Genomic DNA, 144,179 nt, shown 5'->3' on the forward strand with positions numbered 1-144,179 from the left:
AGATAATAGAGAGATAGATAACAGAGAGATAGACAGATCATAGATTCAGACCAATAGATAGGTAGATAAAGATAGATATGAATAAATAGATAGATAAAAAAAGGAAATTCTACGGCACTTCCCAAAAATAGATACAGTTGCAAGAAAATTTGTCTTACCGTGGACTGATGAACAGCAAGGCTTTTGGAGATACTTTTATAACCCTTTCCAGCTTTATGCAAGTCAACAATTCTTAATCGTAGGTCTTCTGAGAGCTCTTTTGTGCGAGGCATCATTCACATCAGGCAATGCTTCTTGTGAAAAGTAAACCCAGAACTAGTGTGTGTTTTTAGGGCAGGGCAGCTGTAACCAACACCTCCAATCTCATCTCATTGATTGGACTCCAGTTGGCTGACACCTCACTCCAATTAGCTCTTGGAGATGTAATTAGTCTAGGGGTTCACATACTTTTTCCACCTGCACTGTGAATGCTTACATGGTGCGTTCAATAAAAACATGGTAACATTGAATTCTTTGTGTGTTATTAGTTTAAAGGGGTTCTGCAGTTTGTTTTAACTGATGATCTATCCTTTGGATAGATCATCAGCATCTGATCGGCGGGGGTCCTACACCCGGGACCCCTGCCGATCAGCTGTTTGAGAAGGCAGTGGCGCTCCAGCAGCGCCGCAACCTTCTCACTGTTTACCGCAAGCCCAGTGACGTCACGACTAGTATCAACTGGCCTGGGCGGGGCTAAGCTCCATTCAAGTGAACAGGGCTTAGCCCCATCCAGGCCAATTGATACCTAGTTGTGACGTCACTGGGCCAACGGTAAACAGTGAGAAGGCCGCGGCACTGCTGGAGCGCCACTACCTTCTCAAACAGCTGATCAGCAGGGGTCCCGGGTATAGGACCCCCGCCGATCAGATGCTGATGATGTATCCAGAGGATAGATCATCGGTTTAAACAAACTGCAGAACCCCTTTAAGCAGACTGTGATTGTCTACTGTTGTGACTTAGATGAAGATCAGATCACATTTTATGACCAATTTGTGCAGAAATCCATATCATTCCAAAGGGTTCACATACTTTTTCTTGCAACTGTACGTGTTTATTTCACCAGATGCAACGTTTGAGAAAGGTTCCAGAGGGAGAACCGAAACGTTGCATCTTATGAAATAATCACGGATCTATTTCTGGGAAGTGCCGTGGAATTTCCGAGAGGATCACCGCCGCTGGTACCTTTTTCTACTATTTGCAGTACTGCGCAGCCGCTTTGAATTAGATAATAGATAGATAGATGGAGATAGATAAACAGATAGTAGGTGAGTGGATAGATAGATAAACAGATAGTAGGTGAGTGGATAGATAGATAGATAAACAGATAGTAGGTGAGTGGATAGATAGATAGATAGATAGATAGCAGGTGAGTGGATAGATAGATAGATAGATAGATAGATAGCAGGTGAGTGGATAGATAGATAGATAGATAGATAGATAGATAGATAGATAGATAGATAGATAGATAGATAGATAGCAGGTGAGTGGATAGATAGATAAACAGATAGTAGGTGAGTGGATAGATAGATAGATAGATAGATAGATAGATAGATAGCAGGTGAGTGGATAGATAGATAGATAGTAGGTGAGTGGATAGATAGATAGATAGATAGATAGCAGGTGAGTGGATAGATAGATAGATAGATAGATAGCAGGTGAGTGGATAGATAGATAGATAGATAGATAGATAGATAGTAGGTGAGTGGATAGATAGATAGATAGATAGATAGATAGCAGGTGAGTGGATAGATAGATAGATAGATAGATAGATAGATAGATAGATAGATAGATAGATAGATAGCAGGTGAGTGGATATATAGATAGTTGGAGTCTCCTCCATGATGAAACACAGGCTCCAGGTAAGTGGAGTTACCCGCAGCAGCTGATGTTGGCACGGACGGCGTCCCCTGTGGTAGTACCTGGGGTTTCCCTCTTGTTATTCAGTGTGCGCTGCAGTCCCACAAGGTAATCGTCCTTATTTCTGGAGTGCCCAGGAGACTGCTGGCATCAACAAGTGCCGGTGTGGCACCTTGTAATGTGTTGTGCGTAATATCACCATGGTGTCTGTACTGGGAAGATCCCCGGCCAGACTGTAACATTGAGCGGTTCATACACAATTAACCCTTTCTACCGCAGGACATCGCTTTACGTGCAGCACTTCCTTCAGCTATAAATGTACAGGAGGTTCCCCATACTTCCATATAGGAGACATGAGTATGACATGCCATAAGGGTATGTTCACACAGCGGATTGTCCACACCTGCTGTTTCTCAGTGGGAATCTATGCCGCAGTTCATATGCTGCAGATTTCATAACCATTTCACAGATTTCATTAAAAATGGCGTGGCATAGGCTACGGCGGAGTGTGGCTTGTAAGTGGCTGCCACGGGACATATACATATTAGTGTACATTCACACAGGACGTGTGCTGTAGAGAAATCCTCGTCCTTATCACATCTAGCTAGCGCGCTATGACTGTTAGCTCTGCTACATCTGTACCTTGCGGATCTCCTTATCACATCTAGCTAGCGAGCTATGACTGTTAGCTCTGCTACATCTGTACCTTGCGGATCTCCTTATCACATCTAGCTAGCGCGCTATGACTGTTAGCTCTGCTACATCTGTACCTTGCGGATCTCCTTATCACATCTAGCTAGAGCGCTATGACTGTGACTGTTATCTCTGCTACATCTGTACCTTGCAGATCTCCTTATCACATCTATCTAGCGCGCTATGACTGTTAGCTCTGCTACATCTGTACCTTGCAGATCTCCTTATCACATCTAGCTAGCGCGCTATGACTTTGACTGTTAGCTCTGCTACATCTGTACCTTGCGGATCTCCTTATCACATCTAGCTAGCGCGCTATGACTATGACTGTTAGCTCTGCTACATCTGTACCTTGCGGACCTTCCCCGCCGACTATTTCGCCTTATGGCAAAAAGCACAAACAATTTCCCGCGTGCCCGCGCTTCCATCCGTGTGGTTTGCGTAAGCGCAGCACATGGGCCTGCGCCTATTTTCTGATGTTAGGACAGACATTTATTTGGTGGTTTTTCCATCGTGCCGCCAATTCGTTAATAAATGTGCTGCACGGCGTACACGTCGGAAGCGCCTTCTTCGTGAAAGGGCGACGCGTTATTTGGTGGCACGTGTACACATAGCTCTGCCATGTTTTGAGGCGGAAAGGGGCCACCTCACGGACGAGGGGCATTTTGTTGGTGGGCGCTTCATTCTATCCTTTATCACACAGTCCGAGGAAGGCGGCGACTTCTACCCGCAGGCTACAGAAGTGTTCATTACCAGGCTGCTGAGTGCCAGCTCTGCCCATCTCCTCACCCAGACAGGGAGGACACTGACCAGCGGCTCCATCTCCTCACGAAGCTCTGAGGTCACAGAAACCTGCCTGCCGAGCCCCCTCCTCCCCCTCACCTTCACTTCACATAATAAACAGAGGGCGCCCGTCCTAACAAATGAGAGCACACTGAATCTATATATACAGTATGCGCAGATATATACATAGCAGCCCTGAAGGCTCAGCCAAGGCTGTGAGGAGACGACGGAGAAGCGCGCAGCCCCTGCTCCCCTCACACACTCCCGCCTCCACATGACGCCCCTGTGCTAATAGATTGACGTCCCTGTCAGGCCCCGCCCCTCCCTGCCTTTCCTGGGCTCCTATTGGTTGGCAGGAGGAGGGCGCTGCGCAAAAACACCTAGGCTGGGAGCCGGGAGCTCAGACAGTGGCAGCAGAGCAGCCCGGGAAGTCCCAGCACTGTGGAGCATCACTATGGGATGTGTACAGGAGATGAAGTGACAGTGCTGTGTGCAGTCCTGATGGGTGTAGCAGCTGGGAATGACTAGCCTCCATCCCTGACCTGGGACTGCTTGGGATTTATCCACAGAGGAGTAGAGGGGATTATTGGACTGATGAGGGGATCGCCTGGGTGCAAGGAATAACACAAGTGCACTTTTCTCCTCTTTTTCTTTTCTATTTTTGTACCTTTGCTCTCTTCTTGTCTTGTTGGAGATGATTGTTTTATTTCTACTGGCGTGCGTGGTGGATGGTGTGCTTTCCCAGCTAGCCTACAAGGTGCAGGAGGAGAGGGACCATGGTACTTTCGTGGGGAATATCGCTGAGGATTTGGGCTTGGACATTACAAAACTCTCCAGTCGCAGGTTTCAGTCGGCCCCCAACTCCAGGAGCCCTTACCTGGAGCTGAACCTGGAGAATGGAATCCTGTATGTCAAGGAGAAGATCGACAGGGAGCTGATCTGCAAGCAGAACCCCTCCTGCCTGCTCCACCTGGAGGTCTTCTTGGAGAACCCCTTAGAATTCTTCCGGGTGGAGATTGAGGTGCTGGACATCAATGACAACCCCCCGACCTTCCCGGAGTCTGACATCCAGGTGGAGATCTCGGAGAGCGCCACCCTGGGCACCCGCTTCCCGCTGGAGAGCGCCTACGACCCAGACGTGGGCAACAACTCCCTCCGCACCTACGAGATGACCACCAACAGCTTCTTCACCCTGGACGTGCAAACCCAGGGAGATGGCAACAAGTTTGCCGAGCTGGTGCTGAAGAAGCAGCTGGATCGAGAGCAACAAGCCCTGCACAGGTACGTGCTAACTGCCATGGACGGGGGCATCCCCCAGAGGACGGGCACTGCCCTCCTCACCATCAAAGTGCTGGACTCCAACGACAACGTGCCTGTCTTCGATCAGCCGGTGTACACCGTGTCCATGCCCGAGAACTCGCCCCCTGGCACCCTGGTCCTACAGCTCAATGCCACCGACCAGGATGAAGGTCAAAACGGGGAGGTGGTGTACTCCTTCAGCAGCCACAACTCGCCCCGGGTCCGAGAGGTCTTCAGCGTGGACTCCAGGACTGGTCGCATGGAGATCGCCGGGGAGCTGGACTATGAGGACAGCAACATGTACCAGGTCTACGTCCAAGCCAAGGACCTGGGGCCGAACGCGGTGCCGGCCCATTGCAAGGTGATGGTCAAGGTGCTGGACCTCAACGACAACGCGCCAGAGATCAGCTTCAGCACCGTCAAGGAGTCGGTGAGCGAGGGCGCCCCCCCGGGCACGGTGGTGGCACTCTTCAGCGTCACCGACAAGGACTCGGAGGAGAACGGGCAGATCCACTGCGAGATCCTTGGGGAAGTGCCCTTCAGGCTCAAGTTGTCCTACAAGAACTACTACACCATCGTGACCGACGGCACCCTGGACCGGGAGCTTGTGCCTTCCTACACGGTGACGGTGCTGGCCAGGGACCGGGGCAGCCCTCCCCTCAGCTCCACCAGGTCCATCCAGGTGCAGGTGGCCGATGTCAACGACAACGCGCCCAGGTTCTCCCAGGCGGTGTACAACGTGTATGTGACGGAGAACAACGTGCCGGGGGCGTACATCTCCGCCGTGAGTGCCACCGACAGAGACGACGAGGAGAACGCTCAGGTGTCCTACAACATCCTGGAGTGTGACATCCAGGGCATGTCCGTCTTCACCTACGTGTCCATCAACTCCGAGAACGGCTACCTCTACGCCCTGCGCACCTTTGACTACGAGCAGCTCAAGGACTTCAGCTTCATGGTGGAGGCTCGAGATGGTGGCAGCCCACCTCTGACCAGCAACGCCACGGTCAACATCGTGATCGTGGACCAGAACGACAACGCGCCTTCCATCATCTCCCCCCACGGCAGGAACGGGACGGCCAAGGAGCTGCTGCCCAGGACTGCAGAGCCGGGCTACCTGTTCACCCGGGTGGTGGCTGTGGACCTGGATGAAGGCGAGAACGCCCGCCTGACCTACAGCATTCTCAGAGGCAACGACATGAGTTTGTTCCGCATGGACTGGAGGACAGGAGAGCTAAGGACAGCAAGGAAAATCACGAGTAAGAGAGACCCCCACAGACCATTCGAGTTAGTGGTGGAGGTTCGGGACCATGGACAGCCACCCCTGTCTTCTACTGCACTCATTCAGGTGGAGATTGTGGACAGCACTGTAGAGAAACTGAATGAGAACCACCGCTCCAGTAGATCCAATGACACAGCCTTAGACCTCACCCTCATCCTCATCATTGCCCTGGGCTCTGTCTCCTTCATCTTCCTGCTAGCTATGATAGTGCTAGCCATCAGGTGCCAGAAGGAGAAGAAACTCAACATCTACAGCTGCCTGGCCAGTGACTGCTGTGTGTGCTGCTGCTCTTGTTGTAGCAGACAAGCCAGAGCTCGCAAGAAAAAGCTCAGCAAGTCAGACATCATGTTGGTACAAAGCTCTAATGTGCCCACTGCTACCCAGGTGCCAGTGGAGGAGTCTGGTAGCTTTGGGTCTCACCATCATAACCAGAATTACTGCTATCAGGTCTGCCTGACCCCGGAGTCTGCTAAAACGGACCTAATGTTCCTCAAGCCTTGCAGCCCTTCCAGGAGCACAGATGCAGAGCACAACCCTTGTGGGGCTATAGTGACAGGCTATGCTGACCAGCAGCCTGATATCATCTCCAATGGCAGCATCTTGTCCAGTGAGGTAAGGCACCCACTTGTCTATTGATGTCACGTCCAGTTCTGCTGCACTCATTCCTTTCCAGCTAAATAGGCTAACATCATGAAGAACTTTTCCCTTGTAACCAGATGTTGCTGATCCCTTGTTATCTGCAAATCCCCTTCCACGCACATTTAGCCACATGAAATCTTCTCTATCTCCATGTCCTTCTGCATCATCTGCTTTCCGCCTATTTCTAAAGAACCCAGTTGTTCCATCCCCTGCCCATCATGTACTTTCCTGTATTGATTTATGCTAGAAATCCCGCAGTGCCAATCCATAGTAATGGATTTTAATTTCCAATATTATCTTCCTCATTTTTATAATACACTTGGTAACCATATATGGAACATTGGAGGTGGCAGGCTGAATCCCATTCTTCCATTTAGGTATTAGAATTCCCTTAGAAAACTGTTGCAGCCTGTAGCCCACACTGCCTGAATGTGAATGAGGCCAGACTGGAGAGATTCTCCTGCATAGAGCGCTTTTCGCCAAATAAAATGTCGGCCTGTTTAGCTGGTATGAGCTCCACTTGTTTGAGATGACCCTGATGAAATCCCAGTGAGATGTCCTACATTAGTAGATCACGGAAAATGAGCGTGCCCAATGAAATGCTCCATACATAAGCTCTATCACTTTAATGCATGTGTTAAATCGGGGGGGCTGCCTGGATACAATGAGCAAAGAACACATCCATTTAGCATTTGGCAACCCTTCATGCATAACAAACATGTGGATCCTTGTACAGAATGTCCTCCAAGAAAGGCTGTCACGTCTTGTGGTAGAGAGGGTGCCCTTTTATGTCAGGATATGTTCTCATGTACTCTCAATATTTGATGTGTTCCCGGGCAGCTCTGCATGCACATTTCATCTATCAGCCTGGTAGCTCTCCGCTCTTTCATGTTCCTTGCAGTGACATTTAGAGTCCAATTGTCTTTCATTTCTTTTTTAGAATAAACACCAACGCACTGAACTCAGTTATCTAGTTGACAGACCACGACGGGTAAACAGGTATGATCTGCGCTTGGACATCTCCTTTATTTCTTCCTCTTTAACTTCAGTCCTAGAAAGGAAACTTTTATTGTAGAAGGGCTGGTTCATGGAGATATGTGTCTTCTATGTTCTTGTAGAAGGGCTGGTTCATGGAGATATGTGTCTTCTATGTTCTAGAAGGGCTGGTTCATGGAGATATGTTTTCTTCTATGTTCTTGTAGAAGGGCTGGTTCATGGAGATATGTGTCTTCTATGTTCTTGTAGAAGGGCTGGTACATGGAGATATGTGTCTTCTATGTTCTAGAAGGGCTGGTTCATGGAGATATGTGTCTTCTATGTTCTAGAAGGGCTGGTTCATGGAGATATGTGTCTTCTATGTTCTAGAAGGGCTGGTTCATGGACATATGTGTCTTCTATGTTCTTGTAGAAGGGCTGGTTCATGGAGATATGTGTCTTCTATGTTCTAGAAGGGCTGGTTCATGGACATATGTGTCTTCTATGTTCTAGTAGAAGGGCTGGTTCGTGGAGATATGTGTCTTCTATGTTCTAGAAGGGCTGGTTAATGGAGATATGTGTCTTCTATGTTCTAGAAGGGCTGGTTCATGGAGATATGTGTCTTCTGTGTTCTAGAAGGGCTGGTTAATGGAGATATATGTGTCTTCTATGTTCTAGAAGGGCTGGTTCATGGACATATGTGTCTTCTATGTTCTTGTAGAAGGGCTGGTTCATGGAGATATGTGTCTTCTATGTTCTAGAAGGGCTGGTTCATGGAGATATGTGTCTTCTATGTTCTAGAAGGGCTGGTTCATGGAGATTTGTGTCTTTTATGTTCTAGAAGGTAGTTCCTATGTATCACAGGAAGGATGCCATGTGAAATGTATTATTCTTGGCATTACTGTGCCAACACCTGCCCTTCTGTGTGTAATACTGCTGAGGGGAGCACATACTGGAGTTATACAGCTATGTATTGCAGCTCCCACTGTGTCCATAGGATGGCAGAAGAATATTTGATTTTCTATTTCTCCTCAATACTGTGCTGTTTGTATTTGCAGCTCTGCCTTCCAGGAAGCAGACATAGTAAGCTCTAAGGATAGTGGGCATGGAGACAGTGAGCAAGGAGACAGTGATCATGACGCCACTAATCGAGGTCAATCCTCTGGTAAGTCTGATGAGAGCAGGAATCCAAATTGCTTCTTTATCCCCTTAGTGACAAGGGCTGCAATCCCAAAATACCTTATATCATATGCCAATCCAAATGTGACAAGTAAGTGGAGAACCCTGTCATTCATGCATGTGACGCCTAATGGGAATACCAAGTATGATCAATGTGACTTTTCTGATAGCAAAGAGTAACGGATTCCAGAGAGGACTCCACGTTGTTTAACACCTCAGGATCTAATGGTTTGAAATTGCAGGAAAATGTGACTTGTGATGATGACAGATAATGAACATATGGGACTGGTATTAGAGAGAGAGAGCTGCAAGGCGTACAGTGCCCGGAATATTCCCGTAGTTCTCCCTTTTAGGTTCCCTAAAGCTCTGTCCTCTCCACAAAACACAAAATGGTACAGAGGTCAACACCGACAGGAACACACAGCTGCATCTTAGGTGAGGAGATGAGAAAGACATTGGTGAAAGAGATCTCAATACATTTTAGGAAAGAAAGAAAAAGAAGAATGAAAGAGAAAAAAAAAGAAAGAAAGAATACAGATGGACAATATGTAGGTAGATAAATAGATAATAGATAGATGTAAATTGCTAGATATATAATAGATAGATGTAAATTGATAGATATATAATAGATAGATACAGACAGACAGGTAGATAGATGGTAGATGGATAGACAGATAAAGAGAGGCAGAAAGTCAGAGATAGATAATGATTGACAGATAGATAATAAAAAGTAGATAGAAAGAAAGAAAAATAGATAAAGTCAGGCAGAAATACAGACATAGATAGATAGATAGAGCTGGGAAGTGCTGTGGAATTTTTTCTTTTATATTATTTGGAGGTTGAATCGCTTCCATAACCACTGGCACCCGCTACAATACTATATGCTGTGCTGCTCACGTTTCTTCATTTGAGATAGATAATAGATAGATAATAGATAGATAGATAGATAGATAATAGATAGATAGATAGATAGATAGATAATTGATAGATATATAGATAATAAGAGATAGATAATAAATAGTTGATAGATAGATGATTGATAGATAGTAGATAGATAAATAGATAGATAACAGATAGATAATAGATAGATAGATAGATAGATAGATAGATATTGGATAGATAGATAGATAATAGATACATAATTAGATAGATAGATAGATATATAGATAATAGATAAATAATTAGATAGATAGATAGATAGATAGATATATACGGTAGATAATAGATAAATAATTAGATAGATAGATACAGAGATAGATATATAGATAATAGATAAATAATTAGATAGAGAGATAGATATATAGATAATAGATAAATAATTAGATAGATAGATAGATAGATAGATAATAGATAAATAATTAGATAGATAGATACAGAGATAGATATATAGATAATAGATAAATAATTAGATAGAGAGATAGATATATAGATAATAGATAAATAATTAGATAGATAGATAGATATATAGATAATAGATAAATAATTAGATAGATAGATAGATAGATGGATAGATAGATAATAGATAGATGGATAACGGATAGATAGATAATAGATAGATGGATAACGGATAGATAGATAGATAGATAGATAGATACAGAGATAGATATATAGATAATAGATAAATAATTAGATAGATAGATAGATGGATAGATAGATAATAGATAGATATATGGATAGATAGATAATAGATAGATGGATAACGGATAGATAGATAGATAGATAGATAGATAGATAGATATAGATCGAGGAGTTGCCAGGTTGGCAGCACAGCAACATATCATTTTGGGGTCATGTAGAAGACAATGGCCGCCCCCTTTGTCCGCCCGCTGTGCAGCATTACTGTGGAAGCCCCACTCCCATGATTGTGAATAGATGCCATAATTGAGGGCACCGTCTATAGAAATGCCCTCCCAGCTGTCTGCGTGCTCGGAGTGCAGTGATATCCACACCATTGCTGGTGAGCAGACACCAGGCAGACGTTGCTGGAGATATCGGAGCCCCTGCCTTGGCCTTTGCTGCATTGTATGGGAAACCCTTTCAATCCTCCCGTCATTAATATGCAGGCCTAATGAGAGTTCAGGAGAGCCAAGAATCCCTGGAGGTCGCGGCTCCTTGTGGGACTTCATGCTAAGTGAACAGAGCGTCTATTTAATGTCTGGGAACCCGCACACTGAGGGAGGCTTGCCAGAAGTTTACATTCAGCACAAGGAGCCCTTTCTTCCCCTATATGTGGGGCTGGGATTTATTGTTGTCCTGACTTAAAGAGATCTGTCCCGACCTACTTTATTATAAAGCGGACATTAATGTCAGCGTGTGAATGGCGGGCACAGACAGGGCTCCCACTTTGTTGGTTTTTTTTCTCAGGTTTTCAAAGCTGCTAACCCAGTGAAGATTACCGGCATAATGGCTTGTAATGAGGCAGCGCCGAATATTTCATTGGCATCTGTTATGCAAATCGCCAATACTCAGACAATATATGCGTTTGACTAATTAAAATAAAAAATGTAATTAGACTTATACAAGTCTGGCCCCCAGATGCCACAATAGGCAACAAGTCATTGTACAGGTAGTGCCTAGGAATACCGGCCCCCTGTACACAGAACACGGAGACAGTCCGCTCTCTAATAATAGGAATACCGGCCTCCTGTACACAGAACACGGAGACAGTCCGCTCTCTAATAATAGGAATACCGGCCTCCTGTACACAGAACACGGAGACAGTCCGCTCTCTAATAATAGGAATACCGGCCTCCTGTACACAGAACACGGAGACAGTCAGTAGATAGTGTCCGCTCTCTAATAATAGGAATACCGGCCCCCTGTACACAGAACACGGAGACAGTCAGTAGATAGTGTCCGCTCTCTAATAATAGGAATACCGGCCTCCTGTACACAGAACACGGAGACAGTCCGCTCTCTAATAATAGGAATACCGGCCCCCTGTACACAGAACACGGAGACAGTCAGTAGATAGTGTCCGCTCTCTAATAATAGGAATACCGGCCCCCTGTACACAGAACACGGAGACAGTCAGTAGATAGTGTCCGCTCTCTAATAATAGGAATACCGGCCCCCTGTACACAGAACACGGAGACAGTCAGTAGATAGTGTCCGCTCTCTAATAATAGGAATACCGGCCCCCTGTACACAGAACACGGAGACAGTCAGTAGATAGTGTCCGCTCTCTAATATTAGGAATACCGGCCTCCTGTACACAGAACACGGAGACAGTCAGTAGATAGTGTCCGCTCTCTAATAATAGGAATACCGGCCTCCTGTACACAGAACACGGAGACAGTCAGTAGATAGTGTCCGCTCTCTAATAATAGGAATACCGGCCCCTGTACACAGAACACGGAGACAGTCAGTAGATAGTGTCCGCTCTCTAATATTAGGAATACCGGCCCCCTGTACACAGAACACGGAGACAGTCAGTAGATAGTGTCCGCTCTCTAATAATAGGAATACCGGCCCCTGTACACAGAACACGGAGACAGTCAGTAGATAGTGTCCACTCTCTAATAATAGGAATACCGGCCCCCTGTACACAGAACACGGAGACAGTCAGTAGATAGTGTCCGCTCTCTAATAATAGGAATACCGGCCCCCTGTACACAGAACACGGAGACAGTCAGTAGATAGTGTCCGCTCTCTAATAATAGGAATACCGGCCCCTGTACACAGAACACGGAGACAGTCAGTAGATAGTGTCCACTCTCTAATAATAGGAATACCGGCCCCCTGTACACAGAACACGGAGACAGTCAGTAGATAGTGTCCGCTCTCTAATAATAGGAATACCGGCCCCCTGTACACAGAACACGGAGACAGTCAGTAGATAGTGTCCGCTCTCTAATAATAGGAATACCGGCCTCCTGTACACAGAACACGGAGACAGTCAGTAGATAGTGTCCGCTCTCTAATAATAGGAATACCGGCCACCTGTACACAGAACACGGAGACAGTCAGTAGATAGTGTCCGCTCTCTAATATTAGGAATACCGGCCTCCTGTACACAGAACACGGAGACAGTCAGTAGATAGTGTCCGCTCTCTAATAATAGGAATACCGGCCCCCTGTACACAGAACACGGAGACAGTCAGTAGATAGTGTCCGCTCTCTAATAATAGGAATACCGGCCCCCTGTACACAGAACACGGAGACAGTCAGTAGATAGTGTCCACTCTCTAATAATAGGAATACCGGCCTCCTGTACACAGAACACGGAGACAGTCAGTAGATAGTGTCCGCTCTCTAATAATAGGAATACCGGCCTCCTGTACACAGAACACGGAGACAGTCAGTAGATAGTGTCCGCTCTCTAATATTAGGAATACCGGCCTCCTGTACACAGAACAAGGAGACAGTCAGTAGATAGTGTCCGCTCTCTAATAATAGGAATACCGGCCCCCTGTACACAGAACACGGAGACAGTCAGTAGATAGTGTCCGCTCTCTAATAATAGGAATACCGGCCCCCTGTACACAGAACACGGAGACAGTCAGTAGATAGTGTCCGCTCTCTAATAATAGGAATACCGGCCTCCTGTACACAGAACACGGAGACAGTCAGTAGATAGTGTCCGCTCTCTAATAATAGGAATACCGGCCTCCTGTACACAGAACACGGAGACAGTCCGCTCTCTAATAATAGGAATACCGGCCTCCTGTACACAGAACACGGAGACAGTCAGTAGATAGTGTCCGCTCTCTAATAATAGGAATACCGGCCTCCTGTACACAGAACACGGAGACAGTCAGTAGATAGTGTCCGCTCTCTAATAATAGGAATACCGGCCTCCTGTACACAGAACACGGAGACAGTCCGCTCTCTAATAATAGGAATACCGGCCTCCTGTACACAGAACACGGAGACAGTCAGTAGATAGTGTCCGCTCTCTAATAATAGGAATACCGGCCTCCTGTACACAGAACACGGAGACAGTCAGTAGATAGTGTCCACTCTCTAATAATAGGAATACCGGCCCCCTGTACACAGAACACGGAGACAGTCAGTAGATAGTGTCCGCTCTCTAATATTAGGAATACCGGCCTCCTGTACACAGAACACGGAGACAGTCAGTAGATAGTGTCCGCTCTCTAATATTAGGAATACCGGCCTCCTGTACACAGAACAAGGAGACAGTCAGTAGATAGTGTCCGCTCTCTAATAATAGGAATACCGGCCCCCTGTACACAGAACACGGAGACAGTCAGTAGATAGTGTCCGCTCTCTAATAATAGGAATACCGGCCCCCTGTACACAGAACACGGAGACAGTCAGTAGATAGTGTCCGCTCTCTAATAATAGGAATACCGGCCTCCTGTACACAGAACACGGAGACAGTCAGTAGATAGTGTCCGCTCTCTAATAATAGGAATACCGGCCTCCTGTACACAGAACACGGAGACAGTCCGCTCTCTAATAATAGGAATACCGGCCTCCTGTACACAGAACACGGAGACAGTCAGTAGATAGTGTCCGCTCTCTAATATTAGGAATACCGGCCTCCTGTACACAGAACAAGGAGACAGTCAGTAGATAGTGTCCGCTCTCTAATAATAGGAATACCGGCCCCCTGTACACAGAACACGGAGACAGTCAGTAGATAGTGTCCGCTCTCTAATAATAGGAATACCGGCCCCCTGTACACAGAACACGGAGACAGTCAGTAGATAGTGTCCGCTCTCTAATAATAGGAATACCGGCCTCCTGTACACAGAACACGGAGACAGTCAGTAGATAGTGTCCGCTCTCTAATAATAGGAATACCGGCCTCCTGTACACAGAACACGGAGACAGTCCGCTCTCTAATAATAGGAATACCGGCCTCCTGTACACAGAACACGGAGACAGTCAGTAGATAGTGTCCGCTCTCTAATAATAGGAATACCGGCCTCCTGTACACAGAACACGGAGACAGTCAGTAGATAGTGTCCGCTCTCTAATAATAGGAATACCGGCCTCCTGTACACAGAACACGGAGACAGTCCGCTCTCTAATAATAGGAATACCGGCCTCCTGTACACAGAACACGGAGACAGTCAGTAGATAGTGTCCGCTCTCTAATAATAGGAATACCGGCCTCCTGTACACAGAACACGGAGACAGTCAGTAGATAGTGTCCACTCTCTAATAATAGGAATACCGGCCCCCTGTACACAGAACACGGAGACAGTCAGTAGATAGTGTCCGCTCTCTAATATTAGGAATACCGGCCTCCTGTACCCAGAACACGGAGACAGTCAGTAGATAGTGTCCGCTCTCTAATAATAGGAATACCGGCCCCCTGTACACAGAACACGGAGACAGTCAGTAGATAGTGTCCGCTCTCTAATAATAGGAATACCGGCCCCCTGTACACAGAACACGGAGACAGTCAGTAGATAGTGTCCGCTCTCTAATAATAGGAATACCGGCCTCCTGTACACAGAACACGGAGACAGTCCGCTCTCTAATAATAGGAATACCGGCCTCCTGTACACAGAACACGGAGACAGTCAGTAGATAGTGTCCGCTCTCTAATATTAGGAATACCGGCCTCCTGTACACAGAACAAGGAGACAGTCAGTAGATAGTGTCCGCTCTCTAATAATAGGAATACCGGCCCCCTGTACACAGAACACGGAGACAGTCAGTAGATAGTGTCCGCTCTCTAATAATAGGAATACCGGCCCCCTGTACACAGAACACGGAGACAGTCAGTAGATAGTGTCCGCTCTCTAATAATAGGAATACTGGCCTCCTGTACACAGAACACGGAGACAGTCAGTAGATAGTGTCCGCTCTCTAATAATAGGAATACCGGCCTCCTGTACACAGAACACGGAGACAGTCCGCTCTCTAATAATAGGAATACCGGCCTCCTGTACACAGAACACGGAGACAGTCAGTAGATAGTGTCCGCTCTCTAATAATAGGAATACCGGCCTCCTGTACACAGAACACGGAGACAGTCAGTAGATAGTGTCCGCTCTCTAATAATAGGAATACCGGCCTCCTGTACACAGAACACGGAGACAGTCCGCTCTCTAATAATAGGAATACCGGCCTCCTGTACACAGAACACGGAGACAGTCAGTAGATAGTGTCCGCTCTCTAATAATAGGAATACCGGCCTCCTGTACACAGAACACGGAGACAGTCAGTAGATAGTGTCCACTCTCTAATAATAGGAATACCGGCCCCCTGTACACAGAACACGGAGACAGTCAGTAGATAGTGTCCGCTCTCTAATATTAGGAATACCGGCCTCCTGTACACAGAACACGGAGACAGTCAGTAGATAGTGTCCGCTCTCTAATATTAGGAATACCGGCCTCCTGTACACAGAACAAGGAGACAGTCAGTAGATAGTGTCCGCTCTCTAATAATAGGAATACCGGCCCCCTTTACACAGAACACGGAGACAGTCAGTAGATAGTGTCCGCTCTCTAATAATAGGAATACCGGCCCCCTGTACACAGAACACGGAGACAGTCAGTAGATAGTGTCCGCTCTCTAATAATAGGAATACCGGCCTCCTGTACACAGAACACGGAGACAGTCAGTAGATAGTGTCCGCTCTCTAATAATAGGAATACCGGCCTCCTGTACACAGAACACGGAGACAGTCCGCTCTCTAATAATAGGAATACCGGCCTCCTGTACACAGAACACGGAGACAGTCAGTAGATAGTGTCCGCTCTCTAATAATAGGAATACCGGCCCCCTGTACACAGAACACGGAGACAGTCAGTAGATAGTGTCTGCTCTCTAATATTAGGAATACCGGCCTCCTGTACACAGAACACGGAGACAGTCAGTAGATAGTGTCCGCTCTCTAATAATAGGAATACCGGCCCCCTGTACACAGAACACGGAGACAGTCAGTAGATAGTGTCCGCTCTCTAATAATAGGAATACCGGCATCCTGCACACAGAACACGGAGACAGTCCGCTCTCTAATAATAGGAATACCGGCCCCCTGTACACAGAACACGGAGACAGTCAGTAGATAGTGTCCGCTCTCTAATAATACGAATACCGGCCCCCTGTACACAGAACACGGAGACAGTCAGTAGATAGTGTCCGCTCTCTAATAATAGGAATACCGGCCCCCTGTACACAGAACACAGAGACAGTCAGTAGATAGTGTCCGCTCTCTAATAATAGGAATACCGGCCCCCTGTACACAGAACACGGAGACAGTCAGTAGATAGTGTCCGCTCTCTAATAATAGGAATACCGGCCCCCTGTACACAGAACACGGAGACAGTCAGTAGATAGTGTCCGCTCTCTAATAATAGAAATTCCGGCCCCCTGTAAACAGAACACGGAGACAGTCAGTAGATAGTGTCCGCTCTCTAATAATAGGAATACCGGCCCCCTGTACACAGAACACGGAGACAGTCAGTATATAGTGTCCGCTCTCTAATAATAGGAATACCGGCCCCCTGTACACAGAACACGGAGACAGTCAGTAGATAGTGTCCGCTCTCTAATAATAGGAATACCGGCCCCCTGTACACAGAACACGGAGATAGTCAGTAGATAGTGTCCGCTCTCTAATAATAGGAATACCGGCCCCCTGTACACAGAACACGGAGACAGTCAGTAGATAGTGTCCGCTCTCTAATAATAGGAATACCGGCCCCCTGTACACATAACACGGAGACAGTCAGTAGATAGTGTCCGCTCTCTAATAATAGGAATACCGGCCCCCTGTACACAGAACAGGGAGACAGTCAGTAGATAGTGTCCGCTCTCTAATAATAGGAATACCGGCCCCCTGTACACAGAACACAGAGACAGTCAGTAGATAGTGTCCGCTCTCTAATAATAGGAATACCGGCCCCCTGTACACAGAACAGGGAGACAGTCAGTAGATAGTGTCCGCTCTCTAATAATAGGAATACCGGCCCCCTGTACACAGAACACGGAGACAGTCAGTAGATAGTGTCCGCTCTCTAATAATAGGAATACCGGCCCCCTGTACACAGAACACGGAGACAGTCAGTAGATAGTGTCCGCTCTCTAATAATAGGAATACCGGCCCCCTGTACACAGAACACGGAGACAGTCAGTAGATAGTGTCCGCTCTCTAATAATAGGAATACCGGCCCCCTGTACTCAGAACACGGAGACAGTCAGTAGATAGTGTCCGCTCTCTAGTAATAGGAATACCGGCCCCCTGTACACAGAACACGGAGACAGTCAGTAGATAGTGTCCGCTCTATAATAATAGGAATACCGACCCCCTGTACACAGAACACAGAGACAGTCAGTAGATAGTGTCCGCTCTCTAATAATAGGAATACCGGCCCCCTGTACACAGAACACGGAGACAGTCAGTAGATAGTGTCCGCTCTCTAATAATAGGAATACCGGCCTCCTGTACACAGAACACGGAGACAGTCAGTAGATAGTGTCCGCTCTCTAATAATAGGAATACCGGCCTCCTGTACACAGAACACGGAGACAGTCAGTAGATAGTGTCCGCTCTCTAATAATAGGAATACCGGCCCCCTGTACACAGAACACGGAGACAGTCAGTAGATAGTGTCCGCTCTCTAATAATAGGAATACCGGCATCCTGTACACAGAACACGGAGACAGTCAGTAGATAGTGTCTGCTCTCTATAATAGGAATACCGGCCTCCTGTACACAGAACACGGAGACAGTCAGTAGATAGTGTCCGCTCTCTAATATTAGGAATACCGGCCCCCTGTACACAGAACACGGAGACAGTCAGTAGATAGTGTCCGCTCTCTAATAATAGGAATACCGGCCTCCTGTACACAGAACACGGAGACAGTCAGTAGATAGTGTCCGCTCTCTAATAATAGGAATACCGGCCCCCTGTACACAGAACACGGAGACAGTCAGTAGATAGTGTCTACTCTCTAATATTAGGAATACCGGCCTCCTGTACACAGAACACGGAGACAGTCAGTAGATAGGGTCCGCTCTCTAATAATAGGAATACCGGCCCCCTGTACACAGAACACGGAGACAGTCAGTAGATAGTGTCCGCTCTCTAATATTAGGAATACCGGCCTCCTGTACACAGAACACGGAGACAGTCAGTAGATAGTGTCCGCTCTCTAATAATAGGAATACCGGCCCCCTGTACACAGAACACGGAGACAGTCAGTAGATAGTGTCCGCTCTCTAATATTAGGAATACCGGCCTCCTGTACACAGAACACGGAGACAGTCAGTAGATAGGGTCCGCTCTCTAATAATAGGAATACCGGCCCCCTGTACACAGAACACGGAGACAGTCAGTAGATAGTGTCCGCTCTCTAATATTAGGAATACCGGCCTCCTGTACACAGAACACGGAGACAGTCAGTAGATAGTGTCTGCTCTCTAATAATAGGAATACCGGCCCCCTGTACACAGAACACGTAGACAGTCAGTAGATAGTGTCCGCTCTCTAATAATAGGAATACCGGCCCCCTGTACACAGAACACGGAGACAGTCAGTAGATAGTGTCCGCTCTCTAATATTAGGAATACCGGCCTCCTGTACACAGAACACGGAGACAGTCAGTAGATAGTGTCCGCTCTCTAATAATAGGAATACCGGCCCCCTGTACACAGAACACGGAGACAGTCAGTAGATAGTGTCCGCTCTCTAATAATAAGAATACCGGCCCCCTGTACACAGAACACGGAGACAGTCAGTAGATAGTGTCCGCTCTCTAATAATAGGAATACCGGCCTCCTGTACACAGAACACGGAGACAGTCAGTAGATAGTGTCCGCTCTCTAATAATAGGAATACCGGCCCCCTGTACACAGAACACGGAGACAGTCAGTAGATAGTGTCCGCTCTCTAATAATAGGAATACCGGCCTCCTGTACACAGAACACGGAGACAGTCAGTAGATAGTGTCTGCTCTCTAATATTAGGAATACCGGCCTCCTGTACACAGAACACGGAGACAGTCAGTAGATAGTGTCCGCTCTCTAATAATAGGAATACCGGCCTCCTGTACACAGAACACGGAGACAGTCAGTAGATAGTGTCCGCTCTCTAATAATAGGAATACCGGCCTCCTGTACACAGAACACGGAGACAGTCAGTAGATAGTGTCCGCTCTCTAATAATAGGAATACCGGCCTCCTGTACAAAGAACATGGAGACAGTCAGTAGATAGTGTCCGCTCTCTAATAATAGGAATACCGGCCTCCTGTACACAGAACACGGAGACAGTCAGTAGATAGTGTCCGCTCTCTAATAATAGGAATACCGGCCCCTGTACACAGAACACGGAGACAGTCAGTAGATAGTGTCCGCTCTCTAATAATAGGAATACCGGCCCCCTGTACACAGAACACGGAGACAGTCAGTAGATAGTGTCCGCTCTCTAATAATAGGAATACCGGCCTCCTGTACACAGAACACGGAGACAGTCAGTAGATAGTGTCCGCTCTCTAATAATAGGAATACCGGCCCCCTGTACACAGAACACGGAGACAGTCAGTAGATAGTGTCCGCTCTCTAATAATAGGAATACCGGCCTCCTGTACACAGAACACGGAGACAGTCAGTAGATAGTGTCTGCTCTCTAATAATAGGAATACCGGCCCCATGTACACAGAACACGGAGACAGTCAGTAGATAGTGTCCGCTCTCTAATAATAGGAATACCGGCCTCCTGTACACAGAACACGGAGACAGTCAGTAGATAGTGTCCACTCTCTAATAATAGGAATACCGGCCCCCTGTACACAGAACACGGAGACAGTCAGTAGATAGTGTCCGCTCTCTAATAATAGGAATACCGGCCTCCTGTACACAGAACACGGAGACAGTCAGTAGATAGTGTCCGCTCTCTAATAATAGGAATACCGGCCTCCTGTACACAGAACACGGAGACAGTCAGTAGATAGTGTCCGCTCTCTAATAATAGGAATACCGGCCTCCTGTACACAGAACACGGAGACAGTCAGTAGATAGTGTCCGCTCTCTAATAATAGGAATACCGGCCCCCTGTACACAGAACACGGAGACAGTCAGTAGATAGTGTCCGCTCTCTAATAATAGGAATACCGGCCCCCTGTACACAGAACACGGAGACAGTCAGTAGATAGTGTCCGCTCTCTAATAATAGGAATACCGGCCCCCTGTACACAGAACACGGAGACAGTCAGTAGATAGTGTCCGCTCTCTAATAATAGGAATACCGGCCCCCTGTACACAGAACACGGAGACAGTCAGTAGATAGTGTCCGCTCTCTAATATTAGGAATACCGGCCCCCTGTACATAGAACACGGAGACAGTCAGTAGATAGTGTCCGCTCTCTAATAATAGGAATACCGGCCTCCTGTACACAGAACACGGAGACAGTCAGTAGATAGTGTCCGCTCTCTAATATTAGGAATACCGGCCCCCTGTACATAGAACACGGAGACAGTCAGTAGATAGTGTCCGCTCTCTAATAATAGGAAATAAGACGTAAAGAGAAAAGAACAATTCTCATTAGTCTTTTATACATATATTTACAATACCTTTGTTTCTACATTGTTACAATTCTGAATGCTAATTTCTATCTATCTATTGCTCTTTATCTATCTCCTATTATCTCTCTTTATCTATTATCTATCTATTATATCTATTATCTATCTATCTATTCTATCTATCTAATATCTATCTATCTCCTATTATCTATTTATCCATCAATTATATATCTCTTTATCTATTATATATCTATCTATCTATCTATTATATCTATTATCCATCTAACTATTATCTATCTATCTATCTATCTCTCTATTATCTATCTATCTATCTATTATCTATCTATCTATTATCTATCTATCTATCTGGTCCTATATATGCAATTGTTCTCTGGCCTTCTTGTTTTCGCTTAGAAGAATCCCTTCGGGCCCCTTTTGCGTTATCTCATACTACACGCTGTGTTCTTGGTGTTTTTTTCTGGACAACTGTTTGAACAATTTTCTCTGGCAGTTGTTCTGTATACAGAAGGAGATGTCAAAACGCCACAAAAAGTGCCAAGTGCGTCATCATGCCTCAGAGCTTCATTATGTCACCAGCATTTGTGTCCAGTGTTTCATGTTTCAGATAGATATTGGTTTGTCTGTCTGTATCTATCTATCTATTATCTATCCTTCTATTATCTATCTCTCTATTATCTATCTATCTATCTCTCTATTATCTATCTATCTATCTATTATCTATCCTTCTATTATCTATCTATCTATCTATCTATCTATCTATCTATCTATCTATTATCTATCCTTCTATTATCTATCTATCTATCTATCTATCTATCTATCTATCTATCTATCTATCTATCTATCTATCTCTCTATTATCTATCTATTATCTATCTATTATCTATCTATCTATCTATCTATCTATCTATTATCTATCTATCTATCTATCTATTATCTATCCTTCTATTATCTATCTATCTATCTATCTATCTATCTCTCTATTATCTATCTATCTATTATCTATCTATCTATCTATCTATCTATCTATCTATTATCTATCTATCTCCTACTATCTATCTATCTATCTATCTATCTATCTCCTACTATCTATCTATCTATCTATCTATCTGTTATCTATCTATCTATTATCTATCTATCTATTATCTATCTATCTCCTACTATCTATCTATCTATCTCCTACTATCTATCTATTATCTATATATCTATCTCCTATCTATTATCTATCTATCTCCTACTATCTATCTATCTATTATCTATCTATCTATCTATCTATTATCTATCTATCTAATATCTATCTATCTATCTATCTATCCATCATGTATCTAATATCTATCTATCTAATATCTATCTACCTATCTATCTCCTACTATCTATCTATCTATCTATCTATCTATCTATCTATCTATCTATCTATCATGTATCTATTATCTATCTATCATGTATCTATTATCTATCTATCTCCTACTATCTATCTATCTATTATCTATCTATCTATCTATCTATCTATCTATCTATCTATTATCTATCTATCTATCTATTATCTATCTATCTATTATCTATCTATCTATCTATCTATCTATCTATCTATCTATCTATCTATCTATTATCTATCTATCTATCTATCTATCTATCTATCTATTATCTATCTATCTATCTATTATCTATCTATCTATTATCTATCTATCTATCTATCTATCTATTATCTATCTCCTACTATCTATCTATTATCTATCTATCTATCTGTCTATCTATCTATCTCCTACTATCTATCTATCTATCTATCTATCTATCTCCTACTATCTATCTATCTATCTATCTATCTATCTATTATCTATCTATTATCTATCTATCTGTCTATCTATCTATCTATCTATCTCCTACTATCTATCTATCTATCTATCTATCTATCTATCTATCTATCTATCTATCTATCTATTATCTATCTATCTGCTCCTTCATATACAGTTTCTGGAATTCTTTTTTTCACTAATGAAAAAAACCTAGAAATCCTTTTGCATTTTTCCTGGGGTTTTTAGTGGTGTCTTTTTTTTCTGGACAACTATGTGAATAATTTTCTTTGTCATTTTTTCCGTATACAGGATTAGATGCCAAATGCTTCAGGGGAATATATAATTCATATTTTTTCTGCCATACGAAAGTCATACATTTTGTGGTGGCTGCCATTTTGTCTCATAACTTACAGCTTTTCCCCCTTCTTCGTATCCTTTAACACGTTACATAAAAATGGGCGAGGCATGGGTGGGAGTGGGTGGCCCTAGGCGGGTATATACCAGTATATACGCCTGGAGCACATTACACCGGGTGCGTGGAACCAAAGATGCACCAGACTGAACTCCTCTCCGGTGGTTTGTTATTAAGGCTGGCAGAACTCTGTCAGTCTTAATACATTCCCCCCAAGGAGAGCACTAGGACCAGCAATGGTTGCACAGGGGCCTTCTGCTGTCTATGTACCACCTGCACACTGAAGACTGATTGTTTGTTTTCTGTGAGATGTCAAAGGGAAGCCAAATGGTGCTAAAAAGATGCTGAAAGCCCCTGACTGTAGTCGCCCATTTGGTGCCTTTGTGTGGATTGTTTGGCAGAAAACAGTGAGAGCCATTTGGCTGACCCTGGAGGATGTTGATGATCACATTCCTGGCTGATCATTGATAGGTGGTGAAATAATGGACAGACCATTAGTTCCACAAAATGTAACCTTTCTGTTATGTCCCAGGTGACAAATCTCTAGACTCCAAGCTTCATTTCATTTCGGAAGTGGTGGCTTACAGTTCGCGCGAGTGGCGTTAACCTTGCCAGTCTTCATTTATAGGATGTCTTGGTTTTGGCCACCATGCCGTAAAACGTCTGACTTCTTGTTTCTGCGCCTCCCGTGATATTTGTTCTTAGAATATGCATGCCATGTGTCATCATTGATCTCTGATCGTTTGCTCTTCTTGGCAATTTTATGGTCCATTTAGTGAGTGGACATTAATTTAGAACGTAAGTCTACCTGTAGTCTCTCAATTTCTCTGGCCACTGGTCTAGAGCCATAGTTTAATATGTTCTACACTGCAGCGGGTTATTGAGCAGCACGGTGGGTGATTTTAAATCAGACATGCTTTAAGGCCCGCACACCGCGCGCACGGATCGGGAGATACGGGACTGGCCTGCAGCTATCCCTCCCAGCCGAGGAGGAAACGGCTCTCCGTATAAATACCTTCATCATAATGAAATGATTGAGTTAGACAACTCATTTGGAAATCATTTCGGTTTTTACTCGGCAGCCGATATGCACAGGCTCACACACGGTATTTCCATAATGTGATATTGCAGTTTGTGATTTGCGAGGCCATAAAGCCATAATATCAATCATTTATCAATGAGAAAGCCCAACCACGTTGTACAGCAGTCACTAATAGACATGGTTAGTTTATCTGTTCAGCGGGAAAGTGGAAGATAATTTGGGTGAATTAATTATAAAATAACAGTTGCTAAGCTACTCCACCGACTTCCTAGCATTATTTCATTCGCTCCGAACGCCATAGTCCACATAAGTGGGCCAAAGGAATTAAAGGCAAATAAAAGTCCCAGAAATTGATACTTGTTGGGCTGTCTAATGAGTAAGGTTAGATGTTCCCACCATATTAATCGATGGCGTGCCCCCGTGCATGTAAGTGAGATTGATATAACCCCCCATCCTTTCCTTCCCCTCATTGATACAATCATATCTCACCCTTCCCATAATCGTGGAAGACGTCTCTGTGCAACGTGTTCAGCTACAGCTAAGGAATGTTAATCAAATGTGACCTTTAAATGTCTTCTCACACGTATAGTGCCAGTCATTACCGCTCGGCAGAGGCCTGCTCCAATATCTACACGGCTATATACCCGGTATATGCCGGGTGCACCTCTCATCCCAAGCCAGTGCAATCTATTTTCCCACCCTTTCCTTGACTAACATATTCAAGCCCTTTGCCCTTCTCCCGTGGAGCAGGAACAATATCTCATGAATACATGTCTCCTCTCACATCCAGTGCCATTCACTGCTGCCTGACTCAAAATCTGTCATTTATTTTGGAGGCTTTTGCGTTCTTTCCCCTAAAACCAACAAAGCCCGACAGCTGGTAATCATAATCCCGTTCTATCTATCTATTATCTATCTATCTATCTATCTATCTATTATCTGTCTATCTATCTATCTATTATCTATCTATCTATCTATCTATTATCTGTCTATCTATCTATCTATCTATCTATCTATCTATCTATCTATTATCTGTCTATCTATCTATTATCTATCTATCTATCTATCTATCTCCTATTATCTATCTATCTATCTATCCTTCTATCTATCTATTTATCTATCTATCTATCTATCTCCTACAATCTATTATCTATCTATCTATCTATCTCCTATTATCTATCTATCTATCTATCTATCTATCTATCTATCTCCTATTATCTATCTATCTATCTATCTATCCTTCTATCTATCTATCTCCTATTATCTATCTATCTATCTATCTATCTATCTATCCTTCTATCTATCTATCTATCTATCTATCTATCTATCTATCCTTCTATCTATCTATCTATCTATCTCCTACAATCTATTATCTATCTATCTATCTATCTATCTATCTATCTCCTATTATCTATCTATCTATCTATCTATCTATCTATCTATCTATCTATCTATCTATCCTTCTATCTATCTATCTATCTATCTATCTATCTATCTATCTCCTACAATCTATTATCTATCTATCTATCTATCTATCTATCTATCTATCTATCTATCTATCTATCTATCTATCCTTCTATCTATCTATCTATCTATTTATCTATCTATCTATCTATCTATCTATCTATCTATCTATCTATCCTTCTATCTATCTCCTATTATCTATCTATCTATCTATCTATCTATTATCTATCTATCTATCTATTATCTATCTATCTATCTATCTATTATCTATCTATCTATCTATCTATCTATCTATCTATCTATCTAATATTTGTCTATCTACCTATGTAACTGGCTTGACAAAGGCTCCATAGAGAGAGCTGAAACGTTGCTGTCTTCACATGGGGGAATAAACACCCTGTTTTTCACGGATTATTGTGTGCTGCCTTGGATTTTTTCTATACATATTTGAATTGGATCCAGTCCGTGGTCTACTCTAAGGTATTGCACCTCCCTAGTGTGTGCTGCTCATCTACTTTTTGTTTTCTATGTAACTAAGTATCTATCTATCTAACTAATATCTGTCTATCTATATATTATCTATCTATCTGTCTATCTATCTATCCCTGCTAGCTATATTATCTATATATCTATAGCTATTTATCTATCTTATATCTATCTATCTAATATCTGTCTATCTACTTATGTAACTAAGTATCAGTCTATTTATCTATCTAATATCTATCTATTATCTATCTATCTATTTATCTATCTCTACTAGCTATGCTATCTATCTAATATGTCTATCTATGTAACTAAGTATCTATCTATCTTATCTATATCTATAGCTATTTATCTTTCTTCTATCTATCTCTCTCTCATCTATCTATCTATTATCTATCTATCTATCTATCTATCTATCTATCTATCTATCTATCTATCTATCTATCTATCCCTACTAGCTATATTATCTATATCTATAGCTATTTATCTATCTTATATCTATTTATCCATTATCTATCTATCTATCTATCTAACTAATATCTGTCTATATATTATCTATCTATCCGTCTATCTATCACAAATTCAAAAAAACTTTATTGGCATGTCAAAGTAAAACATTTAGCAAAGCAAAATAAATAATAGGTATTGTGGAGGGGGGTTTGATGTGGGAATTTAAGGGGGTGGATGTTGGGTTAAAGGGGCATTATAGGGTTATAGGATGTCGAGTTTCCTCTATCTATCTATCTATCTATCTATCTATCTATCTCATATCTATCTATCTATCTATCTATCTATCTCTGTCTATCATATATAGATGAATCTATCTATTATCTATCTATCTATTCTATATGTCTATTCTATCTGTCTATCTATCTATCTATTATCTATCTATCTATCTATCTATCTATCTATCTATCTATCTATCTATCTATCTCTGTCTATCATATATAGATGAATCTATCTATTATCTATCTATCTATTCTATATGTCTATTCTATCTGTCTATCTATCTATGTATCTGTCTTTTGTTTTTATCCAATTTTTTTTATAGAAAATCCACACCAAAATTATAGGTACACAGCATATAATTATTCAGAATATACATTTTATCAGTTTTACATCAATTATAAAAATATAAAATCAGCATCAGTAGCATATAGAGAAAAACAAGCCACAGTATATACGTCACATGTTACTACGCAAAGCCCATCTATAAACTCTATGTTGTAGTATAGTTCCCACCCTTAGACGGTATAAGAGGGTAATATTCATAGTGCAAAAACCATCTATAAAATAGTTAATAAAAACCACCAAGGGGAGGGAACAAGGTATATAACCTGAGCAAATAGTAACAAAGTGCAATAAATAGTAAACAGAAAACAGGGAATGCATAAAAGGTTACACAGACCAGTGTGGCTTGAACCCAAACGCACGTTTCGCATTTCGCTTCCTCAGGGGAACAATTATTTTTATGTTAATTTTTTTTGCTAATAATTCACATTGGTGTTTCTTCCAATATGGCTAATAAATCTACACTGATCTGTAAATGGTAAAACATAGCCAATCACGCCTTAGCAGAAAGGTTTTCACCAAAAAAGAAAAAAAAATGCCTACAATTATTTAATCCGTTTTGTTTTCATTATTTTTATTTGCGCGACAGGGTATAAAGGCTTGAAGATGTCGGTTTCTGTATAAAACCCTTTATGCTTCTGGTATCCCCCTCCTCAGCCCTTCTCCGATTCTTTAATCCCAGCTGCAGTTCACGTCTGAATTCTTCAACAGCTCACTGATCAGTAATTTATTTCCAGACTTCTGCATACTTATTATCAATGGAAGGTTAGGATGGAAGGCACAGCCACTGTGTGCTACATTGCTTCATTTAAAATAAAAGTCATTACAAAGTGAGATTAATCTGTAATAAAAGCGCTTCCATTTGCTGCCCTTTACCACTTGTTGATGATTCTGCTTTTTTTTTTTTTTTCACAAAGTGCATTTATGGCACTGAAATGACAGAACAGTTAACATTATGAATCTAATTATAACATAGGGCATTAGTTGAATACTAAATGGATATTCGAACTGATGCACTGACACAACGAGATACGCATATTGCTCATACTTACACAAGAATACCAGAAAATAACGCAGGCCAGTGTAAAATCACGTCCTTAACATCATTAGTCACAATGCAAAATATCTGCTATCACACAACACAAAGTAACAAACACGTGTCTGCTATAATTGTATTTGAGCCACCAGATCACTGAGTGGCCTAGAGTTGTGCGGCCCTTTAAAAGGGTTGTCCAGCCATTTCAATTTTTTCAAATAATGACCGGAATGGCTAAAGAAGTTATGCGCACCTCAATGATCTCCCGGTGCTCCCATTCAGACTCATGTCCTCTGCTCCTTGTCCCTCTTGGCACAGGAAATGTTTCTGCTCAGCCAGTCATGGGGACCTTCCTCAGCCAGTCATTGGCAGAGGGGTCACACTTCCCTGTCTAGGGGGACCAAGAAGAGACCGTTGGGGGATCTGAGATGACGAGGAGCAGGAGCCACTGGGTATTATGTCTTCTTTTCATTTTTTAAATCAGATTTTCTTGAATTTTTTTATAAAAAACCGAGCAAGCACCATAAAATGACATTCTAGTAGGCACGCGGGCCTGATGATGCAAAGTCTAAATGCCGCAGAAACTATGTGATAAATTCTCTTCAAAAACAATAAGAACAAACATGGTGATTGATGACATAGAAACAAATAGATAGCTAGATAAATGTTATCTGTCAGTTAAAACCAGATAGTAACACATCTCTTTTTATTTTCTGATTGTAGCTTTTTTAATTTTTTTTAATTTCCTGAACATGATTATGGGGGCGGCCATTTTGCCGGAGCTGTTCTTAACAGCATTTAGAAAGCATTAAGAAAATTGCTTTATGGCAGCCCTTGTGGGCCATAGACACCATGGTCAGGAGGGGAGAGTTTTCCAGGCATGCTCTGTGACCTACGCAGAGGTCATTGTAGAAGGGAAGAATAGATCAGCTCTGACAATCATCTATTGTGAATGATGGATTCTCTATCATCTATACACAGAGGGGATATCCTTTCAGGCAGGATTAGAAGAAGTGGCGCCAATTATTAGACATAGCGGCCAGCGCGCAAACTGCAGGATTTCTGGTTTTAGTTTAAATATAAAAAGTGAATTGTAAAATTAAAAAATAACATCATCAAATAAAAAAATAAAAAATATGTTAAACATAAAAAAGTGATTTAAACAGCAGGTCATTGTCTGATGACACATTCCCTTTGAATAATGTAGATCAAATACAAAAATGTAACTCCACCGACCCTATTGAGGATATTCATCTGTGGTTCTGTTATCGTGCAGCGATTCCTAGCAGTCCTATGCAAGACAACACATAAAGAGCCACGATGATATTTATAAGTGTATTTCTATGCCTGCATCTATAACCCTAAAAATTCTTGTCAAATAATGAACTGGTTCTGTGGCCCTTTAAATGATTGAATCCACAGGATTTCTATCCTATCCCCACCAGCCCTGTTTCAGGGGTTTAGATGTGGTTCTTCTTCCTTGTCGTGGGTCTTGTATAATATTCCTCTAAAGCTCTGTGCACACAGTTGGTATGGCAGGCACATTAGCATACATATGGCATTGTGTACACAGGCATTACGGCACAATTAGAAACAACCCCATAGTGCAAATCAATCACAGGCCTCCAAACTTTCACTGCTGTTCCTTCAGCCGAGCAAATGCTTGGTGCCAGTGAGAAATTCAAGTTATATCTTGGGAAACGGCATTCTGGGCTTTTATGTGTTGTTTATACAGTAGAACTCGGAATATGTGTTATACGGTAACCAGCCATCCTTAGCATCCCCACAGCAAGAATGGGAAAGTAGGGAAGTCACATCACAGCGGCATAGGAAGCCAGGACGAAATCAATCAGAATGTCAGATGTGTAAATAGGCGGAGGAGACATACGTAGGCGAGAATAGTCAGGAAGCTGGTAAGGACATGTGTTTGCTGGAAGAGATCTAGTGGTTTGTCAATAGTATCAGCAGCCACATCTCAGGTTACACGAGCACTTACAGCAGCTAATCCTGGACACCGAGAGGCAGAAAGAAATAATGTGATGAGGGAAAAGGGAGCAGAGAAAACTGACGGACAAGGAAATAGCAAGAGAGAAACACAGACAGAAGATGGAGGGAAAGGAAAGAGAAAGAAAGAATGAAAGAAAGAAAGAATGTGATGAGGGAAAAGGGAGGAGAGAAAACTGACGGACAAGGAAATAGCAAGAGAGAAACACAGACAGAAGATGGAGGGAAAGGAAAGAGAAAGAAAGAATGAAAGAATGTGATGAGGGAAAAGGGAGGAGAGAAAACTGACGGACAAGGAAATAGCAAGAGAGAAACACAGACAGAAGATAGAGGGAAAGGAAAGAGAGAAAGAAAGAATGAAAGAAAGAATGAAAGAAAGAAAGAATGAAAGAAAGAAAGAGAAAGCATAGAAGAAGGAATAGGTGGATTGGAAAGATGGGAGGAAGGAATGAAAGGAAAAAAGAAAGAAGTTAAAGTATAGAAGAAATTAGAAACATAAAATAAAAATAGGTGAAGAGTGGAAAGATGGAAGGAAGGAAAATATAGATAGAATGAGAGAATGAAATAAAAATAGAAGGAGTGGTGGAGAAAGATGGAAAAAGGGGGTTTGAAGCTAAGAAGGGAGGTAAAGAAGGACTGACAGAAAGGAAAAAGCAAGAAAGTGAGTGAATAAGAATTGAGTATGTAATATGGAGAGAGGATAAGATAAGAAAGGAAGTGAGTGAGGGGGGAAGAAAGTGAGGTACGAGGGAACGGAAAGAGAGGAGGGGGAAGAATAAAGAAAGAAATGGAGGGGAGGAAGGAGGAAGGGAAGGAAGAAGCAGTAATAAGCCAATATAATTCATACTAGGCTCTGGAATCCCACTGCCAATAGATACTTCACCTTCATAGGTATTAGGTATGCCCTCTGATGTTTCGTTCCAAGGTTTATGGGCACGAAGGTTGTGCTGGAGGGATGAGTAAATCAGATGGTAATAGTGACCTTCCTGCTACTTCTCCACTTAGGAAGGTCTCCCAGGCTGAATGATACCAGCTCGTGAGGGAATTCTAGAAGTATCTAATTGGGGAGGAAGCACTCTAAGTTATGAAACCTACTAACTCATCTATCAACTTGATATATGGAGTAGGTCATGAAGGGTACATTAATACACCCCACACGCCAACTAATAGCTCATTATCCATGTGAAGATTAACAGATCATCACATCGAAAAAATGTGGGTAAAATGGATTATTCGTAGTTCTAACTGTAAGTGCTTTTTAGAATCTGCTTTTACTAATCATCTATTTCGAGGTGTAAAATATCAAGGTCTAAATCAATGGCGTCAAACTATTCAATTTTCTCATTAAAAAATGAAGGATAATTAAATATAGCTTTGCCTTTATCGACTCCAATGTGCCTCCACAGGAGCTGACCTGTTCTCCAACTGTACAGAAGAGTGTAAAGCTCTGGGCCATTCGGACCGCTGCTGGATGCCTTCTTTTGTACCTTCCAGTGATGGCCGTCAGGCGGCAGACTACCGCAGCAATCTTCATGTGCCGGGTATGGACTCTGTTCCGGACACTGAAGTGTTTGAAGCACCTGAGGTGCCTCCAGGAGGGGAGAGATCCTTTTCTACATTTGGAAAGGAGAAGGCATTACAAGGGCTGGCAGGAGTAGGCAATGGAAATGGAGGAGGGAGTACACAAGAGAGAAAAGAGCTAGATGGCCTGCTCTCCGGGACCAGAGCGCCTTACAAGCCCCCCTATCTGAGTAAGTACTTCACTTCTAACAGATGAGCGATGTATGTGATGAGAGTGGAGGTACTCATAGCAACAATCCATGCTATGGCCTTCGTTGTACAACCTGTGCTCACAGCTGTAGTCTGATTGGTTGCTATGTCTTTATTTGCACTATTCTTTAGTAGATCTTTCTATAGATAGGGCTGTCATATGATTACTGTTACGGCGCTGTCACCCGGCTTTAATAAAACACATGATCAGTGTAGGAGATACACCCTCTTATTTAGCCGTAAGGAAGTTAAACAGAAAAGTGACCAGATTGTTCATACTTGTTTATTGCGCTTCATTGCCAGTTTTTATATGTTTTTTTTTTTAGAAAGTGTTGTGCATGAATTGGCATGTTCTCTAGAATCCTTAATGAAAGTGAAAAGATGTCGTTATTAAAGGTGTCAATATGTATATATGACGTGGCATCAAGAAACTTAACTGTATGACAGTCGAATCAACAGATGACAAACATTTTTTTTTATATATAATTAAAAATTTTAAATTATACAACTATATATAGATATACAACTTTTATTACCATTAGAAGTTATATTATATACAGTATATATATATTATATATATACAACTTTTATTACTATTAGAAGTTATATCATATATATATATATATATATATGCACACAACTTTTATTACTATTAGAAGTTATATCATATATATATATATATATACACACAACTTTTATTACTATTAGAAGTTATATTATATACAGTATATATATATATATATATATATATATATACAAATTTTATTACTATTAGAAGTTATATCATATATATATATATACACACAACTTTTATTACTATTAGAAGTTATATTATCTATCTATCTATATATATATATGATTCAACATTTTTGGGGTGGTTGTAAAATATCCAAATACTGACATAAGTAATTAGTGAATCCGACTTGTTTTTATGTTAGTGTGACAGTTGGAGCGTGCTTGTCCTATTCCTCTTGCTCTTTATTAGCCTTGTTATCTCAGTTTCTTTTATGTATTCAATTTAGAATGTTTTCCCCATTTTTTACCTTGTCTGACAGTCCCATTCTTTCTGCCTATCAATACGCACTGCTCTGGGCTCTTCCGTGTAAACCATTGATGGATTTCATCACTCTCCTCCCACAGGATGCCTTTGTACTTCACACCCTTTGTTCTCTTGTGAACTAAAGCTCCATCCTAATCCCTTTCTATATTTTCCACCCGCCCTCCTTTTTACCCTTTCTGCTCTGACCTCTTTATTACCCCAGATTTTATCTTCATTTTACCAAATTGTACTTTTAAACATTTTAGCTTACTCCTTAGCATACATTGTAGAGTATTTCCATCTAGAGTGTGAAAAAAAAAAAATCAAAATATCTTGAAGTCATTATTGTTTGTATCTTTTCGGGGTTTTTTTTCTTGTAGTCTGTTACTTTCATCCAGCCAATGATGTAAGTCTATTAACTGCTGGTTTTGTAAAGGAAGAACACAATAATAATGCTAGCCATAATAGTACCATAAAAATAAAGATCACCTAGTGTTTTCAGGTGAGGGCGTGTCACTCCGACATAGTGCCATCAGTGCGGATTCTGTTTGGGCGCGTCCCTTTAACTAAATGAATGGTAGCACCTGGTTTACTAATTATTCATACGAGACAATGACACAACTTACAAGTTATAAAAATATTCTCCAGAATAATTTTTCTATGGGGAATACAAGAATTTAGTAAAAAGGTCAGGAGAACTATACATCTATGTAAAACTAGTATTTTCTACTGACTCATTGGAAGGTTAATACAATTGATTGGCCCTGAACATTCTACATTTGATAAGTATTTTGTCATGAGTGGCTGATTGTATGTACCGATGACTTCTCTGTACTCCACGGAATATTTCTATGGAATCACTGCTTTGTACTAGATCGTATCGGGCTATTTAGGGTTAACCACATCTGACTGACTATACATAAAGATGCTGGAGGCCAAGGTGTGTAATGCACATTGACGAAGTGAAGGACCTAGCAAGCATAGAAAAAGGCGGTGTCTATTGTAACCTGACTGCTTGTGGATGACAAACAACAGGCGTGATCATTTTCTGTGCAGAAGCCACGCGGAGCGCATGCATTTGTTATACCACTTTCTATTAGCCCCAGCAATTGTCTTGGTATAGGTGACATAGAGAAGAAATGAATGCATTTTTTCAACTTTGTAGAGTAACAAACGTGGAAACTCAAAATTGAACGGCTAATGCGCTAATGTCAAGTAGTGAAAACTTTTAGATATATTTTTAGTAGTCAATTAATTCTCATCCGGCAGGAGGATGCAGCTGGCACAAATGCGGGCGGTCAGCCGGACCAAAGACCGCTGAACGCAACGGGTTTTGTCTGGCCGAAACGCAGCATTTATGCCAGAAAGTGGTCAGATCCCATTATAGTAAATAAGGGGACGGCAATGATATTCTGAATCCGGCAATGCTGGATCCAATGAATCTCTGCTGGAACAGCCTGCCAGAAATGTTCACCGGAGATGTGAATGTGACCTAATTCAAATATGTGTAAGAGCTGGAGTGATCATGAGGGCAGACATTTTTCTGTCCTTCCATTCAAGCATACTGCCTTTCTACAGTGCAGTGAATGGAGCTCGGGCCTTAGAATAGATGTAAGTGAATTGCACTGAAAACACAGAGGTTGAAATGAAACAGCGATAACTGGATCAATACTCACATTTAATGTGACTACACCTAGACATTGTTGTAATTTGCACTAAAATTTGGCTCTGTTTGGTGCATGTAGCTGTAGAAAATTCTATCTTGTCAAAGAATGTGGCTTAATGGGAAAAGGGTATGTCCTATGATGTGAAATTCAGCACGACAATTCTCTTGCAACCAAAGCCAATGAGAAGTTGATGTAGGGTTAGACAAGAGGGAGTCTAGCCATGCCCTAAATGTATCATCCGGGATGAGCCACTGTGTTAGCTTAGGTTCATATCTGCGCAGCTTAGGGCTACACCTTTACAGGGTCACTACATCTGCCACAATTTCTACAATGTCTAAATTATAATAAAAATACCATACACTATGATATTAGTGCTTATGCTCACCGACATTGTACCGAGATCTTGGTAGTTATCTAGGTCAGGAATGTACAATACAGAAAACAGTTTGCGTGTAGGGCGACGATACGGTATATGTGTACAACGCTCAATGTGTGAGAGTGGGGGCTTAGGAAAGGTGCTTTTAGAGAGACTGAGAAAGCGTTTTGTCGACAGTGAGAAGATCTGGGTCAATATTCCCAAGAAATATTACACAGAGGGCATGTGCAGTCCAATTTTAATTTGCAATTTTTATTACTTGGAAAAATGTGTACGGTCCTTTTGTGTCTGTGAAAAGCATCAATTTGGGATGGACATGCAAACAGAGTACTTTTAATGAGGACGTCTTCCAGTTGCTTAGAAAAGATACTAAATCATGTTCTGGGTATTTTATGTGTAGTTGGAATTAGCAGGTACCAAGGACAAGGATCGCTGATTGAGCTCCTGGGGCATTAGATACACAATGTACAGTAGATTGGCCTCTATACTCTGGAGCATTACTATTTAGAACGGACTCGATAGCTCTCCTGACATGTCTGTTTAACTAAATGAATATATTCTTCAATGAAATAACAATTCTGGAGCATTGTTTCTTAGAAGTCTACAGTGGCGTTGCAAGTTAAAGGTCTGTCGGTACACAGTTTGACAATACCCGTGCTGACAGTGTCAGAGTGAGTACGGATAGAGTCTTTTAACATGGTGAATGGTAATACCCAGTTGTCAATGTATTCATATATTACTAGGAGGACTGACAAAGCAATGGTGCAATACAAATATTTTTATTCTCTGACCTTTTAGAAAGGTACATGATGTATACTGTAGTAAAGGTAATCTTCTTACCAGTGACTGTATTTTTTGAGTTATGACCTCCCTTCTGATCCTCCGACTTTCCAAATAAAAGCATTTTATGTGTGGACAGGAAGCCAGTTTCTCTATGTATTCCTATAGGAGCCTTAATGTCAGTCTCATAGGAATAAATGGAGAAGTAAATGACCCGTATCAGTTGGAGAAGTAGTGACACAGCTGAGGATCAGAAGGGAGTGGATAACTCATACCTACAGTTTACATCATGTACCTTTCTAAGGGGCAAGAGAATAAAGATTTTTGTGGGAGTGCTACTGTAAGAAAAAATGCTTCACATTTATTGTTTTATGGGGAATACATTGACTTACTAAAAGAGACATGTCAGGAGAGCCGACTTATCTTTAATGTATGTAATATAAAATATATACATATACATTTATTGTCATATACATTTGTAAGTGCTTTGTGGCAGAGTGCGTATTCATTTTTGCTGCCTTCTTTCTATATACAGTGTAGAATCAGCTCACACTGGGGCTGTTTAGCAGAATGGCCGGGCCACTTCAAGAAAGTGACCCAGTGTTTTGCTAAGGATATCTAGAGATAGATTCCATTTAAGTCCTACTCATTGTAAGTTGGAGTCTCCAAAGATCAGACATGTTTTTCAAGCACATCCCACACATGCTCAGTCGGATTGGTATCTGGGGAATTTGGGGAACTCTTTGTCATGTTCCTCAAATCATTCCTGAACAGTTTATACAGTGTGGCAGGAGACATTATCCTGCTGAAATAGACCATTGCCATTAGGTAATATCATCGCCATGAAGGGATGTATTTGGTCTGCAGTAGGGCACCCAAAGTTTCCTAGCATCACATTGCCCAGAGCATCATAATCATCAATACCTTGCCTTCTTCTGATAATGCATGTTTATGACACTATTCTATCTTATTCCATGGAGTAGGACCAAACTGGCTAGCCTTTGTCCCCCATGCCTATCGGTAAGCCTTAGGGTTTCCTAGCATGCTAGTATAAAGTTAAGATGTTCTGTTCTGTTTATTGCCTGTGTACCGACCCCTGTCCAGTGATGGCCAGTTCGCATTGTTCGCGAGGCACAGGTAAGTCCTTACCTGTGCCTGTGCGCGAGCCGGTCTGAAAACAAGTGCGGTCAGCGGGAGCAGGCAGTTTCGAGAACAGCCACCGGGGGCCTATATCGGGCTGTTCTCGGAACTGCCTGCTCCCGGTGACCGCATTTGTTTTCAGACCGGCTCGCGGCACAGGCACAGGTAAGTGGTTACCTGTGCCTCGCCGGACTTGTGAAAAAAGATGGCAGCCCGCATGTGTTTGCGGGCGAACAATGCGAACTGGCCATCACTGCCCCTGTCTATGAGCCAATTCTGACCCTCCACTACCTGACCTGAACTTAGCCCATTGACTTTGTATTAATTTCACCGATTTACATGTACGCTGCCGGCCCTGACCTCAGCCTGTTTCCTGACTAGAAATAGATCTCTGAGCATCTGAGCAGTGAAAATGCAGGAGCCACTTGCCCCCATTCTGGTAACAGCTTTCCCTGGCTGAGATCAAGGAAGCTGTTATATTGTAGTGATAGGCCAGAGCTTGAGGATCTGATGCCTATCACTGCCATGTTCCAATACAGACCTGCAGATGGCAGCACTTTTTTGTAATAAACTGAATGCTCTATTCTGTAATGGATACAAAAACAAATTGATTACAGAATACAAATGACAATATAACAATTGATTGTTATAGTCACCTAGGATGACTTAAAAAAAAAGTGGGAAAAAAAAAGTAACATGAAATTACCCCCCTTCCCCACAATTAAAATAAAAAAATAAGCAAAAAAGAAAAGCATGTTTCAGTTTTATCACATAGGAAACACCGTAAAATCAAAACCCATAAAACGGTGTTTTTTTCCAATTCCAACACATTTTTTCTTCATCTTCCCACTACATCATATGCCATATTAAATGGTGCCATTAGAAAGTACAATTTGCCCCACAAAAAACAAGCCCTCATACAGCAACGAGAATGAAAAAATAAAAATGTTATGGCTCTGGGAAGGAAGGGAGTAAAAAACAAAAATACAAAAACATGCAAATTGCCTGGTCCTGAAGGGGTTAAAGGGTGAAAATCAGGGCCCTGCCATGATGACACCCTTAGGTCTAGCCTAAAGTCAGATTGGTTGCTGCAGTGGGACATCCCCACTGCCTGTAATACTAGTAATCTAGCCATCTTAATTTGGCTTTTGTCAAAGCTGCTGAGACCCTTATGCTTATTTTTCCTCCTTTCAGCTTTAAAACCTGACTGTTCAGTTGCAGCCTAATGTAACTTATCTCTTGGTAGGTAGCACTACAACGAGACACTGGGTTTACACAAACTTCAAAAAGAAGATACACCTTAGTGGCCCAGTTTTACTATTGTATCTACACCTAATGGAGTAGAGCAAAACGGAGCGACTTGGCTTATCTAGGGTTCCTACACTTGTTTCCAGCATACTCAGAAAGGGATTGACTTAGGGGGTGAAGCATCATAGAAACGGAGGTGGCCTAATATGCACCAAGGAGATTTATCAAACTGACGCAAAGTAGAACTGGCTCAGTTGCCCATAGCAACCAATCAGATTCCACATTTCATTTTCAAAGGAGCTATGAAAAATTGAAAGGTGGAATCGGAATGGTTGCTATGGGCAACTAAGCCAGTTCTACTTTGCGTCAGTTTGATAAATGTCACCCTAAATTTGTACTCAATTCCAATGTAAAATCGTAGGACTAGTAAATCTGGGCCAGTCTTTCCTTTATATTTGTCTTCCACCTGTGATCCATCCCGGTCTTTGGCTTCAAAAACTGCATCAAGAAACCTGACTGTGAAAAGCCAACCTAAATGATCCCTCAGGCCTAAATCTGCATAGGGATTGCATCTTCTCCCCATGTTCTTGAGGGTTTCCTCTGGGTACTCCAGTTTCCTCCCACACTCCCACAAAATTATAGATTGTGAGTCCCAATGGGGACAGGGACTTCTGTGACTGACAAGCATTGTACAGAATAGGAATCTGCAAATGGTTGAACTTGATGAACCTCTGCTTTTTGCTTTCATGAGGACGACATTATAGAATTCAATTTCCATGTTTATTAGATCAGATCTGTATAAATAAGAGGCCACATTTTCTTCATAAAGTGACTCAGGGCCTAGATTTCTAGGTCAGTATTCCCAGATTTATTACAAAGATACATGTCCAGTGTCTCCTATGACTTGAAGGATCTCTTTGTGTGAGCTGTTCATCCAGAGGACGAGCAAAATAAGGTCACCGACGATAAAACCCAAGTTTATCCCTAATTTCAGTATTGGATTACCCGTTGCTGCCGAGTAATTGGCAGGGCTTTTACATGGAAATGTGCTCTGTAATATTTTGCTTCTTTTAGACAATGGGATTGACTACTCCGCTGATTTAGTTCCATCGTGGGTTTGCTGAAACTCTCGCACATCTGCATCATAATTAAAATGGTGAGAAAAGATTCTCAAGATGATTTTGTTTTATTTTCTGAAACAATTGAATTATTTTTGGAGTAGACATTCATTTTATCGTGTTCTAAAACGTATAATTATGGAGTATTTACAAGAATCATTTTTTATTTACTCGTTTCAATACTTTGCTTCGGTTTGAAAGCTTGTTTCGTTAAAATATTTTGTAAAATCTGTGAACCTAAAGGGTAAATGGTAAGCAGGCTACAGAGGAAAAAACTCCACTCGCTACCGGGTCCATCATGGCCCCTCTTCTTACAGGCAGCAAATGCTCAATCAGCAGCATGCGGCATTCCCTGTCTGTAAGGAGAGACCGGCAGGGGGTTGATATGACCCCAAACAAGGATGATGGGGATCACTAAGGTATCACTATTCATTTTGTTATTCCATTTTAACCCTTTTTAAAGAGTTTTGTATATGAGATGGAAAATCTCTTTAAAGAGGACCTTTCACCGCTCTTGACATGCCTAACCAGTTGGGGGCGTGTACCTGCACAGACTGACTCTATCCAATCAGTGCTGCTATTTTCAGACTGTGCAGGGACACACCCCCATTTGGTTACCTCCCCTCTGTACCCTTACTGCAGACTGCTGGCAATTCATCCTTACTGCAGACTGCTGGCAATTCATTCTTACTGCAGACTGCTAGCAATTCATTCTTACTGCAGACTGCTGGCAATTCATCCTTACTGCAGACTGCTGGCAATTCATTCTTACTGCAGACTGCTGGCAATTCATTCTTACTGCAGACTGCTAGCAATTCATCCTTACTGCAGACTGCTAGCAATTCATTCTTACTGCAGACTGCTAGCAATTCATTCTTACTGCAGACTGCTGGCAATTCATTCTTACTGCAGACTGCTAGCAATTCATCCTTACTGCAGACTGCTAGCAATTCATCCTTACTGCAGACTGCTAGCAATTCATTCTTACTGCAGACTGCTAGCAATTCATTCTTACTGCAGACTGCTAGCAATTCATCCTTACTGCAGACTGCTAGCAATTCATTCTTACTGCAGACTGCTAGCAATTCATTCTTACTGCAGACTGCTAGCAATTCATCCTTACTGCAGACTGCTAGCAATTCATTCTTACTGCAGACTGCTAGCAATTCATCCTTACTGCAGACTGCTAGCAATTCATCCTTACTGCAGACTGCTAGCAATTCATTCTTACTGCAGACTGCTAGCAATTCATTCTTACTGCAGACTGCTAGCAATTCATTCTTACTGCAGACTGCTAGCAATTCATCCTTACTGCAGACTGCTAGCAATTCATTCTTACTGCAGACTGCTAGCAATTCATCCTTACTGCAGACTGCTAGCAATTCATTCTTACTGCAGACTGCTAGCAATTCATTCTTACTGCAGACTGCTAGCAATTCATCCTTACTGCAGACTGCTAGCAATTCATTCTTACTGCAGACTGCTAGCAATTCATCCTTACTGCAGACTGCTAGCAATTCATTCTTACTGCAGACTGCTAGCAATTCATTCTTACTGCAGACTGCTAGCAATTCATTCTTACTGCAGACTGCTGGCAATTCATTCTTACTGCAGACTGCTGGCAATTCATTCTTACTGCAGACTGCTGGCAATTCATTCATAACTTCTAGTAGAAATAAGAAAGGAATGACACAACATAGAGCCATGAGAATAGATGCTCCAGAATTGTTATTACACGGTTAAGGCATGCAGCTTTTAAGGGTACTTTCACACTAGCGTTTTTCTTTTCCGGCGCTGAGTTCCGTTCTAGGGGCTCAAATCCGGAAAAGAACTGATCAGTTTTATCCTAATGCATTCTGAATGGAGAGTAAGGGTACTTTCACACTTGCGGCAGGACGGATCCGACATGCTGTTCACCATGTCGGATCCGTCCTGTGGCTATTTCGCCGTGCCATCCCCATTGACTATATTGGGGACGGGGGCGGAGGTCTGGCGCAGCACGGCGGTGCTCATGGCGAAAGGCCGTCGGACTAAAATTACTGCATGTCAGGCTTTTTAGTCCGGCGGCTTTCGCCGTGCACCGCCGTGCTGTGCCGGAGCTCCGCCCCTGTCCCCATTATAGTCAATGGGGACGGAGCGGTGGCACGGCGAAATAGCCGCAGGACGGATCCGACATGGTGAACAGCATGTCGGATCCGTCCTGCCGCAAGTGTGAAAGTAGCCTAATCCGTTCAGGATGCATCAGGATGTCTTCAGTTCAGTCTTTTTGACTGATCAGGCTTTTCAGAAAACCGTAGCATGTTGTATTTTTACCTCCGGCCAAAAATCCTGAACACTTTGACTGAACGCCGGATCCGGTCTTTTTCCCATTGACTTGCATTAACGCCGGATCCGGCGCCGTGTGTTCAGACAAACCGGATCCGGATTTTGCATGTTAAACCCGAAAAATGTGAAAAAAAAGTTAAAGTCCATAAATGGCGGATCCGTTTTTTCCAATGCATTTTTTCATTGTGATCAAAATCCTGATCAGGATTCAAATGTAATCCGTTTTCACACGTTTTTCCGGATCCGGCGGGCAGTTCCGGTGTCTGAATTGAACGCCGGATTCAAACAACGCTAGTGTGAAAGTAGCCTAAAACAGGCATGTCAGGAGTGGTGAAAGGTCCTCTTTCCAGTATTAGAAGAATGTGACTGCTTTCTCCCAAAAACAGCACCTCCCTTTTCCTCAGGTTGTGTGTGGTATTGCAACTCAACCTCATTCACTTCAACAGAGCTGAGTGTCAATACCAGACAGAACCTTTGGACAGGTATGGTGCTGTTTCTGATGGAACCAGCCATGTTTTTCGAATCCTGGGCAAGCCCTTTAAGACATTTCCCGGAAAAATACCCAATTGATAGGCAAAAAGAGAGACACGTTAGCATCCTAGCCACAGTAGAGAGTGAATATTGCTTTGAATACTGCAACACACAGTTAAAAAGGAGCACAGAACACCGGGAACCCTTGCTGATAAGAGATGGTTATAAGAAACTTTGCAAGCAGCTGGTAAATGGGGGCCCTATGAAATGGAAAGGGGTTCTTAAAAAAACTGTCCAAAGGACGGTAAAAAATCGCATATTTGGGTAGGATTTAAATGAATGGACTAGCTTGCTTTCAAAAAGGCTTATTATTTATTTTTCTAAACACATACTTCATATACAATAACATATACAGTATTAACAGTTGTACTAAAACTTTGATTTTATGGCAAAAAATGCAAATATATAGCCTTAGACTCAATCATAATTTGGCTAATGAAACAGTCGGGAGATGTAATTTTAGTATGTATTGCATATAACATCATTTTTAAATGATTCCAGACTGTTGCAGCATACAAAAGTTATCAGGCGTTTGTGCTGATGATCAAAACCATTGACTTGTAGCATGTAAATAGCAATCTGCAATAAGCGGCTAATCAAGTATTCCTATTGTAGCAATTTGGATTCTAGCGGAAAAAAAGATCCGCATCTCTGAAACAGAGCGGCATCTCGCTATCTATGGCTAGCTAAATGCTGGCGTACTGGAGTCATCTGTCAAGTTTGTATCTGCCTGTCTCTAAACATCAGGAAAAAAAACCCAAAATGTAGGTGACCCAGCTTAAAATGGATAAATGCACGCTGGGAAAAATACAGCCGCGCTAAAGTCAGAAGCATATGATGCATTGTCGGCTTAATGATCTCTGAATTGTCTCATAAATTAACAATTAACCCACTTACGTCTGTAAATTGAAAGAGTCTAGCACATGATTGGCATCACAGAGCTCATGGTGTCAGCCAAAAGGTTCTCACCTGCCTACAATGGCAGCAAATGGCTGACCGCAGGCAGGTCCTTCCGGCTTCACCTTGGGCCTTGTCACAGAACCTGCTAATCTACTTCAGTGGAGATCCAGAGTAAAGCCTTGGGCCTCTTTCCGTTTATGTTCCGTTTTTTGCGTTCCGTATACGGAAACATTCATTTCAATGGATTCGCCTTCCGTTTCCGTATCTCCGTTTTTTCTGTTCTGGTCAAAGATAGAACCTGTCCTATTATTGTCCGCATAACGGACAAGGATAGCACTGTTCTATTAGGGGCCAGCTGTTCCGTTCCGCAAAAAACAGAATGCACACTGACGTCATCCGTATTTTTTGCAGATCCGTTTTTTGCGGACCGCAAAATACTGAAAAAGCCATTCGGTCGTGTGCAAGAGGCCTTAGGGCTTGTTCACACGAACGTATGGGTTCCGTTGCCGTGGATCCACAATAAGGGTCCATTCACACATCCGTGGATCCGCAAAACACGGACACCTGCAATGTGCATTCCGCATTTTGCGGACCGCACATCGCCGGCACTTAATAGAAAATAACTAATCTTGTCCGCAATTGCGGACAAGAATAGGACATGTTCTATTTTTTTGGGGAAAGGAATTGCGGACCCGGAAGTGCGGATACGCATTTCCGGATCCCGACAGCACATCGTGTGGCCCCATAGAAATGTATGGGTTCGCAATTCCATTCCGCAAAATGCGGAACAGAATTGCGGACATGTGAATAGAGCCTAAACGGACACCGTTCCATGTGAAGTCCACATAACGGATGCGGACTCATTCACTTGAATGGGTCCGCAAATCCGGAGATGCGGAACGGAAGCACGGAACGGAAACCCACAGAAGCACTGCGGAGTGCTTCTGTCAGGTTCTGTTCCATACATCCGTTCTGCACAAAGATAGAAAATGTCCTATCTTTTTGCGTAACGGAGGGATGCGGACCCATTCAAGTTGAATGGGTCTGGATCCATCCCGGGGGCCCCATGAACGTTCTCCGTGCATTGCGGACCGCTAATTGCGGCCCTAATGCACGGAACGGAACCCATACGTTCTTGTGAACAAGCCCTTATTCACACAGTCAGTGTTCGGTCAGTGATTGTGAGCCAAAACCAGGATTGGAGCCTCCACAGGATCTGCTCCTGTTCTGTGTCTAGAGCCGCACTGACCGAACACTGATGTGGGTGGGTTCACATCACGTTTTTGTTATCCGTTTAACATATACATTTAGAAACAAACAAAAAAAAGGATACAAAAGCATAGCACACCACGCATTTCTATCCTGCAGAGTCCGGTAAAAAAAAACGCATACGTTTTCTTTACAATGGAAGTCTACGGTGAACGGATGCCTCGGTATGGCATCAGTCTGAGACATCTGTTAACGCATTACGGATGATAAATACGTAATGTGAACCCAACCTTAGGTACAAAACTGGTTTATTAATTCTGCCAAGTAATTAACCCCTTAATAACAAAACCTGTCATGTCATGCTGACCACGGTATTTGAGCTGCAGGCAGCATATTATAGAGCAGGAGGAGCTGAGCAGATTGATATATGGATTTATGGAAAAAGATCCAATATTTAATTAATTTTAATTCCTACTGATTCTGGGCTTTGAAGACAAGGAGGCGGTCCTATCAGTGATTGACAGCCTTCCCTCTATGACTGTACAAGCAGAGGTACCTGTCAATCACTGATAGGCCCGCCTCCATGACTTCAAAGCTCAGAATGCGGCCTGCAGATTGCGCTGCATTTTCTTGGTGACAGGTTCCTTTTAATGATGCACTGTTTTATTTTTTTTTGCCCTTCTGCATTTCATTATTTATTTATTTTTTCAGTTTTTTTTATAGTAGGTTCACATCACCCTTTTGTTTTCCGTTCGTCTGATTCGTCATTATTTGCAGCATCAGTTATGCTCATTTTGCATCCGTTTTAGCCATTTCCATCTGAGATCCATTATTTTAGACGGGAGAAAAAGTCCTTCGCAAGGTACTTTTTCTTCCGTCTAAAATAATGAATCTCAGACGGAAATGGCTAAAATGGAAGTAAAATAGGTATAACATATGCTCAAAATAAAGGATCCGTTTTTTTGTTTTCTATTCTTCTGACGGATCAAAAGAACAGAAAATGAAACGGTGATGTGAGTCTAGCCTCACATGGATATGACTGTAGACTCTTGAAATGTTAAACTAATTCAGGTCATTATGATTGTGTAGAGGCCTGATTAGTGTAGGGTTTTGGTTTTGTTCATTGTATGGGGAAGAATATTAGGGATTTTAAATTTTTGTCTACATTTTATGTGAAGATTTTTATTATTTTTTAGTTTTAATTAAAAAAAATTATTGCTCTCTTAATTCCCATTAAGGGATTCATGTTTATTTACCTTGCTTATTTTAGGCATGCTCCTGTGTGCTAATTCTGTGCATTACGATCGATCTTGCTTGGACACAGGCTACTTTTAGGACAATATTTAGTGTGTTCTAACAGGAGGCTTATTGTACGGACAATTGGTTTTTGTCCGGGCCTCCAGGGCTGACGGCACAAAGATTCCCCAGTCCCTGATCATATCACTTCTCACTGTGGTGATCAGAACATTAGACCAGCCAGCATCTGCTCCCGGGCAGCATGGGACACCCATGCACCACTTATTCCACAGTGCCCAAAAAGCATTGCCACTGTAGAATAAGATCCCTTAAAGACCCTCTGTCCGCATGATCAATCCTATTAAACCAGGCATATCGCCTGCTAGGGTTGATTATGCTGATGAAAACAACATCCTTCTTTTCTCTTTAGCTTGAAGCATTGTGGAGATATCTTTATCTTTTTGTCGAATTAAGAAGTTTGAGCACCGAGGAGCCAGTGCAGCTCTTGGAGCACCACTCCTGCTACAGTCCTCAGTGCTCAGCACACTCCCCCATCCCCTTTGATTGACAGGACAAGATAGCCCTGTTTAGTGATGCCTGCGCTGTGGCTCAGCAGTAATCATTGATGGTCCAGTTTATGGTGCAGTATGTTTTAGAGAAATCACGCATTCCCCTAGGATTTTGCTAATGCGCTGTGACCAGTACATAGACATTCAATGAGAATAAGGTTTAATACATAGGAATTGAATGGAGCGGGCACTGTGTGGGAAGCAGAGAATACTCAAGGCTGTATTATGCAGGCGATTGTCGGGAGGGAAGCATTCACTCTCTGCAATCACCTGCTCGTTAGTGGAGGAGACCACTGCTATTACCTGCAGAGATCTTCTCCACAGTATGCCATACTGTCCCCATACTGAATCACTGTGATAACACAGCACGATCTGCCGCCAGCAGACGATGATTTTTAAACCTATTGAAAGATTGGTAATCAGTGGCAGTATTACACTGCCGTTAGTGATGATCTAGCAGACTGTCTGCCAGTCTAATACACCCTTTATCTTTCAGTCCTCCCAGCAGGTTCTCTCCTCCGCAGCAGAGGAGCGCTGCTGCTGGGAGGATCACAAGGTAAGCTTTCATTCCCACATAACGTTCACTTCCTTGAATGCCTTGTATGTTAGACCTTATTTTGAATGAATGCCTACATGTTAGACATAATTTTGTATGAATGTCTACATATCGGCTACAGCGCTTTAGCAAAATCATGCATTTCTAGGAGACACTAGTACACTGCCTGCCGCCAGTGAGCCACAACGCAGGCACCATTAGACAGGGGCGTAGCAGTAGTGGTGCTCCAAGAGCTATGTCGGCCCCTTAGTGCTTGAACTGCCTAATTTGCATAAAGATAAAAGTAATGATATCGCTACATGCTGTGTTCAACAGCATGATTACTATGCTTGGTTTAAGAGAGTTGATCATGCTGACAGAGCCTCTTTAAAGGGGTTTCCAAGGTTTTACTACTGATGGCCTATTCTCAGGATTGGCCATCACATCCTGATAGGCGGGGGTCCAACGCCCAGCTGCAGTGGCCGGTGCTGGTACTACACAGCCGTGTCCATTGTGTGGTAAACAGAGGTGGTAGCTGCTGCACTGCTCCCATTCACTTCCATGTCCACCACACAGTGGATGGAGCTGTGGAATTCTGGTGCCAACTTCAGGCATCGGAGCTACTGCAGAACAAATCCAAGGTGTTGTACTCCTGCCGATCAGACGTTGATGGTCTATCCTGAGTGTAGGCCATCAGATTACCTGCCACAATGAAGACTACATTTTCCTGATGATAGGAGAGAGGTGCAGCTATACGGGGTGTAGAGGTAGTAGTTGACATGGACCCCGGCACATGGTAGGTGGTGGCTCTTGTACATGTTTTGAATGAGGGACCATTATTTTTCTTTTTCCACTTAAGATCTTCATAACTGAGCCCACTTTTTGGGTATTTTTATAATCTATGTACTGAAACATGACATTACAATCTATTTCATCCCGTTGCAGTTCCTTTTAGTAGACTGTATACACTGTGGCTCCTAGCTATGGCTCAGCATAATGTCCTACATTTCCCCGAGCTCCATTTTAGCCTGTAGCTATTAGAACCTTCACCTCCTCTTCAAACCCATCAGTTTAATATGCGTGTGTCCTGCACGCTGTTAAACCCCTCACCATATTTCGGAGATCACACTACGTCCTCCCTCTCATTTAGCTTCATAGCATCATGCATGTCAAGGTGCCGTGCTGTGTGCCTTACATTGAATGCTGCTGATGAGAATTACACAAAGGAAGAAGTTATTCAGCCAGCGCAAGAGGTAATTATAGCTACAGCACATTCAATAATGGCTTTATTGAAGGCCTCAATAGCGCCAAACGCACCAGCCAATAAAATTGTCAAAATGGTACTTAGTATCTATCTACTGATTAATACTCCCAAGGCTCTCATTACTTTTACTGTACGGCGTGCTACAAATGACGTTACACTCAAAATCACCAGTAGAGGGAGCACAAGGAGAAACATTCTTCCCGAGATTCAATAAATGTTAAAAATCAATTCCATCTGATAGTTTAATGACAGAAGTAGCGTCACAGAACAGCCTGGTGGATCCGAATGAAACCAATCCATGAACAGAGCAGACGTCTTTTAGCATTCAGCTAGATTTTATATTTCCAGCTTTTCCTTATTATTAATCTCCAAATTTAAGTTTGTTATTTTTAATTACTTTCATGAATTTCGAAGCGCTAGATCCTCTAAGGCTACTTTCACACTAGCGTTGTTTTAATCCGGCGTTCAATTCCGACACCGGAACTGCCCGCCGGATCCGGAAAAACGTGTGAAAACGGATTACATTTGAATCCTGATCAGGATTTTGATCACAATGAAAAAATGCATTGGAAAAAACGGATCCGCCATTTATGGACTTTAACTTTTTTTTCACATTTTTCGGGGTTAACATGCAAAAGCCGGATCCGTTTTGACTGAACACACAGCGCCAGATCCGGCGTTAATGCAAGTCAATGGGAAAAAGGCCTGATCCGGCGTTCAGTCAAAGTGTTCAGGCTTTTTGGCCGGAGGTAAAAATACAACATGCTACGTTTTTCTGAAAAGCCTGATCAGTCAAAAAGACTGAACTGAAGACATCCTGATGCATCCTGAAGGACTGACTCTCCATTCAGAATGCATGGGGATAAAACTGATCAGTTCTTTTCCGGATTTGAGCCCCTAGGACGGAACTCAGCGCCGGAAAAGAAAAACGCTAGTGTGAAAGTAGCCTTAGACATTTGTGCTTCTTTATTGTGTTTTAGTTCTTTCCTCCTTAATCTGTTTTATTGTATTTATTAAATCCAAACATTTGAAGTTTACCTCAACCTTCAATATTTTTTTAAAAACTGTTACAAATACCCTAATAATAATTTTTGTACGATATTTTACTATATTTATATAGCAGGTCCCTGAAGTTTGAGCTTTTCTTTAGCGTTTTTCACTGTAGTGATTTTTACGGTATATGGATTCTGACTTTCAATATGCCCTGCAGTGAGCACCATACTGGCAGGAGCACACATAGCTGCTCCTGCCTGTGCCCACTCCGTCCATCAGTGCATGCCGGGATTTAGCGCAGTGGAGCCCGGACAGGTAGGAACAGCAATGTGCCTGTCCTATTCCACTTCTCTAAAGCCCTGCATAGGATTTAGCGCAGTGGAGCCCAGACAGGTAGGAACAGCAATGTGCCTGTCCTATTCCACTTCGCTAAAGCCCGGCATAGGATTTAGCGCAGTGGAGCACGGACAGGTAGGAACAGCAATGTGCCTGTCCTATTCCACTTCGCTAAAGCCTGGCATAGCACATCGGTGCAGGGTATCCTACACTGATGTGCTGTGCAGAGGTTTCGGAAGAGCGGGCACAGGCAAGAGCAGCGATGTGTGCTCCTGCCAGTACAGTGCTCACTGCAGAATCCGTACACTCTACAGTATATATGGCTATTCGCTGCAGAGAAAACACAAAGGCCTGAACACCAGGGACCTGCTGGAAAAACAATAAAATGGAATAATAAAACTGTTAAAAAATTATTATTAGGATTTTATTTGTAACAGTTTTAAAAAAAATTGATTGAACTTTTAGGTAGACTTTAATGATTGCAATAATATAATCTATATACTAAAGAAATAAATAGTGAGTGGAGTCAGTTTAGAAAATTCATCCAAAATGGTACTTTTTCAATTAAAATAAGCAGGCAGTATATTCATAATCATACAGAGCAAGCCTCACAGCAATATTGACTCCTCTTGAGAGGGATTAGCATCATGCTCATTTTCAGACCGCAAAGTCTGACCGCTGTGGTTCAAATGGACCAAACTTAGGGTACTTTCACACTAGCGTTTTTCTTTTCCAGCATAGAGTTCCGTCCTAGGGGCTCAATACCTGATTTTATCCCCATGCATTCTGAATGGAGAGCAATCTGTTCAGGATGCATCAGGATGTCTTCAGTTCAGTCTTTTTGACTGATCAGGCAAAAGATAATACCGCAGCATGCTACTGCTTTATCTCCGGCCAAAAAAATGTAACACTTGCCGGAATTTTTTTTTCCATAGGAATGTATTAGTGCCGGATCTGGCATTCAAAATACCGGAATGCCGGATCCGTCCTTCCAGTCTGCGCATGCGCAGACCGAAAAAAAGGTGAAAAAAATAAATGCCGGGTCCATTTTTTCCGGATGACACCGGAAAAACGGATCCGGCATTTCAATGCATTTGTAAGACGGATCAGGATCCTGATCCGTCTTACAAATGCCATCAGTTGGCATACGTTTTGACGGATCCGGCAGGCAGTTCCGGCGACGGAAGTGCTTGCCGGATCCCTCTGCCGCAAGTGTGAAAGTACCCTTAGATAATCATAGAGTTTACAGGGGTTAGTTTCAGGTCATCCAGCCATAATACAGATGCCATAGTGCAGCTGTGTCATGGCTGTCTGACATAGGTTAAAATATATATCCAAAATGTTTATCCACCTGGTCCCCACCTGACCGCCTATCACAGTCACAAGAAGTGGTCATACATCCGTGTGCCCACCTTGCCAACTCTTGGCTAGATAGGATTACTTATTAGCTCTCAGGGATGGTAGATCATGGAGGAGTGTTAGGACCTGAAGTAGTAGAGTACTGTAGTATCATGATACTATGACATTCCTGTGCTTTCTCTTGTGCTTCACAGTTTCTGACACAATAGAATTTAGTTTTTACATTTTCTTCTCTGCTTTTTAAGACCACCCTGTGAAAAGCTCTTTGCACACGGGGGAGGTGTTATCAGTGATTGGTTTCTGTATACACACTTACACAGAGAATGATATTAATCACTAATAACACCTCCCCCGAATAATGAGAGCTTTTCACAGGTAAATTAGACAAATCAGAGACATAAATGTATAAATTGCAAGTTTTACTGAATCTTTTCCCATAAAACTATGTATCAATCTTCAATGTCTTCTGACATATGGCTGTTTTTAAGTAGGACTGAGATCACTTTATGTAGACTTTATGGACAACCTACTAATTACATCTACAGGAACTTTTATAGCATCTCATTCTAACTCCATTAGCATTAATATGAAGCTGCCCCCTCCACCATTTTACAACTAAAACAGCTTCCACTATGCTAGGATTTTGGAGCGTGTCTGTGGGAATTTTTGACTATTTATCCAGAAGATCATTTGTGATGTCAGTGGACAAGAGGGCCTGGCTTGCAGTCCCCATTTTAGTTTTTCCACACCAAATTCTCCCAACCCTGGTTTTATGAACCTTGCTTTGTCCACCGGGGCACGATCATGCTGGAACACAAAAACCTTCCCCAAGTTGTTCCCACAAGGTTGGAAGCGTACAATTGTCCAAAATATCTTGGTATGTTCAAGCATTAAAAATTACTTACACTGGAAATTAACGGCCTAGGCCAGTTCCTGAAGAACAACCCCTTATCATTATCCCTCTTCCAACAAACTTTACAGTTATCACAATGCAGTCAGGCAAGTAATGTTCTCCTTGCTTTCTTCTCCAGAACATAGTTCCACTGCTTCAGAGTCTAGTGGAGGTTTGCTCTACCCCAGGGTTCCCCAAGTCCAGTCTATGAGACATAGTATTGTGCTTGATGATGAAAGGCTACCTGCAAACACTGCAGATTACTCCCGCTTCTTATGTGCAGAGTAATACAGTACCAGAAAAATGTATGAGATTAGACAAATCTCATGTACACTTTGCATTTTGTTCCATGGGGAAATTGACCTGCCATGTGGATTTAGAAATCTGCAGCATGTCAGTTGTTCGTGCTATTTTTGTGCAGTATTTTTGTAACACATACTGTTTTTGGTTTGGATTTTGGGCGGAAAAACAGTATGTAAGGGTACTTTCACACTTGCGTTAAACTTTTCCGGTATTCAGTTCCGTCCTAGGCAGACCTGGGCAAACTACGGCCCGCGGGCCGTATACGGCCCGGCGGACCTTTTAATCCGGCCCCCGGGCGGAGCCAGAGGCGTGCCAAGCAACGATACCCCTCCTCCGCGAATGAAGAGGACTTCCGACTCGGCGTGCTGCGTGTGGCATGGCGCGGTGGCAGGGAGGCAGCGTCAGCGGCAGTACTGTCTAGGTAAGACACAGCAGGGGGGGGGGTGCCTCGTGCGAGCCGTACCCGGGACCCGGCCGGCCGCAATTATTCCCTTCTCTGTAACAGCACAGCGCCCGCGGCTCTCATAGTATCGGCTGTGACTGTCTGACACTGACAGTCACAGAGCCGACAAGCATGAAGCTGCGGCCGCCTCCCCCTGTGCTGTGTGTAGTCAGTGTGACTAACACATGGCTGATCATCTCTGAGCATTACGTTTCTAAAGGCAAGGGGGGGGGGAGGGGTGTGTACTATTGTAAGGGGGGGGGGGGGGGTGTTCTGTATATGATGGGGGGGCCGGGGGGGTGTTCTGTACACAAGGGGACAATGGCTGGATTCACAGGGGACAATGGCTGGATTCACAGGGGACAATGGCTGGATTCACAGGGGGACAATGGCTGGATTCACAGGGGGACAATGGCTGGATTCACAGTGGGACAATGGCTGGATTCACAGTGGGACAATTGCTGGATTCACAGGGGGACAATGGCTGGATTCACATGGGGACAATGGCTGGATTCACAGTGGGACAATTGCTGGATTCACAGGGGGACAATGGCTGGATTCACAGGGGACAATGGCTGGATTCACATGGGGACAATGGCTGGATTCACAGTGGGACAATTGCTGGATTCACAGGGGGACAATGGCTGGATTCACAGGGGACAATGGCTGGATTCACAGGGGACAATGGCTGGATTCACAGGGGACAATGGCTGGATTCACAGGGGACAATGGCTGGATTCACAGGGGACAATGGCTGGATTCACAGGGGGACAATGGCTGGATTCACAGGGGGACAATGGCTGGATTCACAGGGGGACAATGGCTGGATTCACAGGGGACAATGGCTGGATTCACAGGGGACAATGGCTGGATTCACAGGGGACAATGGCTGGATTCACAGGGGACAATGGCTGGATTCACAGGGGACAATGGCTGGATTCACATTGGACAATGGCTGGATTCACAGGGGGACAATGGCTGGATTCACAGGGGACAATGGCTGGATTCACATGGGGACAATGGCTGGATTCACAGGGGACAATGGCTGGATTCACAGGGGACAATGGCTGGATTCACAGGGGACAATGGCTGGATTCACAGGGGGACAATGGCTTTCACTAATATGAGTCACAAATAGTGAAAAATGTTCATTGTTTTGGGAAATTTTGTTTAATAAATTTGAATTTTTTTCTTGTAAGGCAACCTCACTTTTTCATTGTTTAACTATAACAAGTACTCGTACCAGTTGTCCAACAATGATATTTACTGCTTTTTATAAAGAAATACAATTGATTTTATGCAGTATTGAGTTTAGCCTTTTGGCCCGGCCCTCCAAAATATTTTCAGTTTCTCATGTGGCCCCATCGAAAAAATAATTGCCCACCCCTGGTCCTAGGGGTTCAATACCGGAAAAAAACTGATCAGTTTTATCCCCATGCATTCTGAATGGAGAGCAATCCGTTCAGGATGCATCAGGAGGTCTTCAGTTCAGTCTTTTTGCCATTTCAGGACGGAGAAAATGCTGCAGCATGCTGCAGTATTTTCTCCGTCCAAAATTCCGGGAACACTTGCCGGAATGCCGGATCCAGCATTATTTTACATTGAAATGCATTAATGCTGGATCCGGACCCAAGTGATCTGGCAAAACTGATCCGGTTTTGCGGTCTGCGCATGCGCAGACCTTTAAAAATGTGAAAAAGATAAATACCACATCCGTTTTTTCCGGATGACAACCGGAGAGACAGATCCGGTATTGCGATGCATTTGTGAGACGGATACGCATCCGGATCCGTCTAAAAATGGTATCCGTTTGCATACAGATTGCCGGATCCAGCAGGTAGTTCCGGCGACGGAACTGCCTGCCGGAATCCAACAACGCAAGTGTGAAAGTACCCTAAGCCTGGACTTGTGTGCAGGTAGTTTTAAAGGGATTATCTCAGTTTGGCAAATAGCATTCATCATGCAGAGAAAGTTAATACAAGGCACTTACTAATGTATTGTGATTGTCCATATTGCCTCCTTTGCTGGCTTGATTTATTTTTCCATAACATTATACACGGCTCGTTTCCATGGTTACGACCACTAGAAAAAAACTATAGTATGCAAACATGACCACCACTCCTGAATTGCAGGGTGGTCATAACCTCAGAAACGAGAAGTGTATAACGTGATGGAAAAATAAATCAAGCCAGCAAAGGTGGCAATATGGACAATACGTTCCCCACAGACCTTCAGCTAACATCTGAAATTGTTGCGGAAAAAAGTGCTGAAAAACACCAGCCATTACTTATTGGTGAACCCACCCTAAAGGACCTTACACACAAGATTTTATCCCTGACATTATTTTTACCGGGGGGAAAAAAAAAAAAAAAAAAAAAACACTTTTTGCACATAGTTAGGGGTATTTACAAAATGTGTTTGCACCACTGTTATGGTGTAAAAAAGTGGCAAATTATGATGCATGCTGTTTTTGTGCCACAATTTGTGACTTTTTCAGCTTCTTGTCACTTTTCTAAAAAAAAGTGGCAAAAAAAAAAGGGTGGGCTTAGTGGGAAGGGCAGAGCTTTGCCCGGCCTGCTAGATTTATATCACTGGTGGAAGTTACAGCTAAAGTCTATGCCAACTGGTGTAGACATGAGTTTCTGGGGCACAGACGGCCAGAAATCTGCCTCTTAATAAATACATACACTACAAAAAACACTGGTGCAAAAAGAATTGCTGGAAAAAATGCAAATGTGTACGAAAACACCACTAAAAAAAACTTTGATTTTGAGATTTATTAAAACTGGTGTAAAGAAAAACTTGTTTAGTAGCCCATAGCAACCAATCAGATTCCACCTTTCAGAAAAATGAAAGGTGTTAAACCCGCCTTAAAGCATTGTATTTAGCATCTATATGCTCATTGTAATCTTGCCAATTAATTTTAAACTTGTGAATAATTCAGTTCACATTTATGCAAGACTATTTGCAAAATATCAGCACGACTCCTTATTTTAAGTATATATATTTTTTTTTTTTTTTTTTTTATGAATACAATCCTTATGTCTTTAAAATGGTTATCCCACAAAAATGATTTATCACCTATCCAGAGGGTTGTTGACAAATATTGGATTGTGGGACCCCCCGCCCCCCCCCCTCCTTCCCCCACAATCACAAGAACAATGGGTTCCTGATTTCCCTCTATGAGTGGAGCATTAGCGCGAATATTACGTACTATTTATATTAATATATGTTAAAAAGATTTGATTCAATTGTTTTTAATGAGCAAATGAAAGCTTGAACATAGCAAATTTACCAAACATGAAAATTAGGATTTTTTTTTTCCGATTTTGCGTCAATTCGCTCCTATCTTCTTACTATACATGCTGCCACTTTACTACACTTGACTGCACAACCTGTAAATCTTCAACTCAAACTTCAAACGCCAAAATCACTGTGTATAAAAATATACTAGGGAGACATAGAGTAGAGTTTGACGAGATGGAGGGACTACGGAGAGCATGGTAGTAATAAGAGGGAATAATAAATATACTGTACGGTTGTAGGCTCAAACCATACACGGGTTTATTTTTCAGTTTGTAACCCTAGAGACACGCAGGCTGTATACATAAAATGGCATGAACCTTTTAACCAAGACTGTTTGTAACGATGCCTCATTTATATTGCAGATTCCTTGGAGCAGTAACAAATGGTTGTAAATGTGCATACATGGTAATAATTCTAATTTATCCCAACTAGAGGTTGTGCAACAATGCTGAAATTGATGTTTGTGATAGTGACAGGTAATACCGTAATCCGAGTCTAAATCAAATAAAGTTCTTGGTCATTTCGGTTTTAAAAGCATTAGGTCCATCAGTTTGTCTTAGTGTAAGAGGTGATCTAAGGTAAATTGGGGCTGAATTAGACATGACTCACAGTATGTGGGTTACTTTGGCCTCCAAGAATAAACCTTCTCCTGATAAATGCTGCTTAAGCATCTTCACATCTTAAACATATGCATTCGCAGAATTTTACAAAAAAAAAAATCTGCTTTGTGACAAATGACTTCGTCATGAAGCGCATTTCTTTGTAACTAGCGGGTGTAATGACAGGGAGCGGCAATTGTGCCGCCCCCAGTCATTGTACCCCTCAGATGCCGCGTTCATGCATGATTGCGGCATCTCATATAAATGACAGAGTGTAAAATATAAAAATAATACTTACCCGATCCAGTTGCTCGTGACGGACCAGCAGCCGCCATCTTTCTTGCGCGGCCTGAGATGACATCATCACACCCGCTGGGATTTCGTCCAAGATCTTCAAGCAAGATCCTGGTGGCCGGCCCATCACGAGCAAATGGATCAGGTAAGGTTTTTTTTGTTTTTTTTACACTATTTCAGTTAAATCGATTTGCTACAGCGAAGCACAAGTAAATTCGGCTTCACGGCACATCGAATTTATCCTGAAATTCAGATCGAAGTCCACTCTGTGGACTTCAATTCGCTCATCACTAGTATACATGCAAGGTTTTCACATATGGATGGTTCGATAGCCATATATTTTATTTGTCATTTAGCCAGTTTTATTGTATACAATATATTATATATTCTTTCATGGGGAATTTTGGATAGTTTGGAAAGGCTAATTTGAAAAAAATATATATATATTTGAAAAATTCTCCTAAAATCCGATTTTTAGGAATCTGACCAGTTGTCTCACATTTTTGGGCTGAAGACTCAATGGATTCCAACTTCAAAGCCATATAGTGCACTAGAAGTAAAGCAGTGAGTAGTGTCAGACGGCAAGATTTTTCTAATTTCTGCTCTCTTGTCTGAGGCAGTCTGATTAATGGTAATGGATCAGGGGTGAAGAACTTCTGGTGTCTTAGATTCTATACATATATTTGAAATCCATTAAATGCACAAAAGAGAATGTTTTACAGTTAATATCTCCTACACAGACAAGTAAGAAACTATTTAAATCAATGAACCGTGCCGGTGCGTGGCAGGTAAAGAAATTATTATTACTGTACTTTTTGTTTTTCAGAAGCAAAGAAGTGCTTCTGTATGAAAGTGCACACAGCTAATAATTATCTATGTTGTCACATTAAAGACCCAAAGGAAATAAACAATGCCTTCGCCAGGATATCCACTGCCTTCCCACCACAAGCTAGCTAGGAAAACACAGTTTGCTTTAATGCTAAACATAATTTAAGCCCATTAAAAATACAGTTCTTACAGACAGTGAGTCATTTACGAGCCACAAATGCTGCTTGTATGAATCGCATAACTTAGTGCGGGGGCGCTCTGTGCCCGGGCCATGTGGGACCGTTGTCACCGATAAACCTGGTTGTGTCAGCAAAACGAAAATCTCAACTACTGACTTGTCTGCCTGTGACCAATTATACATCATCTCTTCCAGGTCTTAGAGAACCCTTCATTGGAAGGGTTCGTTGACTCTATCCAAATAGTTGCATATCATCTTGTTCTGAAATGTTATTCAGGATTAAAGGGGTTATCCGGTAAATTCTATTGATGAACTATCCTCTGGATAGGTCATCACTATCAGATCAATGGGGGTCCTACACCCCCGCACTCTGTGAGCGCCTCTTCCGCGGCCATGTGACGTCACCACCGTACATCGGTCACATGGCCTAGTTGCAGCTCAGCCCCATTGAAGTGAATGGGGAAGAGCGGCAATACCAAGCCCAGTCGCTGTACTATGTACGACACCGTGCTTAGAAAGCTGTCAGGAGCCAGCTCCCTGTAACAGCTTATCGGTGGGGGGCCTGGACTCGAACCGCCGCCAGTGTGATAATGATGACCTATCATGAGGATAGGTCATCATTATATTTACCTGGATAACCCCTTTAAAAATTGACAGAAGCCGACAGAGTTATTATACATAGAAAAAAATATAATGTATCTTCTAAAGACCCCTCTGTTACAGCTCTTCAGGTCCGATCCCTGGGGCTTCAGGGTCCATCAGACAAAACGAATCAAGTCATATGTATTGTCCACGTGTCTGTTCAGCGAATAACTGGCCTCGGCAGTCACATGACATTTATACACGTGACTGCTGCGTCCACTGATTGGCTGAGTGGTCACACCAACAATGTAAGGGACGTGTCTGGTTTTTGTTAGTAGGCAGAGCTGAGGGGAGGTCATGATGCATATTAGTATATCACAACATTTCCACCTCTCCCAATTCAGAGACTACAGAACAGGTATGAGGATTAGTGTCACCCAGGTCCTGGTGCCTAAGGGGAGCCATGGACCTCTTTGGCATATAAGAGGACAACATTACTTTAAAGAGCCCATTGTAGGTTACAGATTCTGCATTGAATGCTCTCTTCTTTCCTTTCATTTTTTCTATAACCATAATTTGCTTTATGCCTTATACATTTTTAACACATTCAACAGTACATAGTTTACCATTCTGCTAGCCCTTCCTCCTGCCATCATTGATAGCATACATATTCCATTCTTAAACGGTGTAGTTACCTGTGCAGCGGCTTAGAGGGAGAAAAAATGTATCCTGATCAGTGAATGTATACTTTAGTACCACATGTCGAGCATCTTTTAGAAGACTGATTTCAAGGAACCCTAGGGCTGAAAGGACTTTTCCTAAACATCACAATGAGATTACTGGAGCATGCATAGTTAGGTCCTTGCAAGAAGATCAGACAGCTGTAATCTAGTCTAGATAATCTTGGAAGAAACCGGGAGTATTTGCAGCAACCGAATACATCAAAACTTTCAGTAATATTTAGAATTTACCTCTTTAGCAGAATGTTTTTTTATATTTTTTCCCGTAATACCTTAATTATTTGTGAAGCATAACTAATTGTAATATTTCTACCATATGTATTGTCTCACCGTGACAGCGCCTTCTCTAATGAAAACAGCCTTTGCGATCAGCTGATATTGCCGGGAAAGTTTTGCCCGGTCACACATTTCCGGTGCAGCTGCTTTGCATTATTACCCACATTGCTATGGATCCTAACGGTATATAGATGTATTAGTTACTGTAACACGTGGTTTCAAGGAACTTCTAGTTATCATCACTAGTGTTGATCACGAATATTCGAATTGCGAATTTTTATCGCGAATATAGGTACTTCGAAAATTAGCGAATATTTAGAATATAGTGATATATATTTGTAATTTCAAATATTCAAGATTTTTTTTAATCAGTACACATGATCCCTCCCTGCTTCTAGCTTGTGGGCCAATGAGAAGGCTGCAATATCTTTGACTTTAGGAGTAGTGTTGATTGCAAATTTTTGTAATGCTAATTTTTATTGCAAATTTTTCAATTGCCGAGTAAAAACATGATTCCTCCCTGCTTCTTGCTTGTGGGCCAATGACTCATTGGCCCACAAGCAAGAAGCAGGGAGGAATCGTGACTTTATATGGGAAAAATGATGACTATTCTAAAAAACTAATATATAGCACTATATCGAATATATTTGTTTTTTCGAATATTCATAATATTCTAAAACAAGAATATAGAGGAATATAGCAAATATTAGAAAAAACGAATATAGAGCAATTTAGCTAATATAGTGCTATAATCTTCTTTGTCTAATAGTTGTAATTTTTTTCTCATCTGAAGTCCAGATTGGAAAAAAATTTCAACTATAAAAAAAAGATTATAGCACTATATTAGCTAAATTGCTCTATATTCGTCTTTTTTTCGAATATTCGCTATAGTGCTATATATTTCTGTTTTAGAATATTACGAATATTTGAAAAAACAAATATATTCGATATAGTGCTATGACTCATTGGCCAAGAAGCAAGAAGCAGGGAGGAATCATGTTTTTACTCGGCAATTGAAAAATTAGCGATAAAAATTAGCATTACGGAAATTTGCATATTACACGATCACTACCTTGCCGATTTTTTCGAGTAAAAAAAATCGGAAAATATAACGAATATTCGAATTTGCGAATATTCTACGAAATATTCGCAAAATATTGCAAATTAGAATATGACCCCTGCCGCTCATCATTAATCATCACATATTCATTTTACTAGTGACTTCTTTGCGATCTATGGTTTCCTTGTTTATTTCTGTTTTCTGTTGTAACAGTTACATGAAAATATACATTATATTGATTTGTATTATTTCATATGCCTTTTTTTAATATAACAAAGTTCAAGTCTAGAAGCATTTTTTACACAGTCAATAGGTTTCCAACACTTTCCATGTTTCCCTATCAAGGAATAGCAGAAAGTACTTTCATTCATGGGGGCAATAGAGTTGGAAAGCCTATAGTTAGCCCTGCGGTGTAAACATGTTAAAGGAGTACGATGTTTCAGCTCACATTTTATGCAATCCATTAAACTGTACATAAACTATAGCTGACAGGACTTGTCGAAATACTGCATATAGAAAGCTATGCCATCAATTAGCAGTTGAGCCTTCCCTTCTTTCAGAGTGAGCCTAATAAAATGTAACTAGCCTCCCTGATAGGAGTACAAGGAGTCCAAGTATGTTGTTGGTCTTTAACAAGTGTACCCAAGGCAATGTTCAGTACGGAGGAAGCAAAATGCCAGCAAGGAACACGAGCTTCTACGCTGGCTTCTTTTTCATTGGGTTATCTTACCTTAATCCGATTGTTTTCATCTGTTGGATCACGTTATTTTGCTGTGCTACTCTGCTCATGATGAAAGGGATAAGAGAAAAAGAAAATACCAAAGAACATACGGGCATCATAAAAACATAAAAGCAACATCATTATTATTATTACTACTTCTCCTCACAGGTTTTCTATTAAAACGACTGTATTTTATTTTTTTGATATTTTTTTTTATTTCATAATATATATATATATATATATATTCTTGTTTGGACAGAATGAATAGGTACGCACTCCCAATGGTTTGCACCCAGTTTTCAATATATTCATACATTTATCCATAAATTTCATAATGACAGAGGAAAAACCCCATGTTGATGGAAAAGAATAGATACTTCAATAAAAAAATTTCATGCAGAATACGAGTATTATATTTACTAAAACAGACATGTCAGAAGAGGTGATCAGTCCCCAGATATTTCCATATTTTCCGGCGTATAAGACGACTTTCTAACACTAGAAATTATTGGGGGTCATCGGGTATAAGGCACCACAGGGGAGAAGGAAGCAGTCCCTCCCTCCCCCCTGTGCTGCCCGCTGCCACCAATGATGAGAGAGGGGCGGAGGAGAGGCCTGTGGTTTATTTATTGCAAAAAAAACATTTTAGAGATATTACAAAGTACCAGTACCTTTGTGCCCAAGGGGCTGTCGCCATTTTGTGCCCAGCCGCGCCCCGAATTCTGGATCCCAGCGCCGCCCCTCTCCTAATTTATTCACTGCACTTCAGTTTTTTAAATCTTCTGAAGCCGCTTGTAATCTCGCGCATGCGCAGTTAGTTAGAGCACTCGCTCGTTCTTGCTGTGAGGGCGGAGGGAATAGAGGAGACAGCGCCAACTTACTGTGCATGCGCTAGATTACGAGCAGCTTCAGAAGATAAAAAAAAAAAAGTGCAGTGAATAAATTAAGAGAGGGGCGGTGCTGAGATCCAGGATTCGGGGCACAACACGGCGGAGGGACAGCCCCTTGGGCACAAAGGTACTGGTAATTTGCATATCTATATTTTTTTGCAATAAATACGGTAAACCACAGGTGAGGTTAACAATAGTACAGTATATTTTTAATTACAACAATGAGATTTTTATTTAAATGGAAAAGTTGGGGGTCGTCTTATGCGCCCAGTCGTCTTATACGCCGGAAAATACGTAGTTTCTGTGAGCAGCAAAGCCAGTTTTGATAAATGAGGACCACCAAGTGTATAATAACGTAGGGAGACATTGATCAAATCTGCTACACCAGTTTTGCGGCATAAAAGGTCACAAGAGTGCAACATTTTGTGCATTTTTGCAAAATTTGATGAGCTTTGCCACTTTCAAAAGTGGAGTGAAAAGTGTGTTGGACTTACAGATTAAAACAGTGTTGCGTCCCATAGATGTGCGACTTTTTAAAAAATGCCTAAAAAAAGTTGCATCTCCATGACAGGCAATCCCCTGGCGCACAGACAGTGGCTAAACCACATCGCACTTGCGCCAAATTCAATAAAACCGAGTACCACTTAACAAACCAAAGGCAGGCTTAAAAATAAACAACACAAGTACTATATTCCCCCCCCCCCCCACCCCCATAAACCTTGAATTGAGTCTGCATCCGACTCATATTTTTTATCTGTGTTTTGGGGATCAGAAATTTGCAGAATGCAAAACAGCCAATGGTCGTGGGCACGATCCCTTATCCAAATACTACCGGTGGCTCTGTAATATAGAAACCAAAAAGGTCAGTTGACCACAAAAATGAGGCGGCGTGAATTTATTGGCAGTTCAGTAAGATTACTGCTTTGTACATTTCGTATCCAATTATCGAAATATTATATGATCTCATTTTCGCTCCTGAGCCACATTACATGTGACTGAATAAGTCTGTAAACTCCAGTTTATAGACACATTCAACCTTTTATTGCTCTTTCGAGGTTCTGGCTCCATTTCGAGGTCTACGCTGATGAATCATACAACAGTTTAGCAGTGATTTAACGGGACGTATAAGATCTATGCATTCTATAAGTAAGATGCATTGACTTGCATTCTGAGAAGGACCTTGTGGTTTCAGCAGACAGAAGCTCAGTTACTAGAGAGGGCATATAAGATTAGAAGGAAGGTTATTGTTTTATAGAAATGGGTGATAGGTTTTATTTGGACTAGAGTAGCCCTCTATCTGGCACAAAGAGATTTTTGCCCCGATTTTAGACATCCCTTTAAATGATTATGTTCTAAATACGTTTACCATCTTCTGCCATTCGATATTGGCATTGATTACTCTGATATGTATTTGCTTTTGCAGAAATTCTAGTTGCTGAGACAAATTTATGGTTAAACCCTATACAGTATACTGAAAATGTAATGAGCAGTAATGGAAATGAAATGAATCCCATCAGCAAACAAACCAAAGCAGCACTACATTTACTCGGAAGCACATACCTTGTCTGTTTGTATCTCTGCTAACAATTGTAAAGCCGGATTTCGTTCTGAAATGTTCTGCTTGAAGTCACAGGGATATTTTAGAGGTTATGACTTGGTCTGGTTTACAATGGTTGTTATAATTGGTTTGAGCATGTCAGGGTCAAGTTCTTCAAAAGTCTCGGACTCAAATGCCCAATGCTAATACATACTTACATTCCCTCATGTGTTCTGTATATAGACTAGAGTCACATGCAATTACTCGACTCTAGCTTTTAAAGCAGCATTATTGTCTATGGTCTGTGCCTGGTATTGCAGCGCAGTTCCGTTCCCTTGAATTGAACAAAAGTGGAATTGTTTCTGGAAAAAAAGTAGATCCTTGCTTCTAATCCCAGACAGCCACTTACGTATCTTTGATAGAATTTGTACTAATTTGAGTATCAGCGTAGAAAACCCACAGGGTTATTTCAGATGATGGTCGCAAGATCTTTACTTTTTAAAAGAGGACCCTTTCATGGTATTTTTTTGGTATAATTAAGTACCTTTACTTGCGGGGTACCATCGGCTGATGCTGCCATCCTTGTTCTTTTTTTCAAATACCCCTCCCATGCCCCGCTGTTCCCCCCTGCAGTATGTTAATACTGAGCATCGGTACAGGGAGGAGGAGAAGCCAGGCTTTCTCAGTGGGCGTCTCCCTCTCCCTGGCTGTGACGCACTGCGCTGCGATTGGACTGCCAGGGAGAAGGAGACGCCCATTGAGAAACCCTGGCGTCTCCTCCTCCCTGTATCAATGCTCAGTTTTAACATACTGAGCGCTAAAACTGTAGGGGGGCACAGCGGGGTGAACGAGAGGTTTTTGAAAAAAAAAGAACAAGGATGGCAGCATCAGCAGAGGGTACCCCGCAAGTAAAAGTACTTAATTATGCAAAGAATATTCCATTAAAGGTCCTCTTAAAAACTTCTATAAATTTGAAGATGATTGTGTACAAGGGTTTCATAGGAGTGGATGTGTATCCTGGTTACAGATCCCCTCTGGATAAAACCGTTTCACTTGTAATTAAATAGATTACAATGCCATGTACTGCATGCATTACTTTACATCTCCATAATTAATACATATTGCTGCTGTACAAGTAAGTTTAGCTCATTCTCAAGGACTTTAGAGCCCTTTACATGGGCCGAAAATGTGCAAGGTAATCGCTAACAAGCATTCATAGGAACGCTTGTTAGCGATTATCTGGTGGTCTAAAAGTGCCGGCAATTACCCGATGAACGAGCAAAATGCTGGTTCATTGGGTAATAGATCATTCATGTAGACACAAAAACTATCATTTGCTGGCAGCAGATCGTGCTGTGTAAACAGAATCTGCTGTCAGCAAACGAGTCAGTATAGGGACGAGCAATAGCATTAGCGATCGCTCCTTCCCATGTGAATGTAGCGGTCTCCTCCGCTGGCAAGCAGGTGATGGTGGGGAAGGAACAACTCCTTTCTGGCAATCTCCTGCTGTGTCGTCTCGTGTAAAAGGACCTTTAAACTTGGATATAAATGATAGTCTATGTATTTTTAGAAGATCCTGTTGCTCTAGATAACTGACATATACAGATTGCAACCCTATGCAGCGACTGAACAGTGCGAGGCTGCCGCCAAAAGTGTAGTGGATAAAAAAATAGGAGAAAATTGATCTATATATATAGAAAACAAAAAGGACCGATTGAACAGTTCAAGGCTACCACCAAAAACGTAGGGACACACCTGGATTTAGACACTGGTCTTAATTGTGCCTGCGTTGCTGGAGGAAGCTGCAAACGTATGTGGAGATGCAGGCGTCTACATAAGATTGTTGCTTCCTCTAGTAGGACGTGCAACAATCTAAAATCGATGCCAGCTTTACTGTATGCCAAGATCTGGTGTACAAAATCTCAAAAGCTCACTCTCTTCCTCGCCCTCTTCACTGATGGAAATCACTGCCCAAAATACTGAAGTGTGAAATAGGCCTAAGGAACTGTCTCTGTACTCCTTTATGTCCGACTTTCATGGGGGTAGCTATAGGGGAAGCAGGGAAAGTCACTGCTTTGGTGCCTGAACTAAGAAGGGGCCCACCCAGGAGGAGGACCCCCCTCAATAGTGTTGTAAAATTACATTATCTACAGTGACACTGTAGGGAGTGGATGGAGCAGCGATCTTGACTATCCACTGGAGTGGGGGTTGTACCAGAGGAGGGGTTTGCAAAGAAGTTGCTGCGGCGGGCCCCGTTGAAAAATTTGCTGTGGGGCCTAGCCTTATCTAGCTACGCCACTGCTGACTTTGTATTGTGGACTACTACTACAACTGTACAGGTTCCTATATGAGCAATATACATGTGTGGTAGACTGGATTTTTCCCTATGATAATTTTGGAGGTGTTTCAGGCAACATGATAAATGGTGGCCAGCATTAAAAAAAAAGTGAAATAAAGTTAAAAAAAATGGTTTATATCCCTGACATAAATATCTATTCAGAATTGGCTAACGAGCAATGTTGGATTATCTAGAAATGGATAGTCACTTGTGTTTTCACTACAGAGCAATATATTTTATGAATATTTATGTCGTATGTGTAGATACATAAATACTGTTCTAAGTAATACCTAAGATTTTATTAGCACAGTACAGCAAGGGCATACATTTTATTTCCATGTAAGGAAATCCTTACTAATGTGCCATGCCGGGATTAAATTTGTGTTGTGGTTAGAAGGGTACATGGATTTTCCGCTCCCTTTGAAGCTTGGTTATCTAAGGGAATTTGTTTCCATCCAGTCTCTATGCAGTGGTCGTAGACATTATTGCACATTAAAGTCAGGATTTTTAAACGGATTATTGCTATGAAAGTTCCCTGGTTCTGTCACAACATGAATTTGATGGCTTAGGCAGCATGGAGTCTTCATCTATTTCACACATTTTAAAGCAAAATGGATTTCCTGACACATGCATAAAACTATGTAGAGGAAAATGAATGTCGAAAACAAAAATGTAAGCAGCAGTGATTTCTCACTTTCCACACAATAGGCTCCCTCGCTGGCATACTATGGAAGCAATGTTGAAAAAAATGAGCTAGCGTTTTAACTGTTTCAAGAAAATGGATTTTCCATAATCTGCTATGGCTAAAGCACGCCAGATTATATTTATAAATCCCCATCATTCCCTTCATTTAATTAGATATGGCACACACATTTTTGTTGAATTTGGGAAATAGAATAAAATAAGCCTACTACAAATAATAATAAAAATGCACTGTTTAGTCCAAGTCTAAATCTTACAGAAAATAAATGTATTAGTAGAAAAAATAAAACCGCTCAGAAGACGAGATCTAGGAGACAATTATTGCCCTATTGTTTATCACTGATCTTCATAGATTATGACTTGTAAATGTAAATTTCAAATGTGCTTTAGAATAGGCAAGGCTGTCTAGAGCAAGGTCCTTAGGAAGGTTCTCAATAATGACACTGGTAGGATACTTCTATCTGTCGCCTGTAAGGATCATTCTAATGTCCCCCAAGCCACTCATCTTTCATCTGTGGTTTAAAGAGTTGCGGCATTTTAAGGGACCTAAACTAAATTCTCCCTGCTTTACGTGAAGAGTTCTAAAGAAATATTATATTATTCATTCACTAAATATAATTAGCCACTTTAAATTCAACAATAAATCATTACATACTAGTCGTGATTCACAGGCAAGCTAATATGTCAATCACGTAATGAGGCAGCAATGCTATTCCTGTAGGCCCCACGCATGGTGAACACAGCATTGCTTGAGTTTCGTTTTCTTTCTTTTTTTCTTCCACAATTACATATTCCCAAATCTGGGAGCAATAACTTCTTGAGCCTTTTGGGTCATAAATAGGAAACCCTTGCAGCCAGAAATGTAATGATATTTGCACAGGCACTGTAGTGAAATAGAGAACAAGAAGTGGTGGACTTTATGGGGGTTGTCCAACGGTGGAAAATTTCTTAGGAATGGTTGAGAATTGGTTAATAAAATGAAAGGAGCAATACTCACCTCACCAATCCCCACTGCTCCTGCTCCAACACTTCCCTGGTCTCCTGCCATTTTCTACTTCCTTATCCCTGGCATTCTGCCAATCACTGGCTGTAGTGGTGATCCTCAGCCAGTGATTGGATGACCAGGTGGATCACCACCGCAGTCAATGATTGGCTGAGCTGTCAAGTCAAGAGGGACCAGGAACAGGAGACATGGGAAGCGTTGGGAAATTAATGAGGGTAGTACTGCCTCTTTTATTTTTCTTAAACCCATTCTGAGCCCTTTAAAATACATTTTTAACATCCAGCCAGCCTCTTTAAAGGTGTTATCTGCTCAGGAATTTTTTTTACAATGTGGAATTTGTATAAATTTGCCTATTTTATGGTCCAGGCTTTCAGAAAGCATGTACATGTATAATGTCTGCTGTTATTAATATTTAGCTTATCATCCATTACCCAGATAGAAGAAAAAGGTACCTCAGAAGCTTCCAAATAGAAAAAGACTAATCCCAAATTTGAGCTTCCCCACTTCAGTAAGTGGCATTTATCATGTAGAGAAACTTAATACAAGCCACTTAATACTGTATTGTGATTCTCCCTATTGCTTCCTTTGCTGGCTGGATTCATTTTTCTATCACATTATACACTGCTCGTTTCCATGGTTACAGACCACCCTGCAATCCAGCATCGGTGGCCGTGCTTGCACACTATAGGAAAAAGCACTAGCCTATGTGAGCTCCCATGGTCCCGGCCACCAGAGAGGCTGATGCTTTTTCTTATAGTGTGCATGCACGACCACCACTGATGGATTGCAGGGTGGTCTGTAACCATGGAAACAAGCCGTGTATAACGTGATGAAAAAACAAATCCAGCCAGCAAAGGAAGCAATATGGATAATAACAATATATTAGCAAGTGGCTTGTATTAACTTTCTCTACATGATAAATGCCACTTACTGAAGAGAGACAACCCCTTTAACCCAAGCACGAAGAGCCAGAATTTCTTCACTTTGGTTTATGAACGTTAATGTTTTCTGCATGCATCGAGAAGTAATCATTTGAAAGCGGAAATGTATTTACCACTACAAATTGGCTCCATACCCCACGAAGAAAACTCGCTGTAGGGTTTTTTATTTTGTAATAAGGATCAAGAACATTGATCAGATGTTGGCAAATGCCCACCGAACCTCCTTAAAAATATTAATTTCATTAAACATATTGGTACTTGGATATGAAATGCCAATTCTGTAATCCACACTCAATCCCTTAATCCACTTCCAGCTTCAGCCCTTCTAAACCAATAAAGAGATGCACAGATGAAAGCATTTGCACATTGGTTGGGCTTTAGAAAATGATGTTTACAGTGCTTTATGCAATCCTTCTCAATAGACTGGTATTGTCATAGAGACTTTGCATAGATCTAAACCACCCTCCACATATCACTTAGTAAGAGGTTTGATTAGCAGTAGCTAGTAAGGAGATGATGAGACAGGTTGCGATTTCCTAAAAATTCCCAAATGACTTACCGCCCAGAGCACAGTAGGTTTTTTCATAGATGTTAATGCTGTATGCGTAATATCGGACTATATTTTATATGCTATTTTTAGATATTTTTGGCAAAAATTAGGAAATTCTGATTTGTCTCCTTTTTTTCATTCTCAGCACGGAAAAGGATATGCTAGTCAGAGCTACAGGACTTACCTGAAGCAGCATGATTTGCACAAGTTGACCAACAAAAGCATCAACTTTTCAACTTCATTACCCTGGCCATACAGTCTGGTATAAAAGAAGGGATGAAAGTCTGCTGCTGAAGGCATGGCCAAAATAAGGACCTTTCTGCTCTCAGCAGGCCTGAGAAATGAGTTGAAATGTGAAGAAGAACTGTAGAAACTGAGGAGGCGAGCGACCTTGCCTCACTTATCAGTGTGTGCCTGTTTACAGCACTATATATCTTTCTTTCTCCAAAACGTCACTGAGCCCTTTAGATGTTTCTAAACACCACAAGAAGCCAATCGTACAGATAGAACATGCATTATAAATGCAATATCACTGTTTTAAACTTGACTGTTTTATATCATTTTTTTTTTGTGTGATGAAGTGTTAACCCAAATTATCCAAACTTTACAAGACAGATTGTGATCATGTTATGTTCACCTGTGGGTCATAAAAGGAAAAAAAAAAAAGAAAAAGAAAAAAATATTGTTTATCCACAGACCCATGGAATATCAAGGACATTCTGTAGTTTATACACCGTGTTGCAAAGTGTTTACTGTACTATTTCGAAGCTTCTAAATAAATATAAAGTATATATATATATATATTATATATAATTTTCTGAAAAAAGTGGTACAATTTAATTGATTTATATAGCCCACAAGGTAAAAAAAATATATAAAACGAATTCAGGTCCTAAATTATTTATTTGTTGATATAATTATTAAATAGCGTTTCTTAATAATAGATTTGGACCAACTCCTGTTCACCCTGCTAAAAGAAGCTGTAAGCTACATCAGATTTGTACGGAACTTTAAATACCAAAGATGCAGCTTTCAAGATTGAGCACTATGACCTACTATGGCGTATTTTGATCTTCCTTATTTTATCCTGTGGATTTTAATTTTACAGCTAAGTTTTATAAATAAAAAAAAATAGCAAAAATGGGTACTGATCTGTAAATGTTGTCAAGATGACACTGGATATTCTGTACAGTTTGAAATTGTAAAATATGTACCTGAAGATTACTATTTTGAAAGATTAGCCCCAAATCATATAACTTACACGTATCTTTCTCTAGCATAGTTTTGTGGAAACTTGAAAAATATATATATCTTCTAATCTTGCCTAGAAATGTTTTTTAATAGACAAATCATGAAACATAGTGTTTTCCAATTCATTTTTTACACAGCAAGATTTCAAGTTAGGATCATTTCACATTATTATTAAACACTTCAATATTATCTGTGTCTATGATAATATTTTTTCATGGTAAAATTGTAAAATATCTATATATATATATATGAAGAGTTATATGTTTTATTAAAGAAAACGAGTGGCTCATAAGGACAATCATTTTAAATTTAACTTGAACTTCCATGTCAAAAAGTTCAAATATCATCAAAATATTAAAATGTTATTATTTTTATTTTATTTTTTCATATTCCAGTGTGTTTGTTGTAATTCTTTGTCAATATTTTATATTTAAATATGTCATAAGAGTTATTGACTAGATGTCGTATTGAACTTGTTTACAAAAAGCAATAGTTTTGATTGTATTAGCAAATGGTATGGAATGCGGATATATATATATATATATATATATATATATATATATATATTGTATTTCGCTTAAGGCTAGGACTATGTGAGGGAACCACTAATGTTGCCTGATGAGTAATAACATCCACCGTTTCAGATCATCTGCCAATGGCCAGGGAAGTGCAGTGTATAATCCTTGCTGAATGGCATTACTAAAAGCTATGGACACATAGGGTATAGAAAAGTGATATTTACATAAGTAAAATAAGTAGCACTAAGTTTCAGGCTGGATGTGTCTTTCCAATGCTGGATGTGAGTTCTGTGGATTCAGAATGCTTCTGCCTTCACTAGCTGTCATGTACTTGCACAGTTTCATTTCGGTACTGATATCTCGTTCTACATCCCATGAAGGATCTGTTCTCTACTGTGACAACAGACACCAATGCTGTGGAGAGTGTGATTTCCACCCCAGTCTGCCATGCGCTCCCTCTTTACACAGATATACTGCCTGTGTAATACACTTGCCCCCTTCCTACTGCCATGTGTGCTCTTCTATACTGTGATATAGTATATATGTGAAAAAGGTGCACAGACTCTACAGCAATAAAGTGGCAGGACATTTTTAATGCCGACTATTTAGAAAGAAAATGAACAAATTAAGTGCCAAGGTGTCCATAGCATTTAATGTTATCAGCAAAGTATCACTAGAATGGATAATCATATAAAAGTGGTTGTTTCATCTCAAAAACCACTTTAAGTATGCCTAATTAAGGCACATGGACATCATAGAGGGATTCTGTTGCTCCTGACCCCGTCTCTGAGTCAGAGTATCGAACTAGTTAAGGCTTTGTCTCACTTCATCAAAAGGCAGCACTAATGTATTGTGATTGTCTGTATTGCTTCCTTTGCTTGGTAACAAAAAATTTTTCGTCACATTATACATGGCTTGTTTCCATGGTTACGACCACTGTGCAATCCAGCAGCGGTGGTCTTGTTTGCTCCTGGACTATGCTCCCTCCCGCGGTCCCAGCCACCAGAGAGGCCTGCGCTTTTTTCCTACATCGTACAAACACAGCCACCGCTGCCGGATTGCAGGGTGGTCTGTAACCATGGAAACAAGCCGCGTATAACGTGATGGAAAAACGAACCAAGCCAGCAAAGGAGGCAATAGGGACAATCACAATACATTAGTCAGTGCCTTGTATTAACTTTCTCTACCTGATAAATGCCATTTGCTGAAGTGAGACCATCTATGTCATGGTCACCCAATTCATTTAAATGGCCTTATGTAATACTACATTTATGGCTGCTACAGGGTAAAGAACATCTGCTTTTTTTGTCAGGGGTCTCTCTAGATGCCCAGTATTAAAGAGATTTTCTGCGATGAGACAACTGATTTAATAAAGTTTGGTTTGGAATATCCTTCTCTAAACACGTATGGCTGATGTAAATCTATTAAACATACGGTTGCTTAAACAGGTTTCTCTTTTACTGTCGCCTAAGCAGATGGAGAAACAGATGTAGTAGACCTGAGTTGGTCATTAGCTTTATTTATAAGGAAACCATCTCTCATATTTTGGTGTTTCATGGCCAAGATAAAAATAAAAGCAGTAAGTGCCGGCCAGCGTTGGACGGACTTAAAGGGGTTGTCTCACTTCAGCAAATGGCATTCATCATGTAGGGAAAGGTAATACAAGGCACTTACTAATGTATTATTATTATCCATATTGCCTCCTTTGCTGGCTTGATTCATTTTTCCGTCACATTATACACTGCTCGTTTCCATGGTTATGACCACCCTGCAATCCATTAGTGGTGGGGGTGCTTGCACACTATAGGAGAAAGTACTGCCTCTCTGGTGGCGGGGAGCGTGCATTGGCCAGAGCTTTTTCCTATAGTGTGCAGGCACCGCCACCTCTTCTGGATTGCAGGATGGTCGTAACCATGGAAACATGCAGTGTATAATGTGATGGAAAAATGAATCCAGCCAGTGAAGGAAGCAACATGGATAATAACAATACATTACTGTGTCTTGTATGAACCTTCTCTACATAATAAAAGCTGTTTGCTGAAGGGACACAACCCCTTTAAGGAAATATCCGAGCAACTGGCACTTGGCCATTTCTGTTACTTTGCATCTCCTGGCTGGCGCTTACTCTGGTTATTGCAATCTCATCCATGGAAGGCCAAGATAGAGAAACCCCTTTAATTTAAGATAATGCAATAAGATTACGTACAGTATGTAAGACCACTGGATGACACAGTGAAGCATATTTCTGTAATCACACCTTGAGTACTTCCATTACTCATTGAACTAGTAGAGGTGCTCTATTGTGTTACTTCAATACCTCAGCTCTATTACATCTGTAATTTCTAGGCTTGTAAAGTATACACTGTTTTTACTACTATTGAACATTACATGAAACTGAAATGTAAAGGGGTTAAATGCCCCTGTGGGACATTTGCTTATATCATAGGACACATAATGATGTGATGGGCTGAAAGCAAATACTACCTTACTTTTTATATTCTCTTGGTATTCTCCAGGGTACACTAGTTTACTGTCACTACAAAGTGGAGTTCAGGATCAGCCTGCCACCATGTAGCGTCATTTAACGTCTATACCCAAAAGCCACCATGCTGAGACATTAGGATGATTGAAGTGTTTGGCTTGAACGCAACATAACATTTTTACGTTGATAGATTGAATCGGATGGAACCATTCAGAGCAGAAGTCTTCCCCAGAAATATGCAACTGCACACCTACATAGAGTTGCATGCATACTCCCATTTCTATAAATATACTGTACCATATCAAATATTTTGCGGGATCCATTTCCTTCGAAAAACATAGTCAACTATGCTTTTCAATGCAGTTTTTAAAAAGGTACACCGATATATTTAATTCAACTGAATGCCAAAAAGACCCTCTTTGGGCATTGCTGGCTCATACCTGACCCATGAGCTGAATATACAACACAAACGCAATAGGACTACAGCTATCACCATACCATAGCATCACACACAGGAAGATACAGGGCAAGATCAAACTGACATTGAGCCAGTTACACACTTGTGTCTCATGTACTGTAATTCATACCGCATTGTGTCATTATGAAAAACATACAATAAGTGTAACCAAAAGAGCCACTTTTTTTGGAGTGATATAGTGTCTGTCATGTAAAAACAATTCTGTCTTAGATGTCTTAAATTACATTGTTTTCTCCAATTATTTTGTTTTATAAAAAAAAGTACAAAAAATAAATAAATAGGTTGTGTAGTGGATAATACACGTTTAAATATTACAGAAGCGTTACATGCAGTATGTGACTTCTATATAATTTAGTTTAGACTTCTTCTTTTGTACAATATATGTATATTTGCACATGATGCCAATATAATTAGGTGAATTAATGAAATACTAACACTACTTCTTCCTCTTACCATCCAGGTTTTATATTGTGTAAATAAACACATTTATGTGGCCTTTGTCCTATATTTCAGTCCAGATCACTGTGTTAGCGATCTTTTACAACTTAACAAAACAGACCAAGGAGCTTTTTCTGTATGTGTCTTAAGGCATTTACTGCGATACTAGTCAGATGTGTTATGTTTTATGTGCGTTTTACATTTTTTATTTCATCTATGACATTGTTACAGCCTTCATATTGATTCATATGAAATAGATACAAAAGAAGTATTTTTATTGCAAGCTGCTAAGACAGTACAATGTTCTATATTGTGCTCTTTTTTGACTGTATAAAATGCAGTGAGTAACCATATTAATAAATCAAAACTATATCAGTAGTCTTTTGCAACTCTAACTTTTAAAAATTAAATGCTAAAGAATATATATATATATATATATATATATATATATATATATATATATATATATATATATAATGTGTGTTAAAAAAGTTGAAGAGCAGCACACAAATCAAAGCTGGTGCAATTCCTTGAAAGCAGATCACGGACCCGGTCCGGTTAGATATATGCAAAAAAGGCCAAGGCAGCACTCAAATGTCCGTGAAAAAAAGGGGTATTTTATTCACCCATGTGGTAACAGCAACGTTTCAGCTCACTCCATGGAGCCATGGCTTGACAAAGGCTCCATGGAGTGAGCTGAAACGTTGCTGTTACCACATGGGTGAATAAAATACCCCTTTTTTTCACAAATATTTGAGTGCTGCCTTGGCCTTTTTTGTTTTTATATATATATATATATATATATATATATATATATATATATACACACAAAATCAGTAGATATTTTATTTATGGATTGAAAAATTATTATGATTGAAAATAATGAAAAAAATAATTTTACTGCAGATTCCCCTCCAGTGTCATGTATCAATCTCTTCTGTGTGCCCTCTGGGAAGGCTGACCTATGGTCTGTTGTGATCGTGGCAGGCAATTTCTAGCTAAAGTAGTGACATCACTATGATGTGTAATGAGTGCAGTGGTCACCTGGCATGGTATCATGCTAGTGACTACAAAAGGAAACTGGAGCGGTGAGGAAAATGTGGCAGGGGTGTGGAGCAGAAGTAGAAAGGTGAGTATATTACAACGTTTGTTATTGTTTAGTTTTGAGCCTAGAGTTATCTCCCAGGGAAAAAGAAGATTCTTACTAGCGCTATCTTTTAGAAGTTGATCTCTATGAGTCACGTCCAACCTTTTAGCAAGCCTTGGCCATTACAAGGGAAAATAACCAAGCCACATATCCATCCGCACACAGCTGTTTGCTCTTCATCCGTATGGAGTAGGATTCAGGCTGGCTGAGTGAGATGCCTTGGATGTAGCTTGGGTGCATACTAGCTATGTAAAGAGACTTAGTGGCAATGCTTCATGGGAAAATAATATAGGTATCTCCCAGGTTGCCATAGAGCATTGTCAGTCTCCACACACAGTTGGTCTCCTTAAATCCTAAAAATCTCTTCAAACAGTACCGATTGAACCCAATTGACCAAGAGGCCCCACAAAGCTCAGAGCCACAGGTTTAGGCAATAGGCAAGATCTTAACAGAAGAAACCTCATTATGTTTGCTACCAACAGGTCATATTGTAATGTACTTTACAAGTAAGTTCCCATTATTGGTTGTAGTGTCAAAATGCAAAATGAGTTTGTATATCTAATACAGTAAAACTTAGAAATACCCAATGCTTCTTAAAAGTTACATTTACTAGATTTTCCAAACCAAAGAAAAAAATGTTAAATAATCTAAATTGGTCATAGTTTACAAACTTACTATACCATGGTTCACATGTTTCCAAAGACTAGCATTGTGATTTTCCTCTTTCCATGACAGGTATTGCTTTTTCCAGCCTGCACAATTATCAGTTTCTTCGTATTATCTAAAAATGTTACTTTAGATTTGACAATTATTGTATTCATCTTTTTCATTTGCATTTCTATGTTCCACAAAATTACTTGTTATTTCATACTTTTACATATGAATAGTGACATAATATCTAATAGACTTTACTTTTGCAATAAAGAAAGAAATATACAATTTCTCATTTAGATATCTCTCCTTTTAGTTATCTTTCTGAACTGTCCATTGTATTACATTATATATATATCCTACATTATAACGTAGGTTTTATAGTTTTGTAAATGTTTGAAACACCATAAAGATATAACTGATTTATTGACTATTTTGTCTATCATGTTTTTTAAACGTTAATTATTTGATTAGCTTGGCCTGCAGGTTACACAAATAGAACGCCTATATTAACCGACCTATAAGGGCCACTCATATCAAACACAACTCCTACAAAACCAATGTGTATACCCAAGAATAATACATGATCCAAAATCATCTTAAAATAATGTATTCTTTATTAAATCATCATATTAAGAACATATAAAAAAGAGTCCACACTGCATTGATTAAACAAAAAAGTGAGGGACTACTGGAAAGGCTAGCAACAATTACATACCACATTAGGGAAGGCTGACATTAAAACAATATTGAAATCTACCTACTCCACAGAGATAGGCCCAAGTACAAACAAGTCTCAACTATTGTCCAACCCTTGGACTAAAGACAAGGACAGAATGTGAGCCAAAAAGTATATCTACCATACCAGTGTCCATCACTCACCCAACGTGTTTCATCGACAGGCTCACATTCTGTCCTTGTCTTTAGTCCAAGGGTCGGACAACAGTTGAGACTTGTTTGTACTTGGGCCCATCTCTGTGGAGTAGGTAGATTTTAAGATTGTTTTAATGTCAGCCTTCCTTTATGTGGTATGTAAGTGTTGCTATCCTTTCCAATGGTCCCTCGCTGTTTTGTTTCATCAATGCAGTGTGGACTCTTTCTTGTAAGTTCTCAATATGATGATTACATAAAGATGAAAATATTTTGGATCATGTATAATTCTTGGGTATACACATTGGTTAGGTTACAGAAATAGGAAAAGCTTGTGTGGACTGACCAATACATTTATTCAGTTCTGATTGCTAAGTTGAAAAGGATCTAAATATAAAAACAATATATAAATATAGAAAAATAATTGTTAAAAAAAGAAAGAAACCAAGCAAAAAATTCAAAAAGGGTAACACCGAGACCACATGGCTAACCCAATCCTTGTCCACCCAAAACTATACATTTATTTCAGTTTGACTTGTGTTCATGTTACCCCTAATAGCATCATCATCAAGTAGAAATATACAGTATGGTACAAAATAATGTCCTGTGTACCAAGAAAAAGTCACATTTTTTAGATACCCAAATAGTACCAAAGTAGAAAGAAAACAATCTTGGCACTATGCTTTTCTTATCATTCCGTGCCAGCTGAGACAGTGCAGGAATTACTTTCCTATAATTGCAACCACATTGCTTATTTCTATCCAACCTAAAGACTTATTTTAAGCCTTTTGTATTTCGCTTTTCTACTTTTCCTGTCCCTGCTTTTTCTTTTCACCTACTCAATTTTAGAGTTTTCATTTAAAATAAATGGAATTCAAAATTTCAATATTTTTGTAAATGCATTCATTACTTATCTTGAAGTAATCTTAAAGTATAGTCCGTATTGTAGGTCACAGCTGCATTCAAAATTCGTCAGGCTTCAGACTTGAAATCTTGGCACATTTGCTGGCTCTGGTAATTTGTAGTCTTGACACTAAGAATTGTACAGTAATGTGATTTAGGGAAAACTTCCTTCTGCGTCACAGAAGCTCCTTTCGAGGGGATGGTCAGTTTCAATGTCAACAACATGTGACCGCAGCGGTCAGTCACTGGCAGTGATGCAGATGTATTTTTGAAGTGATGTCACCACTCCAGCTAGGATCTGTCAGGTAAATAATAATCTATTCCTTTTTACAGGTTGATACCCTGAGTTGTTTCGTTCCCTCCAAAAACTGGACAACCCCTTTAAGGTGGATTCTTATATAGATTTTCTGAAGTTTATACTGACATTTTGAGTTTTTGATTCATTTTTGGTACATTTTTTTTCAAAATGCCACCTCCAGATGTTAGCTGCAAGTCTATGGTAATTTTGAATTTTAAAATGCAATTACTGTTGTTTATTTTATTTTTTTACTTTTGATTATATGGCATGTTTTTATAAGTGTATTTTCCATACACTTATCTATAGGGTAATGAGACAGGGTCGGGACAGGGTATTTTGCTGCCCAAGGTGGAGCTAATGCATCCCCCATACTCTTGTATGCCCCCCAGTACTGCTTATATATATATATATATATATATATATATATGTGTATACAGTTGCAAGAAAAAATATGTGAACCCTTTGGAATGATGCCCAAATTGGTCATAAAATGTGATCTGATCTTCATCTAAGTCACAACAATAGACAATCACAGTCTGCTTAAACTAATAACACACAAATAATTAAATGTTACAATGTTTTTATTGAACACACCATGTAAACATTCACAGTGCAGGTGGAAAAAGTATGTGAACCCTTGGATTTAATAACTGGTTGAACCTCCTTTGGCAGCAATAACTTCAACCAAACGTTTCCTGTAGTTGCAGATCAGACGTGCACAACGGTCAGGAGTAATTCTTGACCATTCTTCTTTACAGAACTGTTTCAGTTCAGCAATGTTCTTGGGATATCTGGTGTGAATCGCTTTCTTGAGGTCATGCCACAGCATCTCAATCTGGTTGAGGTCAGGACTCTGACTGGGCCACTCCAGAAGGCGTATTTTCTTCTGTTTAAGCCATTCTGTTGTTTATTTACTTCTATGCTTTGGGTTGTTGTCCTGTTGCAACACCCATCTTCTGTTGAGCTTCAGCTGGTGGACAGATGGCCTTAAGTTCTCCTGCAAAATGTCTTGATAAACTTGGGAATTCATTTTTCCTTCGATGATAGCAATCCATCCAGGTCCTGACGCTGCAAAGCAGCCCCAAATCATGATGACCCCACCACCATACTTCACAGTTGGGATGAGGTTTTGATGTTGGCGTGCTGTGCCTCTTTTTCTCCACACATAGTGTTGTGTCTTTCTTCCAAACAACTCAACTTTAGTTTTATCTGTCCACAGAATATTTTGCCAGTACTGCTGTGGAACATCCAGGTGCCCTTGTGCAAACTGTAAACATGCAGCAATGTTTTTTTTTGGACAGCAGTGGCTTCCTCTGTGGTATCCTCCCATGAAATCCATTCTTGTTTAGTGTTTTACGTATCGTAGATTCACTAACAGGAATGTTAGCATATGCCAGAGACTTTTGTAAGTCTTTAGCTGACACTCTAGGATTCTTCTTCACCTCATTGAGCAGTCTGCTCTGTGCTCTTGCAGTCATCTTTACAGGACGGACACTCCTAGGGAGAGTAGCAGCAGTGCTGAACTTTCTCCATTTATAGACAATTTGTCTTACCGTGGACTGATGAACAGCAAGGCTTTTGAAAATACTTTTATAACCCTTTCCAGCTATATGCAAGTCAACAATTCCTAATCGTAGGTCTTCTGAGAGCTCTTTTATGCTCTTTCATTCACATCAGGCAATTCTTCTTGTGAAAAGCAAACCCAGAACTGGTGTGTGTTTTTTTTTATAGGGCAGGGCAGCTGTAACCAACACCTCCAATCTCATCTCATTGATTGGACTCCAGTTGGCTGACACCTCACTCCAATTAGCTCTTAAAGATGTTTACATGGTGTGTTCAATAAAAACATGGTAACATTTAATTATTTGTGTGTTATTAGTTTAAGCAGACTGTTATTGTCTATTGTTGTGACTTAGATGAAGATCAGATTACATTCTATGACCAATTTGTGCAGAAATCCATATCATTCCAAAGGGTTCACATACTTTTTCTTGCAACTGTATATATATATATGAACTGTATATATAAAAATGAAAAAGGGCACCACTCCAGAAAAATATTTAAAAGAAAATCCTTTTATTCACCCAGTGGTTCAGCTCAGCAATAGAGCCTTTCTCAAAGAAAGTTGTTTTGAGAAAGGCTCTATTTCTGAGCTGAAACGTCGCTGTACCACTGGGTGAATAAAAGGTTTTTCTTTTAAATATTTTTCTGGAGTGCTGCCCTTTTTTGTTTATTTATATATATGAGAAAGGCTTCATGTTGGAGCCGAAACGTTGCGTCACCACTGGGTGAATAAACAGTTTTCTTTTTTCACTATACCGGAGTGCTGCTCTATTTTTTATTTATTAAATCGTTTTTTTTACACAATAAAAGCACACAGAGCTATGGGGACTGGGTATTGCGGATGTGCTAGCGGCCATCTAGCAACCCATGTCCTCAGTTCTATACCCAAAATCCTGGTGACAGGTTCCCTTTAAATGCAGATCTGGTCTATATTGCATTCTGTAATATACGATAAATAAGTGTTCTGGGGTAAACAGGCTATAAGATTGTTATGTTACATATTTTATATGAAAATTGCTAAAATTAAAAAGAAAATCACAAGTCGATCTTGGCAACAATTTACTCTATGATTATAGAATGCCCTATAACTATTAGGTGTCTAGACCTTTGTGCACTACTGTCCCCCTGACTACTAGCTGGGCTGTCCTCTCAGCTGTTAGGAAGGGCATTATCGGCTAGGGCTGCCATTTCTGAGACTAACACCCTTGTCTTATCACCCAAATTAGCAACTATGTTTGAGAGCACAGTTCCTTGGACCTATTTCTTCTCCTGACTACATTAGCCCAGCTACCTTCCTGCTCCTTCTGATCCTTATCGCCAACCTCCACTTGTACCCCACTAACACCCTCAGTGTTGCATTTTGCTCTTCTAGATCTCTAATGTGAGCTTCCAGATGGGCTCACATCTGTCAGAGCAGTATTCACCCTGGACCGCCTGCTCCAGTTGTGTGTCCATGTATCAAAGTGTGCTCTGAAGAAACCCTCCAGTGCTGCTAGCCATTATCCCAAGTACATCAACAGTGAACAGTAATGGGAAAGTAAAGTACTTACAAGGACTTCAACTCCTGCTTTAATGCTGGCTATTTAACACCACATATTTATTAGTCACTTAGTGCAGCAGACACACAGGACAGCAGGCTAGCAAGCTCAGTGGAGCCAATATCAGCGGCTTAGACTGGAAATCAGTTCTTCATGTCCTTGTGCTGCTTTCTTCCAGCAAAGGTATGGAGTAGGTGAGCAGACTCATTCAAATTGAATTGTGGGCTATTGGTTGAAATGATGTACTTCATCTAACATGAAGAAATCTTGAATTCTAGATCCTCCAAAACATGTACATGTGAATAATGACAGCAACTCTTTTTACAAGCTGTATTTTTAACCTCTTAAGGACATGTACAGGTCAGTTGTGACCACAATATCTAAGGCGGCTTTCCCCTGAAGAGTTATGATCCTGGGACCTGAATGGCTCCCCTGAGCTGTTCATTCCTTCTGAAGGATACGAGGCTACCACAGCGATAGTTGCAATGAATGATCCATAGGCTGCAATGATATTTCACTGCAGTCTATGGGACAAGCAATCTAATGATTTCCCTTTTAGGGGACATAATGTAAGTGCAAAAATAAAAAGTTTTTAAACATATAAAAAATATAAAAATTAAAAATCACCCACCATTCCCCATATTAAATAAACAAAAAACATAAACATTATCATTGCCATATCTGAAAATGACAGAACAATTAAATTATAAATGCATTTATCCCATACAGTAAGCACTTTTATGGAAAAAAAAATATCAAAATGGTATCCATTCCTGATTTTAGCTTCCAAACTGCATCAAGAAACCTGACCCTGTGTTTTTTTTCTAATATGGATGGAAAAAAAAATTAACAAACAGAACACAGTTAGGCTTCCTTCACACGGGCGTCATGTTTTGGCTCGCCCCGGGTGCAATGCGTTTTGCACGCGCGTGATAAAAAGCTGAATGTGGTACCCAGACCCGAACTTCTTCACTGAAGGTCAGGCTTGGGTTCGGTGTTGTGTAGATGTAATTATTTTCCCTTATAACATGGTTATAAGGGAAAATAATAGCATTCTTAATACAGAATGCTTACTAAAATAGGGCTGGAGGGGTTAAAAAAAAAAGGACCTGTGGTGATGTCACTGCGCTAATCACATGGTCTATTACATTATCCATCACCGTGGTGATGGACCATGTGACGGACCATGTGATGAGCGCAGTGACGTCACCACAGGTCCTTTACCCAGGTCCAGAAGAAAGAGAAGCCGGGCTGCGCGAACAAGTGGATTAAGGTGAGTTAAATTATTTATTTATTTATTTTAACCCCTCCAGCCCTATTTTAGTAAGCATTCTGTATTAAGAATGCTATTATTTTCCCTTATAACCATGTTAAAAGGGAAAATAATATAATATTCGGGTCCCCATCCCGATCATCTCCTAGCAACCATGCGTGAAAATCACACCGCATCCGCACTTGCTTGCTATTTTCACGTTGCCCTATTCACTTCTATGGGGCCTGCGTTGCGTGAAAAACACACAAAGTAGAGCATGCTGCGATTTTCAGGCAACGCACAAGTGATGCGTGAAAATCACCGCTCATGTGCACAGCCCTATAGAAATGAATGGGTCCGGATTCAGTGCGGGTGCAATGCGTTCACCTCACGCATTGCACCCACGCGGATATCTCGCTCATGTGAGGCCTTAGAGACAAAAACTGATGAAACACAGGTTTTTGAAGACAGTACACAAATAAGTTTTCCATTACTCATCTGATTGTGCATTAAGGCTTTACTAACACCAACATTTTTTTGGCTTTTTTTTTACCTATAAAAATTGCGTTTTTATTTTGGTTGCCCTTTTTGTTGTAAACATTTTCTGCATGCATTTTTCCCTATACAGAAACCTATGAGAAAACTTTATAAAATACTAGAGCAGGTTTGTATTGAAATGCTACCCTCTCTTTGAAATGATTTATCAACCTTTTAGCGATTTAAAAAAAAATTGTCTCAGTGATGAATCTAACCACGCCCCTTTTCACGCCTAACATTTCAAAAGGTGGTATTAAACGGCAAAAAGTCACAATGTTTGGTGCAAGACTGCACTTGTGTCAACATTTGTGAATTTTTACATCAGATTTCTGGCGTACAAGGTTAATATACACCGCCTTTTGGTTTTTAGCCACATTAGAAAGGAGGCGTGACTTAAACATGGTTTCTTGGTTGCCTAAATGTTGCCTAAAATGTTTTTGCCAAAATGTGCCAAAGTTTTGTGTGTTTCAAATTTGAAAGAAACAAAAACAAATTAAAAGTTGATTTAAACTTTTAATGCGGGTTTACACGAGCCAACCGGAAAGATGATTGTTGGGATGGAAGCGTTCCTTCCCGATGGTCGGCTGCTCGCTCAATGAAGAAGAAAGCTGCATATACATGCAGCAATCTGCTTCACAGTATAAGGGCTCATGCACACGACCGTGTGCTGCCCGTGGCCGTATTGCGGCCCTCATATGGCGGGCCCGCAATACTCGGGCATCGGCCGTGTGCATCATGAATCGCGGACCCATTATCTTCAATGGGTCCGCAATCCGGGAGATGCGGAACAGAGGCACGGAGCGGAATCCCACGGAAGCACTACGGAGTGCTTTCGTGGGTTTTCTGGCCATGCCTCCGCACCGCAAAAAAGTAGTGCATGCACTACTTTTTTGCGGTGCGGACAGATTGCGAACCTATTCAAGTTGAATGAGTCTGGATCTGTCTGCGGCTGCCGCATGGATGTTGCCGTGCATTGGGGACCGCAAATTGCGGTCCCCAATGCACGGAACGGCAAGCACACGGTCGTATGCATGAGCCCTAAGGATGAGGGATTGCTATTGCGGTCACTTGTCCCAATACTGTTTCTGGGCAGCAGATCGCTGTTTAACCCTTTTACCCCCAGAGATTTTGTTTTTGCGTTTTCGTTTTGCGCTCCCTGCATTCCCAGAGCCATAACTTTTTAATTTGTCTGTTCACATAGCCATATGAGGGCTTGTTTTCTGCGGGACAAGCTGCACTTTCCAACGCCACCATTTAATATTGCATATGATGGGGAAATTTTTTTCAAATGGGGTAAAATAGCAAAATTCCACCACAGTTTTACCGATTTTTTATTTATGACGTTTGATGTGCGATAAAACTGACCAGTTACTTTTATTCTACAGGTCAGTATGAATCTGGCGATACCTTATATGCATAGTTTTTCTTGCGTTTTGATAGTGATAAAAAAATGTAAATGTGGGAAAAAAAATCAGTTTTATTTCTTTGTCGACATATTTTGACCCCTATACCTTTCTTGTAATTATGTGTATGGAGCTATATGGGGGGCTAATTTTTTGCGGGGCGATCTGAACTTTTCATTGATACCATTCTGGGGGGATGTATGACTTTTTGATCACTTTTTATAAAAATTTTTGTAGAAAATGAAGCGACCAAAAATGGCGAATCGGCCATTTGGATGCTTTTTTTTACGCTTTGCTGTTTGCCGTATGGGCAATATATTTTAATATTTTTATACTATGGGCGTTTTCGCACATCCATCACGACATCCACGATGTGTATTTTTTTCATTTTTTTTTGTTCTTTTATGTTTATTTTGGGAAAAGGATGATTATTATTATTATTTTTTTTTTACACTTCTTTATAGTTCCCATAGAGAACTATAACATGCAATCATTAGATTGCTATTCTCATAGACTCCAATGCACTAGCATTGGAGTCAATCAGAAAATTGCTTGTTTCCTATAGAGCCCTATTACAGGCAAGAGGTCCATACGAAATAATATGCAGCAGTCTCCTGTCATTCACAAAGACGGGCTGCTGCACACAAACTCTGGCTCCTCCGATCCCGCACGGGGTAGCCGTAGCACCACCAGAAGCACGTGTTTCGGTTTTCAGCACGCTTAGATGCCGTGGTCAGGATTGACCATGGCATCTGAGGGGTTAAATGTCCACGATCGGCATTACTGCTGGTTGTGGACATGAGCTGCGGGTGTTTGCTATAAGAAGCAGGTGGCCACCCGCGGCTATGGCGCCTGCAGCGCTCAGGAGCAGGCGCCATCTTTAAAGACCCGGCTAGCGCCGTACTATTATGGCACTGTTCGGGAAGGGGTAAAAGAGCACGATGTGCTGCCCAGAAAAGATGATTGGTGTGCCTGAATGAAGGATCACCCGATGAACAAGCGTTTTGTTCGTTCATCAGCTGATCGGCGCCACATTTAGAAGGACAGATTGTTGTTCGCAGGAAAGTTTGTTCCTGATAATCTGTCCGACAATCGAGCAGTGTAAATCCACCTTTAGCCAGGCTAAATACACCAGATTTATTCGATTCTTTTGACCTGATCCACTGTGCTAATTCTGGCAGCTGTCACCCCTCCTGACATGCCTATTTTAATAGTTACATGCATTCCCCACGTACTAACAATTCTGGAGCATCTATTCTTATGGCTCTATGTTGTGCCATTCCTTTATCTTTTGCACTAGAAGTTATGAATGAATTGCTATTAGCCTTCAGTAAGGGTACAGAGGGGAGGTAACCAGTTGGGGGTGTGTACCTGCACAGTCTGAAAATGGCAGCACTGATTGGATAGAGTCAGTCTGTGCAGGTACACGCCCCCAACTGGTTACCTCCCCTCTGTACCCTTACTAAAGGCTAATAGCAATTCATTCATAACTTCTAGTGCAAATAATAAAGGAATGATACAACATAGAGACATAAGAATAGATGTTCCAGAATTGTTATTACATGGGGAATGCATGAAGCTATTAAATCAGGTGTGGTGAAATGTCCTCTTTAAAGACGGTCTACATGTCTGCCCTGTCTAACTAATAGTAACTCTCTCTTTAACACTAACAAATCTGTCATTAGCGCTGTCTTTAGTGCGTCTCATATTTCCCTATTTCCTCACAGCTAACACCTGGTGACAACATGTGAAAAAAATAAATCTCAATCATCTCTCTGGAAAGGCGTTGTGAGATGAGGGTGTTGATCCCTCTGTATACTTATCTTCATTTGTTTTGACACCATTTTAAATCCTTTTGTTGTTGCTAGCCTTGTATTTCCACAAACCCCAAATATATGGGGATGTATTGAAATTACAAATCCATTTGTCCCATTATTAATGGTGCTTGACCATTGATACCTAAAGGGTTATTTTTATTGTACACTCTTACCTTTAGTATAGAGGTCTTCTTAGCTATCATCACACCCACGACTACAGACTTTACTTGAGAGTGTATGTTTTCGCTACCTATGGTTGGATGTAATCATATATAGAATATTTTTTTAGTATTTCTTTCTTCTTCTTCCTATTTTTCTCTCCCTACCCTTTATTATCGCTGACACGTGTCTTCTGTTAGCTAAAGCTTTATAATACCAGAACTATTGACATCACTAATTGCTTGACATTATGGGGGAATATCCCTTGTGCCGCTTAAGGATGCGCCTAATTTAGGACGAGGTGCACACCTCATCATAAATTAGGCGGGTTCTCCTGCAGTCTGTGGTGGAGATTTATCATTGTCTTTGCGTATAAGGTAAGTGTCCGTTAAAAAAGTTGCTTTTTGCCGTCCCTGCCACTTTTCTAAAAGAGCATAAATGAAGCCAGAAATCTATGGCAGCTTTGATCTGTTGTCGATTTCTGGTTAGATGCACGGACTGTGGGAGGATGCGCCAAATTTATGACAAGGCATAAATTAGGCCGGCGCATCCTCCAGCAGCGCAGTGGACATTAAGAAAGGCGCAGAAAGCTCCTCTTTGGATAAATCTCCCTCTGTGCGCCTAAACAGAAATAGATGGCAGCTCTTCTGAACTGTAGTACATTTATGGCTTCCTTTGCACCAGAAAACTGGCGTAAGTGAAGATATATATGTCTGGAAGACTGGCCACGCCCCCTTCACCCCCTTGCCACGCCCCCTTTAGAAAAAGTGACAAGGACGGAGTAAAACGGATAGATATGACAAGTCACAGTTAAAAAAAAGTCACATCATTTTTTTTGGTCTTTTTTGTTGCTGTGGCTCCGCAACATGTAAGCCCAGGGTGGAACAGAGTTTTTAATATTTTGTTGCTTACCAGGAAATCAGCTGCCGCATATTAACCATTTCTCCTTCTCAGACACATTACTACTAATGAGCTCCATTGATTTCCATCTGCAGTTGAACAAAATGGTCCTTTTAATTGAAACAAATGTCAGAAGACTGCACATGGAGAATAATGGATGCAAGCTGAGGCACACATTGTGAGAAGATAATGAAGGTTGTCTTAGCATATGTATTTCTTTAAATAGATATTAGTACTAGATCAGAATCCGTTCAATCAAATGGCAATGGATTTTTGAAGTGAGAACAAAAATTTCATTTCAAATAATGACATTTATAAATGTAAGCTTTAAAGGATGTATTATGGTGAAAATACACTCATTGACAGAAAAACAATGCAACAAGAAAGAGTTGTTAAAATCAATTGCAACTTTCCTTGTGTGAATGTAATTACATTTGTAAGGGCTCTTTCACACCTGCGTTGTTGTGTTCCGGCATAGAGTTCCGTCGTCGGGGCTCTATGCCGGAAGAATCCTGATCAGGATTATCCTAATGCATTCTGAATGGAGAGAAATCCGTTCAGGATGCATCAGGATGTCTTCAGTTCCGGAACGGAACGTTTTTTGGCCGGAGAAAATACCGCAGCATGCTGCGCTTTTTGCTCCGGCCAAAAATCCGGAACACTTGCCGCAAGGCCGGATCCGGAATTAATGCCCATTGAAAGGCATTGATCCGGATCCGGCCTTAAGCTAAACGTCGTTTCGGCGCATTGCCGCATCCGACATTTAGCTTTTTCAGAGTGGTTACCATGGCTGCCGGGACGCTAAAGTCCTGGCAGCCATGGTAAAGTGTAGTGGGGAGCGGGGAGCAGTGTACTTACCGTCCGTGCGGCTCCCCGGGCGCTCCAGAGTGACGTCAGGGCGCCCCAAGCGCATGGATCATGTGATCACATGGATCACGTCATCCATGCGCATGGGGCGCTCTGACGTCATTCTGGAGCGCCCGGGGAGCCGCACGGACTGTAAGTATACCGCTCCCCCGCTCCCCACTACTACTATGGCAACCAGGACTTTAATAGCGTCCTGGGTGCCATAGTAACACTGAACGCATTTGGAAGACGGTTCCGTCTTCAAATGCTTTCAGTACACTTGCGTTTTTCCGGATCCGGAGTGTAATTCCGGCAAGTGGAGTACACGCCGGATCCGGACAACGCAAGTGTGAAAGAGGCCTAAGTGATTACAATATTGGAGCGAAAAAGGAAAACGGTATAATTGAAAGGAGGCTCTAGGACCCTGTTGGGTCGCCTCCAGCCTGGATACAAGATAAGATACGGCTGGGGATGGAGTATACAGGATCTGTATGGTATCCTGTGGCACATTTGCCCACTGATGTTGTAGCTGGGCCTGTAGGTCCTGCAAACTTGTAGGTTGCCCAACCTGGCATCCTAACTGGTCCCAGAGCCCTTGATTGGCGATAAATCTGGCGACCGGGTAGGACAAGGAAGTGTTGCAATCTGGCAGAGGCAGAAAACCCTTGCTGTGTGTGGGCGAGCGTTATCCTGCAAAAAAATATCAGATGGAAGCCCTGCCGTGAGAAGCAATACATATTGATGTCCTGAGCTGTTATTGTCCCTGGCATGCTAACTGGCATTTTTGAGCAGGATAATGCTCGCCCACACACAGCAAGGGTTTCCCAGGAATGCTTCCACCAGATTTCAGCACTTCCTTGGCCTGCCCGGTAACCAAACGTGTCGCCAATTGAGCATTTATGGGACCAGCTGGGATGCCGTCTTAACCAATATTGGCACCAAACCTATAAAACCTATTGTTAATGGCCACAGAATATGTGGCAAATATTATACCACTCCATCCAATATGCTTACAGAACTGATTAAAGTGAAAGGTCTTTGGCTGAGAATAATATATGACACATACTCTGGTAAGCGATGCAGTCTACCGGCAGATTTCCAAGGACAACGCCGTACAACGTATAGTGGCAGTGCTTGGTATTACAGCTCAGCCCCATTGACTTGAATGGGGCCGAGCTGCAACGAAGCCTGATTTATAGTGATGTCACTGGTCTAGAAAGAGGCTGTGCCGCTCACGGCCTCCTCTAACGGCTGATTAGCAGGGGATCCCAGGTGTTGGACCCCCGCAGATCTGATACCGATGACCTATCCTGAAGACAAGTCATAAATATCTTTTCCTGGATAACCCCTTTAATCTAATGTGTATGACCACCCTTAGACTTGGTAAGTTAAGAAGACACAAATGATGAATCCCCATGTCAGCAAAATAAGAAACGGTATACTATATAAGCCGTATACTGTATTTGGGTAACTTTTCAGTGGAGGCTACAGGCTGATACTTTTATATACAGTATACCAAACATTATTTGATAGGTTCATTGCTAGAAATAGAGTCCTTGAAAGAATATGAACAAGTTGAACGTACAAGATTGCTACATGCAGACGGCTGAAATGTCACAACTTTGAATGACTTTCCTGTTATGCCAAATAACCGACCAGGTTTCATGGATCACCTTGAAATGCGGCCTAGTGAATTGTTGAGTGCATATACTTGAGGTTTCCTTTTTTTTTCTCCACGTGCTAGATCGATGAAGCCAGATCAATGTGTCTGTTCAACTCTGTCAGTGGCTCCTTGAATCTCATAGATTGTGAAAATAGCATTACAAGGTCAACGATGGAGTCGTCATTTGAATAAAAAACGAATCATCTTGGCAAACGCTGTGCATTGTGATAGGCAAATTAGGGAGCGTTAAAAGTTGTTCAGTCGGACCAAGAATTGAGAGAACGTTTTGGTAGTTCATTTGATATACTCTCCTGGCTTATTCATTCAATTGTGGATGATAGACAGAAGCCAGATTAATCTTAACTTCTAGCAAATTACAGTTCCAGAAAATAATTTGAGGTAAACTGTGAACCTCAGTCAGAGGTTATTTAATCCATTTAGATGGAAATTGCACTCGTAGAACAGTGGCAACATATCTGAGGCAAGGGAAGTCACTGAGCAGAAAGAAAACATAATAAAATCCAATAAATCGTGAGATGTTTATTAAAATGAAAGGAAATCATCATTCCATAAAGAAAAATACAATATTATAGATGGCAATATAGATAAAGTTGTAACATATACTATATTTGAAATCTAACCATTCAATTAAGGCAAAATCTGTATTTATATGTAGTTAGTAAATGTAAGGGAGCTACAAAAACACCAGAATAAGCACATGCATTTTTTTTATATTTTTTTTATTTTTTTTGTGCACCTGCTTTCTTTGTTTCAGCATTTTTAAAACAGTGGCCCAGGTTCACTAATGTGTCTGCACCTAAAATCTGTCTAATATAAAAAGTAGAGCAAATTGGCTCCATTTTGGTGTAATTTAAAGCAACTGTACTTTCTACACTTTTTATGACATGCTCAACAGGGAGGTGGGGCTTATAGGAAAGGGGTGGAGCTTCATTAGAAATGGGGTCAATGTGATTTCTTCATGGAGTTTTTCCCCTATAGAGAAGGTGATGTGAAAACACCTGAAAAAATGCCAAGAGCTACAGCATACTGTGGTTTTGAAAAGAACCTAGAAAGACAAAAAAGTATACCGAATGAAGAAAAATGTCAGTAGCAAAATAATGCGTGTGGGTCCTGTGTTTCATATTTCCCATAGACTTTCAGCTAACATCTGGAGCAGGGATTTTTATTGTGTAAAAAAGCACAACAAAAACAGGTACAGATTCTCAGATTCTGAACTGCAAAATTGAGCCTTTGAAACTTTTTGAGGGTCAGTTCTTGTGCAAAAATGTAGCAACTTTTGGCATTTTTATACCACTCCAGTTTTGAAAAGTCAGTGGGAATTGGGTGTGCTTAGCTATGTTAGTGAACTTCACTCCAGATTTATGACTGGGACTTTTCCAAAAAGTCACACAAAAAAAAAATAATCCCAAAGCCACTCCAGTGGCATAGAAAAATTGGAATAGCATTTCTAGACAAAAATGTTAAATTTAAAAATGAGCCAAATTTAACAATGTGGGAATTTCAATAAACTGACTTCAAATATCCCCCTCATGATAAATGTCTTATTGAATAGACATATACCGTTTATATGCAGTATCATTTAGAAGTATGTTCTGGGGACTGAATTTATTTGAGAATCTGATATTGGGTTTAGTGTTGAGTATAAATGTATTTGAAGTTCTGGTTTGTGGAGATAATTAAGGTTGGGGTCTTGCTTGGGGTCTAATAAATTTAGTGGTCTCATCTGAAATTATTTAGGGGTCTGGTCTAGAGCTTGACTTATTTTGGGGTATACATTTATCCAATGTATTTGGCCAGCTGTACATGAAGCCCTCCCAAACAGTAAAGCCGGATTTCAGCCTGAAAAGGATGGAGAGGATTGAGAGAAGCTATCGTGGAGGAGAAGAGTGCTGGAAGGAATAAATGGGGCGGTTAGATTCAAAAGTAAAGAACTAAGGCTAGGTCTACACAACGACATTTGTTGCGCGACAATTTTTATAATGATAGTCTATGGTGTCGCACTGCGACATGCCACATGCTGCAATGCAACAGTCGCAAAAAATACATTCGAAATGGATTTTTCTGCGACTGTCGAGTCACAGTCGCAGCATGTCGCCTGTCGCAGTGCAACACCATAGACTATCATTATAAAAACTGTCACGCGACATTGGTGCGACATCAATGTTGCGCGACACATGTTGTCGTGTAGACCTAGCCTAAATAGTTCAAGATTATATATCTAGTCACTGTATATTAGAGATAAATCCAAACATTATATGTAAAAATATATTGGCAATGTATGTAGGTAAAGCTTGTAGAAGACATTAACTTAACAAAAAATAGGTAGACATAATAAAATGTTATTTTTGTTTTGTTTTTTCTTAAACCCTTCAACCACCGTGATGTACCCAAAAGTCACAGTGGTTGAGGGAATGTATGGAGCAGGCTGCTACAGTGAGCCTACTCTATACGCAGCGAGTGCTGGCTGTATCATACAGCAGGCATCTGGCCGCAATGACAGAGAATGGCGATCCTGCCGAACCCTGTCATTTAACCCCTCAGGTGCTGCGATCAACACTGATTGTGGCACCAGTGAGGCAAGACAGAAAGATACGGCTCCTTCTGCCTTCTGCGAGGCAGTGAAATCACGGGGCTTCAATCAGTTACCATGGCAGCCTGAATGCTGCTGAAGCCTTCCAGGCCTGCCATGGTAAGCTCCCTGCTGCTCTGTGCACGAAGCACAGCTCAGCAGGGACAGTGTAAAAATCCTATTCACCCTAATACATCTCTATTAGGGTTAATAGTACAATGGATCAAATGATCCCAGGTTGAAGCCCCCTAGGGGACTGATAGTTATTAAAGGGGTTAGCCCATGACTAATCTAAAAAAAGAAAATCAGACATATAGTACATAACAAGCTCTTTCTAACAAAACCAGAACCAGCCCTGTACCTCACCTGGATGCAGAGATCTCCACATTCATTGCTCTGCTAGATTTATATCAAACTGAAAGCTCAAGGGGAGTGTCTTTTCTGCTGCAGCTAAGGGGGCGTGTCCATGTCCACGTCTATCACAGCTCAGGAGGCAGTTGAAATATGAAACTGAGCAGGTGGCACTATACAGATACATTTTATTGAAAAGCTCAGTGGCTATGTGAAATTTTTTAATTATATACTATTACAAAAGTATTTAGATTCAGGTGCTGGTTTGAAAACTGTAGAATATTTTTCGTGGGACAACCCTTTTAAATAAAGAGCGGGGAAAAAAATAAAAATATTAAAAGTTTAAATCACCCCCTTTCCAAATTTTACATATAAAAGTATATTAACAATAAAAAATCAACATAATAGGGTATATCCGCATCCAAAAACACCTGAACTATTAAAATATATACCGTATATAATATATATATATATATATATATATCCTGTGAAGTTAATGCCGTATTGGAAAAAAAAATTAAAAACGCACAATTTGCCATTTTGTTGTCACTCCCCCCCAAAAAATAATAATTTGCATATACCACAAAAATGGTACCAATAAGAACTCCAGTTCGTCCTGCAAAAAAAAAAGCCCTCATACAGCTCTGTGAATGGAAATATAAAAAAAAAAACAGACTTCTATTATGATGGAATGAAAAACGTAATGCCTCTAAAGGCATTCCTTTATGCATTCCGACATGGAATTGCGTTATGGTCCGTGGTAACGGAATCCATAACGCAATTCAGTAAATACCACCACACGAACCCGCACACAAACTTCAAAATATGAAATTCGCTCATCCCTAGTCGTGGCCTCTGGCGCCTGAGTCCAGAAGTGACCCCCAGGGTTCTGCGCCATTTACAGAGCCCCAGTAGGGACCCTCCGGTGTGGCGGACATTAAATGCTACTGCAGGCCACCGCTGCAGCTGGAGGAATCCGGTACCGCGGGAGAGGATAGGGGTATCCCCAGTCCGGCTCTTCCAGGTGGCGTGGGGGGTCAGGGCAGCTATCAGCATTCCCCCTACAAGAGGACCAGTGCAGGGGGTGAGCTTCAGGGCAGAGCGTACCTGGTGGCGTGGGCTGTAGCTGGCAGGCGGGCTCCTGTATGGCAGTTGGAGTGGCTTCTCCGGGCAGAGGAGGGAGCCATCTCGTTCAGACGGGCGCAGTAAGGAGTACTGTGCTGCACCCTGCTGGTGGGAGTCGGCAGCATCATGCCAGGGCCAAAGGCAGTTGAGCAGATGAAGGTTCTCCCCTTCGGCTTAATGGTGAGGTGAGAGCTACTAGGGAGCAGGCTGAGGACAGGAGCACAGCAGCTAGGAGGCGGAATGTGGACCTGAGCGTTTGGGGAGTCAGTAGTCAGGTCTGCTCAGAGCAGGGAGATGAGGCGCTGCGGTCTGGAGCAGTGGGGTTTGATTCTGATATAGCTGCTGGCCCTGCCCCTTCAGGATGGTGGGGGGTCACCGGCGACTTGGTCCATAGAAGATGGTGAATGCAGCTAAAATGCCTGACAGGTGAGGTCGGATGACGCGTGAACACGGCACATTGGTCATGTTCCAAAGGAGTCATCTATGCCTGGGTCTCAGGAAAGATCTCCAGCGCAGTCGGCAGCTGCTGGGAGGTTCCCCCAGGGAAGGCCTGGTGAGAGGACGTCAGGGGCTGGGAGGAGGGGTGTGGAAGGGGGGTTAGGGTTGAGTGGTCCAAGGTTCTCTGGGGTTGAGAATGCTGGGGGTATGGCACCGATGTTCGTTTGTGGCAGGTAAATGGGGATCCTAGGAGGCAGAACAATTTTGGAATAGTTGCATGACACTTTGGGGCGTGCATCTTAGGAGGTTTGGTGAGTTAAACGCTGGGGCCTCCTGTTAGGGCTAGAATGCCTGCAGGGGGCATGATGTTAATGTTTTGGTGCCCTTGGGTTGGTGAGTGCGGCCAAGGGTAAGGTGGAATTCAAGTGAGGCTGGAAACCAAGAGGAATCTTTGGGCTGCCTTCTAGGAACCCTCACTATCAGGGGTTATTACAATATTACATGATAATGTTTGGGTATTTCTGATATATTTAAGTTATGAAATAAGCAATGCTATAATGTTTATTTGTTAATAAAATCAGCCGCTAAGGCCTTTTCAATAATAATAAGGTCTCTGTGTCTTATTGAGGGAAAGGGGGAGTGGGGGTGAGGGGGGGAAAGTGGTAAACGTATCTTACATCCCTTTAAGTCGCGTGGACTGGAGATCTGCCATTGTTTGTGCAGCTTACAATCTGAGAGCCTGTGTGTTGGCTGTATCTGTAAAAAAAAAAAAGATAATTAGACACAAGCCGCTAATCTAGGTGTAATAGGGAGAGTATAGGTACATAATTAGGTAGATTTATGGTTTTATCAGGGAAGGCAGTAAGGGAGGGACTGGTCAATCAGAGTTGTGGGAAGAGGGGAAGATGTGGAAAAGACCTGTGATGTATGACATGAGGGGCAGAGCTTTGTATGGAGGAGAAGAAAGAGAAAAGGTTATGGGTTCAGTGTTTCATCTCCTTCTATAGAGCCAAGGATATTCTAGTAGCTGTAGTTCTCTCCTCTGATAGCCTACATTAACAGCTTGGATATAGTGGGAGTAGTAGTTCCCTGATATCCTAAAATATCAGGACTGGGAGCCAGGATGCCAGATTTTGCAGCCTAATACTGGACATCCACCTCAGTCACAACCTCTAGGGTGGCTAGTTGTCCAGGGTCATGTAACCAGTACTGTATGTAACTTAATTTTTTGCCAATAGCAATATCTTGGAGAAGCAATTAAGGAGTTAAAAATGGAAGGTAGCACCAAGTTTGGTGAGTAAAACAATAATTTACATTATAGACTTCTAGTTTAATTTGACACTGTTATATAGATTATAATTTCCATTCTATGTATTGAAGTGTCGTGCCCCACTGTCCCGGGTATGATGTCCTCCTTTTGGGGACGTGATGTCCTCCTTTTTGGGGTTATGAAAGTAGCCACCCTAATTGTATTGCATCAAGATACCATACATTATTAGTGAATGTACTGTGCTGCAATGACAGCATTTATATATTTGTGTCTGTCCACGTATTGTATTGTCAAAACACCATTGGGGTCATTTATCAAACTGGTGTAAAGTAGTACTGGCTTAGTTGCCCATAGAACCCAACCAGATTCCACCTTTCATTTTTGACAGCTGTTATTAGTGAATATGCTGTGCGGCAGTAATAGCATTTATATACCAATTAACAATAAGGCCTCATTCACATTTCTGTGTCAGTATTATGTATGTGAAAAAAGCATCTTTGTTTCATCTGTGAAGATATCCGTGAAGGATCCATGGATGGTCCGTGTAACCTTTTTATACCTCCGTGTGTCATCCGTAATCCATGGACCCTGGCCAGATGAAAATTAATTTGAAGAGCATTTCCTATATGTCTTCTAAGAAAAACAGATGCACCACAGATGTCATCCATGTTGTACCCGTGAATTTCACAAACCGATAGACTTCAATGAGTGTGTTTGGTCTGCATCACAAACCAAAATAGTGCTTGTCTCTGTGATTTTTTTTTATTGAACCATGCTCAGTAAAAAAAAATACTGATGTGTGAACAGACACATTCAAATCAATGGGTATGTGTGCTGTCTGTAGAAAATGCGGACATACATATCCATGAAAAACGGAAGTATGGACGAGGCCTTAAAGAGGTTGTCTCACCTCAGCAAATGTAATTTTTTCACAAAGACAAAGTTAATACACGGCACTTACTAATGTACTGTGATTGTCCATATTGCCTCCTTTGCTGGATTGATTTATTTTTCCATCACTTTATACAATGCTTGTATCCAGGGGTTATGTCCACCGTGCAATCCAGCAGCAGTAGACATGTTTGCACACTATAGGAGAAAGCACCAGCCTATGTGAGCTTCCATGGTTCTGGCCACCAGAGAGGCCGGTGCTTTTTCCTATAGTGAGCAAGCACCCCCACCACTGATAGATTGCAGGGTGGTTGTAACCATGGAAACAAGCAGTGTATAATGTGATGGAAAATCACATGTGATGAATCAAGCCAGCAAAGGAAGCAATAAACAATACATTAGCAAGTGTCTCGTATTAACTTTCTCTTCATAATAAATGCTATTTGCTGAAGTGAGACAACCCCTTTAACGCATTGTATTAGGTCAATATATTGTGCATTATTAGTGAATGTGTTGTGCTGAAATAACAGCATTTATTGAATATACCTGTTCACGTTGTATTGCATCAAGATAAGTTGCATTGTTACTGAACACATTGTGCTGCAATAACAGCATTTATATACCAGTTAACCATTAATGTATTGTATTGCGTTAATATATACAGCATTATTGGTGAATGCATTGTGCTGCAATAACACCTGTTTCATTCCACACATTGTATTACATTGAAGATTGTCAATACCAATATGCAGTGTGTTTGTAGAAAGGGAGTGACATTTAACTGAGGTTCTGTCTGTAAATTACAGAAAAAGCACTTGTAATTTTACTATCAGTTAATAATCTGTGCACCAAACCTGTGACTTTTCATATATAGGGCTCATAATAAAATATCTGGTAAATGGAAGAGTGGAAAATGAAAGACTCAGGCCTCATCATCCGAGACAGAATGTGAGTGGCTGTATTAGTGCAAACAGCAATAGCAGCACCAGCTGTCCAGCCAGTAGTATTAGTAGCAGCAGTTCACAGTCCCCTCTTGCTTCTGATAGGCGCCACATTATTATTGCAGACAGATGACATTGTGAAGTGGATGGCTCACCCCTCTCAATCACAGCAGGATATCAAGGTCATTTCTGAGTCTGATGCAGTGCCTTGGAGCCACAAGATTCCTCCTGCACCTTACAGCCTCGAAAAAGCCTTTCTTTATTGCTCCCTCCTAGTGGGGCACCTTCTATTTTTCTAAGAAGTGGAAGATACTTAAAAGAGTCTCTCTTTTGATGACATATATGAGATCAGTCAGCTTTTAGACTGCCATGAGGGGGAGGTGGGGGACCCCATGCACGACTGTGGTGGCGGTGGTAGGGACAAGGACTGCCCTGTCAACAGTGGCACTTGGGGCAAACACAAAGCAGGGAATCGGGAGAGGGTTAAGGAGCCTACAAGGATGCATCACAATCTGATAAAAGTGGTGAGGAGGGTGAGTACTATGATGATGATTGTGTGTTGAACAAGACTTGGTAACCAGATCGGGGTGCTGAGCAGGATGTGACATCTGAGGAGGAGGAGGGAGTGGCCACGGCAGTGGCAAAAAGGAGCAGAGGCAATGTATAGCCAAAATCAAAAAAAAAAAAACCTTGTCAGGGCCAGAATTTTTTCAATTATGATTAGCTTGGGTACAGATAATGACGCTAAGGTCTTTTGCACATCACCGTGGTTTGGTTCTGCATCCGAGCCGCAATTTTTGTGGCTCGGGTGCAGACACCATTCACTTCAATGGGGCCGCAAAGCATGCAGACTGCACTCCGTGTGCTGTCCGCATCTGTTGCTTCGTTCCGTGGCCCCCCTAAAATTATAGATCATGTCCTATTCTTGTCCGTTTTGTGGACAAGAATAGGCATTTCTATAATGGGCCATCTGTTCCGTTCTGCAAATGCGGAAGGCACACCGGCGGCATCCGTGTTTTGCGGATCCACAATTTGCGGACTGCAAAACATGGCACGTTCGTGTGCAAGAGGCCTAAGGCTACATGCACACGACATCCGTATGCCATCCGTTTTTATTTTTTTGCGGATCCATTGTAACAATGCCTAAAACGGACAAGAATAGGACATGTTCTATTTTCTTTTTTGCGGGGCTACGGAACGGACATACTGATGCGGACAGCACACAGTGTGCTGTCTGCATTTCTTGCGGACCCACTGAAATGAATAGGTCTGCATGCTATCCGCAAAACAAGCGGAACGGACGCGGAAAACAAACAACGTTTGTGTGCATGTAGCCTAATACTGTGGGCACAGGGTCAAAATGTGCCAGACCTAAGCAAACTTCAGCTGCTGCTAGTTATGTTCGAAGATCTCCTGTCTGGCGGTTTTTGTTCACAGTACCAGAAGACAAAAGCATTGCCATGGGCAAAATCTGCAGAATGGAAATAAACTGTGGAGATTCAAACACAAACATAGGCACCATGGCTCTGTTGCAGCACATGAAGTAGCTTTACCCGATCCAGTGGTAAAATAGAAATGGCCACCAGCAATTGGAACAAGAATGTCCTACTTCTTCCTCCCGCCTGCTTTGTGGTAGCCAGGCCACATCTGCATGAAGTATAATGCCCACGTCATTGTCATCATCAGTTACTGCTTCTTCTGCTCAGACTCCTCCTCCATGGTCCGCCATTGATAATTGAATATGTGGTGAGGAAACAACTCTACGTGCCCAGCACTCCACTGGTGCACAAGTTTGACTCCCACCTGGCTAAGTACACTCACATGGCGGAGAACATGTGCCGCTCCTTGCAATTCCAACTGTGCAACAAGGAGCATGTCACCATGGACAGCTGGAGCCATTGTCACGTTGACATTTGTTACATTTCTTTCATGGCTCACAAGGTCAGTGCTTTCCGCAGCACCCGCAACGCCACAAAAGGTGGTAATCGGACACAAAACAAATTTCAAGAATTTTACTCCTTTCTACTGTAAATTTAGTTTTAATGCTGCTAAGCCCTATAGAAAAAGCACTTATATCCACACTGAGTGACTCAGGCTAGTTTCACATTAGCGGCTGTGCTCTCAGCATGCTGGTCCGACAGCCACTTCAAGCTTTTAAACACAAAAAAACTAAGCACATTGGGGGAGATTTATCAAAACTGGTATAAAGAAAAACTGACTTAGTTGCCCATAGCAACCAATCAGATTCCACCTTTCATCTTCTAAAGGAGTTCTGAAAAATGAAAGGAGGAATCTGATTGGTTGTTATGAGCAACTAAGTCAGTTTTCCTTTATAGCAGTTTTGATAAATCCCCCCCCCCCCTTGCTTCTATCTGTTTATCTATCATCTATCTCTGCTATATTTCCGTATCTCATATCCATGCTTCTATCTATATTACATCTTTGCCGCTATCTATAATATGTTTTTTGTATCCACACTCTCTTGAGATTTTCCCAAAGCAGAAGAGCATTCAGTCAATAATATTGAAAGCTGAGACTGCGGGATGTTCTTTGAAGCATGATGTGGACAGATTGCAAAGGAAACAGTGAACTTGTGTGCAACTTTACTTAAGATATGTATAAAATATGAAGCTTTGTGCAGCAACTCTTGTAAAAAACATCATTTCTTGTATAATTGTATTGCTCGGTGGAGAAGTCCCCATCAGGAACCTGCACAGCAGTAGAAGAACAAACAGTGATCTCCTCGAAAACAAACCACAACTTCCTATGACTTTTATCATCTGACAACAGACACAGAGATGGAATTTTATGTGGTACCTCCAGAGATATATAAAGAACAGATAGTTCTTTAAACTGCAGTCATACGAGATGCTATTAGTGTTGTTCCTTTTTTTCCTAACATAAGTCATCATATTATGAGCTTTATGAGGCCTAACAGGAGTTATCCTGTATATCTTCTGAATAAAACAAAGAACAATCACAGCAAGTATATCACACATCAGTGGTGCATAGATGCTGTAAATTCGTTCAAGCATATGCTCTGTGAAAAAAAGAATAAAAAATGAATAATTTTTCCTTACCTGGGCTCAGCCAATCTTGGTGTTTCTTGGAGTCTTGTCCGGGGTCCCTGGAAGGCAACAACAATAAGAGTTGTCATTCTTACACTAGGGATGGCTGACTCATTTCTGCTGCTCAATGATGCTTGATGTGGAGACATGCAAAAAAATCTCGACAGCACATAGCTCTGGCTGAAATTATGCTTTTTTAGACAATTATTGAAGTAGAAGAAGGTTCTTAAAAGGTAACATTTATGGTAAAAAGTTTAGGAAACACTGCACAGGCTCAGCTACCAGCAGGGCCGGCCTTAGGTGTTCAGGCGCGCTGTGCGAGCTAACCTTGTGGCGCCCCCCCATCCTCCTTACACCTGGTCGCATAAATAAATACAGATAACACAGACAGTGATGGCTCTCTGATTTCTGAAAATGTAGCAGTGTTACCTGCAGTCCTATGTAAAACCACAGATAACACTAGTGCTGATAATGTGGAAGTGTTACGTTCGTCCTTAGTGTGCCTTCCTGTGTCTATCGCACGGACTCCCTGCTGGCGGCGCTGCCTCCTCTTCCTTCTTCCTCCGCACAGAACGTCCTGATGCAGCTGCGCCAAGACATAGGAACACTGTGGGCATGGTGATGGTGACACACAGGGAGAGACACACACACACACATAGGGACGGACACACACATACATACAATAAATATGATCACATCACAGTTCCTGCCTGTCTGCTTTGGTATAGCTGGGCTATGCCAGGCTTTAGCAGAGTGGGCACAGGACAGTGGACACAGGACACGATATGTATGCAAGCACAGCTGAGCGAGTGCAGGGCAAGGGCCCGCATACACATTGCTCCTCCTGCCTGTCATACCCCCCCACATCGGGCATTTTGGGGGGCATTAGGGGTTGGATGATGCCGATTGTGCACATAGCCACCAATCATATCCCCCACTCCTAAAGGGTAACTGATGTGCTGGGGGAGAGGAATATGATTGGTGGCTATGTGTTGTGCACACTCAACATCAGCAGCAAGGAGTTAAAGTCCAACCCTTAATGGCCCCCAAAATCCCTGGGGGGTTTGATGTAGTAGCAGGAAAGCACGCTGTCCCCCTGTTCTCTATGAGCCTCCCCCATTGCACACTTCTCCCACTCCATGGGCCAGTGGGCTGGCAGCAGCACATCTTCCCCCCCCAGTCACCATGGCACATTTCTCCCCTCCAGATGGGCAGCATCAGCACATCTCTGTCCCCCCTACCCCATGGCACATTTCTCCCCTCCAGATGGGCACTGCAGCATCAGCACATCTCTGTTCCCCCCCCCAGCCCCCATGGCACATCTCTGCCAGCCCCCATGGCACATCTCTGCCAGCCCCCATGGCACATTTCCCCCCCCCAGCCCCCCAGGCACATTTCCCCCCCCCCCCCAGCCCCCCAGGCACATTTCTCCCCCCCCATGGCACATTTCTCCAGCCCCCCAGGCACATTTCTCCCCCCCCCCCCCCAGCCCCCCAGGCACATTCCCCCCCCCCCCCCCCCCCCAGACACATTTCTCCCCCCCCAGCCCCCCAGACACATTTCTCCCCCCCCCCAGGCACATTTCCCCCCCCCCCCAGCCCCCCAGGCACATTTCTCCAAATACCTACTTGGTCTTTTGCTGTGTAGACTGTAGTGCTGCCGCGTGGGCCTTCCTTGCTGTGGCTGCTGGCTGGCGCTCGGGAGCGCTCCGTCTTCTCTCTGGGGGCGGAGCTCAGTGGCAACGTCAAAAGGGAAGACGTGCCTGTGCGGCAGCTATGCTCCAGCAGCCACTGGTCTGCTCTCTTAAAGAGACAGGCAGGCCAGCCAGGCAGCAGAGCGAAGCTCAGAGCGGCCGCGGGCCCTGCCCCCTCCTCACTTCTTCAATTGTCCGGACCGTGCGCTTTGAGCGCTGTGTTAGTCGGCCGCCCGCAGTCGCAGATTAATCGTGAGTAAAGACTCCTTTAGACTTAGTTCATGGCGGGCTGTCGGCCGCCCGGCGCCCCTGTTGCTATGGCGCCCTGTGCGGCCGCACAGCCCGCACACCCCAAAGGCCGGCCCTGGCTACCAGTGGAGCGATCTTCAAGATTTTTGGTTTAGTGCTAAATATATTGCATAACCACCGTATTGATATGTATGTCTGTATCACTTTTCTGCAACTCATATAGTGATTAGATATGCATAAAAATAATTGCATAAAACTTCATTTTTTTTTTTTAAACCTGTTGCTTCTCAGTAGAGATGAGCGAAGTACTGGGAAAGTCGTTTTGGCTGCTTCGCCGAATTTTACCCAAAAAAATTGCCTTGTGATGAAGCGCATTTCTTTGTAAGCAGCGGGTGCAATGACAGGGAGCTGTGATTGCGCTGCCCCCATAATTTTGCCCCTCAGATGTACATATCACAGTGTAAAAAAATAAAAAAAAGATACTTAACTCCTCCGTTTGCTTGCAATGGGCCGCCACCATCTTGGTTGAAGATCTGGCGCAAAATCTCTTGTGGCCCCAGATGATGCCATCATGCCGGCCGGCGTGTTGACGTCATATGTCACCGCTCCCGGGATTTCGGCCGAAATCTTCAAGCAAAATGGAGGCGGCTGGACCATCGCGAGCAAATGGAGCAGATAAGTATGATTTATCTTTTTGCACTATTTCAGGCTAAATCGATTTGCTACCACTAAGCACAAGGAAATTCTGCTTTGCGGACTTCGATTCGCTCAACACTACTTCTCAGCATACTTTTAAACATGTACAGGTCCACTCATCAGGTCAAGATGTCCTCTATCAAGTAGGTCTCTCCATTTAAAGAAAACGCGTCTATAGATGTGAATATTGCCCACTTTACTATTGGAACTCGCGACACACCAAAAGAAAGGCAACGTACTAAAGGCTGCTTTATATATTTTATATATATATCTTCTCTACTGAGACTGACCACTCCCACTGCAATATAGCATCTGGATGTACAGAGACCCAGCAGACCAACTCTTACGGCCAACCAACGGATTTGACTTAGGGTTAAATCTCAGGGTATTATCCTCGCAGTCCCCTGGTTTTCACCTTTTAAACAGGGATCTGTTCTTTGCAAGGAACACACCAGGCTGCTACCTTAAGGAGTAGTCTCCATATGGTGCACCAGATGTGTCAATAAGATAATTACCCTGTCAATGAACCTGCGGGAGGTGGAAAAGTCAGGTTGGATCTGGCCATGAACACCTCACACTTTTCTATTTAGAGAAGTAGAGGAAAATGTTAAGAAGTAAATTGCTCTTATGTGTGACTCTTAAAGGGGTTATTCCAGAAAAAAGTATTACTAATGCAATGAATAGGACATTTTAATTGAAGTATTGTTACAACATATATACATTAAAAATATTGTAAGACTTTTAATGTACATTACATTTTTCTCTTTGGTAGCACACCCTGCTGAAAATTTGGCCGCCTACTGTAGTACCCTGGAGCAAGAGTACTTTGGACTATGGACATTTGTGGACATTTGCCCCTGAGGATACTACACAAAGCCATCAACTCACTACTTTAGTGGATTTGGAAGATTTAACCTGCACTATGGTTTATGATGTTGTTTACACTTATACTGTTTTATATTGCTGATTCTGCATTTTATATGGTTATTGTAATGTATCCTGTTAATTTGCGCTGTTATTGCACTATACCTGCAGTGCACTGTAGAAAGGATTATTTAAAGGGAATCTGTCACTAGCAATTTACCCAAATTTTTTTTTCATGAATCCATGTTTAACAGAGTACCTTTTTTCCATCTGTCTGATTCTTTTGATTGTCAGTCTTGTCATTTCTTCAAAAAATCGATTCTTGTGATATGTAAATGACGCTGTAAGGAGCCCAGAGGGGCGTTCTTCTTTCTCCACGGTGCCCAGGAACGCCCCTCTGAAGTGCCGTGCCCGCCGAAATTTCAAATCTAATAACGCCTCCAAGTTCATCTAAATCCCCTCCCAGAGGCGCGGCTAAGTGCTCAACACCCCCCCTCCTCAGCGCCGCGCTCTGCGGCAAACACCTCGATCCTCCTCTCGCCGGCATCCCAAATCCTGCGCGGGATTTGGGATGCCGGCGAGAGGAGGATCAGGGTGTTTGCCGCAGAGCGCGGCGCTTAGGAGGGGGGGGGGGTGTTGAGCACTTAGCCGCGCCTCTGGGAGGGGATTTAGATGAACTTGGAGGCGTTATTAGATTTGAAATTTCGGCGGGCACGGCACTTCAGAGGGGCGTTCCTGGGCACCGTGGAGAAAGAAGAACGCCCCTCTGGGCTCCTTACAGCGTCATTTACATATCACAAGAATCGATTTTTTGAAGAAATGACAAGACTGACAATCAAAAGAATCAGACAGATGGAAAAAAGGTACTCTGTTAAACATGGATTCATGAAAAAAAAATTTGGGTAAATTGCTAGTGACAGATTCCCTTTAAGCTAATATTGAGAGACTTTGGGCCTTTCTACCTATATGCACTTAGAAGTTGGGAATCTTCCACAGTTACTATAAGGGACTATGCCAAGATTTGAAGGGGAAAAAAACAGTCTAGTTTAGCTCTGTTGTTTATGTCTTAAGACTTATTATGTCTGGAAAAACGAATTAGTCATTTCCATAAACTCCAAACTCTATGCAAGTCACCAGGATTTAATAGTAGACACTCTGTCAGAATGCATAAGCGACCAGAAGAAGATGCTGGGGATACTGAGCCACAGACCCTGGGTCACAAGCCTTTTGACCAGAGGGGCAGCCGGATGACTGAGCCACAGACCCTAGGCCACCACCCCTTTGGTCAGGATACCGGCCTTCTATTTTTCCTTTTTTTTTTTGCAGACCGTATGTGGAACCATTCATTTCAAAGGGTCCGCAAAAAAAATGGAAGGTGCTCCATGTGCATTCCGTTTCCGTATGTCCGTATTTCTGTTCTGCAAAATAATTGAACATGTCCTATTATTGTCCGCATTAGGGACAAGGATAGCACTGTTCTATTAGGGGTCAGCTGTTCCGTTCAGCAAAATACGGAATGCACATGGACATCATCCTTATTTTTTGTAAATCAGTTTTTTGCGGACCGCTAAATACATACGGTCGTGTGCATGAGCCCTACTCTCTGCTCTGCACTGATGAGGGGCAATCACCCCGAAACAGCTGTCTGCAGATAAGGTGCTGGCTTATAAAATATCCAAGTCATGTCTCAAGGCTTATTTTAAGAGCTGAACCTTGACTTATAGGATAGCTGCCTCACATCAGGTGGCATTAGAGGCAAAGCTTGTTAAGAGCTCATTTGCATCCCTTCCCTCCCAAATTTCCAGAGGAGCATGTATGGCCTATAAGTCTCCTCACACTGATTTAGGTGCTGTCTCCCTAAGGAGAGTTAGTTCCCCCGTGACCCGGACACAGGCCTCTCACCCAGTCAAGCCAGTACTCTCTGCTTTGCACTGATGAGGGGCAATCACCCCGAAACAGCTGTCTGCAGATGAGGTGCTGGCTTATTTAATATCCAAGTCATGTCTCAAGGCTTATTTTAAGAACTGAACATTGACTTATAGGATAGCTGCCTTAAATCCGGTGGCATTAGAGGCAGAGCTTGTTAAGAGCTCATTTGCATCCCTTCTTCCCCTAAGAGAGAGAAACAGCTAGTTCAGGACTTTCCTCAGCACACAATGTCTTCTGCCAGGGAGGGGACTGAAGAAGCCAGCTCAGTGTCTTGCTTTTATTGTTTTGCACTTGAGTTCCTCCACTAAGAAAGCACACTGGTTGACTGCAGACATTGACACTCTGGATTTATTTCCCATTAGAGTAGACAATGGCCTCCAGAGAGCCATAACACGTGGTGAAACTCAGCAGTGTGCGGGGAATGCAGCATAGCATTGAAGCCACCCCAAGCATAGCCACTTCACTACTTCTGCATTCAGTGGTTGACCAGACATGCAAAGTAGCTTCCCTGCTCTACTCCTCTTCTCAGACTTCTAAATTCATAGAAATATAAGAAGGAAATTGGGGAGGGGAGGGGAGGGGGATGACATACTATAGTGCTATGTATATGTATTGTAAAAATCCCTGGGGCTATTTTCTGTGCAAGAGAGGAAGACAGGAGATAGGGTTAACAAGAGATTACTGCAATGCACTCCTGGTATGCAGGAAGAAAAAAACCCAAACACAAATAAAGTACAATAATGCCGTAATTATAGAAAACATTCTGGTGCTAATGCTACGCTTATTTTGTAAATGTGAGATTCTTGGCAAATACATTTTGTACAAAATTATTTGGGCCCGTCTGCCAAACGTCAAGGCGATCTCTATAAGATAGGAACCTAACACTAAATCCTACCTGTTATGTGCCATAACGGCCACCATAAAATTCAGGGAGTGCAGGTTCCACATGCATGCTGGGTCCACTCTGTTTTTTACCATTTTTGGTGCCATGATGGCCTCTATTAAATCCAGTGATGCAGGTACCAACATGCATGCCGAGCCCACTCCATACCTCTCCTGGTTCCAGATAGCTTTCAATGAATGCAATGAGAGTCCACTCTATACTTCTCCTGGTGCCAAAAGGCTTCCAGTGAGTGCAGGGAGAGCAGACTATAGCTTTAGGCCTCATGCACGCAAAGTTTTTTTTTTCCGTTCACGTTCCGTTTTTTGCATTCCGTATACGGTCCGTATACAGAACCATTCATTTCAATGGATTCGCAAAAAAAAATGGAAGGTACTCCGTATGCCTTCCATTTCCGTATTTCAGTTTTTCCGTTCAAAAATAGAACATGTCCTATTATTGTCCGCATAACGGACAAGGATAGTACTGTTCTATCAGGGACCAGCTGTTCTGTTCCGCAAAAAACATAATGCACACGGACGTCATCCGTATTTTTTGTGGATCCGCTTTTTGCGGATCGCAAAATACAGAAAAAGCCATACGGTCGTGTGCAATAGGCCTTATACTTAAAGAGGACTTTTCACTAGAATAAAAAATCTAAACTAAGCATACAGGCATGGAGAGCGGCGCCCAGGGATCTCCCTGCACTTACTATTATCCCTGGGCGCCACTCCGTTCTCCCGGTATAGGCTCCGGTATCTTCATATGTTCGGCTCAACTGGGTGGAGCCTGCCGGCGTCTCCTTCTCCCAGGCTGTAGCGCTGGCCAATCGCAGTGCTCAGCTCATAGCCTGAGAGAAAAAAAATAAACTCTCAGGCTATGAGCTGAGCGCTGCGATTGGCCAGCGCTACAGCCTGGGAGAAGGAGAAGCCGGCAGGCTCCACCCAGTTGAGCCGAACATATGAAGATACCGGAGCCTATACCGGGAGAACGGGGCGGCGCCCAGGGATAATAGTAAGTGCAGGGAGATCCCTGGGCGCCGCTCTCCATGCCTGTATGCTTAGTTTAGATTTTTTATTATAGTGAAAGGTCCTCTTTAAGCCTCATGGAGACGACTGTATGTATTTTGTGGTCCGCATTTTCTGCGGACCCATTTGAATGAATGGTTCCATATACGGTCTGCAAAAAAAACTAACGGAACGGGCACGAAAAGAAAATACGTTGGTGTGCATGAGGCCTTACACTGATTAAAATAGCCTATGGGGCCGACAGGCTGGTCAGCCACACCTCCAGCTCCAGTACAACTGCAAAAAAGGGGGTCAGTCAGCACATCCCAATGCGCAGGTGCACGCTGCCATGGCTAAAAACACAAAGAAAAAAACACAATGCAACAGCACTCTGCAAATAAAGTACAATAATGCCATAATTATAGAAAACATTCTGGTGCCTGTGATTGATTTTCTCATGTGATGAGAAAGTGAAGAGACAAGTGAAGTGACAAGATCTGAAAATAAGTGAAAAAGCGCAAAGATTAAACAGGTGTTTTTTTTTTTTCCTTCCAACACAATGGTAAGCATTAAAAAAGGTGGTGTGGGAGTATATATAAATATGTAGCTCCGCTCCAAACTGGGTTGAATGCATATACTATAACTGTATGTTGTGTTATCCCTCTGTTATTACCAATATAAAATGATGGATACATTGACATCTGCATGTATGCCTGTGCAGTCTGACAGCACTGACTGGACAGTATCAGACTCTGCAGAGACGACCCAATTGCCAATCCAGTTGGTTATTCAGAAACGTCTAGTAGGAATAATAGAGAAACTAACATCACAAAACAAGTCATACGAATAGATGCTCCAGAAGAGTTATTTAAAGCGGAATACTATTATTTACTAACAGAAAGGAGGGTAGAAGGTCCTCTTTAAGACTTCTTGCCCACAAAAGAAAGGGCTCAGTGCCCGTGGCTGTGGACCGCAAATTGCGGTCCGTGAGGCATGGGCACCGACCGTCGGGCAGCCGCATGCAGATCGCAGACCCATTCACTTGAATGTGGTCCATAATCTGTTCATTCCGCAAAAAGATAGAAGAAGTTCTATCTTTTTTCGGAACGGAAGCACGGAACAGAACACCACAAAAGCACTCCGTAGTGCTTCAGTTCCGTGCTTATGTTCCGTTCCATACCGCATCTCCGGATTTTCGGACCCATTCAAGTGAATGGGTCCGCATCCGTGATGCAGAATGCACACGGCTGGTGACCCGTGTATTGAGGAACCGCCGCATGTGGCCCGCAGCACGGGCATGGAGCCCTTACTTTCGTGTGAAAGAAGCCTAAGGATGGTCATATTAAATGTGTGTTTGTTTATGACCACATTGCACAATGTTCCTCCTTGAAAACTTGGTTAGACTCACATGAACTCCTCTGGGAATCTTTATTTGAGTGCACGGTATATGCTGTAGCTGTGACTACTGTATATGTCACGTGAGTGCCAGGAAAATGTTCTCTGTGTCAGGAATGTGAATCAGCTGCTGGAACATATATTCACAGTAGCTAATTGTGGAAGTAGGTCCTCATGTCAATTCTGGGAACTCCATATACTGTACAACCCAGGTATTCAACCTGAATCAATTACCAGGACTAAATAATTCACAGATGGATTGATTGAGCTTTAATGGCACATTAGCTGCCTCTTTTGGAGTTGGCTCTTTGAACTTGTACTGCAGGGTATTTTACAGACTTTTGAAACTCTCTACGAGGTGAGCAGACAGTTAGGCCCCTTGCAGACTAGCGTTCCTCCCGGATCGAGTCCGCATCGCATCACCCAGCCTGACCTCCCATCGCTGCCGGGAGTCACATAGCATTATATTTATTTATGATGCTATGTAACCCTTAGGCCTCTTTCACAGGGGCGAGTTTTCCGCGCGGGTGCAATGCGTGAGGTGAACGCATTGCACCCGCACTGAATCCAGACCCATTCATTTCTATGGGGCTGTGTACATGAGCGGTGATTTTCACGCATCACTTGTGCGTTGCGTAAAATTCGCAGCATGCTCTACTTTGTGCGTTTTCCGCGCAACACAGGCCCCATAGAAGTGAATGGAGCTGCGTGAAAATCGCAAGCATCCGCAAGCAAGTGCGGATGCGGTACGATTTTCACGCACGGTTGCTAGGAGACGATCGGGATAGGGGCCCGATCATTATTATTTTCCCTTATAACATGGTTATAAGAGAAAATAATAGCATTCTTAATACAGAATGCAAAGTAAAATAGGGCTGGAGGGGTTAAAAATAAAAAAAAAATTCTTTTTACTCACCTTAATCCACTTGTTCGCGCAGCCCGGCTTCTTTTCTGTCTTCATCTTTGCTGTGCAGGAGGGAAAGGACCAGTGAGTGGTGACGTCATGTGATGGACCATGTGATGAGCGCAGTGATGTCATCAAAAGGTCCTTTACCCAGGTCCTGAAGAAAGACGAGAAGCCGGGCTGTGCGAACAAGTGTATTTAGGTGAGTTAAATTATTATTTTTTTTTTTTAACCCCTCCAGCCCTATTTTACTAAGCATTCTGTATTAACCCCTTCAACCCCAGGCCTGTTTTCACCCTCCTGCCCAGGCCATTTTTTACTTATACAGGCCATTCTGAGATTTCTTTCTCGTCACATATTGTACTTCATGAAAGTGGTAAAAATAAGTTAAAAAAAAATCAAAAATACCAAATTTACCAAAAATTTAGAAAAATTAGCAAATTTTCTATTTCTCTACTTTTATAATAGATAGTAATACCTTCAAAAATAGTAATTACTTTACATTCCCCATATGTCTACTTCATGTTTTGATCATTTTGAAAATTACATTTTATTTTTTGGGGACGTTAGAAGGCTTAGGCTACTTTCACACTACCGTTCAGAGCGGGTCCGTCTGATGTCTGCTCCTATAATGCAGACGTTTGGATCCGTTCAGAACGGATCCGTCTGCATTATAGTTTAAAAAAATTTCTAAGTGTGAAAGTAGCCTGAACGGATCCGTCCAGACTTTACATTGAAAGTCAATGGGGGACGGATCCGTTTAAAAATTGAGCCATACTGTGTCATCTTCAAACGGATCCGTCCCCATTGACTTACATTGTAAGTCTGGACGGATCCGCTTGCCTCCGCACGGCCAGGCGGACACCCGAACGCTGCAAGCAGCGTTCGGGTGTCCGCCTGCTGAGCGGAGGCTGAACGCTGCCAGACTAATGCATTCTGAGCGGATCCGCATCCACTCAGAATGCATTAGGGCAGTACGGATGCGTTCGGGGCCGCTTGTGAGCCCCTTCAAACGGAGCTCACAAGCGGACACCCGAACGCAGGTGTGAAAGTAGCCTTAGAAGTATGGAAGCAAATCTTGAAATTTTTCGGAAAATTTCCAAAACCCAATTTTTGTGATGTAATGTGACAAAAATGCCATTTTTTTTTACACAGTTTTTTTAAAAAATTTTTTTACGGTGTTCACCTGAGTGGTTAGATCATGTAATTTTTTTATAGAGCTGGTAGTTACGGACGTGGCGATACCTAATATGTATATATTTTTTTTATGTATTTCACTTTAGCACAATAATAGCAGTTTTGAAAAAAAAAAATATGTTTTAGTGTCTCCATGTTCTGAGAGCTATAGTTTATTTTTTATTTTTTGGGCAATTGTCTTAGGTAGGGGCTCATTTTTTGCGGGATGAGGTAACGGTTTTATTGATACCATTTAGGGGGGCATACGCCTTTTTGATCGCTTGGTGTTGCACTTTTTGTGATGTAAGGTGACAAAAATGGCCTTTTTTTTACACTGTTTTAATATTTTTTATTGTGTTTATCGGACAGGGTGGATCATGTGATATATTTATAGAGCCGGTCATTACGGACGCTGCAATACCTAATATGTGTGGGTTTTGTTTGTTTTTTCTGTTTTTTATTATAAAATAAAGGGACGTTTTTTTCTTTTTTACTTTATTGATTTTATTAAAAACACTTTTTTTTCACTTTTTTTTACTTTGCTTTATTTATGACATTCACTTTTGGGGTTCTGATCCCCTCTGCAATGCATTACAATACATCTGTATTGTAATGCATTGCCTGTTAGTGTATGACACAGTCGTACACTAACAGGTTGCCTAGGAGACCCAGCCTGAGGCTGGATCTCCTCGGCTGCCGTAGAAGGGAGTTCCTGATGCCGTGCAAGGCATTGGGCATCCTCTGCACGGCATCGGGCTGCCTTGTGTCGCATCGGGTCCCTGCCACAGCAGCGCGGGGACTCGATGCAATCTTTCACCTGACACAAACCTCTTCTATGTCGCTGGCAGGGCGGACCACAGCATAAAAGGGTTTAATCCGCTGGCATCGGCTTTTACAGTGATGCCGGCGGATACAGTAAGGGCTCGGCTACCACAAATTGGCGGGCCCCTGCAGTGATCCCACGCGCACCGCTCCGGTGCCCGCGCAACCACTATGACGTACTAGTACGTCAAATTGCGGGAACTCAGTGGTTCCCATGACGTAACAGTACGTCAAAGGTCGAGAAGGGGTTAGGAATGCTATTATTTTCCCTTATAACCATGTTATAAGGGAAAATAATACAATCTACACAATACCTAACCCAAACCCAAACTTCTGTGAAGAAGTCCGGATTCGGGTCTGGGTACCAAACATGCCGATTTTTCTCACGCGCGTGCTAAATGCATTAAAATGTTTTGCACTCGCGCGGAAAAATCGAGCATTTTCCCGCGACGCACCCGCATCTTATCAGGGCCAAAAACATGACACCTGTGTGAAAGAGGCCTTAGGCCTCTTTCACACGGGCGTCCCGGATTTGGTCCGGATGCGTCGCGTGTGCATTGCGGGAAAACTGCGCGAGTAGGCACGCAATTTCAGTCAGTTTTGACTGCGATTGCGTTCTGATTTTCATTTTTTTGAGAAAAACCTGATTGTGGTACGCAGACTCGAACCCGGACTTCTTCACTTAAGTTCTGGTTTGGGTTAGGTGTTCTGTATACATTATTATTTTCCCTTACAACATGGTTATAAAGGAAAATAATATCATTCTTAATACATTGTCTTCTTTCTTCATCCTTCAGGACCTTCAAAAGGACCTTTGATGATTTAAGATCCTTGTATCTTCATTCAGCAGGACCTGCGCTGACGTCACCGCGCTCACCACTAGTGATGGACGAACATTGGCCGCGATCAAATGTTTGTGAACCACAAGTTCGCGGTGGACCCCATTCACGTTGATGGCAGGAAAACCTGAAAAACCTTCAGCTCATATTTGCAGCCACCAAATACTTTGTAGAAGTGCACAAATAGTCCCACAACATGGACAGTGACATACTAGATGGGGATCAATGACAAAAATTCCAACAAAAAATATGTGTCTTAATCAGGGGACATTTTTATGCATCTTATAGGGAAATGCTCTGAAATGTGCCCTGTCGGAGCCTAGAATTTTTTTTAAAATTTGGCATTCACTGACATAAAAGAAATTCTGATTATGTGGCTCGAGGCACATTATGTGGTCAATGGACAAAAATTTCACTGTAGGCCACTGGAGTACAGGCCCCAAACATTAGGCATTCACCGGACAAAAAAGATCAAGTGATTATGTGGCCGGAGGTACTGTATATTACATGGTCAATGGATATCAATTTTACTGCGGGCCAGTACAAATACAGGTCAAATACATATGTTTAAAAGAACCAAAAATATAAAATTGGATTAAAAACATGGCTAAAGAAATCCCTCCTCAAAAAAACACCAATGATAATAGTTGAAATTCGATAACATGTGGTCGTCATTGGTGTTGAATTCCTCCGAGGCCGCAACAATTATTCATTCACCATACAGAAAATAACAAGTAAGTATGTTGCTAGAGGTAGATTACATGGTCATTGTGTAATGGGGTGCCGAAGGCGCACTCGGTCTCCCATCAGACGCAGACCTGCTGCTTAACTTCGGGAGCGAGGATCTGTGTTTGGCCTCGTTCCCAGGGCGGCTCTGCTAGCTGGGAGACTCCCTGCTCCTAGGTCTGCCTTGAGCGCCGAGCTGATCACTCGGTGCTCGACTTGTCTGTCTGTCGGTCATGTGACGCTGCCAACGTTATATGACCCTCACTCCCCACTATAAATACAGGCGGCCTGCTGGCTACAGGTTGCCTGTGATTTTAGTCTTTTAGGCTGAGTGTATTGTTAGCTACTCTATTGATTGACCTCTGGAATTTGACCATGACCGTTTCCTGACCTCCCTTTGCCTGCTCCCTTAGTTTTGACGCTACATCTCGGATTCTGACCTCGGCTCGTTCTCGGATTTACCACCTGCCTCTTCCCTTTGTATTGACGTGACCTCCCGGACTGACCTCAGCTAGCTGACCCGCCTTTGCCTTCTCCTCCACAGGGTACCTCTCTCTTGTCCACTTCCTTGTCCATTTGTCTGGATGCATCTCTCGTACCGTTCTCTGCCTAGCTGTCTGGTACCCTCCCTGTTCCTTTCTCCCCTACCCGGCACTTACGAAGGTTAGGGACCGTCGCCCAGTTGCGCCCCGTCACCTAGGGTGGGTGGTGCAAGTAGGCAGGGACAGGGTTGAGGGTGGCAGTCTAGGGGGTGCACTTCCTTCTACCTTCACTTCCCGTGACACATTGGATATCAATTTTACAGCAGGCCAGTGGACTACAGGCCCCAAATATTATGCATTCAGCGGACAGAAAAGAACAGGTAAGTATGTGGCTGGCTGGAGGTAGATTACGCGGTCATTGCATATCAATTTTACAGCAGGCCAGTGGACTACAGGCCCCAAGAATTATGCATTCTGTCGACAGAAAAGAACAAATAAGTATGTGGCTGGCTGTAGGTAGATTACACGGTCATTGCATATCAATTTTACAGCAGGCCAGTGGACTACAGGCCCAAAAAAATTATGCATTCAGCATACAGAAAAAAACAAGTAAGTATGTGGCTGGAGGTATATTAGACGGTCAATGGATATCAATTTTACTGAAGGCCAGTACAAATACAGGCCAAATACATATGTTTAAAAGAACTAAAAATATTAAATTGGATTAAAAACATGGCTAACAAAATCCCCCCTCTTGAAAAAAACCCTAATGATAATAGTTGAAACACGTGGTCGTCACAGGTGTTGAATTCCTCCGAGGTCCAAAACATTAGGCATTCACCGGACAGAAAAGGCGTTTTATGCCGCTGTATTTACCTAAGACAGGGACCATTTTTTTGTTCTGGGTGGTGGCGGATATTCGTGTGCTGTAATGAGGAAATTCAATTAACGTGGTCGACTCGTCACATGTGTTGAATTCCTCCGAGATCCATGCCTCATTCATTTTAAGAAATGTGAGGTAGTCCACACTGTCGTGAGCTAGGCGAATGCGCTTATGCAGCGTCCCACTCAGGACACGTGGGAACTGCAAAATTTCTGTGAAACGGCATTATCTTATTGCATGTCATTTTGTATTACAACACCTGTTGTATCCCTGTTCATAGGCTGGTCTGGTGTAATTCATACATCCCACCACTAGATGGGGATAGTACTTAGGTCATATAAATACCTAGGTCAGGCCTAGTGAGACAGATGAGTTGTAAGTCAGTCTGTAGTGAGTTTTGAGAGAGTGCAGATTTAGCACTTCTGCTCAGCAAAAAGTCTAGTCCTGGAAGGGACAAAAGAAAGGAAAGACTAAAATCCAAAGGATAAGAGCCACTATCCAGGCATCAAAGACCTTTGGGAGTTCTGGTGAAGGATACTTCAGCCACAGGCAACCTCCCCAAATTACTCTGGTTTACTAGGGACCTGAAGCAAAGTCACCTACTAGAAATACTCATACAGAACCTTCAAGCTAAGCTAAACCCAGCCAAACCTATTAACAGTGGATCAACAGAATTCCTCTAAATTGCAAAAAACTGTATTCTGTCTGGATGTATATGCCGCAACTGGAACCAACATCAGTAAAAGTTGTGAGTTGTATCCTACCACTGTCTACTTCATTCTTACCACTGGTTGTACCACCATTAACGGTACTGGCGTCACAACAAATACCACCAAGGGACCCAGCCGCCACAAGCACCCTAAACACCACTGCCATGAAGGGCACCTCAACCTCCATCTAGGCTGGTGCTTCCCTACCACAGAGCGTGCCCGGGGGATTTCGTGCTGTCTTCCTCAACACTGTGCTGCCAGCCCAGGGAGGCTTTCTGCTAACCGTGAATAAACCGATGAACTGTGTTATTGTTTGGCCCCTCATCGGCCCACCGTGCACCTCACGTGTTGCCCCTGCGGTTCTGGCTGGCTGCACTTATCAGTCACAATCCCCCCTGCTGTGCTGAATGTCTTTTTGGACAGGACACTGGACGAGGGGCAAGCCAAGAGTTCCATGGTAAATTGTGCCAGCTCTGGCCTCAGGTCAAACCTGCACACCCAATAGTCTAGGGGTTCCTCGCTTCTCAGAGCGTCCACATCGGCCATTAACCCGAAGTAGTCGGACACCTGTCAGTCTAGGCGTTCCCTGAGGCTGGATCCAGAGGGCTGGCTGTCGATGGGTTGGCTGTAAGAATGATCTCATATCTGAAGTGACCAACACATCTTCAAACCGCCCTCTTCTTGCATGAGCTGTTGGATTGGTACCCGCAACTGTTTCTCTGTGAGTGGAAATTCCTCAGCCAGCGCCCGCAAAAGCAGAATGCAGTATTTCTCGAAGCAAGGCCTGGAAGTGGTGCATTCGGAAATCCATCCTACTTATTGGTAGAGCCACCCCACCCCACCAATATTTGCATTCTGAAATCCCTCTGTGATGATGGGAACATGTCCGCTATTTTGTTTTTGTACCGGGGGTCTAAGCACGTTGCCACCCAGTTCTGGTCCTTTCCCTTTATACTTTTTATATTGGGGTCCCTCTTCAAACACTGGAGCATAAAGGCCCCCATTTGCACTAAACTGGAAGCGGTGGAGTGGCCTGGCTCCTTCTCATCGTCCAGGATAATGTCGTCCTCGGCCTCCGCCCCCCAGCCACTGACACCTGGGATGCCAGAAAAGTTTAAAGCATGCTCTTCTTGCTCCTCCTCCTCCGCCTCGGCACCATCCTCCTCTGACACCTCTTCGGACTCCTGTTGACTTGTCTCAGATGGAGTAGCTCCCCCTGGGAATTCATCCAGCATTGCTACTTCCTCATCTTCCTACTCCTGCTCTTCGACAGCTTGATCAATGACAAGATGCAATGCAGGCTTCAGAAAGAAGGCGTAAGGTACGATGTCAATAATTACAATTGCTGTACTTTCCCTTTAAGAGCAGGGATATGGTGTGTTAGCCAACATTCACTACTACTGATGTCCTATTGGACTAAATTACACCAAGACTTAACTTTTAATCACTGTTATTTAATATTACTGGTGTAAATAACTGGTTAATTAAAACTTCCAGTATCACTGGCCTTTTTATTTTTGCTTAAACCACCTTGTCAGGATTGTCACCTGGCTAGGTTAACCTTCTGCTAGGTTTATACACACTAGTGCCGACCAGGCTGCGCGCTGCCTGTATGTTATATATGCACTGTGTGAATCATTTTCCATATACTGCTAGGCCACAGTGATTAACTGTCTTAAAATCAGAGCTTCACGCTGCCCCCCCCATGTCAATAATGGCACCCTGGCTGCGACTGACCAGTTTGGTGATCTCATCAAAAGGCCGCAGAAGTCTGCATGTGCCGGGCATGAGCAGCCACCGGCGTGGTGAAAAAAAAATAAGCTCCCCAGAACCTGTCCTGCCGCAGAATTCATACAGGTAGTTGTTAACTGCATGTTTCTGCTGGAGCAGCCTATCAAGCATATACAAGGTGGAGTTCCAGCTCGTCGGGCAGTCACAAATCAGACGTCTGACGGGCAGGTGGTGTCGCCGCTGAACGTCAACAAGGCGAGCCATGGCCATGTAAGATCTTCTTCTTTTTTTTTTTTATTGACAATTTTTATTGTTTTTATATTTATCATAGCATGGTACAGGCTTGAAGTCAAAATACAACAATATTACAAGTGACATAAAAGCAGGCAATATATGTAATCGAAAGAATCATCACAAGTTTTTTGTAACAGACTGGCGATATAGCCCAACATTGACAGGCATTAGTTACTGATAAGCTTGAATAGATTTCTGTTCAAATAGAATGACACGGATCCAAGGACCCCTTTCCCGTGATGAGGTAAAATGGACATAGGAGTAAGAATAGGTGTAGATGGGGGATACATGAGGCTACCACTTTCTGCTCGAGAGAGTACGGGCAGGCTACCATTAACAAATATGAGCATATGTATATAATTAGTTACGTAAATCCTCTATATTCTTTCCATGGGGACCAAATTTTTAAAAACTTGGGCGTAGAGTGTGATTCCCAATGAGAAATTTCCTCCAACCTGTATACCTGGTCTACTTTATTGATCCAAAGATTAATACTGGGGATGTCTGAAGAGAGCCAATGCGTGGGCAAGAGTAATCTGGCTGCTGCTATTAGGAGTAAGAATAGAGAAGTTTTATGTGGTCTCACTTTCTCCATCCCCAAGGAGACAAGAGCTATTTCAGGCGTACATGGGAGAGACGTCTGACAAATCTTATTGCAAAGTTGGAGAATATTTTGCCACCAGGGCTCAATTAGGTCGCAAGACCACCAGATGTGCATAAATGTGCCTTTCAATGTATGACATCTCCAACAAACATCAGACGCTGTTGAACTATACATACAAGTTTTATCTGGGGTCTTGTACCACCTCATGAGAATTTTATAGCTATTCTCCTGTATGCGTATACACCTGGACAGTTTGTGGGGGGAGGATAGAAGTTTAGTAATCTCTTGAGGTGATAGGATACGCTGTAAATCTCTTTCCCAAATGCCTATAATCGCAGGTTTGGGAGGGGAGGGAGGTGTTTTCAGATATTTGTATATTTTTGAAATAGTTTTAGGAGGATACAACTTACTGCTCAGCATTGTCTCAAACCAGTTGAGTTCTCTCACTTGGGAGGTTTGTTTCGCACAAAGGAGGGCCTCTGTTTTGAGGAAACGCTGTAATATTGGATTGCGAATCTGCGAGTCCAGTCTTGTGTTTATTTCAGAGTCCGAAACAAGACAACCATCTTTATCTATAAGTTGTGACGCAGCAATTGTTGAATTCCTTATGGCTGTAGGGCAGCTATCCTTTAATTCTTTGGGTGCCAGATCAATGATGTCTCTAATAAGTAGAAGAGGTGAAGGGAGAAAGGGACCTCCAGGATTGGAAGTGAACTTCCTCCAGACCTTTAGGGTGTTACGTGTGATAGGGTTTGAAATGAGGCTAGGTTGAGGCAGTAATTTATTAGCTAATATAAGTGCCCTAATAGAAGATGGAAGAAGGGCATTTTCCAACTCTGGCCAGGATTTGTGACCAGGTTCCCTAATTAAGTCAATAATTCTGGATAATTGGATAGCGTTCATATAAGTCTCCGGATCGGGGAGACCAATACCACCTGAAGCTCTGGGTTTGGTCAAAGTATCAAAGGAGATGCGAGGACTCTTGCCTTGCCATATAAATTTGCGTATGTATTTATTAAGAGAGGTGAAATATGATTTGGGTATTTCTATGGGTAGGACTTGCATCAGGTACGTGAGTTTGGGCATGATCAGAGACATGAAAATGTTTTTTCTACCAAACCAGGAGAGGTATTGTGAGTCTAGGGAATTCATCTGTGTCTGCATAGCTGTTAAAAGGGGCATGTAGTTTAATCGAAATAAATCAGGTAAATGTGGAGAGAGTTTGACCCCCAAGTAGGTTAATTGTTGGGTTTGCCAATTGAATGGGGAGTTTACTTTGAGAGAGGAGACACTAGCGGGCGAGAGGCCTATATGAAGGACCTGGGACTTTGAAGGGTTAATTTTAAAGTTTGATAAGGATCCAAAAAGGTTAAGTGTCGACAGGATCTTGGGCATGGATTTGTGTGGATTAGTAGTGGTGATCAGTAAGTCATCGGCGAATGCTGCTAATTTATATTCTCGAGAACCTATTTTCAGACCACTGATGTCACTGTTTTGTCTAAGGGCTTGTAGAAGGGATTCCATCACGAGTACGAATAAAAGGGGTGAAAGGGGGCACCCTTGCCTCGTCCCATTTCTTATGGAAAAACTGGATGATAGTATTCCATTCACCGACACGGACGCCGAGGAGTACGTATACATTGCAAATACTGCATTGATATATGACTCTGGGAGCTGAAATTTCGACAAAGTTAGTCTAATATATAGCCAGTCTACTCTATCAAATGCTTTATCGGCTTCCGTGCCAATCAGGACCAAGGGAACATGTTTATGGGAAGCATAAAACAAGGAGTCTAATATTTTTGTGGTATTATCCTTCCCCTCTCTCCCCTTTACGAAGCCCACTTGGTCTGGATGTATCAAGTTGGGTAAAAAGCTTTGTAGCCTAGTGGCTAGCATCTTAGCTATAAGTTTAAGGTCTACATTGAGGAGAGAGATTGGACGATAATTGGAACATAGTGTATGGTCTTTGCCTTCCTTGGGTATTATTGTTATAGTGGCTCTAGTCATATCATGTGAAAGAGGTAAATTGGACATGGCTAAATTGCAGACAGGGAGCAGATGTGGTAGGAGTATGTTTTTGAAAGCAAAAAAGTATGATATAGGGAGACCATCCGGGCCGGGGCATTTACCTCTGGGGGTAGATTTAATGGCGGCTTCTAATTCTGGGGTAGTGAAAGGCCTGGCCAGGGAATCCCGCTGTTTTAAGGTTAAGGTTGGGAGGTCAAGTGTGTCAAGAAAAAAGTTAATGCTGGTTTCTCTAGAAGTGGAAGGATCGGGTGGATCTGGGACTTTTAGGTTGTATAGGGAGTTGTAGAATATCCTGAATTGATCTGCTATGTCCTCCGCTTTGAACAAAAGGTTACCCTGTTGAGACCTGAGGGATTGAACATAGCGGGAACTTCTCCTATGTTTAATGCGGTTCATGACGAATCTGGAGGCTTTATTGCCGTGGGCAAAAATTTTCTGTTGTATTGACAGAAAAAGTTTGGCTGAGCGTTCGTTTAAAAGGTTTTTTAGTTGAGCTCTAAGGGTAGAAAGTTCCGCTAGCAGTGAATCTGACATGGATTGTTTGTGGGCCTTTTCTGCTAAGTGGATTTTTGATAGCAAGTCATTAAGTTTTTTCTCTGATTCCCTTTTCAGGAAGGAGCAAAGACCAATCAGTCTGCCTCTAACATACGCCTTATGAGCGTCCCAGAGGGTTTGAGGAGAAATCTCAGGCGTAGCGTTTATAAGAAAATATTCCTCAAGGTAAGAGGAGATAAGAGCCTTATGTTTTGCATTGTTTAAAAGGGACTCATTGAACCTTCAGTTGGTTTGTCTATTGGTTTTCTGGTCTGAGCAGATTTCACAAAAGATTGGGGCATGATCGGATAGAGTAATGTTTCCAATTTTTGGGAATGAGCAGAATTGTAATTTTTCTTTTGGGATTAAAATGTAGTCAATGTAGTCAATTCTGCTATAAGATTTGTTAGCAGGGGAATAAAAGGAATAATCAATCGCATCAGGATTATGGCATCTCCAGACATCTAAGACTCCCAGGTTATGGAGTTTCGTGTGTATCAGACTAAGAGTTTTTGCTGATATTGGGGACTTTTTAGAGGAGGTTTCTAATGAGGGATTTAAAGCCACGTTAAAGTCACCTGCCATGATCAGAAATCCTTCTCTGTGTTTTTCTATAAGAGAAATTACTGGGGTGAGCCAGTTGTTTTGGTCTACATTTGGGGCGTATAAGTTAGCAAAGGTAAAGATGGATTGCCCTATTTGGCCTATGAGGATTAGGTATCGGCCTTCCGGGTCTTGAACATGCGATTTATACTGAAAAGGGAACCCCCTACCAAAGCCAATGCTGACTCCCCTCGAGGCCGCACCCCCAGCACCACAGTGATACCAGCTCGGATATTTGGAGTGGGAAAGGTTAGGGTAGCTCCCATGTTTGAAATGTGTCTCCTGCAAAAAGATCACAGAACACCTCTCCTTGTGTAAGAGAGAGAAAATCTGGGATCTCTTGGAGGGGGACCTCATCCCCTTGACATTGAAAGAGACTAGTTTAAAATCCACCACAAGGAGAGGGGGAGGGGTTCTGGATGTAATAGCAAAGAAAATCTGACCAACCAGGAGCAAAGGGGAGGAGGGAGTGTGGCCACGAGAGAAGCCCACCAGCATCCAGACAGAAGGAGGAATCTCAGATTTTGGGCCCTGAATCCATGAAGACATCCTTATGTTCATTTGAGTGAGTATTTGGTAACTTTTATAGTACCTGTCAAAACAATAACAATTAGAAACACAAAATAAAACAATAAGTGGAGGTAAGGGATGAATAAACATCATCCATACCAGATAGAACATATCAATTGTGCCTTTTTTCCTAGGCATCATGTAGGGGGGGGGGGGGGGGGTAAAGTACCCATAAGCACTACCCTCTGTATTACCAAATAATATCATTGAGAAAGAAATCATGTGAGAAACATGAAGCATGTGGAAGAAAAACAGACTCAGCAGTTAAGGTTGAGGACAAAGTGGAGTATTATAAGATACTGGCGGATATCTTTGAGTGTCTTGCACTGCTACCATAGCAAGGGAGCGTACAAATATATATTGGAAGTAACCTGATCTTAATATTTAGCTCTATGACTGAGCTAACCTTATGACAGATGGGAAATTCATGAGAAAGATCCCTACTGATTCATCGTCATATACTGGGCAGAGAGCAATGTACGCTCAGCTCTCCGACCAGCACACAAGGAGTCATCAAAAGGAGAACAATATAGCTTTAGCTAAAAATCTGTACGTCTCCCATACTACTGAACAGGATCCACCCAAATGAAAGAAGAACAAAACTCTTTACTTAGAGGAGACGATAAAGTGGATTATTATAAGATAGTGGTGGGCAGTTTTGAGTGCCTTGCACTGCAACCATTATAAGGGATTGCACATATATACTGAAATTAGACTGATCTTGGTATTTAGCCATGTGACTGAACTAATCATAGATGGGAAATTCATGAAAAAGATCCCTACTGTTTCATCGTCATATACTGGGCAGAGAGCAATGGACGCTCGGCCCTCCGTCCAGTATACAAGGAGTCATCACATGAAAAAACAATCTAACATTAGCTTGAAATCTGTACATCTCCCATATTGCTGTATAGAGTCCACCTAGATTTAAGGAGAACAAAACATTTTACTTCTCCACCATGGTCAGGCGTTTGGGAGTGGAGAAGGAATTTCCCCTTTTACTTCTTTGGGGTTTTGGAGTACCCAAAGGTTCCCAGGGGGTCACCTGGGGGAGTTTAGGTAGGGAGCTCAGATTTTGGGCAACGTCCCAGTTCTCAATAGGCAATGGAGCAATTTGAAGAAGGTCGTAGGCTTTATCCAGGTCAGCAAAGGAAGAGATGTGTATGCGTCGACCATCATGCAGGAACGATATTCCAAACGGGAAAGTCCATCTGTATATAATTCTGTGCTGTCGCAGCCATTCTGTAAGGGGTCTCAGGGCTTTGCGTTTTTTGAGAGTTGACTGTGCCAGGTCTTGAAATATGGTGATAGTATTTTCTTCCCACTCAACGGAGCTAGAGTTCCTAGCATTAGCCAGTATGGCCTCCTTTACAGGGAAGTGTAAAAATTTACATATGACGTCTCTGGGGGGCTCATTCGCTTGCGGTTTTGGCCTGAGAGCTCTATGGGCTCTTTCAAGCAGGACTTCATGTGCCGATTCTGGTCCCAGAATTATCAGGCATATCTGAATTATTGTTTCCGGAATGTCTATGGTCGAGATAGATTCCGGAATGCCTCTAAAGCGTAAGTTGTTACGTCTGCTCCTGTTCTCTTGATCTTCCATGGCTGTATATAGGGAATTAATATGGCATTGAGCTAGGGACAAGAATGATGAGACTTCCGACTGGTGTTGTAGGATTGCGGCCTGCGATTCCTCCAAAGCCTCCACTCTTCTGCCTATGTGCCTGACATCTTCTTTTATTAAGGAGATATCCATACTGAGGGGACCCAGTGCTTCTGCTAAGGCCTCCTTTAGGAAGGTTCTAGATATGGGCAAGCAGTCTGCATCGCTGGGGTCCTCTCCTACCTTATCCTCGACGGACGCTGCTGGTAGCTTGTGTGCTGAGCGTTGTGTGCCGGGCGCCATCTTAGATTCGCGGCTCACTGTCGCAGCGGCTGTCTTCTTAACATATCTCTCCATCTCTCCGGCCTGGTTCTGGGAGCGATTGGTACTCGGTTGGTCTGTGGGCTTTTGGCCCCCGATTTTAACCATTTTGGGTTCCAGTGGGCTAAAGACACAGTGCTGTGAGGGTTATGCGAGCATGGGAGCCGTCCTTCACACGTCCATTCACTTCAAGCGCGGGCTCCGCCCCGTCTCGGCCATGTAAGATCTTCTAAAATGGCCAGAGATTTTCCTGTCCTGCTGCAAGATGTCCTGGACCCCGGGGTATTTGGCAACAAATCACTGCACGACTAAGTTCAGGACGTGTGCCGTGCATGGCACATGTGTCATTTTGCCCTGTTTCAGCACGCTCATCAGATTGGCACCGTTGTCGCACACCACTTTACCAACTGTCAAATTGAGCTGGGTTAGCCACTGATTGGCCTGTGACCGCAAAACTGAAAGGAGTGCAGGACCGGTGTGGCTCTTGGCTTCCAGGCACAACAGCCGCAGCACAGCATGGCAACGTCTCACCTGGCACGTCGAATAGTTTCTGGAGAGCTTGGGGGGCGCAGCGGAAGAGGCGGTACCAATGGAAAAGGAGGAGTCAGCCGAGGAGGAAACGGAGGATGGAGTAGGAGGAGGAGAAGAAGAGGCAGGCCTGCATGCAATCTGTGGCGGTAACACCAAATCCACATGGGTGCCACGGGTTAGATGCTTGACGCCGTCAGAAGGTTCACCCAGTGGGCAGTAAAAGATATGTACCTTCCCTGCCCGTGTTTGCTAGACCATGTGTCTTTGATCAGGTATCTTTACGCTTGAACATTAGGTCCACAGAAGTCTGCCTTTTGCCAGATGAACGCGACGACAGCACGATGAATGGTGGCGTGGATGACAAATTGGAGGTGAGAGGAGAAGGAGAAGAGGCAGGACGTGGAGCGCTGGGGGTGTGGCTTTGTGGGTTCTGACGGTGTTGCTCCCACTCTGCTTGGTGATGGATGGCCAGGTGCCTTCTTAAGGCGGTCATCCCTAGGTAAGTGTTGGGCTTACCGCGACTTATGCGTTGACAGCACAGGCTGCAGATGGCAACATTATTGTCAGCAGCGGACACGTTTAAAAAAGCCCACACTGTGGAGCCATGTGCCGGCGTCCTGGGAGCGCCAGATGTGACCATGCATGGTGGATGGCTCGTTCCAGATACATTAGCTGTCTGATTTTTTCCTTCTGTGCACTGTAAGTTCTGCCTGCTTCTCCTCCTTCTCCTCCCTATCTGCTCTTCTGTCGCTCCCTCTGAACTCCCCTCCTCTTCCTCTCTTGTGGGCACCCTTGTGACGTCCATAGACACGTCATCAGCGTCATCTTCACCACCACTGATCTCGGAGTAGGCAGCAACAGCAGGGACCACCCTCCTTGGGCTGATCTGGGTACTGTTGTCAGACTGCTGGGTGGCAACCGTTGATACCTCCTCTTCCTGATCCGATGCCAAGAATGGCTGTGCATCGGTAAGGTCTTGGAATGGATGGCAAAATAATTCTGACTCGAGCAGAAGGGATATGGTGGTGGTGGTGGTGGTGTCTTTGGGGGTGCACACAGCAGAGAGTGAAGAGGGTGCAGATAGAGAGGATGAGGAGGGTGCTGAAGCGGAAGGCTGAGTGAGCCACTCAACCAAGTCTGGTGCGTCCTGGACGTAATCGCACACACCTTCTGCAACTTCCCACTTAGGCTCCGGCCTGGTGCACCTGCCCGATCCCTACCAACCCTGCGGAATGGCCTGCCTCTTCCTCTGCCTGTCATTTTAAAAATGACCCTGTGACAAAAGTGCCTATAGAAGAGCAGTATTTGCAAGCGATTCGTCAAATTGGTGGCAGCAGTGGGATTGCTTCCTAGTGCGAGGAGCTGCACCTTAGAGACACCAGTAACGTGTGGACTCGTACAGCGCCCCTGGCTACAGCAGCATGCAATCAGCTAGTTCTTGGACAGAGTTCCATGATGAAGGATTACATAGATGCAGTCCGGAAAGACGTATGGCATGAGGCCTTGTCGGATGTGCAGTGTTGGCGGGGCTAGAGTCTCCCCAGTGAGGAGATGAGGTTGCGGATGCGATTGGAGCTGTGAATGCCTCTACTGGGAGAGCAGCCCCTTAAGGGGTGGGTGTCGGAGCGTGAGACCCTGGTATGGCAGGAGACCTGGCGGCTGGATGGGGCATACTAGGCACTATGGGAGGACCCACAGTCGGCAGGTGGAGATGGGACCAAGTTCTCTCTACCGGCCTTGCAGGGATGCTGGGCAGCAGGCCCAGATCCCCGCGGCAGTGTTTTATAATGGGAGAAGAGACAACTGGTCTCTCTCCCCAGCGGCAGCCCGTGTCACAGAGAGAGGAGACTGTCGGTCCCTCATCTCAGCAGCAAGCATCATTGGAGGTGGAGATGGTTGCTACTCCTACCCAGCACCCAGCATCATTCCAGGGAGAGGAGACAATCGGCTGATCTCCCAAGCGGCAGAGGGAGTTCCAGGGAGAAGAGGTAGATGACCTCTCTCCCCAGCAGCAGTGTGGCTACCCAGGAGATGATATGAGTGGCATCACTCTGCTGCACCAGAGTCAGTTGGAAGAGGTTCTGGATTCATCTTGTCTGACTAACACAGGTCCAGACCAGTTGGGGGTCTGGTACCTGGTTAGTCTACTGTTGGGAGGGGAGAAATGTGACGGACTGAACCGTCACTGGGGCTGCTGGAGAGGCCTGAGGGCTAGCCTCCTTCCTACGGACTATGGACTCAGAACTATGGAGCCCCCCCCCCCCCCTCAGTCTCTTGGCGTTACAAGGAACTATTACCCTGATTTAAGTGTGGAGTAATATAGGCCATATCGTTCCTATTGCCCATTAAAGGTGCAGGGGTGAACCCAGCAACACAAAAAGGTTTAACTCTGCACTGAGGCTCCCAAGGAATGTGTTAGTTCATTTGTCCCTTTGCCCTATTGTGTTAGTGATGGGATTAAGTAGCCGACTCTGGTGTAGAGGAGTAGATCACCCTCTGATACACTCAGGAGATAATCCCATCACATGTGTCTCCTCTCTCCCTATTCTTCCATTAAGACACTGGGGAGGGGATGTCTGTTTGCATGCTTGATTAAATTATGGTGTTAGACCTCTTGAACTGTATGTGTATACTGAGTTAGTCCATTGTCTTATTTAACTGTATCACAGACAGAGGGGGTATGTCTCTGGCCTGTGTAATTGTATAAATTGTGAGTGCTGGCTGGCATTAAAGTGTCCTGTTCTACTCTTCATGAAGTCTGGGCTCATGTTTGGGGGATTGGAGAACTACACTCTGGGGATTGCTATAATTATTATACTCTCCAGTGTATAATCCCTAGCTCTTGTAAGAGCTGTTCCTGTTCCTGTTTCGCTCTCTGGACTAAGGCCAGGTTCACCCACTGGAAGCTGTAACCCAGCCTTGGGTCCGGGGTGGTTGGAGTACGGCGAAACCCCAAACCAAGCTGCGGTGGTTGGTGGGGTTTGCAGTTGTAATGGTGTCGAGTGCGGTGCTGATGGTCCTTGGCGAGCACTAGGAGCATCGTTCGACGGAGGCACCCAGTCGGGGTGGCAAGCGATCCGTCACAAAGGTATATCACACCCCTGCCTCAATCAATTTATTTGGGGGGCAACTGGTATATCACACCAGTAGAAATTATTTGTTCCAATAGCGTTTGTCACTCTGTGTAGCTGAGGTAACGCAGCAAAACCGCAAACAAATGCTGCACTACCTAAATGCACTATATAGAAAGTATATTATTGGTATATAACACTCCTGCTTCAATCACTTTTTTTGGGGGGGGGCAACTGGTATATCACACCAGTAGAAATGATTTGTTCCAATAGAGTTTGTCCCTCTGTGTAGCTGCAGTATCGCAGCAGAACCGCACACAACTGCTGCACAATACAAATGCAGTATAATATACTTTCTATGTTAGAAAGTATTTATAAGTACATCACACCCCTCAGTAAGTCACACCTATCGATAGCACACCTATACCAGTCCTTAATAGGACTTTTGTGGCTCTATTCACTAGCGTTTTGTGTCCCTAACAGTCTGTCCCTGCTCCACACAGCAACCTCTCCCTACACTGGCAAAAGACTGAATGTAAAATGGCAGCCAGATCAGGTTTATTTATAAGGGGGTATGTCCATGTGCTAAAGCGTCTCAATTGGCTGTCCTGTACCACCTGATGGATGTGTCATGGGTCAAAATTCTTCACAATGTAAAAGAATATCGGCGCCGGCGGACATCTCCATATGTTCGCCCGTTCGGCAAACCGCGAACGAGCAAAGTTCGCTGCGAAACGACCGCCGGGTGAACCGCAAGGCTATCGCTACTCACCATGTGGTGAGCGCGATTACGTCATCAAAGGTCCTTTTGCAGGTTCTGAAAGAAGAATAAAGAAGACGATTCCGGCTGCGCGAACTAGAGGATGTGGTCAGTTATTTATTTATTTATTTTTAACCCCTCAAGCCACATTTTAGTAAGCATTCTGTATTGAGAATGCTATTATTTTCCCTTATAACCATGTTATAAGGGAAAATAATACAGTGAATAGACTTTAATGGGGTTGCTCATTCCGATCATCTCCTAGCAACAATGCGTGAAAATCGCACCGCATCCGCACTTGCTTGCGGATGCTTGCTATTTTCATGCAGACCCATTCATTTCTATGGGGCCTGCTTTGCATGAAAAACGTAGAATATAGAACATGCTGCCATTTTGCGTGAAAATCACAGCTCATCTGAATAGCCCCATTGAAGTGAATGGGTCCGGATTTAGTGCGGGTGCAATGCGTTCACCTCAAGCATTGCACCCGCACGGAATTCTCGCCCGTGTGAAAGGGGCCTTACAGTTCTGGAATGTATTGGATAACACTGATATAATGCTACCATTGTTATCCAATACATTCCAGAACTGTAAGCATCATAAATCAATATAATGCTATGTGACTCCCGGCAGCAATGGGAGGTCAGGCCGGGTGTTGAGATGCGGACTCGCTGCGGGAGGAACGCTCGTCTGCAAGGGGCCTTACTGTCCTATTATGAATGCTTTGTATTTGCCTGACGGTCGGTAGAGTTTTTGTCCTAGTTAGTAATACAATCACTTTTCATGGCTATCAGGAGCATTTATCAATCGCCATAGGATCTTCTCCACATTGATTGTTGCATTAGTATTTTCTTAACAATATCATATACCGTATACAAACAAAATATATTATTTCCGCAGATTATTATTGGTCATAAAAATAGTGAAATAGTTAAACTGAACTCCGATTTCTTTTTTCTTCGTTATATAATTTGTATGATTTTGACTTTCTGCAGCAGCACCTACAGAGCAAACCACGAATACTGGCTAGTCGATTCGCATAAAACTTAGTTTCAATTCTGTACGGTCCACTTGGAACCGAACCCGAGTTTGGGAAATGTTTTTTTACAGTATAAATCAATTTCTGAAGGTATTATGCGGTCTTGCAAGACTTCACGGAGTAATAGCTTCGGCTTATCGGAGCCAATACATTCTAATACTGTACTGAAACGTATTTTTATGCAAATCGACTTTGGATGTTTCATCGATTTGCTCATCCCTAATACTGGCCGTGTGCATCCTACACTTTTCGTGGGTCCAATTGTAGAACTGACTATTTTTTGTCTGCCAAATGGATAAGAATAGGACACGTTCTATCTGCACGGACATACGGATGTGGACGGCACATAGTGTATTCCGCATGGTTCCGCATCCGATTTGAAAATGCACAGAAAAAATATGGTTGTGTGCATGAGGCCTAAATAGCATTTCCAGAGTAAAAAAGGTGCATCACCAAGGCACCCTGCCGCACAGTGTCCTCGCAGCATGAATCTTTATACATATGGGTGTCAAGTAAGATCAGATATGGGGAGAGAAGAAGGAAAATACTTACCATATAATTACAGATTTTGTTAAAGCACTTTATTGCCTTTCTCAAGCTTGAAAAAAAGAATTAGGCAAAAATTCCAATATGTAAACAAGGTCTAATGCATAAGATATTAAAATATATTACGCAAGTCTGTATAATGCCTTACCCACACGTCTGTGCCCATGATGAGGTCGGTGAGAAGATGGCCAGTGTTTTATCTGTGAAGAGGTCTGTGAAGAAACCGTGTTTGGTCAGGGTTTCCCACTCCATGTGTCATCTGTATTCCACGGACACTGCTAAGTTGAAAATTAATTTCCAGAGCATCTCCTACCAATGGTCTGTGAAAAGCACGATCCAAACACATATGCCGTCCATGCTGTGTCCGTGGTTTTCACGGACACATGGACTTCAATGGGTATCTTTGGTCCGCATCACGGACCAAAGTAGTGCATGTCAACTGTCATGGTTTTTCCACTGATACACAGTCAGTGAAAAGTCAGGGATGTGTGAATAAACACACTAAAATCACTGGATCCGTGTGCTCTCTGTGAAGAACACACATCCAGGATTCACTGACGTCTGAATAAGGCCTCATGCACACAACCGTTGTTTTGGTCCGCATCCGGCTTGGATGCAGACCCATTCACTTCAATGGGGCCGCAAAAGATGCGGACAGCACTCCGTGTGCTGTCAGCATCCGTTGCTCCGTTCCGTGGTCAGCAAAAAAAATATAACCTGTCCTATTCTTGTCCGTTTTGCGGACAAGAATAGGCAGTTATATCAATGGCTGTCCGTGCCATCCATTGGCGGACCGCAAAACACACAACGGTCGTGTGCATGAGGCCTCAGGCCTTAGTATTGGGTAATTCTCTTCCCCTCTATACAGTAGTTATGTAGTGAATAAACCTGCCTACAGCTTCACACCGATAGTCCTCATAGACATAAAGATATTATCAATCTGGGTTCCATAGATCCATAATATGACATCAATGGCCACCTATAGGCCCATACCATAACTCTGTGATACAGTACATAGGAACATAGGGGGTCATTTATCAAACTGGTGTAAAGTAGAACTGGCTTAGTCGCCCATAGCAACCAATCAGATTCCACCTTTCCTTTTCCAAATGAGCTGTCCAAAATGAAAGGTGGGATGTGATTGGTTGCTATGGGCAACTAAGCCAGTTCTACATTACACCAGTTTGATAAATGACCCCCACAGTTTTCCTCACAAATTTAGTGACCTGCTATATTGTACACCATATTACAGAGATATTCCCCTTATAAATAACTGATTTTATGGGAGAACACTTGTTTCATTGAAGCAATGTGTCCACTACAGAATAGGGCCACAGAAGTACCATGCACATGGCTTTGCTGTGTGCTAAGCCCCCTCTCTGTATGTTTATTTCAGACATGGAAAATGAAGTAAGGGTTAACTTTGTGTATTACGTCTGTGTTTTCAGGGAAAAAAAGACTTGGCTTTGGAATTAAATAGGTAAATCTGGAATAATAGCATCTGGAGGGAATCTAATAGTTGGTTATTAGTTCATGTGAACTTCTGAACCTTGCACAGAAAACATAAATTGAATTTACAACTGTTTAAAATGCATGGAAATACTGATTTAGAGATGGGAACCATCCTATGAACACCCAATTATTTTTATGAAAAAAAAAAAGCACAAGACTCAATCTCCTTGCAAACTGTGTGCAAACATTAAGCTCACATCTCCAATAAAGCTGCAAAACACATGAAAATGATGCATTTTATATCTCCACATCGTGGCCATCTTATATTACTGAGCTTAGGTAGGGTACGGCAGCACAAGCAGTAAACTTAGCAGATTTGTCACACAGAAATTTTGGGGGGTCATCTATTAAGATCTGCGTTTTAGACTCCGGTCTTCATACCCTGTGCACTGGCGGTGGATCCAGGGAAGTTATGTAGAGGTGACGGCCTCTACATAACTTCAGCACATCCAGCCCCAGTTCTAAATCTATGCCCGCTTCCTTGATGGCTTAAATTTAGACCATTTTCTACGCTTAAAACAAGCGTAGAAAATATTAAATGAGACAGGCCTGCCGGCCCGTCCCCTTCCCTGCCCACACCACGCCACCTTTTTTAGACCTGACATCAGCGGGGAAAAGTTGCAGATTGCGGCGCAGACAACCTTTGTGCCGCATCCTGCGCCAGAAATACTTGAAATATAGGTGAATTTCTGTTAGCAAATTACTCCCTATGTGCATAAAATGCACAGTGTTTTACAGTAGATGCAAAATGAATCAGATTTAGGCAAAGCTTATCTACATGCTGCATAAGGAACCTGGCAGACCTATGGTCCAAATTTTTTATTTGCTGGAGGTCAGTTAAGGCCTCTTCCACAGGTGCATGTTCGTAATGACATCCATGACAAGATGGTCAGTGGCTCATCCCTGAAAATGTCGGTGAAGGATCCATGATTGGTTTGTATTTTTGCCCTTTGTGTCATCCATATTTCACATACTTTTAGGCTGAAAATCAATTTCCAGAGAATCTCCTACCATTCGTGTTGTGTCAGTGCTTTCAAGGACTTCAATGGGCATGTTTGGTTCACATCATGGACTGAAGTATCGCATGTCTGTGGATTTTCCATTTACCCACGGTTAGTGGAAAATCAGTGATGCATAAACACATTAAAATCAATGTCCGCGGAGAACATGCATAGCACATGATTCACTGACATGTAAAAGAGGACTAAGGCCTATTGCACAGGAACGTGTGCGCTCCGTGGCTGTATTGCGGACCGCATTTGCGGATCTGCAATACACGGGCAGCATTCCGTGTGCATTCCGCATAACGGATGCGGACCCTTTCACTTCAATGGGTCCGAAAATCCGGAAATACGGATTGGTGCATCCCGTACTTCCGTTCCGCAAAAGGATAGAACATGTCCTATCTTTTTGCGGAACGGCCGGATTGCGGACCCATTAAAGTGAATGGGTCCGCAATCCGCTGCGGCTGCCCCGCGGTCAGTGTTTGTGCATTGCAGCCCACGGGGCGCACAAGTTCGTGTGCAAGAGGCCTAATGTTGTGGATCTCTAGTATGGATTTTACCATTCGCAATGTAAAAGGTTATATCTTTGGCAAACCTACAGCAAAATCTTTGACTTACTGTATCACAACTCAGGTATCAGGAGACAGAGCGTATCAAGCCACTGAAAAGGAGAGGAGATATTAAAACATTTTTTACTTAAAAGAGAAACTTTTGGGACCCACACACAAGATATACTGCAACCTAGAGGTCTGAATAGAGAATATGAGATTGTACATGGGTTTTTCAGTGACTGCCAGCCCGACCCTGCCTATGGATAGGAAATAACTTTAACATTTGGTACAACCACTTGAATATGCATCTAAAGCACTATTATCTGTTTTTCTGTCAGATTTGTACAAAATGCCATGTGCACAAGGCCATGCTCTTAAATGCAATTAAAAATAACAAGAGTTAATACTAAATATTCTCTTGATTTGAAATAATCAGTGCTAAAACTTGACAAAAATAACATATGTGTGATCTAGCGTAATAAATATTTTAATTAAAAATATGTTACATCACTGCTGCTGGGAAATATTTACAGCTACTGATCAGGGTTTGCAAAAAAATCACAATCTTAATTTATTTTGCTGATTTAAACGCAGCAATTATCTGCATGCAGCAGTGTGTAAATGATTTGGAAGCGAGATCCTGCAGAGCATAGTATATTTTTGATACCCCTTCCCAGTCTAGGTCATGCGTCAATCAGTGGTTATATGACACATTTGTATTTGTTACACACCTCCAAAGGGCTGACATATTTAACAAGATGTCAATCATCATTTCGGAATTTGCTGAAGCTGGAGCTAGAGGGATGTCTATAGGAAAGATCCAGGTCTCATTTTTAAGAACAATCAAATTCAGCAAATTGAAATATATAAACATAAATGTATTTGAGCCATGTACAATCTGCCTGTACTACAGAGCACTCGGTGTGCTGCCACTTCATGCCACATTATGGACCTATATCATTCATACTGTAGGTGAGAATGATATATTTGGATAGGGAATGAAAAATATTTTATGGGGTTTTCTGAGATTCTGATATTGATGACCTGTCCTCAAGATAGGTCATCAATATCAGATCGGAAAGGGGTCTGACTACCAGCACCCCGGCCGGTCAGCTGTTTGAAGAGACCAGGCGTTTTGAGGGGCACTGTGACCTTTTGCTAGGGCACTGATACCATGTTAATCAGTCACTTGGCCTAGTCGCAGCTCAGTGCCATTCAAGTGAATGGGGCTGAGCTTCAATACCATGCATAGCCACTATGCAATGGACAGCACTGTGCTCAGAAAGTTGAGAGGAGGCCGTGGTACTCATCGGAGTGCCACAGCTTCCTCAAACACCTGTTTAGCAGTCGTCAGACACTGGCTGATCTGATAATGATGACCTAACTTGAGGATAGGTCATCAGTATCAGAATCTTAGAAACCTTTTTAAAGGGAACCTGTCACCATGTAAGTTTAGTGCAATTTGCAGGCACCATGTTCTAGAGTAGGAGCAGCTGAACAGATTGATTTTTAGTTTTATGGGGAAAGAGTAAGGCACCTTGCAGATGAGCGTGTCCGGATTAGGTCCGGGTGCGTTGCGAATGCATTCAGTGAAAAATTAGCAATTTTGCAGGCAAAGCCTGCGATCGCGTTCAGTTGTTCAGTTTTTATCTCGCTGGTGCAATGCGTTTTGATGCGTTTTGCACGCGGGTGATAAAAAACTGAATGTATACAAACAACATCTCTTAGCAATCATCCGTGAAAAAAGCATTGCATCCGCACTTGCTTGCGGATGCGATGCAATTTTCACGCAGCTCTATTCACTTCTATCGTTGCGTGAAAATCGCAAAATATAGAACATGCTGCGATTTTCATGCAGCGCACAAGTGATGTGTGAAAACCAATGCACATGTACACAGCCCCATTGAAATTAATGGTTCCAGATTCCGTGCGGGCGCAATGAGTTCGCATCACGCATTGCACCCACGCGGAATACTCGCTCGTCTGCAAGGTGCCTAAGAAAAACATATTCCTTTAAATCTCTGCCTTTTCTGAACTCTGTAGCCATGTGGGCATTCTTATCATTGACGGACATATACATCCACTGGTAAGATGGCTCGCTTAGGCAAGAGAGCTTTTTTTTTTATAAATTGCATTTAAAATAATGATGTTCCTACCAAGCACAATATTTTTTACATAAACACGCAGCAATTTTCATGTCTGTCTGTAAAACGGCAGATGCTTTGGACTTTGCAATTGGTGTGCATCTGTTGTATCAAAAATGTCTTTTTTTCCAAAATTGTACCGAAGTGTTTGCTATCAGACATGCAATGTGTTGTGGAATACACTGATCAGTGGTATGTCTTGTTAAGCCTCCCCTTCGACTGACTATACAGTATACTACGGGACTTCTACTCCAGCTCCTTTATGACACAGATGCTTAGTTATTGTCACAAACCAACTGGTGTGAACCCACTGTGCCACATGTCCTACCTCCTCTAAGGGCGTTGTCTAAGTGAACCCCTGGATCTTCACAGTACCCCTGATGGTGGGGATAGACTTTTCCGAGGGGAACACCAGGTCGCTACCTATTGAGGAGGATAGATACACGAGGCAGCTGGTCCAGGCAGACCAGGAGGTACCTGAGAAAGTTACCAGAGGTGCAGGACCAAAGGATGAGGCAGAGGCATAGTCAGACAGGCAAAAGGTCAGGGCAGGCGGCACAGGTACAGGTCAGGCAATCCGAGTTGGCAACAGGAGAGTCAAGGCAAGCAGGTAGGGATATAACAGGTTGCACAGTCCAGAAATACAGATACGAGTCAGGAACACAAGAACACAAGCTGAAACCAGGAACCTTAGCAGGACACAAGGACCTTGACACTGAGGCATCTGGGAATGGGGCTGAGACACTTATATATGCGCCGGAGGGCTAGGATTGGTTAGCAAGGTCACATGACCTAACCCATAAAGCCCAGGAAGTGACGCGCATCGGCCCTTAAGGAAGTGCTACAGGAAGCAAGCAGCAAGCATGCTGTGGCCAGGGCTGAGAGCAAACTGTGGAGCAGATCCAAGACCAACAGCACTGACACAGAGAGAGCCCAGGACTGCAGCGGTGAATGGGAAGCACCGGCCGCAGATCACTGCTGAACACGCGGCGGTAAGCAGGGAAACAGCAGCACACAGCAGCCGCTGTTACAGTTATACAGTGATACATCCTTTACCTCATGTTGCTACAGAGTCCCTATTTTAGGGCTCATTCAGTGTAGAACAGACCCTACACGGACAGAAGAACACTTCACATTTTGAATATTGCAGCATGCACCATTTAGTTTTTTGTGCAAGACTCACCCATTCAAGTAAATGGGTGTGTAATAATAATGGACAGTACGTGGGTCATCCATTTTTTTGCTGCTGATACATAGATTAGATTTGAAAGTGCCCTAAGGAAATAAGAATAACGCTAACTGATAAAAATTCATTCAATAAGATATTCGCAGTTTAAGGCTGATAAAGAATTTACTGCAGTGAGTGGGACATTTTGCAAGGACATTATTTCCAGCCTTAGATTCTGCAGAAAGAGACGTTGGAAAGATAGAGGAAAGGAGTACTACAACCAGGGACATAGCTAAAGGCTCATGCAAGTGTTCAGTTTGGGCCCCCCTTCCCTCAGTGCTTTGTGGCCAGGGGCAGGAAAGCACATAGCCTTCGTGCTGCCTGAGGCAAAAATTGAACTGGCAACTCCCCCATGCCAAATCCTTGACTTAACCCCAGAGGTGTAATTGCTACTTCTGCACCATCATTAGCTATGCCCCTGACTACCACAACTATCCTTGAATATATTCATACATTGCTATCTGGAAAGATTTACACTGTGAATTGTTTAAAACTGAGTTTGATACTGTTGGATCTACTACAACTATCATTCTGTCCTGTAGTGAAAAGATACTTATCTATTTTCTACAACAGACCTGGCTTTTCACTGTATTCGCTGGCCACAGCACCTACATCTCCTGCCTTGCACTGGTTCAACACTCACAACTACTATTAGGCAGGAGCCCCAGCACCAGAGTGTGCCTCAAGTTAAGAAAAGGTGCACCCTCCTGTCACTGCCCAGCCCTAGGGAGCATCAATGTGAGGATTAGCACTGTTAATAAGTGTTGCAGCTACAGCCACTACCACTCCCATCATCCACTCCACTCCTCCAGGGCACTAGACATGCCTCTATGATGCACTCAAAGTTATTTTGCCCAGTTGACTTAAGTTGAGTAAGTGCATCATTGGACTGAGAGGAGGAGGATGTTTTTTTTCTACAAATTGCCTGCCATCTAGGCTGTTCTGACCTAGCTGACAGGAGGTGTTTGGAGCAGAGATTACATGAGGACATGCACACATAGTAAACCTGCTCCAGGTGGCCCAGTCAAACCACTAGTAGGGAGGGCCATTTGATACATCGACAAGCATGAGCAACTTCCCCAGTTTCTTTGTCCACCATTGAGATACAGGTGACATCTTCATTACACACCCGTTTCTGCATAGACTATTTTCAGGATCTTATCAGAAGGAAATTTGGTGTTAAATTGGCCATTACAGGTCCTGCCATTGGCAGTCACCCATCATCGCCTTTGTTTACAGTGGTATCGTGAATGAGAAAACTGGACTGCTACAGTTCCTATTAGGAACCCTTCAATTCTGCCTTGCCTTTGCAGTGGAGCGACACACTGTTCCAACTGCTGGTTTGATGATCTTGGGAGCAGTGATGGCCAGTTCGCAGTGTTCGCCAGTGAACACATGCAATCTGCCATCTTAACTCACAAGTCCGGCGATGCACAGGTAAGTCCATACCTGTGCCTGTGCGCGAGCCGGTCTGAAATGAAATGCGGTCACCGGGAGCAGACAGTTCCGAGAACAGCCTCCGGGGGCCTTCATCTGGCTATTCTTGGAACTGCCTGCTCCCGGTGACCGCATTTCATTTCAGACCGGCTCGCGCACAGGCACAGGTATGGACTTACCTGTGCATCGCCGGACTTGTGAGTTAAGATGGCAGATCGCATGTGTTCGCTGGCGAACACTGCGAACTGGCCATCACTGCTTGGGAGCCAATGCATACGATAGTTGGACATCCATAATAGTGATATGAGGGACACTAAGGATATGACCACACGTCGTGATCCGGTCTGGTTGCGGCAGTGCTGCGGTCAAAAAACACGCGGCCAATTACCCCGCAGCTTCCTTTCATTTAATTAATATATAATCTGTCTTCACTGTTAATGGCTGTGCAGCAACTTCAATACCGACTAAACAGTGCGGCCTACATTTGTTAAATGTAAGGAAGCTACATGCTAATTGGCCAAGCGGTCTTGACTGCAACTGCCATGCAGTTCTTGATCGCAACATGGCCGCATCCAGACTTGATCACGACTATGCCGTGTGGTCGTACCCTGACAGCTCATCAATATGTGCAGGACATCATGGCAGGGCTTCCAACTGGCATTTTTTTAGCAGGATGGTGCTCGCCCACACAGTGTAAGGGTTTCCCAGGAAGGTCTCACTCCGCGACACTTTCTTGGTTTGCTCGTTTCCCTATCAAGCATTTATGGGACGCCAGCTTCGGCAACCTACGAGTGTGCAGGAACTACAGTGCAAATGTGCAGCTGAATACTATATGAAACATGCCCTACCATGTCCCATCTTGTATCCAGGCTAGAGCCATCATTCAATTTTCTCCAATAAACATGTCCTTTTGTTCTAATATTGATATTAATTAATATTAATCATAGTAATCACTTACATATATCATCATTACATTCGCACATATTACGTTTCATTTGATTTCAACAGCCCCTTCTTGGCACATATTTTGAGTTTACTTCTGATGCAAGGCTTCAATGTATACCCCGCCTATACTGCATTGTACACAATTATTTTTTTTGCAGTGACCCTCTTTATAGAAAAAAAAAAATCATTCTTCTGCACTTTCCTGTACACCTCAAAAAAACATATACCAATTTATACAAGCCCAACACAAACCAGAAGGACACTTCTTTCCTCCCTGAGTTGTGAATGGAACCCTATGTATGTACAGTCTTAAACGTACGGCACCAAGACCTTTACCCGACGTATACACTAAATCTAAGGCTCATCCACAATGTACAACAACCACGATGGGGTCTGCGATGGTGGGCATTTTAGTTGTCATCCAGCTTTTTATAAACCAGAAACAACTTAAACATAGCTGGAAAAAGAATACTTAACATCTACATACTGGTGATTTTTCTTTTTCTGGTTGGACGGCTCCTTTAACTAGAAATTATTTATTCAAAGATTCTATACAATTCTATGCTTTTCATGGTTTCTGCTTTGTTTAATTGTTGAAATCTTTGTTGAATCAGCTGTCAGAGGGAAATATCTTGTATTTTCTTTAATGCAGAATCTAAACATGGAGGCCCATTACAATCTGACCTTGCTGTCAGTTTATTTGACAAGCGTCACATAGAATTAACCAGGTAGAGAGTGCACGTGTGAAAATAGGGGGCTGTCACTCATTTCCTTTTCATTCAGTGCAAGGAAACCGAGAGAGTCAATCTCTTATTAGTCACAGGTGGTCTGCGTACCCTGCAGACTATTTACCTACAGTATCTACAGAGACTAAATATTTCTGTTAGGAAGCCATTTGCTATGAAACCAAACCAATTTAGTTTGTCATGCCTGCTTTTTCTCATGCAGTTTACACAAGATGACATTTATTATACTCGGAAAATCCGATTTAATCTAGAAAAATTAAATTACTTGGGTTGAGTAAGGCCGAGATGAAATAAGAGTCTATTTTTCACCTGTAGAGGGATGTCTCCTTCAGAAATACTACAGCCTACAATACACAAATGATAATACTAAAAACAACAACGACTTTTTGACTTCCTTCTAACATAACGCAACATGCAAAATGGGATGTTTGTAAGTGAAATAAGAGAAAGATTCTTCGTAAGGATCAGACATGACACTAGACAAGATCCCTGCTGGGGGAAAGTGTATTAAGTTAAAACTTTGTCCAAGTGTTGAAATGAGATCTCCAGCTGAGAACCTTCTGGTAAAGGCCAAAGTTGCATATTATCTATGCTGAACAGGACAACTAATGCTTTCACATAATCAATATAATCAGTACACATGCTGTGAGGAACAAGATATTGTAGTAGGGAACTGAGAGGCTGAAACTGGCACAGTACGCTCTATAACAAATACAAATTCCTATACTTCAATCTGCCTAATTAATCAGTTCTCTATTTTATGCACAATGGCCAGACATGCTAATGAATTAATTGATTGCTGGAATCAAATTTTGCTCTTTGAAATTGGGGAGGAGGTAGTTGAATAGGTCTGTACCTTGCTATTTCTGGAGCCGGCAGAATCATTTTGTCTATATTGTATTTTCCAAGTGTAATTCTACTTTCTGCAACTTTCACGTAACATAAAAAAAAACTTTTTTCTTTACTGTTTCTACAGCCATTGTGGATGGTTTTTCTATATACTTAAAGTGCCAAGAAAAAGTATGTGAACCCTTTGGAATTATATGGATTGCTGCACAAATTGGTCATAAAATTTGATCTGATCTTCATCTAAGTCACAACAATAGACAATCACAGTCTACTTAAACTAATAACACACAAAGAATTAAATGTTACCATGTTTTTATTGAACACACCATGTAAACATTCACAGAGCAGGTGGAAAAAGTTTGTGAACCCCTAGACTAATTACATCTCCAAGAGCTAATTTGAGTGAGGTGTCAGCCAAATGGAGTCCAATCAATGAGATGAGATTGGAGGTGTTGGTTACAGCTGCCCTGCCCTATAAAAAACACACACCAGTTCTGGGTTTGCTTTTCACAAGAAGCATTGCCTGATGTAAATGATGCCTCGCACAAAAGAGCTCTCAGAAGACCTACGATTAAATAATTTGATTTGGCTGCTTTGCCAAATAAAAATAAATAAATAAATCAGTTAGCGACAAATTTGTCACGAAGCACATTTCTTTTTAAGTAGTGGGTGCAATGACAGGGAACGCCCCCCTTGCATTGTACCCCTCAGATGCTGCATTCATAGCTGATAGCGGCATCTCACAGCAATAATACAGTGTAAAATAAAATAAATAAAATTTGTTAAATTATAGTTACCTCTTCCATTTGATTGTGAAGAGCTGGCTGTCTCCATCTTGATTGAAGATCTAGCGCAATATCTTGCGCGGTCCGTGATGACATCATCACGTCGGCCAGCTTGGTGATGTCATACGTCAGCCCACACGGGATTTCGTATGAGATCTTCACTCAAGATGGCAGCGGCCGGCTCTTAGTGCTCAAATGGATGAGCTAAGCATGATTTTTTTTTATTTTCTACTGTAATTCAGGGATAATAAATTTACTACCACGAAGCACGAGGAAACTCGGCTTTGCGGCAAATCAAATTTTCCCTGAAATTCGGATCAAGTTCCATTTTGTCATGTTCGATTCGCTCAACCCTAGCAGCCATCATTCGAGCAATGAAACAGCCAGATCAGCATGATGTTTAACCACAAAATGGTAGGGTTTTCAATTGCTTGTTAATGACAGCACATTTTTTTAGGTAAAGAGCAGGTTTTCCTCTAGAAAAAAAAACCCAAACTATTTCTTGTATAGACTTCTTTGGGTGCTATGTTGCATGGAGCTGTAACATGGCAGTCAGTGTGGGGGGGGGGAGGGGGCGCACCCCCGATTTGGCAAAGTGAGGCGACGCGGCCCTGCTCACAAGTGGGGGGCGGCGGCAGGTCACAGGGAGATGAGCACTTCTATTGTGGAAGCGCTCATCCCCATAGTCATCTGTCCTCAGGACAGCGATACAGATGGATGTGCTGCGGGGCAGGGGAGGGAGAGGTGTCTCATTTCATTTTCCAAAGAAGCTGTACCAAATGAAAGGAGGGACCTGATTGGTTGCTATGGGCAACTAAGCCAGTTCTACTTTACCTAGATAAATAACCCCATTTGTGTACAAATCTCTGCTCTGCACATAAGCTCTATCTGTGTACCCGTCAATGGAGTTTCCACAAAGCAATACACTTGTGCATCCACTGTGTGGATTGTGCATTTATAGATGGGAAAGGGAATGGCATGTGATGCAACATCAGTTAAAGAAAAACTAAGTATTTGCAAGGTTAGTCAACAGTTATATACACAGTACTTTCTATTTATTCTTTGGAAGAAAACAGGTCACCAAGTACAGACCTTGTGAGATACTGCAGATTACAGGAGTTTTCCATCACCAGACAACTTTAATGCATTCACTGGTGTATTCTGCCCTGCAGCGCACTGTCTTCTTTCTCTTGTGTTTAGCTTTGGATTAGAAACATATGACTGAGTTGTTTGCTTTTTCCTCTACAGGCACGAACAGTAAAAAATAACAATTCAGTCTAGTCATAGAAAAAGTGGGTTACTAAGCATTGATAGGTGTAATTAATCTGTAATGAAATCTACCACATAATTATGGCAAGTATTCAATCTGGGGCAAAATCCATCAATTGCCCACATCAAAATGGATTTGAAATCTGCAGACAGTTAAACTCTGTATCTATTTCCTTCTGCAATCTACCCATGGAGTCAGTTTTGCGGAAGTCTACGCTGCATTCCTTTTTTCGAATAGTTTCAAATGTTCTATGATGTTTGATAAATTTGCTGCACCTCTACATCTAACACATCTGTCTTGAGCTTTTACTCCACTTTCTACACCATCCCTTTGTAGGAGTCAGATTGCTAATTTTTTTAAAACTTTTTAAAAATTGCAGTTGATAATCATGGTCACTTTCCTACCCACATTTCAAAACTGGAGCGAGGGATGTAAAAACACAAAATCCTGCAAAATGTTTGCACAGATAAGCCCGAAAAATTGCAAAGCCCTATTTTGCTACTTTTTGCAGCCAGAATTCTGGAGCAATGTGTTTATAAATGCAGGGGACATACAGCAGGACAATATCCCCAAGAGCAATGACTATAACCAAGAGCAATGGCTTCCTTGTGTGAAACGCGTAAGGATCTTTTGCTGCTACTTGCAATCATTTTAAAGAGGTTATCTGGGCTTTTACTATTGATGACCTATCCTCAGGATAGGTCATCAATATCAGATAGGCAGGGATCCAACACTCGGCACCCCCGCCGGTCAGCTGTGTAAGAAGATGGTGCGCTGCTGCTGTCTATGGAAAAGACCAGAAGTCTCCTCATACAGCTGATCGGTGGGGGTGTTGGACCCCTGCCAACCTGATAGTAAAATCCTGGACAACCGTTTAAGCATGTGACAATAAAGATTTTTTACATTATAACAGAGGTCCATTTGTCTGTAGCAAGAGACCTTCCTTTGACGCATGATTTTTGCACCACAATAAGTGTCCAGAGTGGAATACATAGAGGTGAGCTGACCCTATTATCTAGAAATCCCCCCCATGGGGTTGTGAAAACTATTCACTGCATAGCACTGTAGTTTGCTATTGGTCTGCTCTTGTTTCTAACCAATACACTAGGTATTGGTACAATTGGTAATGTCCCTATGGGATGCTGAGATGCAGGTTGTGGAGTTGGGTGCCAGAGACACTCAGTAATGAATTACACTCAGTAATGAATGCTCTTTCACCCATTATGCAGAGAAGTGAAGAAAAAGTTGGACCATTCTCGGTGCCGCTGGTGCAGTAAGGACTCGGTGAGCACTGAGTCCTTACTGCACCAGCGCCACCGAGAATGGTCCGACTTTTTCTTCACTTCTCTGCATACAATTTATCCTGACAACCGCAACCACGGCAAGGGATACAGACCATGGGCAGCAGACGCAGTCTTCTTTTCTCCGTAAACTGGACGGATAAATCCAGACAAGCATTTTGGAGGCGTTGTGACCTTTCACAACCCCTTCTGGTAAGCATAATCAGTAGCTTTTTTGTGCCTATATACTGTGCTGTAAGGTTCCACACACGAGGCGCTGCCTCCTCTCTTTCTTTTATCCTTCTGTTTCACCCATTATGCTATTTTGTGGTTGCTAGATGGGACTTCTTTATTCTTCTTTCTGTTAGTTCATATCATTCATACAACTCAAATAAAATTATTTTAGCCTAATGAAGGATTTTAGGTAATGTAAAACATAGGTGCAAAGTT

The 144,179-nt window shown here is 42.6% G+C and overlaps 1 protein-coding gene across 1 annotated transcript; it reads left to right on the plus strand.

Moving 5' to 3' along the window:
• The first annotated feature begins 3,792 nt into the window (after positions 1–3,792).
• PCDH10 (protocadherin 10) lies at positions 3,793–69,842 on the plus strand. The gene is made up of 5 exons (XM_040418448.1): positions 3,793–6,565; positions 7,533–7,591; positions 8,626–8,732; positions 31,927–32,271; positions 69,243–69,842. The coding sequence occupies exons 1-5, from the start codon at positions 4,067–4,069 to the stop codon at positions 69,260–69,262; spliced, it is 3,030 nt and encodes a 1,009-aa protein (XP_040274382.1). The 5' UTR covers positions 3,793–4,066; the 3' UTR covers positions 69,263–69,842.
• The last annotated feature ends 74,337 nt before the right edge of the window (positions 69,843–144,179 follow it).

The sequence above is a fragment of the Bufo bufo genome, chromosome 2, assembly GCF_905171765.1.
Source record: "Bufo bufo chromosome 2, aBufBuf1.1, whole genome shotgun sequence".
Taxonomy (NCBI): domain Eukaryota; kingdom Metazoa; phylum Chordata; class Amphibia; order Anura; family Bufonidae; genus Bufo; species Bufo bufo.

Bases quoted from the DNA above. Each gene is read 5' to 3' on its own strand.
- PCDH10 (XM_040418448.1), top strand. From the start codon at position 4,067: ATGATTGTTTTATTTCTACTGGCGTGCGTGGTGGATGGTGTGCTTTCC. The intron at 8,733-31,926 runs GTAAGTCTGATG...GTGCCTCCACAG, and splicing joins TAATCGAGGTCAATCCTCTG to GAGCTGACCTGTTCTCCAAC. The intron at 32,272-69,242 runs GTAAGTACTTCA...TTTCATTCTCAG, and splicing joins TTACAAGCCCCCCTATCTGA to CACGGAAAAGGATATGCTAG.